A 144,179-nucleotide genomic window follows, 5' to 3' on the forward strand; every position below is an offset into this window, starting at 1 on the left:
CAATCCTGTTTTAATAGGAAGGGACAATTCCAAACCTTTCCCACAAAATTGGGAGCATGAAGTTATTCAAAATGTCTCTTTATGCTGAAGCTCTAAGAGTTCCTTTCACTGGAATTAAGCTTGATCCCAACTCCTGAAAAACAATCCCACACCATAATCTCCTGGCAACCGCCAAACCCAGACTCATCCATCACATTGCCAGATGGAGATGTGTGATTTATCATTCCAGAGAACAAGTCTCCGCTGCTCTAGAGTCCAATGGCAGTGTGCTTCACGACACTGCGTGCTGATGCTTTGCATTGGATTTCATAATTTAAGGCTTGGATGTAGCTACTCGGCCATGAAAACCAATTCCATGACTGCTGTTCTTAATCTGTAGGCCAGATTGGAGGTCTGAAATAAATGACATGGTGGGCCGAGTGAACACTTTTGGCAGTATAGTATTGCAGATTTATGGAGCTCAACCTGCTTGTAGATGTTCATCCTTTGTTGTGTCCACTGAAGTGCAGAGCAGTTACATTACTTCTTTAGTGTAGAGAGAATCACAGAGAATGTGCGAGTAGATGACTGTAAAGATGAGGAGACAAGCAGATCTGTGGATTAAGCAGTCTCGTGGTGTTTCAAAAACAAGCAATGCAAGTTTTCTCTGAGTACAGACGATGGTTGGACAGCATTTGAAAGATTTCATCTCAGCAAAATATTGTCGTAAATTAAATCCATTATATTTCATGCTTAAAGTCTCAAGTTTATCCTTCTGTTATTGTGCTACGGGAAAACATTTCAAGGCCATTCTCTAATAATTTATTTTCTATTTTTCATGCCTTGGTCTCTGATATAGTTTGTTTTTTCTGCAGAATTGTTTAGCCACAGAGGCTGTGAGCAGTCGTGCTGGAAACTTCTGCTTGCTTTTCTTTGGATTTTGTGATGACATCTGTCATCTGCAGACAAGGCAACAAAAGAAATGCATTAGATATAATAAGCAACTGTTTAAATATTTGAAATCACCAAAGATTGCACACATAAGGAGTATAAAAGTTTATGTTTTACTGTTACCGTGTTGGTCACTCCAATCATCCAGTAATTTATCAAGGGAGATAATAGTGAATGAAATGCTTCATGAAATTGTCAAGGTTGTGTAGTATTTTTCAAGCCTGGGGTTTAATGTTTAACGTTATTTAACTGCCCTCTGCTGGACAGATTTTATTGTGGTGATTAATTTGTAAAGAAAACATCCACTCTTTAGATTCACCAGACACTTATAGGTAGATCTGCAAACATCTGATTGGCCAATCACATGGCATCAACACAGTGCATTTAGGTATATGCCAGTATGGACCAAAATCTCTGAGAAATATTTGCAGCAATATGGTGAATCTCCACCATGAAGAATTCACACAACTCCCAAAAGGGACCCAATGTGGGACCAGCAAGGTGTACCTAAGGAAGTGGCTGGTGAGTGGGGGGAAAAGAGTTTATGAGGAAGGTCTAATAATGATAATAGTAAACTGGGATTACAGACTTTTGTCACACAGAAGCATAAAGCGCTGCAGGGACTCAGCAGATCTGATGGAAACTAGGAGATGGTGTTATTGGCGTTAAACAATCCTATCAGAGTTAAGCCTGCTGCCTAACCGACTATTTCTAACTAACACTGTCCAGACTGCCCTGCCAAACATTCCTTTTACTAATATCCACGATCCCCCGAATCTCTAAGCAAGCAAGACCCAACAACAAAATATTAGTCCCAAAAAATTCCTTGGTTCTATCTGAGTAAATACATTACTTTCCAGCTTATTGTAGAACACCAACACAATCACTCACCAGCTATAGAAAGCATTTGAAATTAAAGACGTATTATTATATTGACAGATGTCTTTCCTCTTTCTCTTGCAGCATTTGATCTAACTTGTATTGTAACTTTACAAAAAAAGAAGGGCACACAGGGTCAGTTGAGCTTTGTGGTTGTGAGGCCTAACCTGCTGACACAAACAGTCCAAACAAGAACACTCCTAATTTAATCCATGACCCTAGAGTACCCTCAGCTGAGTTAGTATAACAGGACTAAGATCGCAAAACATTAGTAAGCTCATTACTGCTCGAGTGTACTGCATGGTTTTGGCTGCATTTTCGTGGGCTCAGAGAGGATTACCCACTTACTTTACATGGCCGTGTTTTCAAAGCTGGAGCACTGACAAACATTCCCTGTTTCTGTGGTTCGGTGTGCTACTTAACATCTTATCTTAGTCCATTTAGGTTGAATTTTCTTCTTTATGGGCCAGATTTTTGAGCAGCATAAAGAAGGATGTTTTTCAGACATATTTTGTTTAGAAAAAACATTTATTTTAGCTTTCACATTCACACGAGACTCTGGAACACTGATGTTTTCCTTTAACAGACAGTAGATGGATTTGAGAAACAGTGGAAGATCTCAGATATTCCTCTACTTTCATGTGTTCCTCATGCACATTCACTCTCACATTCTCCCACTTCTTGGTGTCAAACCACCTAGACTGCAGCTAGCTGGCACACTCTTCTGCTCCTCACTCTTTCTCTTAATCCCTTTCGATTTAGCAGGCTCCAGACTGCAGGACAGGCTGGAACTCTCCAGCCATGCAGATATCGTCCTGCTTTTGGCGGACGACACGCTGGATGGCGGGAGGAAGGCCACGGGGGTTCCTGGAAAAGACAAGGGCGTAGCCGTCCTCACAGCTGCCGTCTTCTTTCAGGGTACGGCAGGCGTAGGTGATGGCGTAGTTGTCGTAGTCGGTGTCAATCACCCAGTAGTTGTCGCCTGAGTTAAAGAAAGGAGGCGTGTGAGGAGGAATGAGGGGATAAAAGAAATATACGGGAGGGTTCAAGTGTGCAGAACCAACCTCCACTGGACAGGTAGCTGGCCAGTCCTTGGTAGTTCATGAACATCTTGCCGGGTGTGGAAGGGTCAGGTACAGAGTACTGTGCAGCCATGTCAGCACACACAACCCAGAAGCTGCGAAACAGTGATACAAACACAAATATGTCTAACACTATATTTTACACTTTCTCTAAACAAAGCCTAGCTCATTGCATGCTTATCTAAGCTTACATTCCTGTATAAAAACCCTCTCTCTAAACTGTGTTTCTTCCTAATCCTTCCTAATCCTGAGAAAACCAAGCCTGCAGCTAATGCTGTCCAGAATGTTCTTCTAAAAAGTGTATGTGTTTATGTCTTAAAGCTTTACTGGAACTCAAGCACCATGTGTAAGCTTTTCTTAACCGCTGACCTGATAAACTGAAGGTTCAAGTTACCTTCACCTCATCAGGTCTTACAGATAATGAGCAGATAATGAGATAATGAGTGTAATACAGCAATACGGATGCATACATCAACTGTGAGGACAAAAAATCTGCACCCGACCTTTTAACTTACCCAAACAGAGTGACGCGTCCCTTGGAGGAAGCGGTCATGGAGCCATCGTCATCGATGGTGTACTCTGCTGAGATGTTGTCCTGCAGGAACAGGCCTTCTGGGTCCTTCTTCTGCAGTGCATACCACTTCCCTGCATACTTCAGTGAAAATGAAACGAGAAAAGCAAAGTCAGAAATTATCCTTTTGTTGTTCATCATTGTTGCTGTCTGTGTATTTTAAATTCACTCACCCTCTTGGGGTCAAAGTCCTCTTTCACAGAGAAGCTATCAACAACGCAGGAGGCAGACAGACAGCGTTCCACGCAGGACACCAAGACCAACAGCAGGGCAAGCTTAGAGGATCCCATTCTGTAATGAACTTATATATCAGTGTTTTCAGAGTAATCAAAGATTCAGTACAAGAGAGCCCACAGTATTCATTGTAATAGGCTGTTAAATACAAATTTGAATGAATAAGTTCCACCGATGAAAGAAAAACATTTCTGGAAAGTTCACGACAACGCCTGGAGTCTGTATACTAAAATCGGAGATACAGTCAGTCAGATCTCATTTTACACTCGAGCACTATGTTCCAGTCTATCATTAATGATATCATGTAAGACTATAGGAAAATGACTAATTCACAGCTATATATGTCCAGCTCACCACTCTCAATAATTAAACCTAACGGGAGCTGAAGGAACATAAAATCACACAATTTCTGATCATCACGACTGACAGAATTAAAAGAAATTCCCGAAAAGTAGTTGAAAGTATATTTTTTTCAGATAAATATTTCAATGTCATACCTGTTTTGGGTTAAATTAGCAATAGGAGTTAAAAATAAGTTTTCTGTGTGCAGTTATCCACCAGGCTGGGTCTTGTGTCAGAAGCTGCCTTTATATACATGCACCTCAGACAAGCTTATGGCTGATTTTCATTGCCTGGGACTAAATAAGGTGCTTAAATCTAGAGCTAATCCTGTTCGGCTGAAATCCTTACCGTAATCTGGCTTTTACCTTCAAACCTGCCCAAGACTTACTATAAAAACAATTAGACCATTATGTAAGTGACTGGAAGAGCTGTAAAACAAGACACATGCTGCCAACAGATGGCAGGTGAAATGTGTCTGACTGTGTGCAAAATACAAGCAGCGGTTGATTTTTAATGAACTTAGAGATTTGATAATAGTAATGAAAATGCATGTCTGAAATATAAACAATGAGGTCAATTGTTTGGATTGCTTTATCTATTTTATTAAAACCAGGAATCTTTATTGGGAGTTTAATTAAAGGACAAAATGCCAGGCTACACAATGAAGACAGAGGGAGACTAAAATCACTGTGTGACACCACATTGAAAAATTGAAAATTCCAAAATTTACTGGATTTTGATAAACCCGAAAAGGTATTTTATGAGGAAGCAGGTTAGTCTTTTCTTTTTAGTAGATAAAATAATGGCAAAAACAAAAGAGTTTGGGGTCAAAAAAGGGTCAAGAGGTCAAAAGTCAATTTCAGCAATGGAAAAGTGCTGTGTTAGCATAGTACAAATTCACCTGAGAAACTTCCGTGTCTGTTTAGGATGAGAAAACAAACAGGAAAGAATGAGTACATGCTCCCTTTTCCGACATGCATTTCTTGAAAAACAGCTATGTAGAAGGAAATAAGCTCTATCTTAGATCCCACATGCAACATTTGTGTGTGAAGTGAGAGAAAAAGAACAACTTGGAGCTCAAACCACCAAAAAACCTATGTTTTTATCAGCTGTATAATAAAAACGTGGTCAGAAAACACTGATTTGAGATGTGAGCTGTATTAAGTTTTGCTTTGATACTTTGGCAAGTCTGGAAAGTGTTGTAAACAACTGAGATGCACTTCATTGATAAGCACAATTTAATGGACACTAGCTCAGGCCACCAGGCAGGAGAGGGTGAATAAAAGCAGACAATCTAGTTATGTCATCTTGTTTTGGCTGAACAATCAAGGTGTAATGCTCTTTTAAAAAGTCCAAAAATACTGATAGATGAGTAAAATAAGAAAATGTGCCCCACCTGTTAAAAAAAATTAATTATTTTAAAGAATTTTGGTAATTTCACAGAATTGGCCTCACAAGAGTACAAACTAAGCCCACAAGAACATACCGGACATTGTTTGTTTGTTATTCATAAACTTACACACAGACCCCTGTTTGTGATTTCTACTTTCCTGGATTGACCTTGGTCACCTGAGATTACTGCTGGCATTATACATCATGTAATAATATCCACAGGTGTCTGTTTTAAAATTTACCTTAGTGTCTGTTTTTTTATATTCGACTTACTACTGTTACAAATTTATCCTCTTTAATCCGATATCTGGTGAAAAATTAAGCAATCGGTGTAAACTAGTGCAGCTCCGAAAGTAAACAGCGTCTTCAGTGAGGACACACACAGACAAGTCAGTCAAGACAGCAGCTCTATTTTCTCCACTGACTGGAAGAATACAGTTTAATCCTGCTTGCAAGAACAGAAATAGATCCCTGATAAAAATACGTACTCTACACCATCGTTAAATTCCTATGTGAAGAAATACAGTTAGTTCCCATAGTTAGTTCCCTTATAATACTGTTGTATTTTCATTTAACCTTGAAACAATCTAAGTGTGGTATATGTTTATGTAAAGGTTATGAAACTGGCCACAGTAATTACTAACAGTTAAAAAAAAAAACTGGTGTCATTGTTTGACCTTCAACTACTTTAAATCTCAAGAATGATCTTCAGGTAATTTTTTTTTACACTTCTGGCGTTTTGGTCTGTGAGCCTTTCTTTAGAGCGTGTAGGTCTTAAGCTTTAAGAGCTCTAACTAAAAATATGTTTTCTATCCTTAATGCAAGATGTTCTTTGTATAAATCTGATGTTCCTTATTTGAACAAAATGTTTTGATATGACCGTAAATGGAAACAACATGGTGGCAATCTGGTATCGGTCATTTTGCTAATTTGCTACGATATGTATCAAAGGCGAAAGCCCCAAAATGTAAAAAAAAATTTTTTATTTTTTTTAAAGTACTGGTAGCTTTGTAAAAATACTTTCAGTAGCCTGCAAAAAAATACAAATAAAAAATAAAAATGCAAAAAAGTGGAATAAACCCAAATCACCAAGCCTCAAACAATGGATGGATGCTGTCAATGATATCTATGTAGCGGAAAGTTCACTTTTAGCCCAAGAGGAGAAATCTTTACGAGAAAATACACTTCTTTTTTTCAGTGAACTCATTATGAACAATCCAGATTCATAATTCATTGAGGCAGAGTTGTATTGACTGATGTGCCCCAATATGTATGCTTAATAAAGACTAATAAAAAAAAGGAAACCCCCCCAAAATAAAGAACAAAGTGAAAAGTATGGGGAAGTCTGTTAATCCTTTTCGGCAGCACATACTTTGTAACATATGCTTAGATAACCACTACATGTGCCCACACAGAAGGAAAAATAGGAGACTTGCAGATCATGGATCACTCAACATCTTTCTAGCCTGCAGACTCTAAGAGTCTGTTGCCATCGTGTGGTGCATGGCAGGATTGCAATATAAGAAAGCTAATATGTGAGTAAATCTTTCAGTTTATTTTCATTTTTTCATGTACTAAACTAAAAGTCTTTAGGTCACAATATAAAGCACATTGAGATGACTCTTGTTGTGATTTGGTGCTACATAAATACTATTGAATTGAACTGAATTGAATAGCTCGACAAATACTGAAATAGTAGTAACATTAATGACCATATGGCTTTTCATCCAGACCCATAATTAGGTAACATTTTCTATTACTTGGTTTATGATCAACACATGCAAAACAAATGACACTGACATCGGCTTTATATGTGTTTTGTTTTGCTAACAGTGCTAATGAGAAAATGTTCACATACTAACAGAAGGTGAAAACAGTAGACATTACTATTCATTAGCGTGTTGAACAATGTCATTGATTCAGTTCAATTTGTCTCTATTCAAATTAACAATTAGATTTATTTCAAGGAACTTTACATTATAAGCTGTTTTACTTGCTATGATTATTGCTGTAGCATGCTGATTACAGCTGTTAGCTTTAAGTAAGGGCTTGCTCAAGTACCGTATTAGAGACCACTGATTAGGCACAAGGAAACAAGTTTATCTGACCTAAAAAAGTTAAGAATAAACTTTGGGCTTTTACAAGAGGTCAGCTAAAAAGAACTAAACTCAGGATTTATCTGAAGTAAATTGGGACATACCTAAAAATAACACTGCTAGCTAATGTCTAAAAAATACTTGACCAAAACTAAACAAAGAATCAAGGGAAACGACAAACAAGAACAACAAAAAAACAGTTAGTGTAACAGTTACTTTCAACTTAACATTAATTAACTTAACAATTCCGTTCCACCCCTGTGATGTGGCAACATTTGGTATATTCCAATTACCACTTCCTGTATTTATAGGAGCTCCATCCACTTCATTCAGAATATGCCACCAGAAGCATTAACAGAGCCAGAAAACAAAGTTATATGTATGTGTAATTTAGCCAGACCAAAAACTAAGATGATTCAAATGCGTGTTCAAGTGTTTTTAGGTGACTTATACTATACTATTATACACTATAGTTGTGTGGCTGATAATGTGGCCATCTCAGTACTTCACAGAGCTGCTAACATGGTGATGGTGGGACGCTTTAGTTTGCTGGTCACTGTGTAAGATTTAAGCATTCATTCATATTAGGTAAACTAAAGCACTAAGAAGAGGAAATATGCTGGTGCACAAGTGAGCATGCACAGTGAGGCTCAGGTGAGTGCGTACATGATTCCTGTGTAGATGATACATGGAGTAACACAACCGGTGCACATCATATACATCCTTATCAAACTAAATCAATAAACACCTCCTGACCCTATCATGAATGTGCACAGATACGCACTCACACAGACACACACAGTACCAGTAATCTATTGTAGTGGAAGGAGATTATGTATTTGACCTTTTGTTTAAGATGTTTATGAAACCTTATTATAGACAGGACCTCACTGCACTGAATCAAAGGATTAGTTTTCCCACAGAAGCACACAGCGTCTCATTTTCCACTGTCTATATGTGCATTACAGGTTTAAAGACTACATGAGGAGAAAGCCAGAGTTTGGGTGCTGACCTCATCAGGCAGCGTTTTAACTAAACAGAGCTTATAAAGAGGAGGTCGAGATTAATGAGGAACTAAAGAGCTTTCACAGGTAGACCTAGGAGAGAGAGACAGAGAGAGAGAGAGAGAGAGAGAGGCAGAACTGGCATACTGTAACTGAAAAATATAACATATACAGTAGACATGAAAAGCAAAGGGTGTGTATGTAATACAAATATATATCTTATAATTTTGTAGATTTTATAATCATTTAGATTTAATAATGCAACAAATTTTTCATTCACAGCAGTGCAGAAATATGGAGACAAATAATATTTTATTTACTGATTTTATGTTTCATTAAAGTTTTCAGTAATAACGTCAGCTAATTAATTTGTTTTTTTCATATTTGTTTTTCTTACTAGTCATTTTTACTGTGGATCCATTGCTATATCAGCATTTACAAGTAAATTTACACATTTACAAATTGTGTTTATCAGTGGTGCACATCAATTTTGTATTGGCTAAATATTCCTAGGTCCCATGGTGATGAGTAAAATTGTATTATTGTTATTATTTATATTTTGGACTAGCACAAAAGAGATAGAAAATATATTTATACTAATGATTATTAGTGGAGAATTTAAAAAATGTTAATAAAATAATAAAATTGCTATTTTAAACGTCTGTATTGACCCAGAAATTTAGAAACAGGACCATCATTTCTATTTATTGGTTTCAGAGCCTTTAAACCTATATCTGTATATCTATAATGCTTATATATTTAAACAAATGTTTAAATGTTTAAAACACCTTCTCAATAAAAAAAACAGTCTGAGACCAACGAAGAAGACTCACTGTTTTTTCATTGGTTTTTAAGCTTTTTATTATATTCTCCCCTCAGAATTTTAAAGAAAAGTTATAGTTATTGTGTATTAAGTTATTGTGCATCGATGCTTAAATGCGTACATCAACAAAATCAGTAATTAACAGAAAAAAATGAGCCAAATTGAATTTGTAGTGCAATGCCAGCAGAAAACCTAAAAAATAATTATTCCTTTAGGGACATGACAGTATATATTTTACTTTTGTTTTGGACAAAAGCACAATGGTGTCTGGATCCTTTGGCCTACATATCCCTTACTACATGATCAGCTGATGAGTTTAGTATAGGCAGATCCCCACTAACCTTCAGCACTATCTGCTGATGACAGAGGGATTGTTGGATTCAGCCCGCTGCCGTCTCCTCAGGGATCTCCCTCTCTCAGTCTGCTTATCCCACTAACAAGAGGGGATTAATTTTTTATTTTTTTATACCTGCATTTGAATGTGTCCACTTCTGTTTCCCACCTTTGTGTGTAGTATCTGGGTAAGATTTCTTTCTTTCTTGGGGGGTAAAGTTTAGAAAGTTGTCACTATGCAAGTGTTTCCTTTCTTATTTTGTCTTCGATTTCTAGGTGGGGAAGTTGGAGGAGCAGTGTTGGACGTAGTGGGAGCTCGATCACTGAGCTGAAGAGGGAGAAGACAGGGACACTTGGAAGAGGACAAGGAAGAAGCAATCATGGGTGTACAAAAGGAAGACGTGGAAAAGTTCCTGAACGGGAATCCTGATTTTGCTAAGAAGTACTTTGCCAAGAAGATGAACACCTCCACCATATCGAAGGTTTCAGGACTCCCAGAGAAACAGATCGACTTCAGCCAGTTTCAAGAGCTCAGTCAGGTAAGTTACAGTTTTATTTTTTGTTTATTATTAATATTATTTTTGGATTTTTAGTGATTTTTCTGTCCTTTTCAAGATCGAGGAAAGCAAAATCATGTATGACCTGATCAAAGACATGCAAGAGAACATCAACATGGAAAAGGTGGTTTTCAAGATCCTGAGAAGAGTCAGCGCGCTCATCCACGCCGACCGCTGCAGCTTGTTCATGTACCGCCAGCGCAATGGCGTGGGAGAGCTCGCCACACGACTCTTCAACGTGAGCAAAGACTCCGAGTTTGACGATTGCATTGTGCCACCAGACTCTGAGATCGTGTATCCGCTGGACATGGGAATAGTTGGCAATGTGGCTCTGACCAAGAAGTCAGTTAATGTGAAAAACGTCAAGGAGGTAAGGAGGAGGGAGGGCTAATTAATTAGAGGGAAAGCTTAGATGATGAAGGTGTGATTCATATTAGATTACCACCAGGTGACACACAGTGGCTAGAATTAAGAATTAAATCAGTTATAAATATATCACAATAACACTTTTGATTTATATTCTCATTTATTCTCTCCAATGGAAGTTAAAGGTGGTGGCAAGTTACCCATGATCTGTTCAGTTCTGTTGGATAATCGAGCGCTCATTGGTTGCACATGAAAGAGGCAAGAATGTCAAGATTTGTTACAGTCTCTTTAAAATCAGCCTCTTTAAAATCAAACAGCAAGAGCTGCCGCTACTCTTTTCCTCACAGAGTAACAACAAAGTAACATTTTTGCATGTTTGCTTTTGTAAATATTCACATATATTAGATATCATACCCTAAAGCCTCGTGGTTATAGGGCGAGTAAAAGAAAAGCTAGTCACACACTACACTTGACCACCTGAAGGTGTAAATCCCCTTGTCAGACATAATCCATTTATTTTCAGATCCCATCAGGCTCTGCTCTAGCTGTGGATTAGACATCTCTGGCATTTAGTCAGCAGGAATCTAAAACAGATCATTTCACTTTGATAGCTTACTTTTATATCCCTGTATAAACCTTATATTGTTATTTACACTGTTATATTTTAAAGGAACAGTAGCGTGCATCATACGTTTTGTAGTTTCATAATTAAATTGAGTTGACAAACTAATAAAAATGTGGGATTTGTGGGCCATATGATGCGTTCTTACCTACACACTTACCTCTTATTATAGACTCTATTTATTCTCTAATAAATCTACTCTTGGCTCCTGCAGAGCTCTGCTGTATAAAAGTTGTTCATTGTCTCTATGCCACCGTGTTAAGTTGGAGTATTTACTATATGTGTACACACATTAACTGTAGTACATTGTAAAAGTCTTCTGTCTTCAAAACAATAATCTTAAATGAATTTTTCTAGCGATGTATTCGGCTTTCAGTAAGGCCTTATGAAAGCCTTTGCAGTGTTATATTAATAATGTTTTCTGGATGAGCAATTACATGTCTATGTGCTCTGAAGGCATCTTTCCTGCATTTTAGAACCAGCACTTCAGCTCATTTGTTGACGAGCTCACAGACTACGAGACCAGGAATATTCTGGCTACACCCATCCTCAACGGCAAAGACATGGTGGCAGTGGTCATGGCTGTGAACAAGACCACAGGACCACATTTCACTGCTGAAGATGAAGATGTGAGTCCAAACCACAAAAGCACACGTGCTTGAACCACTGACAGTTGAAACTAATGTGCACAATTCTGTAAACAATGTTTTTCTGCTTTAAGGTAAAGACAATCAGCTTTAGACAGTCAGTCAGCCTTAAGATTGTAATTAAAGACAATTAGTTTATTATTACAGCTGATAAGTATTGCATGAAATATGGGCAAGGTCATTAATGTCAGTTAGGGATGCCCCCCTTCCTCTTAAAAATATACCTGAACTGAATGGACTGAGAGCCACATCAGGTTAATGCATCAGAATTAAGATTCATTTTTCCCTATTTCATATGTTTTACAAGAAAATATTTCAACATGGCTAAAATAATGCCACGTTTATGTATCCACAAGCTCGGGGAAGAGCAGAACCCTGTTATCGGACATGTCAGTATGTTCTCTGTTTAAAAAAGGCACAATAATAAATATAATAATAATAATAATAATGTGATGTTGCTGATTATATTTATAGTACATTATCTTCATCACCCCTCGACCTTCATTTACAGCATTTTTTTGTACCACAAATATAATTCTGCCACTTATTTTTTATGTTATTTTGACCCCGTTTTCTCCATCCTCACAGCTTTTTTTGAAGTATATGAGAGTTGCCACTTTGAACTTGAAGATCTACCACCTGAGTTACCTCCACAGCTGTGAGACGCGTAAAGGACAGGTACGGCAGTTTTAATGTGCTGTCTTTGATGTAGATACAGAAATATTACTGCAGTGTTACACTTGCACCGTGTATTAACCTAATTTTCACCCTTCTTTAATGTATATTTTGCATGTTTTGTAGCTGCTGCTATGGTCAGCCAACAAGGTATTCGAAGAGCTGACAGACATCGAGCGACAGTTTCACAAAGCCTTGTACACAGTCCGAGCCTACCTCAACTGTGACCGCTACTCTGTTGGTTTACTAGACATGACGAAGGAAAAGGTGTGGCTTCTTTCTGTATCTTTGTGTGTGTTAAGCCGTATTTTTGTACCACCGTGAAGTTACTGACTCGTTCTCTGCTTCCAGGAGTTCTTTGACATCTGGCCAGTTTTGATGGGAGAGCAGGCACCTTACTCTGGCCCTGTAACCCCCGATGGCAGGGTATGTTCTTTTATTTTATCTAACATTATTACCAGCACTGCCTTTGCTAGTAAATGTCTACACACTGCTTCCTCTTTCTTCCTGTTTTATTTTGATTTTAGGAGGTAATCTTCTACAAAGTGATTGATTATATTTTACACGGAAAGGAAGACATCAAAGTAATACCGTAAGTGGTTAGATGAAAAAATAAAAGAGATTAATAAAGTTTTAGTGAGAGATAACATCTGTTGACTTACTGCCTGTGTGTCTTATAGCAATCCTCCCGCAGATCACTGGGCTTTGAGTAGTGGCCTTCCCACTTATGTCGCTGAGAGCGGCTTTGTAAGTTTCTTTTTAATTACTTGCAGAAATCTGTCAAACCAGTTTAACCTAATAAATATTTCCAAACTGATCAGGTTGTTCTCTTCCCTCTCGTAGATTTGTAACATTATGAATGCAGGCGCTGATGAGATGTTCGATTTTCAGGTAAGATATTGTAGACGTCACTGTGTAGAGAGGACGCTACTTTATTAAAAAAAACAAACAAAACAAAACAAGCAAAAAACAGTGCAGAGTACTTTCAGAGCAGTGGCAGTCACAGTGGTATCCGGGAACGCCCAGGGGTCTGTGACCCATAGCCAAGGTTTGTCGTAACTTTAAAACGTTAATATCTAAAACTTCAGTCAGGGTTTATCAAACCTGTCCTGCTTCTTCCTGGTTTATTATCCAGGTGACTAGTGGGCAAGGGGGATATCTGAATCAGTTATCATCTTTAAGTTATTCTAGGAACAAACTGGTTAAACAGAGAAAATATGCAGACAATCATACTAAGCTTGAATTTTTTTGAAAACACCAAAATGCATCATTAAACCAGACAGAATGATTTACTGGAAAATTAACATGATTAAAATGAAACCTGTTTCTTCATTATTATTAAGACCCCCTGAAGTATTTGGGCTACAATGTTTTAGATTGTAGTTACAGTTCTAAGCTTAAACAGGCCACGCAAGATGTTCTGCTTGTAAAAAAAGCTGAAGAACCTTTTGCATGTAGACATATGTTATGAGGCTTGCTTGTTTCTTGTGTGTTGCAGAAAGAGCCATTGGACAGCAGTGGCTGGACAATAAAAAATGTTCTCTCGCTGCCAATCGTCAACAAAAAGGAAGAGATAGTTGGCATAGCCACGTTTTACAACAGAAAAGATGGAAAGCCTTTTGATGATCAGGATGAACAGCTCATGGAGGTAACAGTAATCTTCACAAAATTATTTAGCGCAAATAAAGACAAATAAAGTTCCAACAATGTAATCTGGGAAGATAAAGTGTCTATATCTGTTTTATGTTTATGTGTGGAGTCCACTGCCGACACTGTATGTGGTGAAGGCTGTACGTGTAACATAGATGGCCATCTTCTGATGATTTTCCTGTTTCTCAGGCTTTGACTCAGTTCCTGGGATGGTCAGCGTTGAACACAGACACCTACGACAAGATGAATAAGCTTGAGAACCGCAAAGACATCGCTCAGGACATGGTGCTCTACCACGTCAAATGTCGAGATGATGAGATTCAGAACATCCTGGTTTGTCCTGTTTAAATGTGTTTTCTCTCCCAGCTGTTAACTGACTGTAAACATTAGAGTATTTAGATGAATGACAATAGAAAAGGTTTCCAGCCTCATTTGAACTCCCACCTCACTAAAAGACATTGCAAACCATCCAACAAGAACCAAAAAAAGCTTTTCTTTTTTAACAAGATTCACTAATTCTTCTCTTTGTAGGAGACCAAACTAACACTTGCCACCTTTGTACTTTGCGTTGTTGCCTCACTTTAAACCTATAACATCAATGGTTTTTGTAATTTCTCCCAGTACACCAGAGAGCTCTATGACTGTGAACCCAGAGACTGTGAAGAGGACGAGCTCCTAGCTATCCTGGTATGTCCAACATGTGTATTGTGATGTCCAGCACATGAATTTGTCCCTCAATTTGGCTTATGTTACCAGAAAAGTTTGACATTTTCCCTATATGTCTCTTTTTCGTTCATTTCCCTCACAGAAAAAAGACCTTCCTCCACTAATTAAGAAGTTTGAGATCTATGAGTTCCGCTTTTCAGATTTTAATTGCACAGAGATGGAGTTGGTGAAGTGCGGGATCCAGATGTACTATGAAGTCGGTGTGGTCAAGAAGTTCCAGATTCCACAAGAGGTAATGCAGATAAAAGTGTGCATCTTTATCTTCAGTTTGTGAACAGCCTTTTGGAGCTGTGTCGTTTTTAAATAGATTTAATGATTTGCTGCTCTCCTCTCAGGTGCTGGTTCGATTCATGTATTCAGTCAGCAAAGGGTACAGAAGGATCACCTACCACAACTGGCGTCACGGCTTTAATGTTGGACAGACGATGTTTACGCTACTGACGGTATTTCTTATTATTAACCTCCATTTACCTCAGCTTAAATGTATATCTTTATACACAGCATGGCAATATCTTGTGTGTCTCTGTGTGCTCAGACAGGAATGCTGAAGCGATACTACACTGACTTGGAGGTAATGGCGATGATAACCGCAGGATTCCTTCACGATATTGATCACAGAGGGACAAATAACTTGTACCAGGTCAAGTAAGTGCTTAAGGGAACTTTTTGATTTCTCACAACAAAATAAAGAAAACTGCTTAAGGTTTGCAGCATTATATAGCATTTAGCAATATATTGTACAGTACCTTCTGCAATATAATTACAATACCTTGTAATCCCAGTAAAGGAATTCTCCTCCTTCTGAAACAGTTTGAATTTTGTCTCTAACACAAACAATTACAGAGTTATGGTCATTTAAAGAGTGCTTGTAAAGTGGGCCTGCTGGCAGGTCGATGATAAAAAGAAAAGTTAAGGAAGAAATTTTTGATGTAGTCACTATATTAGGTTTATTTTGAAAGGGGGAAATGATGAGGTAAATTCTCATTTACTTTCCAGCAACGTATTCTATAAAGTAATTAGCAACATGCCCTAAAAAGGAAAAAACTACTGGCTGTTTAGCTTCGATGCTACTCTGCTGCATGTGCTGCAGATGTCACTGAAATGGCTGCAAATGGTGAAATCTAAGGCACAAACCAAGTAATTACACGATTTCTGAATTATGCCAAGCAATCAGCTTGTAAACAGAAACAGTGAGTCGTCATTGTTTATTTGATGAACCATAGATACACATATTTGTTTTTGCGGGGAGAGGGGGGGGGGGTGATGTAGTTGAAAGGATATAGTGATCCACAGTCATTACTACAGTGATTATGCATTCGCTTGTAGTTCAGAATGAGCATTAGATCATCTTAAAAGTTCACATGCACATTTTAACCTTTCAGGAGATCTTTTGAAAACAAATGGGGAAAAATGTGGTAATAAACTGAATGATGTTTTAAAAAGCCTGTAAATTCTTTTAAAATCTTTCATATATAGTAACTATTATGATAACCGACTTCAGTCCCATTTGAAATCTTGCTGGTATCTGAGGATTTGTATTTTCGTTCAACAGATCTGGTAATCCTCTGGCCAAGTTACACGGCTCTTCCATTTTGGAACGGCACCATCTAGAGTTTGGAAAGTTCCTCTTGGCTGACGAGGTGAGTAACAAGACGCTAACGAGAGATCAGCTTAGGTTACTTGTATTCTTTATTCAGTCACTAATGACATTTCTTTGCTCCTCTCCTATGCAGACACTGAATATCTATCAGAACCTTAACAGGCGACAGGTTGATCACGTGATCCATCTCATGGACATCGCCATCATCGCCACTGACCTGGCTCTTTATTTCAAGTCAGTACTACTTTTCATTTGCCTGCCCTTGCTCCCTGACGATAAATGTCTTATTTTTCTAATGTTTTTACTGTCGAACTACATTAAAAAGTAGACAAACAGTAAGTAAATGATTCTTCTCCTTGCACCTTTCTAGGAAGAGAACCATGTTCCAAAAGATTGTGGACCTCTCACATACGTATGAGGATGAAAAGAAATGGGTCGACTTCATGTCACTAGAAACAACCAGAAAAGAGATTGTCATGTGAGTGCAACTAACATGCACAGTGTTACTTGCTCCTGCACATTTCTCTGAGGCTGCAAACTGTTTTCTGTTTCAGGGCCATGATGATGACCGCATGTGACCTGTCCGCAATCACAAAGCCTTGGGAAGTTCAGAGCAAGGTGAGAAGCACAGAAATTATTGGTGTTGTTAGTAAGCTGAATCACAAATGAGTAAATAATGATTTTTGTATTATTTAAGAGCATAACCATGTTTGTATGTCTTCCAGGTTGCCTTGTCTGTGGCAGCAGAGTTTTGGGAACAGGGTGACTTGGAGAGGACTGTACTGGAGCAGCAACCCATTGTGAGTTTATTTACTGCTGGAGTGTATTTGTGCTCATAAAAATATACTTATTTGTTTCACATTTAAATGTATAATTATTCATTTGTTGTTGTTTTTTTCATGATACTGCCAGCTAGATACAATGTCCAGCACTATATTTCCTAGCTTATTACAGATGTGTAAAGGGCAGAATAAAGTTGTAGTGTCTCTTCAGCAGCCCACACGCGTCACTTTAGGGATCGCACTCATTATGTAGCTGAGCAGAAACCCACCTGAGGAAAGGTGAACTACTCGTACAGAGGCAAAGGACGTCATAAGACAAGTTTCAAGTAAAAAAATAAAGCTTTTTCAGACAAAGTGCAGTGACTGGGGGCGATCGTGGCTCAAGAGTTGGCAGTTCGTCTTGTAATCGGAAGGTTGCCGGCTCGAGCCCCGGCTCCGACAGTCTCGGTCGTTGTGTCCTGGGGCAAGACACTTCACCCGTTGCCTACTGGTGGTGGTCAGAGGGCCTGGTGGCGCCAGTGTCCGGCAGCCTCGCCTCTGTCAGTGCGCCCCAGGGTGGCTGTGGCTACAATGTAGCTTGTCATCACCAGTGTGTGAATGTGTGTGTGAATGGGTGGATGACTGAATGTGTAAAGCGCTTTGGGGTCCTTAGGGACTAGTAAAGCGCTATACAAATACAGGCTGTTTTTACTATTTTAAAGTAAAAATGTAATCGTGTGTAGAAGTGTGTGTGATTAGCTACAGACTTGCACTGATTTCATTAATTATATGACAGTTCTGACTGCGCTAAATGTTTGTCCCTCCCACCAGCCCATGATGGACAGGACCAAGTCAGCTGAGCTTCCAAAGCTTCAGTGTGGTTTCATTGACTTTGTCTGCACGTTTGTCTACAAGGTAATAATGATTATTACATTCTTGCTCACCGAATATGTGCACTGCATGGCTCCTGTCACTGTTTCTGTGCAAAAACTAGGTTAGTCTGAACACATTTAAACCACTGGGTCAATTCTTCTTCTTATTGTTATTTTTTTTTATTATGTATTTGTGTTTTTAATGGAGCATCACCATCTCCTGTACAGCTCCCCTCTTCTGTGCTGCTCCATGCTAATTTTTCATTTCTTCTTTGCATCTTATCTTTAAGGAGTTTTCTCGCTTCCACCCACAAATCCAGCCCATGCTGGATGGCATCTTAAACAACAGGAAGGAGTGGAATGCCAAAAAGGAAGAGTACGAGGCTAAGCTCAAAGCTATCGAAGAAGAAAAAGCTGCTAAAGAGGCAGCGGCAGCCAGCAAAGGTAGGGTGTGTCTTTACAATAATCAGAACCCTACAAGGAACTGTTAAAAAGGTTGTTGACTCAGAGAGGCAGAGCACTGAACCCAAACAGGTGGAACAATGTAAAGTGCAAAAATAAAAGAAATGCAATGATTTGAAAGTTATTAAGTAATCTGAAGGTAGCACAGAGACAACCTTTCACAGTGCTAAAAAAACAAACAACAAAAAACCCCACTTTTAAATCGATACCAATTAGCTCAGTTTGGTGTCTGGACTGTTTAATACATGCAGAATTCAATGGATAGCTGAATATGTTGTGCCCAAACCTTCAAATATCATTCAGCATTAATGGGGCCTTCATAGAAGGGCAAGTTACTCACATCATGTGCACTAATCCATCTCTACACCACTGAGCTGCATGCTGATAGTAAGCCAGGTTGAATCCTCCATCTTTAGTGTGGAGGATTCAACATTAAAAAAACAAAAACAAGAAATAATGTCAGTTTTCCACTTTTTTTCCACCTCAGTTCATCTTGAATGGGTTCAGGCCCAGAGGAGGTGATAGTGCTTTTAATTTGCTTCACATCTGAAACACCAAACCTCTCTGAGGTCTCTTTTTCTACCTAACTATGTCATCGACTTGTCATGAAACTTTCCACCAGGTTTTCAGCCTTTCTTTGGTCTAACACCAATATTTTTGAACAGTGTTGTGTCTATTTTTAATTAAATATCTCGTTTGGATTGTAGAATGGGTTCATATATTAAAATTAGCCACAACACAAGTGATCATTTGGTTTCTAGTGCTTTAATTGTATACTTACCCTTTTGTTGAATATTTAATTGTTTAACAGCGGCTGCAAACAACCCCAGTGGTGGGTCTGGCTCCAAGACCTGCTCTGTGTGCTAATCAGCCAAAGAACTGCTGACATTCCTGGGGTCTACGAAGACACTCATGACAGACTGAGTCTCACCCCAGCAGAAACAAACAAAAGAAAAAGTCAGGAAGTCAGGAAGACGGATATATGAATGCACAGCCCTGTAGTAACTCTTCAGAAAAGGGGGTCCAGTCGGAAAAGGAAAAACCTGAACACGGCGAGATCTCCACCAAGAAGAGCAAAGCTTTATTTTTAAGAGGCCAGGTGAGCCAAAAATTAATTTGGATCAAGGAAAGACTGACCACATTTTGAAAAAAGGAAAAAAATCCTGCGATTACATTTGAGGCAAAATTGCTGCTTCCTGTCTTAAAATAATTGTACTTTTATGAATCAAGACTGAAGATGATTTTTGCATCTCGGGTTTCTCTGATCTTAAAAAGGTTTGCTTATCTTTAAAGGATTTGTGTTAGTGACAATGTGTGAATGTGTGTGTGTGCTGTATGCTTGTTGTGTGTTTCTCATGTACAACTTTTTTATTTTTTCCCCAATTCTTCCAAGTATTTATTTACATGGCAAAATCTCAGGAGGACACAACCTACATCTGTGTAGTAAACAATAATCCTGTACAGAAAGTGAGTGCAGTGCTTTTTTTTTAAATGCTCAGGCCTCTTTAGATTATTTAAAATGTTTGGGCTTTTAATTTTCCATATATTTACTATTATAGTACTTTAGTTTTCACAGAACATAGACAGTTATTGTTTAATCATATTCAAAAATAATCCACTGTTGACTACTTCCAGTCACTTACTATTTACAAATGAGAGTCTGTTTACTTTGTCTGCAGAGAGCCAAAGGTAAATGTTCGGTCGTGCTACAGGAACAGCTTTTAAAAAGAGTTTTACAGTGAACACTTATGAGTTCACAGTCAGCAAAAGTCTGTAGATGCTTATTCATGATGCCTTTATATTGTAAATATACAGTATGTGGTCTATGAGTGTGAGACGGTAGCCTCGGATATGTATTTTCCAAATATAGAATTATAAATGTCTTATTAAATAAGAGCGGGAAGTCAGGTGGTCACACATAAAACTGATTAATTTGGTTGATTTTGTCTGAGTTTTAATTCATTTTGCTCTGTTCATATCTGCTACAACATGAGCACAATCAAATACTGGGATCAGAAAGTTTACTCAAACTGCTTTAGAGGGAGTTGTACTTCATCAATCCCTGATTGAAAGCTTCTCCCTGCACTGGACTCCTCCCAAATAGGACGAGGAGTCAGTCAGAGCTCACCTGCTCAGCATCAGTTAGAGTAACCATAATGACAAACAACCATGTGGCTTATGTGAAAGGATACAAAAGGAAAAGCAAGAACAAGCAAACGCCACACGACTGGTCAGGTTTCGAGACCCAAACCCAGGACTGTTGTGCTGCAAGGCAGCAGCACTAATCGCTGAGCCATCAGGCTATTCCTATAACAATCCCTGAGTGCAGGCCTTGAAGGCAACAAGGACACAGAGCTGTTTGAGACAGCATGAAGAAGCAACTGAGCTTTGTGTATAGACTTGTACATACCATCGCCCTTCCTGTAAATATTAAGATGCAAATATTTTTCTAGTTTGATGCTAGAGGGCCTTACCTTATTATTTATAAAGCACTAGAAAAAGAGTCATAAAGCTGAATAACAAATGCATTGTGCAAGCTTCAATTTACAAATATTTAAAGTGTTCCAGATATGGCACTGCTATGATAAAAATGCCTGTGTGATAATATTAGGTCCCAAATCAATTTAAATGTGCTTTGGATGTACCCTGGATGTTTTTTAATAGACTTAAATTACTTTTTGGTCAGCATTTCAAAGCTTGCCTCCTCATGTGCTCCAAATGTACAATGATGACCCCAATAAAAGCAAGTGTATTTTTAACCGAGTGGATTTATTTCCTGTGATGGTGAAACTTACCAAGAGCCAACATTATTGTTGGAATCTGGTCATTTATTCATTTATGAATCTTCCCCTCATCCTGAATGCAGGGGTCAGTTAAGGCACGTCCTGGCCTTAACTGACCCCCAGCCATTATGATTATAATGCAAGAACATGTTCTATATAATGCTATAATGCAATATGGAGTTCATTATGAAGGTTACAATATTACACAACGCACAAGAGTATTGAGGGATCGCTTCTGTCCACACTGCACTTTCTACTACTGGTCCCTGACCCCAATCCTAGGATTGCTGCTAAACTAGGCCAGGATTACAACCATGCTCCTCCTCCAGACTCAATTCCCACTGAAGGACAGGTGTACACACAAACACAGACTAGCTCGAGTCACGAAATGTGCATGTGTGTTTGTCAAACGCAACTAGAAGGTTCAAAAGGCTTAGTTCAGAATAAGAAGTGACGACTAATACGAGGCAAATTTGAAAAAAAGAAAAAAAAGTAAAGGACACTTTATTGATTACATTGGAAATATTTATTGTTCAGCAACATAAGTCAGGAAATGGTTCATTTGAGGATGGTGTCAGAATTTGCTGCAGAGACAGAAAAAGAATGAGGAAACATGAATATGTTGGCATTAAAACAAACAAACCTAATTTTATGTGACAGACAAACAAAGGCTGTGTGTGATTCTGCGTTACCTTCAGAGAGTTGTTTGTAGATGCGTTCCTGCTCCTCTCTGGCCTTCTTCTCTGCTTCCTCAACCCTCCTCTCCTCCTCAGCAATGGGCTTCAGGTAATCTTAACAAAAATTACAGAGCCCATCACTAAGCATTCTTAGAAATCACAGTGGTATTCTTAAGACACATTACACAAGTGTATCTGAGCATAGATAGCCCTCATTTTCTAAGACTTTTGTGACTTCATAAGTCCATCCTTTAGTTCCCCCTCCCCATGTGCTAAAGACATCTTCATGGAAATTAAGGGTGCCCTAAAGTACAAATAATCCTTGCAAGCACATATCCCTTCCTCTGTGACATAAATTTATTAATTAGCAACTCCTGGAGTTAGTAGTAGTTTTCGCAACTGTTTTTCCTTCTGTCATACTAGTCTGTGTCTAATTATGTGTGCCTTCTTACATGCTTCATTCTTAATATAATTTTAGTAATTCAAGAATTAAGGCGGCAACGTCCTGAAGCTTTATGACTTTCAAAAGATAAAGAGTTAAATGACTAAAGCAGATAAAATTATCTTAGAATAAAAAGAAAGCTTTCTATGAAAACTTTACTTTAAAGAAAATGTATGTGTTTTAAAAGACCCTGGAAATTTTAGCTAACAAAAGCAAAGTGGCTAAACTACAAGCATGAAGTCTCGGTGTTAGCAAAGGAACTCAAAGCAGCTATGAGGAGGGAAACAGAGAAAAACAAATCTGTTGCACCTGCTTTTGAGCAACACCTAATCAGTTGTTTCAGTAAGAGAAGATCCTAGAAATCAGAATCAACCACGAAAACTGCAATTGGTGCAGCTCCTGTTTAGGGTATAAATGCTGTGATATGTGGTACAGTAAAAAATAAAATAAAACCCTTGCATCTGTCACAAACAATGTACATTCCTGACTTTTTGTTCCAAGTTTTTCCTTTTAGGCACTGACACAAATCAGTTAACGCATGCGCACACATGGACTTACCAAATCGCTGTTTACCGTAGATCACGCCAAGTAGCAGGGCAGACCATCTGGCCGTCTGAAATGGAAAAAAATGGTGTTAACAAACATGTTATCAAGCGAAACATGTGTGAATAACCAGCTAACCGTGCGTGATTCATATGTCGCAGCTCACGCACGGTTATCTTGTTCATCTTATCATCTTGTTCATATGATATGAACAAGATGAACTTAATTTCCACAGCCTGTTCTGTCGTTACTGTCAATCGCTGATATATAACTACCATTTTATGCTTAATTCTATAATTCCATATTTAAAAACATCGTGTGTGGTCACGATACCGTACAAAAACCTACACGAAGTGCGCCAAATGAGCCGTGACAAGGGACGAAGTCCAGTTTTTCTCTGACCTTTCAGCATACGTAGTGAACAACAACCACAACACTATTAACTATTACTCAGCCTAACAACATGGCATGGGTATTACTAGTCATAATACATGCCTCTGTCAGATGTGTAAGATGCCGCAGAAAGCAACTGTTTGCGAGGAAGCATTCACCTCTCAATGTCACTGCTAGCAAACACTAGCTAAGATGCTAATACAACAACTTCCATTAACGCGAGTCTGCGTGTATTAGGGACAGACTGTGGCTTAGACATATTTGCCCATTTACATTTACAGTAATAAAAGCTATACAAGCTACAAAATTAATGTTTTACCTTGATGAGCGGCGACACTGCAACGGGGGGAACCATGTTGAAGCTAGGATGTGACTTCCGGTCGAAGCGGAAATAGTTTTTTTTCCTTGAAGCAGTGCAAAATTGGACTTTTAGCGGAACATGAAATAATAATAATAATAATAATAATAATAATAATAATAATAATCATCATCATCATACGCCAATGCAAACAGTGGGCTAACACAACAGATATAAAGCTGCAATATCGTGCCAACTTACCACACGGACAAGGTAGAGTGCTTTAACAAGTTAGAAAAAAATAATTATTTGTTGAATATCTGTTGCAAACAATATTTCGTTAGACAACACGGTTTAATTCGAGTTTTTCTTCCATTTATATCTAACCTTTTATTAATGGGGCAGTGTTTGTTTGATAAATCTTAGAACTTGCATTATGTATTTTCAGAGGACGTTTCCAAAAATGTGTAAGAGATACTGATTTGGTCCGTTTTAGTGTTTATTTCAGTTCTGTTTAGTTTCATTTAGTTTACACGTTTTTATTTAGTTAGGATTTACTTTATTTAAATGTTCATTTTATTTTTGTTTTGGGCAATATTTGTAAAAGTCAGTATTTATGAATCTTAGAATATACCATATAGAACATACCATAGCAATATACCAATATATCCAGACATGGACAGAAATATGTCAGATTAGTGTGCTTTCTTCAGCATATGAACAGCTATTCAGCGGTAAGCTTGGCTCAGAATGAAGGCCTGATAGTCAGAAATAACAGGAAAATCCAGAGTATCTGATAAACAAAAGTGCATTATACGTGAGTAAAACTAACATTTCTGATGATAAAAGCATCTTTGTTTTTAAAGTTTTTAAAGAGTTTTACAATGAAAACACTTAAATTGTTCACAATTTAGTGTTTCATTCGTAAGTGTTTCAATTGAATCACGTGGTTTAGGTGTTATGTACGTAGTCATGTGTCAGTACTGCCAGGTTTTTATTTGTTTTTGTGATTTGTGTCTCATTCGAGTTTGAAATCGCTGTAGTTTCTGATAGCTGCCACTAGAGGCTACTAATCCCCTTCTCCTAAAAAACAAATAAATAAACAATCCTTTGTTGACTCACCACCATCCATTAACCAGCCAAACTTACATTATTTAAGTTCAGAGGTACATATCGAAAGATGCAGTGCATATTAATTTGGGGTCTTTATTATCTTTCTCAGGTATTGTCTTATTGCAGCAACAAGACAAAATATAATGTGTTGAGAAAAAAAATCCAAATAAATCAAAAAAAAAATATACAGGAAGTTCTTCTTAACTTTATATACAGTGCATCAAAAGTACTTTGGCATAAAATTACGTTTGTCTAAATCTTTAGTTAGACAAAGATAAATGTTTGAATTGGCCTTATAGAAAGGAATATACAAACAGTACATCATCCGCCGAAAAGACAAAAAAAAGTACAATCTTTTTATTAGCTGTATACTGCAAATATTCTTAAATTTTTGCAAAATCTTTGAAGCAAATTCATAAATTAAAGCCCAAACGAGGAAAAAATGAAGAAAACAGACAGAGAAATATATTAAAATACTGTTGTTTGAACAAATATTTGACACATAGTTTGAATTAGAGCTTTTTGGGGGGTGGGGGTTAAAGTATGAGATTGTATGTGGCTAGCCTGGCTCCAGCAGTTGGAGCCACCAACCACACATTTTTTTCTGTCTAATTTCGATGATATAAAAAAAATTGATTGACACCACGGTGGCACGGTGGTTAGCACTGTTGCCGCACAGCAAGAAGGTCCTGAGTTCAATTCCAACATCAGGCTGGGGTCTTTCTGTGTGGAGTTTGCATGTTCTCCCCGTGTTTGCGTGGGTTCCCTCCGGGTACTCCGGCTTCCTCCCACCGTCCAAAGACATGCAGCTTGTGGGGATAGGTTAATTGGATAATCCAAATTGTCACTAGGTATGAATGTGAGTGTGAATGGTTGTCTGTCCCTGTGTGTTGGCCCTGCGACAGACTGGCGACCTGTCCAGGGTGTACCCTGCCTCTCGCCCTATGACAGCTGGGATAGGCTCCAGCGCCCCCCGCGACCCTGAAAAGGATAAGCGGAAGCGAATGGATGGATGGATGGAGATTGACACCAAATGGCCATTTTATACCAACTCCCAGTGTATAGCAACAGTAAACATAATAAATAACAAAAGATGCAAATAAGCAATATAAAACAAAAAAGCTGGTGCAGGATGTTCTTTAATCGTTGTCGTAGATGCACTCTGAAATGAAAGCAAAACAATAGTTAAAATGTATTTCCTGTGAGGGTCGTATCCACAGCCAGACAAATAAAATAATTTTTTTAATATTAACCCGCACTCAACACACAAATCAGAAGTACAGCTTTTTTGGTTTCACACTCTTCTACTGGTTTCACATTTGTTTGGTTTAGCTGTTTTGGTTATTTTGTTTTAATACACTGACACCGCAAAGTATTCGACATGATGACAAATGGATTTTTTTTACATAGTTTACAATTGATAAGTTGAATGAATTTCTTTTTCTCTGTGTTTTGAGTCATGTGTCTGCTGCTCAGGTCCTTCCCACTTTTGTAAAAGAGGAGGAAATACACAATCTTAACCAGCCATCTTAACCATTAATAGTACTGCACTTGTTTTGCAGTCAGAGGACCTGGGCACAGTGCAGTCGTTGAGTCAACCATGAACTCCCAAAGTATTGTGGAGTTAAATATGAGGGTGTGTATCTGACAGCTAAAGCTAGGCTGAAATTGGGTCATGGAACAAGATAATGATCTCAAGTACAGCAGCGAATCTACAACAGAATGGCTGAAAAAGAAAAGAATCAAGGTGTTACAATACCACTGTCAAAGTCCAGAACTCAACCAGATAGAAAGTCTGTGGTGGGACCTCAAGAGAGCTGTGCATAAAGAGCCATACCTGCAAACCTCAATGTACTGAGGTTTGTGGGAGGGTTAAAATAAAATCCACTTTTTAAAGACTGCTCTGTCAGCAGTTATACTCCTAAAAGTTCAGCTGCACAGCAATGTATTCAGAACGTACCGTCTCCAATATCATCATAGATATCTCCATCGCTGTAAACAAAAACAAAAACATCAGTACTGTCAGTATGTTGTTTAGTTTCTAGCTTAGCATAAATGTGTGAATGTCTGTAGTACTTACTCCATAGCAATGTGGCTGGTCGATACATAACCAACTGTAAAATGCACATTTTAAGGGTTTAACGGTAAATAGTGCTAGGATTTGTTAATTGGGTAAATGGAGATCTTAAATATATCTATCGATTAATCAATATAATTGAGTAAATAGATACTCACACTTGCCGTCTTCATTTCGACAGATCAGTTTGTTATCCACAGCTTTAGCAATCACATCAAGGGCCTCTCCTGCTTTTACTGGCAGCTCTTTGCCACTCCATTTTTTATTTGTAAGATTGTGGATGACATTCACCTGGTACAGCACCTGTATTTCTCCTTCATACTGAAACAGATTTAAAATTTATATATCTATATATGTGTGTGTATGTATAAAAACATGCGAAATAAGATAAAAGATATTGTAAGCGTGGTTGAAACATGTTAGAGTGACAAACCTTAAACTTCTTCCTGAATTCCTTCTCCTCCTTCTCAAACTTTTTCTGCTTCTTAGGGTCCATTTCTTCAACTTTGGTTTTGATTTTCCCAGGTGGAATACTTGATGGGAAAACAAACAGAAATTGGAAAGAAATGACAGCTGTATTAAGACATTTCAGTTCATGGATCTAAACAGGTTGGAGTTCATCTTAAATACAGTCTTTTGTTGTGAGGTTGATCTACCTGCTGATGGGAGGTGGGATAGGTGCATTTTGAGAGTCGACGTCATCATATATTTCCTCATCAATTGCTTGACCCGGCTTATCTGTGTTAACACAAGGAAATGGTCGGTGAGTATTGGATTGGATAGTTTTCACTAAGCCTGAATGAAGCTTTAGTTTGCAAACCTTTCTTAAAGGAACACCGTAGACATTATAATAAATGTTACAAAAGAGTAAATATAACAAGTATAACTCACAGACCATCACTATAGTGTTACAGTGGAAAAATACTACAAGTTAAAGTCAAGAAAGTGGGACAGAAATGGCAACGACACAACAACAATATAAAGTTGAACGATCTTAGAACCGATTAGCCTCAATAAGCCTTTGGGTCCTAAAAGACAAACCAACCTGTACCAGAAAAACTTATGCGTGCATTAATGTCTTTTTATGTTAGAGAAACCGTGCCAAGATGTCTTATTTTGAAATGGACAGTAAAGTGGTAGTATCAAATGAGTTATACCTGAATTCCCATCTGCTGTAAACTGGCTGGGTGGAGGCACTCTGGGACAACAGAGGAAAAGATAGTTAAAAAATATTATATCCTTTATATTGCTACAGTATCATCAGTTAAAAGTATGTTAATGTGACTTAAAGCAGCCATGATTAACAATCATATTCAACTCTGGTTAAAACATGCTTTTGACAGTGTTAGCTGTTAATTCATTGATTTTTCTGATTGAGTTGTACAGCAGTCGCGCACATGCAAATTACTCCCAAAGATTAGTAAAATCACAGGTAGTCAGTGATCAGACACAAACATGTAAACGTGACCGTTAGACTCCAGCTTCTCAGACTGCGGAAGTTAAACTGCAAATTAGGACGTTTCAGTGTTATTCAGACAGAGGAGGTGAAGTGTTTTTTCTGATGCAGATGTCGGGAGAAATCAAAACTGAAATGCGCCGTCACCGATAAAAGAGGAGTGACGGCTGAAAGATTAAGGATTAACAACAGTGGACAGTAGATCTGTGGTCAGTCTTACTACTGAGTGTATTTTACACTTTAGAGCTGGCAGGGCGTCTGTTTCGGTCAAACATCCGCAGGAAGCTGCGGGGCTTCAAAGAAGACCTGGGATCGAAGGGACTGGAAAGCCAACCAAGGATGTAATGATCTGCTCTTCTGTCATGTTTTCTGAATCTTTCCAGAGTGTCTCTATGTTTGCATTTACCCGTTTTTTTAAATAACAAAACCAGTTCTCACCTGACTTCTAAGTTTGGATCGACAACATCATCATATATTTCTCCTTCTTCTCCTCCTGGTAGAGGTGGTAGGACAACTACAAGGCATAAGAGATGTAATCAGCAAGATTTCATTGTGTGAGCAACAATATTATTAATATAATAATATATAATAATAAAATGAAACACAGTATTGTAAAATGTACCTCCTGGTCCTTTTTTAGTGCTGTAGAGGAAAAAAAAGAGAGATATTAAATGAGAAGCAGGCCAACTTGGCTAACTTTGTTTTTTCACAGTAAATTGGAGAAGTGCTTCATGGGGTAACAGCAAGACAGTAACACTGGAGTTGCCATTAGCGTTTCGTAACCCTGACTGACTAGCATTTTCAAACGTATTATCTATGTCTGTGTCTGTGAAGGAGTGTTGGGGCCACATTAAGGACTCATCATTTACAGTTGCAATCCCGTACCTGTTATCAACTACATCGATGTCATCGTAGACTTCGGGGTCGTACGCCTGCTGAAGTGAGGCTCCTTGATTCTTCAAGGAGTTAAAGTCAATTTCTACTGAAGTCGTCTTCACGTAGCCAACTGTGAGAGCAAAATGAAGCATTGACGAGATGTTAGTGTTGCTCCTACAGTCAGCTTTGAAGCTAAAATATTGACTAAAAATGGAAAAAAAGACCATAGATGGTGCATAGAGAGACAGCTGATCCTGTATTTGCTGATACAAGTGACAATTTATCCTGTCAGCAAAGAGTTAGAGTGGAAGGTGACGAGAAACTGAGAAAATTGAGGGGTAGATTGTGAACCTACTGGATCCATCCTGTGCTCTTCCCAACCATTTACCCTCGGGGTTTCCCTGGACTCGAATGATGTCCACGGGGTCTCCCTGCTTCAGACCAAGGTCAGTCTTGCTGCTTCGACAATCTGTGGATGCCTTTCCTTTCTGAAGGACCTCCAGGGGACCAACCAACTAACACACAACCACGCATGCACATGAATTCAAATGTGCACATGACAAATAACTTGGTTTTGATGACTGAGGTGTGACAGTCATATTGATTCTACCTAAGACGTTCACTCACTTTGAATCTTTTCCGGGCCTCTTGTTCCTTCTTCTCGCGTTCCCTCTGCTCCTTCTTCTCAGCCTCCTGACGTTTTTTCTCCTCTTTGTCCTCTTTCTCTTTCTTCTTCTCTTGCTTTTGTTCCGCTGCTTCCCTTTAACACCAAAAGTACAAGCATTTAAAAACAAAAGTTTTGATAGATGGATGGATAAATAGGTTTAAGATTCAGTTTTATTGGGTAAGAAAGGTGAAGAAGAGCTTTCGGACTGGGTGGAGTTTGTGACAGAAAGCTAGCAGGAAGCCTTGAAGGGAAGAGATTACAAGATGGTAGCGATGTATAGTTTAATGAGCCATACATCAATGCTGAAGATGCTCAGATTCTCACTGGGAGTAACAGGGATTGATTGTACCAATTTAGTCAAAATAAACCTAGTTTATAAATGTATATAATTTATGTTTATGTAAGATATTCTTAGGTTCTATAAAAACAAGAGCTTTATTTAATATCATTACCCAAAATATTCCAAGACTTCTGATGTCCCTTAAAAAGTGAAGTTAGAAAGGAGATTTAATTTACTCTAAGTTTGTCTGCTCCCTTGTTTTAATCGGTTAAAGTGTCACAGACCGAAAAGCAACAACATCTCATAGTGATGCAAAACAACCACTAGATGGTAGTGTTAATAAGGTGTGACGTGGACACAGCTGAACGTTTACCGCAGACATTTTGAACTTTGGGTCTAAGCAGACTTATTTCATACGCAGTCCTCAAACATTGTGAATAAAAAGGCCAGTTATTCTTTCACACTTTAAGACCTAGACATTATGAGTGAGGTGTGGGATAAGCCAATGGAGGTGTGACAATCTCTCACCATCGTTCATCAAGATCTTCATACATCTCTCCATCATCATCATCGTCGTCATTAATTTCCTCCTGGGAGGAGAGGACATAAAGCAACAGAAATATATAAGGCTATAACCTTAGTCAAGTTAAGACACATTTAATTTTAGAGTATAAACTTTTCAACTTAATTATTTGAATTCGTTAAAGATATTTAACCTCCAGAAGTTCTGCTTGGACTACAAAAGCCTCTTTGAAGCAGACCTACAATCTGTCAAAAGTCATTTTTTTCTACCCATACGTTCATTTATAATTACTTCCAGGGCTCGTGTTATTTAGTCACTATTCTGTTGCCGTTTCCTTCTGTGGTACCACTGGTGGTGATGTGGTTTATTCTGCACTTTCACCTGCATGGCAATCTGTATTTATATGAGTGAAAGTAATTCAGCATGTCTCACCTTTCCTCTCTGGCTTGGGTGGGCTGCAAAAAGAGAAACAATAAAGCAGCGTTACAATGAGACCCTTTTGAAGCAGATATCACTATCTGAATTCAATTCAATTCAATTAAATTCAATTCAATTTTATTTATATAGCGCCAAATCACAACAAAAGTCGCCTCAAGGCGCTTCATAGATACAGAGAAAAACCCAACAATCATATGACCCCCTATGAGCAAGCACTTTGGCGACAGTGGGAAGGAAAAACTCCCTTTTAACAGGAAGAAACCTCCGGCAGAACCAGGCTCAGGGAGGGGCGGCCATCTGCTGCGACCGGTTGGGGTGAGAGAAGGAAGACAGGATAAAAGACATGCTGTGGAAGAGAGACAGAGGTTAATAACAGATATGATTCAATGCAGAGAGGTCTATTAATACATAGTGAGTGAGAAAGGTGACTGGAAAGGAAAAACTCAATGCATCATGGGAATCCCCCGGCAGCCTACGTCTATTGCAGCATAACTAAGGGAGGATTCAGGGTCACCTGGTCCAGCCCTAACTATATGCTTTAGCAAAAAGGAAAGTTTTAAGCCTAATCTTAAAAGTAGAGATAGTTTCTGTCTCCCGAATCCAAACTGGAAGCTGGTTCCACAGAAGAGGGGCCTGAAAACTGAAGGCTCTGCCTCCCATTCTACTTTTAAATACTCTAGGAACAACAAGTAGGCCTGCAGAGCGAGAGCGAAGTGCTCTAATAGGGTGATATGGTACTACAAGGTCATTAAGATAAGATGGGGCCTGATTATTTAAGACCTTGTATGTGAGGAGCAGGATTTTGAATTCAATTCTGGATTTAACAGGAAGCCAATGAAGGGAAGCCAAAACAGGAGAAATATGCTCTCTCCTTCTAGTCCCTGTCAGTACTCTTGCTGCAGCATTTTGGATTAGCTGAAGGCTTTTCAGTGAGTTTTTTGGACATCCTAATAATAATGAATTACAGTAGTCCAGCCTGGAAGTAATAAATGCATGAACTAGTTTTTCAGCGTCACTCTGAGACAGGATATTTCTAATTTTAGAGATGTTGCGCAAATGGAAGAAAGCAGTCTTACATATTTGTTTAATATGTGCGTTGAAGGACATGTCCTGGTCAAAAATGACTCCAAGGTTCCTCACAGCGTTACTGAAGGCCAAGGTAATGCCATCCAGAGTATGAATCTGGTTAGATACCATATTTCTAAGATTTTCAGGGCCGAGTACAATAACCTCAGTTTTATCTGAATTAAGAAGCAGAAAGTTAGCGGCCATCCAGGTCTTTATGTCTTTAAGACATTCCTGCAGTTTAACTAATTGGTGTGTGTTATCTGGCTTCATGGACAGATAGAGCTGGGTGTCATCTGCATAGCAGTGAAAATGTATGCTATGTCTTCTAATGATGCTGCCTAAGGGAAGCATGTATAATGTAAACAGAATTGGTCCTAGCACTGAACCCTGTGGGACTCCATAATTAACCTCAGTGTGTGAAGAGGACTCTCCATTTACATGCACAAATTGGAGTCTATTAGATAGATATGATACAAACCACTGCAGTGCAGTACCTGTAATACCTACAGCATGTTCTAATCGCTCTAATAGGATATTATGGTCGACAGTATCGAACGCTGCACTGAGGTCTAGCAGGACAAGCACAGAGATGAGTCCACTGTCAGAGGCCATAAGAAGATCATTTGTAACCTTCACTAAAGCTGTTTCTGTGCTGTGATGAGCTCTGAAACCTGACTGAAACTCTTCAAATAAGCCATTCCTCTGCAGATGATCTGTTAGCTGTTTGACAACTACTCTTTCAAGGATTTTTGATATGAAAGGAAGGTTGGAGATTGGCCTATAATTAGCTAAGACTGCTGGGTCTAGAGATGGCTTTTTGAGTAAAGGTTTAACCACAGCCAGCTTGAAGGCCTGTGGTACATAGCCGATTATTAGAGATAGGTTGATCATATTTAAGATCGAAGAATTAATTAATGGCAAGACTTCTTTGAGCAGTTTTGTAGGAATGGGGTCTAAAAGACACGTTGATGGTTTGGAGGAAGTAATTATTGAAGTTAACTCAGAAAGATCAATTGGAGAAAAAGAGTCTAACTTAACATCAATGGTACTAAGAGTAGCTGTAGATAATATTACATCTGTGGGATGATTACTGGTAATTTTTTCTCTAATGATAAAAATTTTATTTGTGAAGAAGTTCATGAAGTCATTACTAGTTAACGTTAAAGGGATGGTTGGCTCAACAGAGCTCTGACTCTTTGTCAGCCTGGCTACAGTGCTGAAGAGAAACCTGGGGTTGTTCTTATTTTCTTTAATCAGTGATGAATAGTAAGATGTTCTGGCTTTGCGGAGGGCTTTCTTATAAAGCAGCAAACTATTTCTCCAGGCTAAATGATGATCCTCTAAATTTGTGACACGCCATTTCCTCTCCAGATTACGAGTCATCTGCTTTAGGGTACGTGTTTGAGAATTATACCACGGAGTCAGGTACTTCTGATTAGAGACCTTAGTTTTCACTGGAGCTACAGTATCCAGAGTCGTACGTAGTGAGGAGGTGAAATTATTAACAAGATAATCAACCTCTGTTGGGGTAGCGTTCAGATAGCTGCTCTGCTCTGTGTTGGTACAGGGCATTGAAGATGATAACAGTGGGTGGATTATATTCTTAAACTTAGTTACAGCGCTTTCAGAAAGACATCTACTTTGATAAAATCTACTCTCCACCGCTGTGTAATCAATTATTGTAAATGTAAATGTTATCAGGAAATGATCAGACAGGAGAGGGTTTTCAGGAAACACTGTTAAATGTTCAGTTTCTATGCCATATGTTAAAACAAGATCTAGAGTGTGATTAAAGTGGTGGGTGGGTTCTTTTACATTTTGAGAGAAGCCAATTGAGTCTAATAACAGACTAAATGCCATGTTGAGGCTGTCATTTTTAGCATCTACATGGATGTTAAAATCACCCACAATAATTATTTTATTTGAGCTCAGAACTAAATTAGATATAAAGTCTGAGAAATCAGACAGAAACTCTGTAAGGCCCAGGTGGACGATAGATGATGTTCATACTGTGAAGTTTAACGTGCTCAATGCTGACTGTCAACTGTACCAAAAACATTTTAAGAATTAGTCTTTTTTTAAGTATGATATTAAAATACATAATATTTAGAAAACTAAATCTCTTTAGCTTCATGCTAACTTTTTCATCTTTCAGCTGCTGCCTTCAAGGGTCGCCACAGCAGATCATCTGGGTCCATCTCACCATATCCCTAGCATCTTCCTCACCATCTTGTAAACTTTCTCTTTCAGTCTTGCTGCTATCCTTCTGTCAAAAATCACTTGTCGCCATCGGCTCCACCCTGCCTGCACTCTCTTCTTCACCTCTCTTGTGCGGGTCTGTTGCTTTGTACGGTATTTAAAGTATTCATGTTCACTGCTTCTGCTCCCTGCATCTTATCCTTATCCTTTAAAGCTGTCTCCCTGAGGTTCACACAGCTGTATGCTAACTAATGTAGGTAAAGGTAGGTAAACAGTGATGGTGAGGTTGCACTAGAATCCACTGGATTAAAAAAATATTTTGGGATTACTCCAAAATGAAGCATTTAAAATAGTATACTTTATACTTAGGAATAGTTGAAGCCATAACATTTTGAGTTCTACAAATATTATTTTCTTCCTTTCATACAACTCCACACATTTTCAATGCCAATAAAATGCATTTTACATATTTAGAAATTACCACTGTCTTCTAGCACAAATATGGCACAAAGTTCAGCTTCTTCTGTTTTCCTGTGATGTTAAAAAAAAAGTTGTGCAACACTAGTTTTAGAGACTTAGAGACTTTTACTGGACCTGCAGATGGTGGTAGAGGCGGAGGAGAATTGGTCACGTGATCGACATCGTCGTAAGTGTCTTCTTGCTGGTTCCTAAACAGCAGGTTAGGATTTAGCTGTTATTAATTGGAGTAGCATTATCCAGAAAATACACAGCATGTCCAACATTTATCACCGTGTTTCTGTTCAAACAGGAAAATGAAAAAGTGTGTTTAATGTGTCACTCACATGGCTCCAGGATGCCGTGGGGGCAGATTTGGCAGTGCAGGTGGTGGGGCTTGATTCTGGGCCACATGGTTGCTCGCAGCAATGGGTTTCTTAAAACTGGGACCTGCAGCAGAAACATGCAGTGTTGACGCTGTGTTAGCCGATTACTCTTTAGGTGGTTTTGCTGTACTTTACTTGCTTCCAGTGTAAATTTAGCACTTTTTAGACCAATGCAAATGAATTTCACCAACACTGTCTGACACCATCTCTGATGACCACACAAGACGTGTACATAAATAGATGGGTATCTATGTTTCTAAATGTGAAAAACTTCTATTTTTCTTTGAAATAGGTCTCTCTAATTTCTGTGATGATTATATATGTCAAAGAGTCACATCAGTCTCATCTAGACACATCGAAACTGGTGCAAAGATGGTCCTTTGTACATAACCTTCAGAGACTGTTGACGGTATGTGTTAATAGGACTCTGACTATGATCAAGAATAATATATAAAAAATTTCTGCAACGAGGCATTTGAATGTCCTAGAGTGTTTTTCCTGCTTAAGTAACCCTTGTGTCACAAGATTTCAAGAACAATGACCAATCTTCGTTCACTGTCCACATAAAAAAATGTCCCAGGAACTTTAAAATGTGACTCACGAAGTTTTGAGAGTACTGAAAGTAAAAGTGAAAACAGCTACGTCTTTATGGAGTCTTTTTTGCCATGAAATGTATTCAGGTGTATAATGTGTAATGCACAACAACCAGGAAGTAATCAAAAGTAAGTGCTTCAAGATTGTGTGTCTATAACATCGGTAAATGTGCTTAATTCCATCCGTCCAACCACTTTGGCCACTAAATTTGAATGATGCACCTAAAAACAAACTCCAGTAACGTAGGTGATGCGAATTATGTAAATCTTTATAACTTTACTCAAGATCAATATAGGATCACAAAAGCCATAAGAAATAAAGGAAAGAAAGTGAGAGTACAGTGTTATTATCCAGAGTTATTACTAGTGGACGCTAGGCAATGTGGTTTGGTGGAATGAATCTCACAAAACTGCAAAACTGTGATCAGAACATTGCTCTCTTGGCCTCTAGTGAGTGACCCAGAATTTCAGCCAAGACAGCCGACCTCTGACTGGAATATATTCACGTATGTGGCTATAGACAGAGCCTGTCTTTAAAAAGGCTCGCTGGCTTGCTGGAACTTACTTCCCCATGTGGTGAAACAAACTCGGCTGTCAGAGTGGCGAGTGAAGTGGGGGTAGAAAAGAGAAACTGGACAGGGAACTTGCAAATAGAGGAACCTAGTGTAGTTTTGTCACTTTAGTCTCTTATGTGAAGCTCGGAAGAACTGCAGCATTTGTGTAAACACACTGAAAATACACAGAGTAACTTATGCAGTGCAATATTTCATGCACAAGCAGACTTTGTGTATTTCTTTTAGGTCTGATAAGCTAAAGTATGCTCAATAACTGCTGGCCAAACACTGCCCACGTCACTGAAACCACACTGACTTGTGAAGCAACTTCCATTTCACACTTCAGAAATGCGTTAACAGATCCTGTCCAAAGTAGCATTGCGGGCGATATAGAGGAAATGCACTTGAACCAATAAAATAAGAGGAACACCTTCTTTAGACAGTCACGAGAGCTGCACGCTCTTGAGTGCCCCACATAAACTCTTACACATTTAACCCTTTTCACGGGGGTGGGGAGACTGACTCTGCTTCTATAGAGAGTCCATTACATAAAATGTTGCTGGGGCTTGTTTTCCTGCAAATTCTGCTGTGTTTAATTTGCCATATGTGTTGTATACAGATTGAGATTAGAGAACCAAACACTCATGAGACCAAACTGAAAACAAAGGATGTAAAATCAAACAAAAAACTGAAGTATTTCTGACTGGGGGGGGGTGGGGGGGCGCACATGTGCATCCCTGCTGGCTGGCAGAAGTTTACTGCCTGAAGCTGAACTCCCTGTCTCGCATATGTAGAGCATATTTTCTACTTTCTTGTACGTTAGGCCATACTGCAAAGCAATAAAATGTTCATTTTCATTTCATTTTGAAAAGCCTATTTTGTGAGTTTGTTAAGCATTTTTTTAGAGTTCTCTTTTGATAGAGATACATGGGAACAGATTACTTCCACGTGATCTCATCAAGATTTGTCAGCAACCACAGCGGTCATCCATTTTTTATTAATAAAAAACAAATCCAAGACCTAAGTTTGGGTTTAAATGCTGTTTTCTAGTATTTCTTAATGTACTCTTTGGATATTCAGCATTTCTTTAAACTAGAAACACCGAACTGTTCATCTATCAAATAAAATAATTTTTTTTTTCTAGTACAAGTGTATTTATTTACTTTCAAATAGTAAGATTTCTTGTTCTGTATTGAAAAGTACACATTCTAGTCTTGCAACACTTCTACTGTCATCTTACAGTAATGGGTGATAACAGGTAATTAAAATAAACAACAAATATATTTACATCTATGTATATTTTTAAAGTAAAATTCTGAACTCTCCTTCGATTCTGAATAAAGGAAGTAGCTAACGTGCTGGGTTAACTTTAGCTTCATGAAGGTGTGATCACACGTGTCTGGGACAACGTTAAACTGTGAAAGCACACCTCCACTGCATACTTGTGTAGAAAACACCAGACTGCTTTTCATTTAGGTTTAGTGTCTTGCCCTAAGATCCTGTGTCATGCAGACTGGAGGAGGGATCAAACTACTGACCTTCAACTTAGTAGAAAACCTGCTTGACCTGCTGAGCCACAGCCACCCTAAGTGGTACCATATAAATGAAACTGAATTGAATGATTCAGTAGATGATTACATTTAACTTTTACAAATATGGAAGGCTGTCAGCAGGTTTCTGAATGCGATAACTCGAGAACAAAGCAACATAGGAGTGTCAAATTGATACAATTGTTTCTACTAAAACTATTAGGAGTTGTTTAAATCTCAGTGACCTCGGCCTCAAGGTCAGGGGTCAGAGGTCAAGTTTCCTCAAAATCTTGTGAATGTGACAACTTTATCGTGGCTTGCTATACAGGTGGATGCCAGCAACCTGTCTGCTATCCGCCTAACTCAGTAATTCAGTCGATTTATGCTCACGACACCCTAAACAAGCCAAAGTTTCAAGGCACACTTGTGTTCATATTTGTGAAAAACAGCATCTCAAACATTTTACATGCTCGTGGTGCTTCTTTTGATTACACTGTCAGATTAAAGGACTTTTGGTCATTTGGACCTGCAATTGACTATGTGCACGAGACAATGCTAACTTCCTGGTTTGAGCCCGGATGTGGGGTTGTGCATTTCCGGTAGCTTTACTTTGCGGTCAATCGCTACTGCGAAGATATACTCCAAAATCATGTCCAAAACTCGAAAACGGAAAGATTGCGTTAAGTTACAAAGAGCAGAAGGTGGGAACACTCACCACTGTTGTGTCATAAAAAAATCTAATGATCAATTTTGACGTTTAAAGCGTTTAGATCGATCAGTTGTTTACATCACTCAACACAAGCAGAACTGCATTACTGCATGCAGAAGACACATCGTCCACATTCAGAAGCACATCTCTGTATAGTGACTGGTCTTATGATTTAAACAGGCAAATGTTCAGCATTCAAACTACAGGTGAAGAATAGTCAAACCAGATGTTTCCCGTTATGTCGATATCAGCTAGTCAAGTACACACCTACACAGCATGTTAACAAACCGTGAAAAAAGCCACACAAAAAATGAATGATTGCTGGTAACGGTTTCTATACATTAGTATTTACGAAGGGTATGTTGTGACTTACCTTCAAAATTACAGCGGTCCCTCGCTATAACGCGGTTCACCTTTCACCTCGCTGTTTCGCGGATTTTTTAGTGCAAGTTTGCATGCTTTTTTTTACGTCACATTGTGTCCTGCGTCCTGATCGCTGCAGACGATCTCCTCCGTGACGTCTCTCCTGTACAGTACAGAATCGCTGCATCGATCGCTAGCAGTGTGACTGCAGTACTGTATGTCCACGAAACGTTTTGCACCGTCAAAAAATAAAATTGGCTACTTGATTTCACCTATCGCTGGTTATTTTTTAGAACATAACACCCGCGATAAACGAGGGACAGCTGAGAAATATAACATTTGAATCCCTTTTCTCTTTTGCTCTGAGGCACGGGGGAAAAATATCGACAAGTCGATGAACATCATTTACAGATATATTGGGTAAATGCCCAAGACATCTATAGAAATGTAAATCGCCGCTTGATTCATTCATTTGCTTAACTTGTTTTGGACCGTAAACCAGGCGCGAATAGGACACCGGAAACAAAGCTCCCCACAGGAGTTTCCGCACCGTAAGTAGCATATGCTAACGTGCACATAGTCAATAAGTTCCATTAGTTTATAACTTGCCTCAATAACCTTATCAGACCCTTACACACAGGCCAACAAACGGTCTTGGTTCAGATCCACCACTCTATTGAAGCAGGCCAAGTTTTCTCAAAATATATATTTGGCTTCTACGTGGCTTCCTTCCTTTTGACACCCTGAGCCAGATGAAGCCACAATCCAAAAGGCAATGACCGTTTGGCTAAAACGTGGCCCATCTCTTTACTTTTCTTTGGGAGTTGACTCAGGATGAGTACAAACACCACATCTCAGCCACAGGTCTACCAATTATGGGCCAGATGTCAGATGTGTTATAACATTTGGGTCACATCATGTACATGCTTGCCATAACCCATATCGAGCATGGCTCATGACATTTAGCTCAGGGCTGGGCCACATATCACAACTAAAGGTGGGTCTTGATACATTATTTGGTCTCAGTGTTGCTAATTCAAGTCAATAACCTGGACTTATCTATAGCTTGTGTGTCATTGGGGTCTTTTGGGGCATATTTATAACAAGTACAAAATCTCTCAGCTTTGTGGTTATTTGTGGTTAATTATATTAATAGCCTGCCTGTGCAACAGTTTTGGTTGAGCGAAATTATAGTATTTTATTTTTATGTTATCCCTGCATAGTACTACTTTTCAAGTATATGCGTCTGTGCAGTGTACAGATCCAGAGTGTACTATCCGAGATTGCTAGTGTCAGCAGACAATTTAGCATCCAACCAAACTGTTACGCCTCTTGGCTGTATGCATGGCAAAAAGTCAGCATGCCACTGACCAAAATGATAGTGTGGCTTTGCGGTTACACGGACAAATCCAACTTACCCTCGTCAGAGGCCTCTGGGCCTCTTTTAATGTTCTCCAGGTTGACTTTCGGAGGTCGGTTAGGTTTAGCAGGAGGAGGACCCAGAGCCAAGCTGTTGGGGAGAGGGTTACGCTTTGGGCCTGATGAATCATTTCCGTTAACACCACCGCTGGCCAGAGGAGAGGGCTTGACTGGCTTCTTAAAACTGGGCTTCTTACTGGCTGGAGGTTTTGGAGGAGGAATGGAGTTAGTAGCTGTAAGGCTAGGTTTGCTGGTCCCACCACTCTCTGTCTGCTCAGTCTTTTCCTCCTTGTTGAACAGATTCTGAGCAGTCCTGAAGTTTGAGGAGGGCTTAGAAGAAGAGTTGGCCAGCGATGAAGGTTTGATCACATTGTCTTTGTTCCCTCCTGCCTGTTCCTCAGCTTGCTGCCGTAATTTTACAATGCCGCCAATCGGTTTTTGTTGCACACCAGGCAATTTAAGTGGCGCAGGACTGCTGTTTGGTGCTGCATTGTTTTCGTCTTTAACCCAGCTGGGCTTGTTGCTGATTGCTGGTGAAGGTTTAGGAAAGGCAGGTTTGGACTCAGACAGGGTGGAGGTAAGAGGAGGTTTGTTGAATGGAGGCTTCTGTGCCAGGCTTTTAACTTCAGGAGCCTGTGATAAGGGTGATTTCAAGGGTGTCTGCTGTTTATTAACAGTAAAGGGTTTGCTGTTCGTGTTGCTATCATCCTGGATGTTGGCAAATCTGCTTGCCAAGGCTTTAGCTTTATTTGGCTCTTGTACCTCTGTGTCACTTTTAGTAGATACTGTGTTTTTTAGGAAACTTGGCTTTGGAGGCGTATTTACTGCACTGCCAGAGAGGCTTTCCAAGACTGGTTTCTTCTGTATAGGTGGGCCAGAGGAGAGGGTCGGGTGCAAGGGTTGTTTGATACGTCCAGGGGGCGCAGAGGAAGTCTCGTCAGTGCTTCCCCCACCTGCTTGGAAGCGAGCCATGATGGCCTTTACATCTGACTTATTGTCCTGAAGGGGAAAAAAAAAGACATGAGGGGTTCAGAAAGTGAGTTAATAAGAATCCAACACCACAGTAAGGATCAAACTGATTTTTTACTTAAAGAAGAATCTAAGCTAAAGGAAAATAAGACCGTGCTTGCTAGAACATAAATGGCTTCAGCAGAAAATAAAATCCAGACAGAGCAAAAAGGAATTTAAAAAAATGAGTTTCTCACACTGAGCTGCCATGAAAGTTCAAACAGGAACAGAAAGTTTCATTTCCTCTCATTTCCTTTCATTGTCCAGTCAGTAGAATTTGTGCTTTCTCTTCAGTTTCTCTTTCACTGCTCAATTAAACGACCTTTTTTTCTCCCCAGTAATTTACCCAAGATCCCTCTCACACTATTTTTTTTCTATGCACACATAGAAACTTAATGCACAGAGCTTTGTCTCAGAAGGTTAATCACAGGCTTTGTGGTTCAAACATGTTCAAATGACACTACATCTCAAAGTGTTGTAGTGGTTAGGCCAGCACCTTGATTGCAGCTACGGATTTGCAAAAGTGACCCTGTTTGTTAGTGTCACTCTGTTAAAGATTTAATGTTTATAACAAAATATCTTCTGTCATGAAAATAAGGGATTTTATGTTCCTTGACTATAAGTATTCTCAGCATTTACAGGATTGTGTAATACAGGAACTCTGCAGATGACTCATGTCATTATTTTTCTATGTTTGGCACTCTTAAGCAATATTTGGAAAAAAAGAGACTATTTTCTGTCTTACAGTATTTTACCTTGAGAATTGCCAGCATTCAAAACACATTTGTTTCTGAGTCTGGTGCATTTGGCAGCATGGTGCAGTGGTGCAGTGGTTAGTATTGTTGACTCATACATGGTATGAGTTTTCACACCTGGTGGTCAGGCTTTGTATGTGCATGTTCTGCCTGTGCCTGTGTAGGTTTTTTCCAGGTGCTCTAGCATCATTTCACAGTCTAAAGACATGGATATTTGGCTAACTGGTGGTTGTAAAGTTGTTGTAGGTACACTCTTATGTTGCCCTGTGATAAACTGGCGAGCTATCCCTACTCTCACATGATGTCAGAGTAAATGTGCTACCAGTGTTTTTAAATGTGACATATGTCTGTACAACAAAAGCACCCTATAGGTTAAGATTAATAAAAGAAAAGAAAATCAATCGAAGGATTGAGTGATTTTTCTTCTCTTCAGATGTTTAATATACTTGTCTTACAATCCCACACAATAATGTGGAAGTCTTAACATCAACTACTGCCCAGTTATTGTCTTCACTCCAGGTTTCATCTTTTAAAAAACACACAATAACTAAAAACTTACAACTAAAAAAAAACCCTTCTCTCAAACCACACTCTGTACCAACTTCCTGGTTTGTCACTGTCATAAACACAAGTTTCAAATGGCCCCAGTTTAAAAGCATTTATTACATGGACCTTTGTAATATACCTGTTTCAAGGTAGCTGCAAAATGGTGTTTACACTGGAAATAATTTAGATGGTCTGTGTTTTTAGAGTGGCTTTGAATGAATGAGGAGTTCAAATATGTGAACTGGAACAGTTGGTCTGTGAGTATGTAAAAGTGTGAGGCAGGAATAAGCTGCATTACTAACCTGAGGTACATTATTAACCACACTTTCATCCAGCATCAGTTTAACAAAGTGTCATATATTGGACTCGTGACCAACTAGGAGCCACACCTATTCTAATGAAGCTGGCTTGAGCAGGAAGTAGAGATAAGAGCATGAGGACACACAGCTGCAGCTATTCCTATGGAGCAATAAAAGCAAGGGAACACAATGCAATGGAAAGTGCAAATGCGCACCGCTATAAACAGAAACACTTAGCACACAGTGTTAATGTGCACTTATGTGCTAAGACTTAGACACAAAAACACAGAGTGAAGTGGAAGCTGATTTCTCTTACTGACTTCTCATTGTAATAATGGGATATTGTATATGATGGCTCAGTGAGTTTCATAATCAGCATACAGTCCTGTGAAAAAGGAATATCACCCCATGGTTCAGTAGCTTGTAGAAACACCCTTAGTAACAATAACTAAAAATAGTTCTCTTCTGTATTACTTCTCTTCTGTATTACGTTGCAACAGTCCGTTGCAACGTTATAGAGGAATTTTAAAACACTGCTTCTGTTCATTGAAATTTGTGGGCATTTTTGCATTTGTATTGGTTTTGGATGCACAGCTCTCGGTCCCACTACAGCGAGGTTGAGGTCTGGACTCTGACTAGAGCATTGCAGTACCTTGTGTTTTTTTCTTTTTCTATTTTAGTCATTATATGTGGTTTACTGCTGTGCTTGGCATCATTGATCTGTTTCGTGACCCAATTTCAACCAAGATTTAGCTGAAACTGCACATTTAATTCTAGAACACTTTGGTATACAGAGGACTTCATGGTTGACTCAGTGACTGCAAGGTGCACATGTCCTGTGGCTGCAAAACAAACCCAAATCATCAGCATCATCCATCAATAAGCTTGAAAGTTAGTGTGAGCCGCTTGTATTAACATGCTGTTTAGTTTTCCCCAAGCATGGTACAGTGTATTATTATTGCCAAACATTTGCTCTTTGGTCTCATCTGTCCAAAAGGCACTGTTCCAGTAGTCTTGTGATTTTTTTCAGATGCAACTTTGTAACCTAAGTTGTGCGGCTCTGCTCTTTTTAGAGAGAAGAAGCTTTTTCTTTCAGCCTTTCCAGACACGTCATACTGTAGCGTCTGAGAAATACACTTCCAGTATATTTTACTGATGACATAATGCCCCAGTACTGTACATGGATCTATCTACTCTGGCGACCCTCTCTCTGGAAAGTAAGGGAGTGACAAAAAGTACCAGTCTCAGTCTTTAAGATGATGACTTTAGTCACCACCAGTGACCATGGACCAGACCATGTAGGGAATTTCGAGTCTTTAAAAGCTACACTGTCTAAAGAACTGAATCAGCAGTGGAGAAGTGGATGGTGTTTTATTTGATACATTTGGACACATTTTATTCTGAAATGTGCATTCACTGTCATCAGTGAATGCACATCCGCTGTCAACAGCATGGCTTCAGTGTTGAAGAGAGAAATGTCAGCATATGCTCTTTAACAGCCAATCTCTCGGTAAACTGAGAGAGACAGTGGGCGGAACTTCACTGCAGTGGTGCCAGTAACATCAAGCGTTAAATATGTTAACGCTGAGCCTGAAATGCGGTTGAATATTAAATCGGTAGAAAGAAAAAGAGGAAAGTTCCCTCATAATACTTCTGTTTTTTAACCGCGGTAAGCTATAAATTGCCCAATATGTTATGTACAGGATTATTGCAGTTGCTTCTTCTCGAGATACGGGTGCACTGCAGTTGCAATTTTGTAAAGGACCTGCAAATTTTGTCACATACCAGAAACACCTCTTGATAGGATAGCCATTTAATGCACTACAGCTCAACGGGAACACAAAGCTGCCATAGTTTGTGTGGCACCTATATACTTGTCTGAGATGGTTCAAAGGTTTGAACCATAAATTTAATGCAAAGCTGTTTAATGTAATTATAGCTATGAAAATAATTATATGTAAATAATCCATTGTTATGGTGCAGGATCAATGCACAAATAACATAATAACCACAGAGTCTTGGATGCTAAACCAGTTACTCCAAACACATTTTATCTTTTAATGTTTGTTCTTTCACAGAAGCCTTGTGAAAAGTGACCAGCTGAGAAACGACAGAGGAAGAGGAACCACGATTTCTATTTACAGTGTGATGAAAAGTGCAGAGCAAAGGTGCCTTGCTTAATCGAACTGACACAAAACCCAGAACCACCAACCCCAACTGTGAGGTTGAACTTTTCATTTTTTACATAGTACGTGAAAAGAAAATTGGGACAAAAATGCTTTAAATATCAAACTATTTTTAACGAGTTTAAACACGTGGTTTTAATTCAGCATTTTACTTTACTTAACTTTAACGATCACTGAAATGAATGAAAGCTTATGTTGACTGCTCAGAATACAAATATGACAACTCTGCTTTTGTCAGTGTGTACACATTAACTCGCTCAAGCAAATTAAAATGTACCAGTTTGTAATAATAATCAAGTATGGCTGACTTCTAAAAGATACAAAAGCTCATGCTATTCTGTCACGATAAGCTGTCTAAAACACACATAACAACCATTCTGCAGTTTCAAGAGCAAGTTCCTTCTGTTAAACCCACAGTGCCCACTTAGAGTATTTCAATCATTTAAAATGTGATGATTAATTATTTAAGTTTCTTAAGTTTTACTCACCATCTTGAGGAAGACTTTCCCAGGCAGAGAGCTGGTCAACGGCTGGTTGGTGGATAAAGGAGAGTGTTTGTTCAGTGTTTGTTCAGTGCCTCTGTGCGAGTTTCTGTTTCTGTCACAGAGAGAAAGGCACTGAGATAGTGAGTGTTGATAGTGAATGACAAAGAGTGTGGCTGAGCATTGAGCATGTATGTCTGAGGGGGGGATGTATACTCCCGTTCTTTCAGTGACATAAGCATCTGTCTACAACTGACTACTTCCTCTCTTAGTAGTATGTGTGTTTTGTGTGACTGTGGGTGTCACAACTTCTGTTATCTCCGTGTTTTGATCTCATTGATTTGCCTATCCCTGGCAAATTCCCTGCAGTTTCCCACTGTCCTTAACAAATGATGTTCACTCAGTCAGAGGCAGGTCAAAATGAAAAAACAAAACAAAACAGCCACAGTCAAAACGGTTTCATAGCAACTGTGTTAAAGAGGTGTTACAGCTTGTATGATGAAAAGGTTTTTGGTCAGCAGTGCGGGAAGACAACAAGCCATAGCTAATGAACAACATTAGAAGACAGCACAGGAAACATTGTGGTCATATGAGCGGCGCAAAGACAAGACAAGCGTATAAGACCAGCGTATGTCCATGCTAGTGGCTCTTTGAAGCCTTAGAAGTGCTTTGAGCTAAATCAGAGGTGCCACAGTTCATTTCACAGAGGGGCAAACTGGTAAATGACAATCACATAAAGGGCCAAGCTTATATATTGAATTTATCACATGGCCTCATGTACTTTATGCAATTGTGTTCTCACACACTTATCTTTAAGTATGTGAGAACACTTTAGGTTTATCTTATCATGTTTTCAAATGATAAGTCAGTGGTTTTATGGAAGAAAATGGTGTTATTTACATGCACTATTCAGCCTTCTGACATGAAAATTTGCTGCATGTTAGGATTTAAGAATTGCAAATGCACACAGTTTTTCTGTTGTGAGAAAGTGAGCTTTACAGCTTCACTAAAAGAATACTTATAGTACTAGGCTTCATTTAGAAAACCTCTGTTAACGCTTCATGGCTTAAGTTTTGTTGTGGGTGTGTAGATCAAAAATGGCAATGATGATTACAAATAATCTTGTAGGAAATGCACAAGGGTGAAGAAGTAATTTATGTAGTCTGTCACTTCTTCATGAATTGTCTGCCTTTAGCATTAGCATTCTTCTTTTTTGCCAGTCTTTATTAGCTAGGTTATTACTCTGCATATCCAGTGTCTGGGGTACCTTTTGCTAAAATTTTCAAGCACATATGTAACTGCAGGCGACAGCTACAGCTGGGTGGACTGAAATTTAATGAGAAGATGTAGCGATAAGTAAAATTTGTAGAGAAGTTTCAGTTTCAGCATGCTAACAGCTAATAAGCTCAATTTAGAACTGAGAACACACTCTGTATAAAGAGTAGAAAATACAAGTGTCAACACAGGCTTTCTATGTGAAAGTTGAGTAACTCCACCAGTTGAGGCTCATTAACCCTAAAGAGAGCTAAGCAGCCCCCTAGTGGACACCAGTATGGCATTTTCTATCTTATTTTGTAGTAACAATTAAAACAAATTCATGCAACATAGAATTTGTACCCGGAATCAGAACAAGCTGTAAAATCTGGACAGACAGTATTTTTAATGATGGCTACACATATTTTGTCGCATCCTTTCATGTTTTGTAATTAGCTTGTTCCTTTTCTTCTCTGTCCCCCTTCCTCCATTGTGTTTGACATTCTCTGTATTTGTGGTTACAGGCCTGACCAACCTGCTGTGTTTGTCTGTTGTTTCTTTTCGCACCAACCGGTCCGGTTGCTGGTCAGTGGGGTCAGGAGGGGTCATTCCTGGTAAAACAAAGTCTGTTACGCCACTGTCAGTGGAAGCTCAAAGGGACTATTTGGATTTCTCTCTAATCGACCTGGCTTCCTTTTCCTTGGAATTTGTGAGGCACATTATGTCAGCATGCAAATTTGACACAGAGACAGTTTAAAGTGACTTTCTGTCTTACTTCAACCTTCATTCTTCTTCTTCTTACTTATAATTCACATTTTGAGGTGAAGGCCAGAGCTGAATTTAGAGCCAGTTGTGTGATGGATGTGTTTTTCTTTTCACTTTTTTTGCTTTGTTATATTGTACCATGTTTTGATTAGATTTATTGTTCAACTTATTGTACATTCACTTTCTGTTACACATCATAGTTATGTTACAACCCACTATTCTTCACATCTGTTATATTATGTGTTACTACCTTTAGCATCAACCCTCATTTTTAAAGTAAAAATGCTTTTACTTTCTTTTCTATTTTCTTTTGTGATGTATAACCTCTATGTTAAAGGTTTAATTCACTCTTTTTGCACTTGCAGAGTCAATATTGCAGAGCCATATTATTGCATGTGAGGTGTTTGCTATTTTGGACACTTGAATTTGCTCTGAGCTAAGCCTGCATATCTTCTTCTTGTGTTGATTTTACTAAACATTGCTTCAGGATATATTTGACATGAGTTTCATTGTAAACATTTGCTATTCCCCTTGCTGGATCCCGGTTTGGTTAAGACCGATGGCTTTGTTTGTTAGTATTTGGATGAATGAGTCATATCATGTTCTGGTCACAACTCGATGTTAAACTTTCAGTGTTAGCACTTCTGAATTCAAGAAATCAGTCCATGCAGGCAAGTGAAGAACTCATGTAAAACTTTTGTTAACATCTGTATTACTGACCACGAGGTTTATGCGGCTCTTTAAAAAGTCATGGCTTAAATAAAAGAACTTCTCTTCTGTTTCAATACTTTGTTCGTTTTAGTATCAGCATATTTCAGTAGAGAACCTTTCCTTTTTTGTACTTGCACAGTGGATGTGTTTGAAAGGTCTAGACAGACATATCAGTAAAAAGCACCGTCTGCTCTGTCTTGAAATTACTTTCTTCCCTTTTTACATATGAAGTCAAAGAGAAAACTGCTTTTTTAAAGGGCAGTTGAAATGATTGAATAAGACCACGCCATTGTTGTCTGCTTATCTTTTCAAATGTATTTATTTCTTGTAAAATATCCAGCTTATTATTGTACGATCCAGCAGATCATCATCTATACATCGACTTTATCGATTCTTATGAGTCCAGTTTTGAGGTCTCATTGGCTCAAGTCAAATCCACATGTTGATACGTTTTGTTTCATATTAAAAAATTTAGGTAGATAATCGCTTCTTCCTCTTTTTTTGTCATTATTCCTCCGATTGGCTGTAGAAGTGCATCATCTCTGCCCTCTCTTCATTGTATCCGTAGGAGTGTTCCTGCTCATTGCCTCCTCTTCCTCTGTCCTCCTGGCAGTGAATCCCCAGCCTCTTCTGCAGCTTCTCCTCCTGGAGGCGGAGCTCCATAGAGTCCACCAGGTCGTAGATGTTATCCAGGGACCACATAGGTGATGGAAACCATGTTTTGGGGTCACCATCCTTCCCCACAACCACCATGCTGAAATAGTCCTTATCAATCTTTAGCTGTTCCCTCATATTGTTGACCAAGTCAGGCGTCAATGACTCAACCTCAGTCTGACTGCGACCTGGGGGAAGGATGACAGAATGGAAGTCATTTAAATTACACAAAACAGTGAAAAGCGAAAGAAACGAAAACTAGGATAACCCAGATTCGTTCAGATTAGATAAAATCTTATGACAGCTCAACCTTAAAAACCACAGTCAAAACAAAACTTTCAAAAGCATTTCCTCTAGGCTCCAAAAGGGAGAGAGTCCCATATACTTCTATGTTAAAATGCTCGACTTTACAGCAAAAATAAACTTTTACTACCTGGAACAGAAACTTTTTCGTGCTCTGCAGCTAAATTTCCCCTTTGTGTCATCTGTGCTGACATTGATTTTATTTTTGCATTTTTAAAGGAAACATACAAAAAGGAGTCAAAAAATTAATCAAAAGCGCGTTTTTGTTTTTGTGCAGCATGTATTGCTATTTATCCATTGGGATCATTTTTGGTCAGCTGTATAGATCTCTTTGCTATAATGAAGCGCTACCAGTCAGTATAACGTAGAACAGGGGTGGGGAACTCCAGGCATCAAGGGCCGGTGTCCTGCAGGTTTTAGATGTGTCCTTGATCCAACACAGCTGATTAAAATGGCTAAATTTCTTCCTTAACATGGCTTGAAGTTCTCCAGAGGCCTGGTAACTAACCAATCATTTGATTCAAGTGTGTTGACCCAGGGTGATATCTAAAACCTGCAGGACACTGGCACTTCAGGCCTAGAGTTCCCTACCACTGATGTAGAAACTGTTTTCTCTCTGCCAAACTACACCTGCCAACTGCATCTCCATCTCTGTGCAGGCCAAACCACATATCTACATGTGGCAAAAGGTTAGCAGTAGTGACAGCATGATAGAATATAAATACTGAATGTGTCTTCCTCAGCTACACGCTTCCTTTGGTTGACAGATGTAGCCTTTTGCAGTCCACAAAACAGGTGAGATCATGCAAGCCACATCAATCTTTTTTCTTTTTTTTTTTTAAACAAAGAATCTGCTCTTAGACCAAAATGTTTATTAAACTACCTACCTTAAAATATACAATATTACTAATGATTTCAAACGTGTATGCTCCATTACGTCTCATACACCTGGAATGCCCCACATTACCATGACGTACCATTTAAGGGAAATAACTCAACAGTTCCTGATGCTTTTTCTTCTGTTCCTATCAGCTTTAGCATGGCAAAGTGACGAATACCTGAGAAAAACACAAGAGAAGGTACATTTAGACTCATTAAAAGGGACACATTCAGCACAGATAATCAAAATGATCCTTTTTTATAAAGACAAAGAAATGATTTTGTGTCGATGAACCTATTTAGCTAAGTGCCTGTCTAGCTATGGTTATATATTTCAAATAATATGGCTCTTGTACCGCACAATTTTATAAATGCATAACATTTTTAATACACTAATTTCATATTATAATATTCATTGTTTGATTCTGTCATGATCTGTACAGTTTTGTTTATTGGTATGCTTTTTCAGGTCCAAATTTCACAACCATGACAAATCTACCCATGTCTGACTTCTGGCTTCCTTGTAACACTTCCTTGTTACCGCGGGTCTTTTAAAACACGTACCGAGTGGGCATTCCTGTCCTCTGACAGCAGAGAGCTGCTGCTGAAACAAATAGTCATCCTCAGAGGGAGCAGAGATGAGCAGCAGTCTCCTTTTAGAAATGAACCTAGAAATGAAAAATATAGATTTAAACTTGGATGCCTGTCAGTTTCATTCAGTCATTAGACCACCTTCTATAAAATGGAAGACCATAGATTCAATCATACTTTTACTCAGTTTTCAAATTTGAATTATGCTACACTTTATATCATGATTTGTGTTAATAAAATAGAAACAAACATAAACTTACACAGGAATCAATAAAGACGAATATGAAGAATAATTACACGATTTAAGATAAAGATAGGAGATTGGACTGTGAAAGCTTCAGAGATCCACGCTCCACTAAAAAAAGGTCGCTGTAACCACATGGGTTTTTTCACTGTTGATAATTTAAGGTGACGGAGAGACTAAAATATGCTGACCCTGTTTACAGCAATCTTCAAATTTATTTTGAGCTTGTTTTGTTCTTAGTGGATGGTGCTCACTGCAATAAAAACAAATTAATTATATTACCTGAGCAGTGGGTTTTCTACTACAGGCTGTCCCATGTCTTTAGAGCACGCTGGTGGATTCTTTCTTTCCTTCTCTTTTTCTCGGTTCCTCGAGGGAAAGTTGTCAATGTAGTCAAACAAAGCCTGGCTTGATGGTGGAGCCTCAAAGACTCTCTGGGGGGGAAGGATAAGAGCAGGTGAGGGATTAGATCTTTAGTCTTTATGGGCATACATAAGCAACTAAACAACAAGGAAAATGTATTGCAATACAACTGTGTTATTTACAATTTTTTTCTTTTTTGGTGAATGTCAAAGTTATTAAGTGACCAACACTTAGTCACATAATAAAGTTGTTCCCGATTACTTTAAGTGTTGCTGGAGTCATCAGAACTTCTTCTCCATGCACCCTGGAAGTAGGTGAAGTTGTGCCAGAAATATTTGTTGCTATGAACATCAAAGTCCCATCTTTGCCTGGTTAAATAATGGGTTCCTCGATGGGTTACTTGAAGTTCAAATATTGCAATGGCTTTGAAATATGAGTGTGTTGTCCTTTTAATCTCTAAACTTATCTGCTATCAGAAAGCCAAATAAGCAAGAAAAGGCCAAACTTGGAAAGCTCAGGTGAGATTTTCTTACACTGGCCTTGATGTCATAATCTGTGACAGTCATTGAAAAGAGGTCGGGCGACGACAGGCTGAGCTCTGCCCTCAGCAGAGAGATGGCCCCTAAATCCAAGACGTGCTCTGCTTGGCCACTGAGTGGAGGCTCTGAATCTGGAGAACACACATACAAAGGATATAAATCAATGTGTGCACACACAGATGTTAGAGAAAATACCAAGTACACGTTACAGTGCATGCAACAAAAACAGTAATTATAACCACTATATCCCACAGTGTTAAATCAGTGTCTCTGAACGATGTGTGAACTTGAAGACAGTGAGTACACAGGGCTTTTGTTTGGCTGTGTATATTCACCAAGTCCTCTTGTGGAAAGGAACTACTGTGTTAACTGTTAAAATGTAACTACTGCAGTATCACAGTGTAAAAGTTAAACTAAACATTTACTACATTCCGCAGTGCAAAATTAAACTGTTACTTCCTGGTACACAAGTTCAGAGAACTACTACGTTTTGCTTAGCAGTAAACCTGAGCTGTTTATGTTATTCTGACTAAACCACTTCACTTTATTAGATACTATCTGGTTTTTTATGGCTGATGGGAACTGTGTATTGTATGGGTTAGTTCCCTGATGATGAATCCCACTGACTTTGTTCAGTAAGGCCCCCGCTCACACAGGTCTACAGACCAGTCTTCAGATAAAAATGTGCATTCTCTAATCACTTAATGTATGTTTAAATATCCAGTCCTGCAGGTCTATAGATTGACGGTGACCCTCTGGTAACCCTCTGGCATATATATTTTTCCTGGGGAAAATATATATTCCCTGACTGGTTGGCAAGTGGTTGCAATCGCTTGGTGACGTTGGTGGCAAAGAGGAATATGGTGCTGCACCAAAACTCTCCTTATGATTCCTTTGGTTGATAACAGTTTGTATTGAAGATGTTGTCATTGCAGCAACTCTACTACCAACCACAGTGATCACAAGGAGGTTTTAGTTTCAGCGCCTTCTGTACAACTTCTAGCAACCACTCTCGACCCAATCATGGAATACACATTTTTTCCGCGAGGACAGGAGGTTGCTATGCCACATCTCTAGGCCTATGTGACTGAGGGATAATTTATGTCCCTCTGAAGTTGAACTGTCTTACTTTACCTTCAACCATATGTTATTAATAAATGATGTACCAATATGGTGACATATGGGAGTTAGGCTAAAATATTAATCGAAGGCTTGAAACAACAGTTCTTCAAAAGCAAGTCCACAAACATTTGTGTTCAAAAGTTTACATACATTCATCATGGCCATGAATGTCATGGTAGTTGAGGGCTTTTCAGCGTAACTGGTGCTGAAGGTTCTACATTGTCTTAACTTGACAAGGCCAAGACCTATTAGGTTCTTGATTGACTACAACTAGTAGTTTCTCTTTTCCAGAATAAAAAGAATTTCTTTCATGCCACTTATCGGATTGACCAATATTTAGAACAATGAGAAAGTCCAACGAACTCAGTCAAGATCAAAGAAAGACAATAGGAGACTTAAATTAAGAAGACCTTTTGAAGCCATTTCTAAACAACTGCAGATTCCAAGATAATTAACTTAAATGACTGTAAGTATGTTTCATTCAGATGTGTTATCACTATGTGGAAGAAGACCCAAACTGTCACCCTCAATAACTGAAAACAAAAAAACAAAAAACTGAAATATCAGAATGACTATGACATTCATGCGCAGGGTTAGTGTGTCTAAAAACAGACTTCAGACCAAAGGTTAAAATTAATTAATTAATAATCCATGTCTGTACACGCATAAGGCGTATACCAAGATGGCTATCTCTTTACTAACAACCTTAAGGCTTATAAACAGTCTGTGTATTTTACCGTTAGCTATTGTTAGCATGCTAAAATAGCTGGCAATAGGTCAACACCTTACCCACGGACAATTTTGTTACTGTTCAGTTTCTAGGAAGCACCATATTTGCCTTTGGTTGCATGTTAGTAAAAAACAAAACAAAATCAAATGTGTGTTGGTTCAGTGAACCCTGACAGGATTTGTAGTTTTAAAAGCATTCATGAAGAGAACCTAAACAAATGTTGAAATGCAAATACATAACTGGCAACATCACACAGCCGCCAAAAAAGGTAAAAACCCTTCCTACCTAGGTGGTAGTGCTGAATTATAAGTGTGTCATCACTTCCCTGTCCAGTAATGGTTGCCACTGTGATCTTCCTCATAGCGAGTTCACAGCGATACTTCTCATTCTCCTCAGTCTGCTGGATATACAGTGTTGCCTCTCTGTTGGGTGTTGAGATCACCTTGTATGAGGCAAAACAAAAACATGAAGATTGGTTCAGGTACAGCCGTGAAAACACATGATTTAAATTCATTAACAATCTGGAGGCAAAGAGAAGTGCAACGATTAGACAAAAGGTCTTACCATCAACCTTCTTGTCCCCTTTAAACTGTCCAAAAACTCCTTCAGCGCTGTTTTATCCTTCTCACTTGCCTCTCTGTTGGACTTTTTCCCCCTTCCTTTTCTTTTCTTTCCTTTTTTCCCTTTGCCTTTTTTCTTAGAACTCTGTTTTTCCTTTTTGTTCACCTTTCCACTCTGACCAGTTTTATCTCCATTATTTTTCTCTACATTTCTTTTCTTTCCTTCTTCCACAGATGGATGAGTGCTGCAATACAATATATAAAAAAGTCACTTTGATGTCCATCCAGCACTAAAAACAGTATTTATGTGCTGTAAGCAGAAGAGGAGGCAAGAAATACCAGATGTGAACACAAATCAAAACATTCTCATACTCTTCACTCTGTTTCAAAGTCTAACAAAACATACAAACTTAAAAAGACATTACCTGTTTTTCTTTACTTCCTCATTGCTCCTTGAAACAGATGGAGGACTGGTCACCCTTGTTTTCTCCTGTACTTTAGAATTGATGGGATCATTATTGCTCGAAGGCTTTCTCATTGTAGACGGCTTACGAATTACAAACCTCGACCGACCACTCAGTATATCCTGGATCTTACTCCTCAGAGCAGCTTTTTTGTCCAAAGGTGGTCTTCTTTGTAATGGCACCACAGAAGTCACATTTCCTCTCCTCTGAGGACTAAGTGTCATCTTTTTTCTTTTTTTCACAATCTTCTTTTTGGTGGTTTTACATCTAAAACATGGCATAGAAAACAAAAAATTCACATGTGTGTTCACTTGGAAAACTATGAAATCTTTATCTGTTTTTAATCATCATTTTTTTTTAAACTGATGAACGTAAGTGTCAGCCATTGTAAAAAAAAAAAAAATACAATAAAATAAAATGAGGGGGAGTTGTTTAGCAGGAAGTCTGGTGAGCAGATACTGCCCATGGAATAACGTCCTGTTCACCAATGAATCGCTTCACTTGTTCCCCATCGCTTTGTTAGTTGCTGCATTTGACATTCCATATTCTGGTTGTGTAGATTAGTCTTGCATGTTTTCCAACCTTATTAGTCCATAGTATCCTTCTTTCCCATTGGTAGTTAATTCAGTCTCTCAGAAGTGAGTTTGACTTAAGCTAGTGCCCAACTGCTGAGTGACGTCAATTTCATCATCAGACGGTGAATGCAAGGCGGTCATACACTTAAGTGACCGGATAAACTAATGAGACTTTTCTTTACCTGCATCAACTACTCAGCAGCCTCCAGGTGGAAGGAGGACAACTGTTACTCAGTCTCTGTAACTGCTAGTCTTATTTGTGTGCGTACGCCATATAATGGTCTAAAGATCTCTGAAACTCTTGTATATAATTGTTTTGCACTGGGTACAAATATCCTTGCACATTTTGTGACTCTTCTGTACTTATTGTTTCTGAATTCACTGCAGGAGCCTCTCTAGGACTGTTTGGCAAACTTTCTGACACATTCCTCTCAAAGCTCAGAAATATTACATTAATTTAATTTGTGATGTTGACTTGACCATAGGTGTGCATGTCAGAGTAAATTGTTGTCTGACTCTCTCTGCTAGCCCTGCAATATACTGGCAACATGTCCAGGGTATATCCTGGCTGTCACTCCATGACCGCTGGGATAGGCTCCAGACCTCTATGACCCTGAACTGTGTAAGTGGAAGAAAATGAATTATTGATGCTAAACAGGACAAACATTTCACGGTGTACAGCTGAAAAGGAAGCATGATCATCATATATAGGACCTTTAAAATTAGTCATCACATAAAAATAAAAGTAAGGTAGTGAAACCTGAGGTGAGATCCTTTTCTGGTCATCTTCTCCAGCTTCCTCATGGGGAACTGATCGATGACCTCCAAAACGGCCTCGACACGGACCGGATAAGGGAAGCGCTCGCTGACCCGTAGGTTCTTCTTTATAACCAGCATGGTGAACTTTTGCTCCTGACATGATTGGTGTTCAACACAAATCAGAAGCACATCAACTAGTAAACCACCAAGAAGCATTTCAGTTTAAAAAAGAATTAAAAAGGCAATAACTTTTTTTATATGTTGCCAAGAGTTTGAAATGAATCACACAGTTTATGGCACACTGGTTACTTGGCTGGTAAGCTCCAGGTAGTGCAGCAGTTTGGTAACCGTGTCGGGGTCCAGGTTCTCGACTGTGGCATCTCCTTGAAAAGTTGTTTTCTGGATCCGTCCCTCCATCATAGCATTCTGAATGATAGTTACAATGTACGTATCTCTTTCTGCTAAATGGCAGTTCAGGCCTTTCTGAGTAAGGCAGAGAAAGAAACAATCAAATAAAACAAGTAAAAATTGATGGATAAGCAGCTAGTTTTAATTTTTTTTAAATCTGAAAAAAGAGTAAATAATGTGTATGTATCAGAATAAATTGCAGAGAAGTACTTGCTCCATTTCTTCTAGCTGTTTCTCCATCATACGAAGATATTGGTCACTGTGGGATGGAGCTGTTATCACCCACAGACGCTTTTTACCTGCAAGGGAAAATCGGTGACTGTAGGGACATAAGAACAGGAACATCTGCTGGTCAATTAATTCCTCTTACCTGCAAAGTCAGCCAGGAAATCCATCTCTGGAGCCAAGCTTGATGATGACTCTCCAACTTTTCTGTTATATCCATCTTCTCTGCTTTCTTCCAGCCCTAATCCATGTTCAATTCCTGGTGGAAGGTCTGAGTAGTCTCCCCAGTCTCGTACATTTGGGTCCAACAGTTCCTTTGGCTTACCGTCACCGAAGCCCTGCCATGCAGCCAGCAAACCCAGGTTGTTGAGGCTCCACAAAGCTGCAATCAGCAACAGATAGCGTGAGGTAAAAAACTGAGACATCCTCACTGATGTTGCAAATAAATTGGTCTGGCGATCAGCTGGAACTGCTTAGCAGCTCATAAATCCTCATCTGAAGTAAAAATACATATGTGCAGTGTTGCTTTCACCACCGCTAGGTCTTAGTCAGCAGTGTTGCCTCTGTAACAGACTAGGATTTGCCACTTGTTTAGAAGTGATGTGCAGTTATTTTAAAAAAGGAAAAAAAGTATCCAGTCAATAGCTTGAATCCCAGTTCAACGCTCCACTGAAGGCTTTATGGTGAAAAACAGGTGGATCCAACCTGGAATCTGTAAAGGAAAGGGAAAAGCAAAGCCTATCGTGGTGTTAACGCCTCTCTGCAGCAGAGAAACTGACTCGAGAGACACTCCTCTCCTTACACACAGACACACACTCCTGGATCGAATTAAACCCCAGACCCTTTAACAGGAAACTCCTGGAATTTTCTGCAACTTCAAAGCATTTTCTCCCAGAAAACTCTCTCTCCCTCTCTGTCCCACACACTACCATAATATTACACACACACCCCACAAAAAATAGTCATTGTTGCATAATTGGCGCCACACATTGTTTTTGGTTTGAATCTCTTCACCAGATGAAATTTCATTGTATTCAGCATGTTTGATTTACACATATGTCACTATCTGTCAGACAAAAGGATGAACTTTAATCACAAACTTTGTTACCGCACACATGATTTGTGAGAGATGGGGTTTTCCCAGGAAAAGGGCAAGGACAGTGAAGGTCATGAACTTTGGGAAGTTCAGGCAGTTCAGACCAAAGCCATTTGTTCAGGAGAGTCAAAGCTTTTAAGTGATGGGAAATGGCAATTACCATAAATAACTAAGACCACACTGCAGATGCCGTTGTCTAGAAAAGGTCACACCAGTTCAAAATTGTCAATCCTTCTGTCAAGTAAAAGCACTCATCTTTCTCCAACCTCACAAAGCTTAAAAACAACAAAGCTTACAACCTCCTTCCTCTCATTAAAACCTACAAATCTGACTTGAAATATCTGCAATTTGAACCTATAAACCCCCAGATCTCTTCAAATGCAAACATAATCACTGAAATGGTGACAGAAATTCTGTTTTGCAGAATATTTAGAGCATTCTTAATAGTGATCTTAGTAATTATTGTTATGTTCACTTACCGGGCACTTTTTATTAGGTAAACATTGCTACTACTGGGTTGAACACCTTTTAATTCTTTGTGGTGTACAAAGTGTTGGAGTTTTTTTGGTCCACATTGACATGACTGGCATGCTATTACATGGCCAACAGCTTAAACTGACAGGGTGGATCCATGCTTTTCAGGCTGTTTATGCCAGATTCAGATCCTACCATATGAATGTTCCAGTAGAAATGGAGCCTAATCAGAACAGGTAGTCTTTCCAGTCTTCTGTTGCCGAAATACATTGATAACCATGTGATGTGACTGGCCGATTAGATATTTGCATTAAAAGAGGTTGAACAGGTTTCCCTAATAAAATGGCTAGTGACTATAAATGGCTTACTCTAGAATTATTGCCCTTATTCTATAAAACAAGCAAATATTTCATGTTTTGTACGATAAATCAAATGCATTTTTTTAATATTATATAAATAAAGTATCCACATAAGTATGAAAACTGCACATTGTTAGTATTTTATATGTAATTTCATTTGTAACAAATCATTAGTGGATCTACTGCACATAGCGAGGAAGTGCAACAGGTAGAATTTATTGTCAGATGGACTGAAAAACACATGCTTTGAAGAGTTATGACATTCTAAATATTCTTGCACATGTTTCTTGACCTCAAAAATGGAATTTAGTGAGAATAGAGACAAAATAAAGACAATGGAAGAATGCAGGCTGTCAGTGCAATTAGAAGAGCTGTCTGTGGGGTGAAATGAAATACAATGAGAACCAGGTGCAGCCACAATGCATCCCGCTCTGTGGTCCTGATAAAGAGAACCAGATGATCACTGTGTATGAGAAATAGAGGATTTGTTCTGTTTACATGTGCTGTGCTTTAAGTGAATGAATGTGAGAGAAAAGAAGCTAAGAATAGCATAAACAAAGACACATAAAGAAGCTGCTATCTTGTTGTTTAAGTGTCAATACAGGTCGTGTATCAGTTTTTGTAAATCTTTTGTTTTTCCACTAATAATGATACACAGTTAAAAGGTAAAAACCGTAAGAATTCACCTCCCCGTTAGCACAACAATGTGATTTTTCACAGGAAATACATCATTTAAGAGACGATCATGATGTCAGATTTCATTTCAGACAGTGTACCAGCTTACATTTACCATGATGAGATATCTTTGGGTTAAGACCAAGAATAACAGAGTGAAAGCCTCTTTCCGCTGACTTCACAGCACCATTCATATTACACTTTGCACGAGAACGCTGAATTTCATACAGCTGTGCAGTCTCCAACATACCAAATGAAGCCCAGGTGTTGAGTTTAGTGCATATGTAAGATTACAATGACATGCTAACATAATCAAATGCACAACAGCCTCAGGTCAGTATGAGGTCGCACATGATGACATCACAAGGTGGAGGACACCTATAACATCAGTCTCCAAATCATAAACACAGAGAAAAGATGTAAGATTTAAATTTGTACAAATATATTTGTATGCATAGTAAATTGAGATAACTGACCTGCCACGATGAACAAAAAAACTCCAGGGACCCCCAACCTTCTGGTGACCACAAAAAACTTGTTCTAATCTGAATAGAAGAGTATTTTGGAGTCTGGATTGTGAAAAACATTGTCAGCTAGGTTTACTGAAAAGATAAACAACTCAAGGTAAACACCTTAAAAAAGCCCCTCACTAATATTGACCAAATCCTATGAATTGGACCTCTGTGTCAAATGTCTACCTGAATTTTTTGTTTTGCTTATATGATGCCTAGTAGGGCCACAGAGAGGGTCACCTTAAAGCAAGGACATCCTAGTTATTAACAGTGGGCATGCCAAGTATGCAAAGTGCATACTTGGCATGCCATGTATGCAAAGTGCATAGCTGGCTTTGTGACTATGTGAGACTGTTAGATGTGCACAAATTAATGCACATGAATCGCACACAATTAAATCAACCTCAGTGCAAGTCTCAGCCCTGAAAGTTGGCCCTAAGTATTTTTTTTTTTAATCCAGGTCCCCAAGTAAGCATCTGTAGACCCATGCAAAAGTGAATTTTGTAATGTTTACTCCAAATGTAGATGGGGCTTCTCATAGCTCAGAATGAATCTTTCTGGGTTAACCTGAGATATAAGCACAAGTGGGTCCTCATACATTGCATTTTTCAGTGCTTTGAAAAAATATCCGCCCTCTTCCTGCTTTTTATTTGCAGAAAGGAAGGGTTATATACTTTTTCACAGCACTGAGCATGCATTAATGAAACACAGCTGGCAATAGCCTATTTCTTTGGCTTAGTGCTACTTAGGGGAGACCAACAATTCCTCTGTGCAGGAACAAAAAGAATGAGAGTATTGGCTGTGGGCTGCTTTATCCACGAAGTGAAAGCAAATGCGAATAGCAACACATAAACAGTACAGTAAACTCTATGAACCAAGCGGAGCCTCAGATTTAGTAAACTGTAGTAGAGCGCGCCTCAGTGGGGCCATGCAGAGTTGCATGCATTTTTCAGGTACATTACAGAAATGTGCTCATTAGTCTTTTCCAGCATATGGAAAGGCTTCACCATAACTTTTCGTCTGAATTAAGGCTGTTTTCGGTAAATCTGATGACATATAATATGTGGAAAAGTTATCATAAAGCATAAAAGGAAACGTTGACAAGACAAAGACAGAGAAACGGCACTGACAGTTACAGCGCAACATGCGCCGTCTGATATCCTCTGACGCATCTCCCGTGGTCCAATCACGTCTCTGTGCCGGCCGCTTCTCCTCACTCCTTCCGGGTCGTCGCAAAGTTCGCCTGTGCTGCACAGAGCCGGGGACTGTCTTCAAAGGTCAGTCGAGTTATCAGTCGTTAACCTCTCCACTCTCGCTTTCCACCATGCATTTGTTTCGGTTTGCATTTCTGCGAGTGTGCAGGGGGCCTTTTTTGACTCACACGTCGCCTACACGTATGAATCAGAACCATATGACTTTGTATGCAAGCTAGCGCGCTTTATGTTAGCTGAGGTTAGCTTCCTTACCCCCCCCCCCCCCCCCCCCCCCGATATATATTTTGTCACGGGTATAGACAAAAAGAGAAGCGAGCTGCCCGCCTGGATTGTGACCGTGTTGTCTCTTGAGTCGCAGGGGAAGCTGTGTGAGAGCTGGCCCGCCTGAAATGCGTTTAATGCACCAGCTTTCTTTGAATGACACCGCTGTGTTGTTGTTATTGTAAGGAAGCCATTGATATGTGGGTTTGTTTTACTGGTGACTCACGAGGTGGTGGAAAGGTTAACGGTGCTCAGAGCGGGTTAAGCATAGAACACAAAGCAGCAGACCCAAGCAGCTTGATGATGATGTTGGTGGTTATTTTTATGTATCTTTAGCTAACTGTTAGCTGCATGTTAGCTGAAACTCAATGACGTGGTAGTTACAGGTTAAAAAAACAAACAAACCCTCAACTACTGTCTTTAAATGATCCACAATTAACTTTTATCGACCTTTATTCGTGTTGTTGTTTATTTATTAATTCATACACGTAGTTCATTTTGCGTTTATGTTGCCACGTTTCATTCAGGCCTGTTTAACTTCAGTCTTGGTTTACTGAGGACTGCTCAGCTTTTGTGCTCCAACTGAATGCCTGAAAAATCAATAATAATAATGATAATACTACTACTAAAAATGTCTAGCATGAAATATCCAAACAGTGTATGCACATCCAAGGCTGTACACTGAGAGATCCCATTGTTAATGAGCTTCTTAATTATCAGTAAACATCAAATGACTGTTTTTTGTTTATGAAGTTGTACAGTTTGGTTTTCTTGGGTAGTTTTTGAATATTGTTGGTCATATGTGGCCTGTTACATTTTGACTACTGTTTAACTCTAGATTGAGAGCTTAATTCAATAATGAAATAACAATAAATAACTTAATTTAAAATGTTTACAGGCATATTCATTAATGTGCCTACGCTATGATTGTATGACTCTATTTAGATTTAATGATGTATTGATTGCTGTTTATAATTTATCACTTATGTTTTTTGTGCACTAAGACATTAATTGCTATTAGCTCTTTAGACTTTTTACAAAAAAATTACGGACAGCTCAATTAATAGTATTGATTGCAGTTTACACAGTAACTATATTTTCCACTCGCAAAGGTGTAGCAGCAAATAATATGATTTTTTTTGCTTGACAAATTACTTGAAATATTGAGGATTCCTCAGTTCATTGAGTCCCTTGAACTCCACTCTCTGCACTAATGATTGGTGCATGTTTTTAACCTTTACTCAAGACATAAAAAGTGGCACAGTAGAGCTTGTAGCCAGTGCGGTCTAATTTGAACCCTTCTGCACCAGCCTCCTCTCCTAGTTTATCCCAGTCATATTATCTTCTTTTAAAGCAAACACACTACGCCACATATGCTGTTTACTGCCTTTGAATCATTTGGTTTGTTGCAATTAAAATAAGTGATTGTAGTTCTCTGTGGCTTTATTAGTGCACAGTTAGGTTGATATGCGATCAAACAACGCACTCATAATAAGGTGTTGAATTTTAGTGCAGCTATGTGACCTGTTGCATAAACAGCGGTCACTTGCATGTCCTTGATGTGCAAGGGAAGGACAGTTTTCTGTGAAAGGATTTTACACATGTGTCGTTGGATTCTAGTTCTGGGATCGAGATAATTATTCAACATGCTTATTTTTTCCTCTCACTTCAACATAGTTTCATCCTGCAGTTCTTTTTAACCTCTAACCACCCTCCCTTCTCTCTCTTTTCATGTCTCCTCCCCAGGAGGGCTGTTGTCTGTCCTCTATAGCTCCTCCTGCAGTGTGAGCGTCAGGTGTGTGTGCGTGCACCATGGCTAGCCTCCTCCGAGTTGTGGCGGCCAGCTGCTCAGCGCCTGTGTTCAGCGGGGTTTCTGCTGTAAAGCTGCAGAGTGGCCATACCATCAAGTCAACATGTCTGCGTTTTTTTAGGACCCATCAAGCTCTCGGGCGATGTGCTAGTCCAGGTAAGGCACTGCACAGTGAGGAGCGTAAGTTAAAGAATCATTAATGCTATAATCAGTGTGGTGTGACTCTTTGTTTTATTGACTGTCTTCGTAATCCATAAAATGGGCAAGGTGACCCAGGCCTGGAACAGTTTTTTATTGCTAGGTGTAAGCTTTTGTGACCTAGTGTTCCTATATAAGAATAATGCTATGAAGTTCACAATTATGTATGATTGGTCATTCTTTAATAGCAGGCTGGGTTTTTCTACTGTTTCATTGAGACATATCTTTATTGAGATATAGGTAGATATTTAACCGCTGATAGCCACAGGAGCAACACCACCTGTAGCATCCACGTCTTTTCTCAGTGTCAGGTGTACAGCATGAGTGTTACAGGTGTCTGCTACGCATTATATAAAACAGATAGAGGGTTATTCAGTTCACCTTAATCACTGTTGTAGCATTCTATTCATTCATTCTTGCATGCTTGTTTTGAAGGTCAGTGTTATGAAATAGTTAATCCAGAGGACAAACTTCAGTCTCATCCAGCAGTTTTTCAGTTTGGAGTCTGTTTTGCTTTGGAGTTTTGGTTTAGAGTCGGTGTTGCTTTCTGTTTAAATATTATATAGTGCATAACCCAGTTTCAGGGACATTCTCAGTTTGAAGTTTCTGAGGCAGCAGGTGTGATGACTGTGAAGCCAGTACCAGCTGGTTAGAGGAGCTTTATGTCTGCGTGTGCTGGTTTCCTTTGCTTCATGGTGACATGGGTTGACATTTCTGCAGTTCAGCTCACTCCAGTAACAGCTGGCAGCGTTTATTCTGGACACACAAGTGTCAGATTATGATCTCATGTAGGAGGGGCACACATGCTTACGTGTGAATATGCTTTGACCTCCAGAGAACCTATAGACTCACAGCATAACCTGAAAGCATGTGTTTACGTGAGACGGGTTTTGTTCTTTAAAGTGGACAAGATCAGACTTTGCTGCATGTTGTGTATGGTGTTGGCATAACTTGCAAGCAAGCTTACAGACATAAATGACTGTGGGATTAGAGTTAGCAAATGAGCACAGCATGATGCTTCTGACTTCTTTTGTAAAATTGTCAGAGAGCTGCTTCAGCACTAATCTAAAAAAATAAAAATCACTGTAATCTTATTTGTAAGTTTTTATCTCAGCCCAATCAATGATTATAATGTCCCTGTATAATAAAAGGCTGGTTTGCCGTACGTCTAAGCATCCCCTCCTTTGAAACAACCCAGGTCTGTCAGCCTCTCAGCATTTCCTCTTGTCCTCATTTCCAAGAAAATCGGCACAGTGTAAACATGTTTATTTAAAAACAACAATCACGTGCCGCTGAGGGTCTGCCCTTTTCAATGTTTCATTCATAGGGGAAGGTGTCGAGGCTGCAGGCTCAGGGTTTCAGTCGTGGAAGCTTTCATTGCTCTCACAGTAACGTAATAAGTTATCTTCAACTCATAAGACTATCTTCACTTGTCTTGTCTCTTGTGTCTGCACCGGGTCTTCCGAGCACGTCTGTGTTGCAAGTGTTGTTGATATGTGAAGGGATTAACACGGATCACTTTGATCATCATCGATCTATCCGTATGTTTGCAATCGGACTACATTCGTTTAGTTTGTTGAAAATGTCACGTTACATATGCGGTAATTGATTAGGTCTTTAGCAAAAAAAGGTAATCAACAGCCCTTGGTCACTGCTTTTAGTGGTGAATGGGTTTATCTGCTTTTGTCTACTCAGCGTGTTTATTCAGTAATCCTAATTTTTGCCGGAAGGCTACCTGAGAGCATTTTATTTTGGTAGATAGGGTTCTTATATCAGTACTGACCTTTGATTTATAGACCATATTCACATGGTTGGCTCAGAAAAATAAATTCTGAGCCGTCTTGTGCTGCGACGCTTCCTGTAAAAGTGGCCATAGGATGGGTCACTGCAGCAGCAGGAGCAGAAAAGAGTAAAGGTTCATGTGTATGGGTTGAGGAGGCAGCAGGAAGGAACTGCAGTGGAATTTCCCATAGGAGCCAATAAAGCATGTGCCTGCCTGTCACTATAAAAAGAAAGTATTATAAAAAGACTGACGTTTTCAGTTTGTTCTTTCTGTTGTTTTCTTTTCAGTTTCTCTTTTGCTACTAATTTATCCCTTGTTATTCTCTCATATCATACTCCCCTTTTTATGTCACCATTTGAATCAGGTCAGCTTTGATCAGTAAATGAGAGACTCAAAATACCTGCAAAACTGATGAATTTACCAGCAGTCCAAGCTGTAGTTTGTGTTTACTGCTAATTTGCAAATGTCACATGAAGAGAAAAATCTTATCAGGAATGCAAACAAAGGCCGTTATTTATATGTTTATGGTAAACTCAGCTAAGTTGTCCTATATCTTTCTGCTGTTTTGGAACGTGGCATCTTCAGTCGTACAAACCCAGAAACACACTGCACATTTCTACCATCTTTCTTCATTAAGGATTCAATATTTATTTATTTCACCTTAGCTTTTGTAGCTCGTTAAAAAATTTCCTTCAGTTTGTGAGTTTCACCAGATCATTTTCCCTCTCTAGGTATTCCATACAAACAACTCACAGTCGGCGTTCCCAAAGAAATTTTCCAGAATGAACGCAGAGTGGCGCTATCGCCTGCCGGCGTCCAGGCACTCATCAAACAGGGTTTCAATGTTGTTGTGGAGTCCGGAGCTGGAGAGTCTTCCCAGTTCGGTGATGAACAGTACGCCCAGGCCGGAGCAACAATTAAAGACCTCAAAGATGTCTTAGCATCTGATGTGGTTGTTAAGGTAAGTCTTAAATAAAGAGAGGTTGTGTTGTAGAGAGGGAAGAGGAGGGCACAAAAGGCGGTTGAATGAAACCTGTGCCAGAAATGTATCACTATCTGAGTGACTGGTTAAGAAGAGGTAATGAGGGATAATAGAAGGAAGTGGGGGAAAGGAAGGAAGTCAGAGTTTTGATGATGACAGCAGCTTTTGGCGTGATGTGTGTCTTGTGGTGTAAGTGTAGGAGGATGTGGCGGAATGACAGAGTATGTGAATGCAGGGAAAAAAACATGTCACTATCCCAAAACAATTAAACTGTCTGTCTTCACGTCAGACATGGTGGTTGAGGATGAGAAAAAGGCAGCAATTCTAAGAAAATGAGAAGCAGCTTCATGCTTTTACAGGTTCTTATTTAATAATCATTTATAATTAAAGGTTTGTTATTTTATAATCTAAACTAATATGAAAGTGGAAAAATGTCAGAGAGAAGTGAAGGTTGCTGTGGATGACTTACTTTAAACACAACCCACTGGATCCTTACTTCCTTGGATACTATACGTACCAGTATGGACCTGAGTTTTAGTGCATTGGTCTGAAAGAGCCTTGGTAACTGTAATATACTACTGATGAAACCAGTGGGTGAGTCTGGACTGGAACTGATGGCGTTAACTTCATAGCATAAAAAAAGTCAGAACTAAAAAACACTAAAACTAAAACACTGCACTGTAGTTGGCTGATGTAGAAGAAAAGGTAGAAATATACATATCTATAAAAATATAGGAAACACTTGCAGTACTCTATAGTAGCTTTGATATATACTCTAGGATAAACTGATCTCGATAAGATCTGATCAGTTATTTCTGGTCACACTACGTTTGTTTTGAACTATCTGAGCTTTGTCTGCTTCTAGGTCCGTGCTCCTATTTTCAACCCTGCTCTGGGTGTGCATGAGGTGGATATGATGAAGGATGCATCTACTTTGATCAGCTTCATCTATCCAGCTCAGAACCCTGAGCTGATGGACATGCTGTCCAAGAAGAAAGCAACTGTCCTGGCTATGGACCAGGTGCCCAGAGTCACCATTGCCCAGGGTTACGATGCACTGAGCTCCATGGCAAACATCGCAGGGTATGTTCACGGTGCCTTCAAGGCATGTATTGTTGACTGCTTGCATCCAGTTGAATGATCTGCTCCTGTCTTCCTGTACTCTTGTCTTATAAACAAAATGTTGGATTACAGACCCAGACCAGAAAAAGGAAAACATTTCTTCAGATGTTTTAGCAACTGCTCAATTTTTCTTTCTTTTTTGCATGTAGCACATCTATATTCATTGTTTTCTTTGTTATGAATTCCCTGTCTTTTCAGGTACAAGGCAGTGGTGCTGGCAGCTAACAGCTTTGGACGGTTTTTCACTGGACAAATTACAGCAGCCGGGAAAGTGCCTCCTGCAAAGGTGTGTAGTCTGAGTCCGTGTACTTTTGGAGGTAGCATTTCTTTTATTTAGAAGGTATGCGTCTGTGAATGTGACTCTGCCAATTTTAACTTTAAGCACGGGCCATAACTCTGGTAATCCTTAACTAGTATTTGTACGCCTTCTTTAATAGGTGCTCATCATTGGAGGTGGCGTGGCTGGGTTGGCAGCAGCGGGCACCGCCAGAGCCATGGGAGCCATTGTCAGAGGATTTGATACGAGGTTAGAAAAATTATTGACTGTAAAATATTATTTGTTTTTGTTTTTTGTTCACCAGCTAATATAGTCAGTATTATTAATTTAGTGTAGAACTAGCGGCTACAATGGCAACATCTAATATCGCAGTTAATCACAGCGACAAAGGCGTTGTGTCTCCTTTGGCTTTTTCACAATAAAAGCTGTCTTTGGCAGTTGAACACTTTGAAGCAGCAGTAAAACGCTAAGAGAAAAGTGAAGGAAATGTGCAGTAATGGTGTAAAAATGGGATAAAATTATGACTTTGAGTTCCTTATACCTGCTGTACATGGAAAATTCAAAGAAAACAAGGGCTTTGTAAATGTAAGGGCCTTCATCCCTTCATATACTATACCGTTCAGTTTTATATAGTTAATTCTACAGTCATGCTAATTTTCTGTGTGCAGTGAACTTGCTGTCCTATAGATTTTTTTTTTACAGCAGTTAAAGTCAGCAACCAGATCTCGGACTTGTCTAAGGAGCTTGGAATGAAAAGCATCTGGACTTCTTTGAGTTGCTTGAAGAGAAAGAAGTCCAGACGCTTTTCATTCCAAGCTCCTTAGACTACGATGACCTGGATGACTGAAAACCTTCACAGACAGGTCTCTGACTATTTGCAGACTTTGTAGACCTAACAGATAAAGTCAAAATTAAAGCCACTATTATGCCAGATTCAGTCTGCAATCTGTCTGCGATTGATTGGGGTCCAGCTGGCATACTCTGTTTGTGATAATATAGTGATTAGCTGTGATAAATTCAGTCAGAACCTCATCAATAATGGGGACGTAGTTGGTGCAGTTGGTAACCATCTGAGTCACGTTCCCTACTGTAAAAACATGCCAACAATTGCATCTGAGAATGGCTGAGTTGTGCTCATTAAGGGTGTTGTATGCTTAACGTCTGGTTGACCAGCTTGTCGCCACAGCTACTGCACAAAATTCAGTGCAATCACTAGACAACCACCAATTTTGTTTTTCCTAGTCACAAGGTTGGCTTCCTATTTTTACTCTAGTGTGACTGAGACATTAACACGTGTTATTGCTGTAACACATTATTCACAGTGTGTTTCTCTTCAGGTTTTATGGACATACAGTGTTTCTCATATTGTACCACATAATCATTTTTAGAAGTGATTATTCTTCTGATATTTTCATGATTATTGTTTTTCTTTATTGAATGTAGGAAAATGAGTAGAAGTGTTTGTTATCTCTCATATCCCAACTTGATATCTTGATTTGGGTGACAGTTACTTTATTTTCATGTACAAAGTAGAAAATAAAGTTCTCTGATTTCAGAAGGCAGAACTGCTAAATGTTTGGGACTTTTTCCTTTAACAGAGCACAGGAAGGATGGTATTTCCTTCAGTAAATGGTTACCAAATAGTTTTCCATTAAATAATATATTAACTTGCTAATCTTTGCAGTTTTTATCACACGTGTAATGTGCTCTCATCTGAGATTTTGAAATTACCAGTAACCTCTCATTTTCCTCTCTCCTAGAGCTGCAGCTTTGGAGCAGTTTAAATCTCTGGGTGCAGAACCACTGGAGGTGGACATTAAGGAGTCAGGAGAAGGCCAGGGAGGCTACGCCAAGGAAATGTCTAAGGAGTTTATAGAGGCAGAGATGAAGCTGTTTGCTAAGCAGTGTCAGGACGTGGACATTGTCATCAGCACTGCTCTTATCCCTGGTATGCAGAGAAGCGCAGTGTCAGGCAGAATAAGAATGTTGGCTGTGGCCACGAGCCCTGTCATCAGCATCAAGGTTGCATAAAGAGATTTCTCTCCATTTGAAATAGGATTTGAGATGTGTATTCTCGTCTCAACTCTTAGAAAAGTGCCCATTAGCTCCAATAATCTTTTGGTTTTAACAATTTTTAAATGTAGTGTGGGCACAGTAAGCTTAGCTGCAGTGACAATGAGTTACTTGCTGGGTTATACTTTGAGATTGAGGTTCCATTGAGGCTGATGTGATATGATACTTTGTAAATGTGGGCACATTATAATCATCTTTCCAGTGATGCATTAATAGCCTAGTCTTTCTGTTTTAACAATGCAGGTAGGCGGGCACCCATCCTAATCACCAAGCCAATGGTAGAAAGTATGAAAGATGGCTCAGTGGTGGTGGACCTGGCTGCTGAGGCAGGTGGAAACATTGAAACCACAGAACCTGGAGAGCTGTCTGTATACAAGGTCAGTGCATACACTCTTCAGACGTTCTCACACTTAAACAAAATCTGTTTGGTTTTCTTTAATTGATTGGCTTAGTTTAATTTTTTAAAATATTAATTTTTTTGTTACAGGGCGTGACCCATGTTGGCTACACAGACCTACCCAGCCGTTTACCAACTCAGTCCAGCACTTTGTATTCCAACAACATCACCAAGTTGATCCGGGCGATCAGCCCTGACAAGGAGAACTTTTACTTTGATGTCAAGGACGAGTTCGACTATGGGACCATGGATCACGTTGTCAGAGGATCTGTTGTCATGGAGGTATGAGGTCTTGTGCAGTCCAAAGCCAAACGTGCTGGTATTGCCAATGTGATCTTTGGCTGGATGGACATTTTCTGCCTTTTCTCTGGCTGTCCTTACCTAATATTTTCTAGCTGTTCTTTACTGGTCCTTTCCATCCATCCATCCATCCATCTGCACATGTTGTAGGATCATGTCTCAGTCACTAGATGTCACTCTTAGCATGCATTCTTCTTGCATCATAGTCTCTATAGAGCTGCAAATGAAGCAGTGTCCTCTCATTACACCAAACCCCAAGGCAAATTAAATCTTTATGCCATATGATATACTCTAATTTCTATGTTATTTAAATATTGCAGTCAGAGGTTCTCATTTTTGCTTTGTCTAATGATTTACAAGCAACGCTACAAGCAAGTTTATTTTTCACCTCCTGTTTATGGAATTCTAAGAATTTTGGGTTAAGCAAAGTTAATGCAATAATCAGCTGAAATATTGACTACAATATGGATATCCATATGCAAACCACACTACAGCTGCTGCAGATTTCTTCAATCCATGTTTTTTAGCACACAGGAAAAGAGAGATAAGAGATTATTTTGCTTATATTAGTCTGTAATCTTATTCACTTCTTCAAAAGAGCAGATTTCAGAGATTAATTAACTCATATAGTAATATAGTAATGGTCTTACGAATGCTGCTGAAACACAGCAATTTTTTATTGTACCCGTCCATTAGCTTGCCTCATTGACCTGAAAAGTTAAAAGGGTAAGAGATTGACCATTCGTGAGGGGGGTCAGGGTAGAGCTGCTATCCCTCCACATCGAAAGGAGTCAGTTAAGCTGGCCTTGGGCATCTTACTGGGATGCCTCCTGTTATCATCATCAGTGAGGTCTTTGCTTGGACTGCTTTCATGATAAGTGTCATATATTAAATTCATAACTTTGCACCGTGTTTTTTTTTTTGTTTTTTTTGTTTTTTTAATCAGACAAAGATCATCACCAGCTGAGCCATAAAAATGGTTTGCTCTTTTTGTTTCTCTATTTGTCACCTCCAGAAAGGAAAGAACCTGTTCCCCGCTCCTCAGCCTCTCAACGTACCCGTCGCAGCGCCTCCTAAAACGAAGAGCGTCCACGAACTGGAGGCAGAGAAGGCTGCACAGATTTCCCCTTTCAGGGCCACACTCACCAGCGCTGGGGCTTACACTGGAGGTTGGTTGTTGCAGATAACTGTGGGTGTACCATTAAATTTAGATTTAGGGTGGAGTAATTCAACTAAAGTGTTCTTTAACACAGTTTACTCTCATATATTTTAACTGTCATCAAAGGGTCTTAGGGGAGGTCGAGGTCTTTCAGCTTTTTGTTAACAGTTGGAATGTGTACAGGAGGCGAGAAGTGACAGAGGCAGGTTACAGATGCACACACCGGCACCCTGTTAGTGTCAGGAAGTGTGCATTGTAAAAACAGCATCACGCTGAGTGTTGGTTTGAAGTAGAGCTGTGGTGAGGTGTTCCTATGGTGCCTCTGTGTCAGTGCAGCACATGTAGTGAGGTTCACACATTGTTTAGGTGCTTGAGTAGTTTCCTACTTAACACCAACACACAACTACTGATGTTAGCTCCTCTTAATCAGTGTGGACTGCCTGTAAATACCCATTTATCTGCAGCCATTTAGATCATCATGGATGTGCATTCAGTCTGTAAAAGAATAGTCGCCAAAGTAATAAAATAAACTTGTCTGCTAAAGTGAAGGGAATTAGGACAACATGGGTGGTCAAGTGCCCACCACATATGCGCCCTTTATTTTTCCAGTTACGTATATTTGAGATTAAAATGAAGACAGAACTGTTTTCTTAGACTCCAGCTCCAACATAAACCAGTTCTGAGGAGCTCCTCAGTAGGCATACATTTTGTATTTCACTCTTAATGTGTCCTTCAGCTGTGCAGTCAGAGCTACTCTACTTCTTTTATTTCCTTAACTTCTCTTCTCTCTGTGCCAGGCATCGCCACCCTGCTTGGTCTGGGCCTGTCAGCTCCCAACGCTGCCTTCACTCAGATGGTCACCACCTTTGGTCTGGCTGGCATCGTGGGATACCACACAGTGTGGGGAGTCACTCCTGCTTTGCACTCTCCTCTCATGTCTGTCACCAACGCCATCTCAGGTCAGTTATTTGCAATGTGTCTCATTACAGTTTGTGAGTTAAACTTCCCATAACGGAAGTCATTTTTCTGTCTAGTATGAATGAAGTCATCGTTTCTCCCATCTGTGTAAGCACAAATCACAGATCCACACAGTGCCTGATTTATAGCCGCATGATACACATTTATCACGTTTACATTTCTAAGAATAATTGTAATTACAGACATGAATATTGATGTTTCCTTATTCAGTCTGAATCACATGAACCGGTAATTTTATGCACTTCTTGACTGGACACTGGATGTTTTAACTAATAAAAAAGAACTTTTTTGAAAGCTTGACTTTAAGCTGTTTAACCAAAATTATTAATCATGTGTACTCACAAGTGTCATTAATCCCCACTGACACCCGTACAGCTTTACTGTCCAGCAGAGTAGAATTTACTGACACATCACATCATCTACCTCGTGGTATACAGATATAGAATAGCAATACATTAATTTAAAAATAAATATATATATATAAAAGCCTTAACCTTAATCTTTGATCGATCACACCCAGCTGGCTGCTGTAACCCTGCTGTTGCCTTTTTGCCCTTCGTTCTAAAACTTTCAGGATCGAGTTCTTATTGCAGCTGCTGCTTAACACAGAAGGGTTAAGAGGTTAGAGAGGTAAATGGTACGTGTGTGTTCTCACAGCTTTGATCACTACACAGCTACACACTGAGGTAGGAAGTAACACGCCGTTGGTGATCTCTGAGGGTCAGGGAAGTCTTTTGCTCGTTTACTCGTGTGCACAGCCGGACATCAGAGCTCGCCTGCAGAGCCAAGCAGTGTAATAACTAAGAGACAGTTTTCACTTTCTTTGAAATTTTATTAGCGACACCTATATATCATTTACCCTTCTGTGAAGTTTGTCCAGTGCTGTCTTAAATGAGGTGGCTCAAAAAGGCACATGGGGTTCATGGGGTTCGTCACTTAATATTGGTAGAACTTGATAGATTTCCCGAAACGTTTTTTTGTTTTTTGTTTTTCTTTCCATCTTGTCTGCTCCCTTCACCTCCTTTCCCCTCTCACCTTCCTCTTTGTCCAGGTATTTTTTTCCTCTCATATTTGGCAGGGACTCATTGGCTTTTTTAAAAACCTCTGTCACTGACTGTGGTTATGGAAACAGTGAAACCTGCAGAATTGTTGTTGTTGTGCCAGGCATCATAAAGACACACACACACAATAACTTACAGACATTAGGGAATCATGTTGGAATTTAGGGTTGCAATGAGGGACAGTTTTATTCTTTTCAGGACATTATTGTGTTACAGCCAGTAGTGACTCCGACTGGTGGGTCATCTTAGATTCTTCAGATACTGGTTTCACATCCAGTGGCTCATTGAAATGTATCTTCATATCTGGTGACTTATAATAAGGCTTTAATCTACTTGAGAGCCCTGATTTACTGCCTGAAACCTAATGTTTGATACATAGACACACACACAGGGCGTTAGGCCACCCAGTGCAGACATCTGTTGATACCTTACAGTTTGCATGTGTCCACTGATGCCTATTGGCTTGCTTTTGGGCTTATCCGTTCATTAAGTTGGACAGGAATGTCTTTGATCTCCACCTACAAGATGTAACTGCATCTGTTTTCTTTTCTTTAAAAAAGAAAAAATCAAATTCTCATTTTTCCCCCTTTTTCCATTGTTAGCGACTAGTTGCAAGGAGTTAACTAGTTATTTGCTGTCCTCCCAGTAACTGATCACTTTATTCTGTAGGTCCAGTTTAGTTTTATTTATTTAGAAGTATTTCAGAACCATTAGCTCAAGGTGCTTTCTATATTAGAGAGAAAACCCCAACAGTCACATGCACAAGCCCTTGGAGATGGTGGGAATGAAGAACTCCCTTTTAATAGGAAATCTCCAACCAAAACAGGCCTAATGGCACTTTTATCCTCGCTGTTAACCCCATCTTGTTTGTTTCTCCTGTGAATACTGCAGCAGCGGCTTGTGTGTCATTGGCGAGCATAAAAAGACGCACACAAGGCGACCAACATGGCGGGTATACTGGAGTCTTAAGGAGGGGCACATTCTTGCCATGACTAATTATAGCATGGACTTTTTTTTTATTGAGCTCAGTTCCTGTTGACAAGTGGCAACATTGCTTTTGTTTGTTTTTTTGTTTTTTTCAGTCAGGTTGCATTTGCACACATTATTCATTGATCAGAAGCAGAAGTCAAGACCGTAGTGCCCTAATGGAACTCTTTGTTGAGACTTCAAGGCTTCTAACATCAACATATACATGTTGACATTAGCTGTAGGTAAAACAAAAACAACACACACAAAAAACCTCCCCTGAGAAAATGCAAAAAAAAAAAAAAATCCCATTCAGATTACATTTAGGAAGTGGGCCCACCTGGTAATTTTATTTAACCATTTAACCATAACAAGCTCGAGTCATGATAAGCCATAAATATTAGCTGTACATCAGATACCCATCTATATGGCAAACAAAAGGACAATAAACATTAAAATGAGTATGTGACCTAAAAAAAAATAAACTAGAAAGAGGGAAGGAAACTTGAAGAATAAGCTTGAAATAATCAAGGCCATGCTTAATACGCAGCAAATTAAAAGCTAAAAGTTTGTTTGTTATCAAATTTAAAGCAAAGTTGGAATTTTAAGGACATTTTTAGATATTAAAAAAAAGAAAATACAGTTAAAAAAGGCTGTTTGTTAAAAGAGGGGAAAGCCAAAGAAAAATGTAACACACCTACTGGACATATATACTCGCATCTCAAAAAATTTGCATGTGGTATAAAAAAGTTTAAAATGATTTGTTTTTTAAATTTAAATAGTACCAATTTCAATGTATTATATAACTGTTGCTTGTTAAAACCTCAGTATTCAAATTTGACTTGCTTACATTGTATTCATATCGTATCTGTCGGTCTAGTTCAGCACACGCAACCACATTCATGCGGAAGACCGCTGACTTGACAGATGATTGTTATCAACGACCAGTGTGGCTGTTTGCAGAATGCCGTAGTAAGCAAATTAATGGAAAACTGACTGGATCAGCGTGGTTGGAAAATGTGGACAGTTATAGGGATCATCACTAGGTTACATACGTAAATACAGAACACGGATTCAGTTTGTGTGAGATGTATACAGACTGCATACGGTCACTTTGTTCATGAGAGTGTAACATTAATCATTATTAAAAGAAGATTGATTAGTGGCACCCTGACTCATTTTTTGCTGGTTTCTGTGGGGTGATTAAAAACCAACTTTTAAGTATTAATGCTCCAGGTTATCCTGCAACAGTGGTTTCTATTTGTGACAGGAGGTTGTATTTACATAAATACAAGTGGCGAAAGAGTGTTTGGCAGCTTTAAAAGTTGAAGCCGACATACAGGCGTGTTTATAAAGCTGCATTTTGTCTGAGAAAAAAGGAGGTCAGACTTCCTTTTTTCCTCATTTGAAAGTCCAATCTAACACTGTTGACTTCAAACACACAAACACACACACTACCTGTTAGTCAACCAAAATAGCACACAGTCACAAGCCCATGTGAATGCAGGCTCCAATGGTAGTGCATTGCATCCTACTGCCTGTAAATCATTACAGGACTGATGTTATCGAGGTTTCCTGAGTCTCTTTTGGTAAAAACGCACACACTCTTTTCCTTTCCATCCATTTTTTTATCTCCGTATCTTTTTCCTATCTGGGAAACAAACAGTATTCTGAGGAAACTGTTTGATTAAACCAAATCTAATAAGTGTCAAGTTAACTTTTTATTTTTTCGACAACTGAATTCATGTTTTGAAGTTCTGTGCTGTTTTTGTAACATCTTCACCAAATTTTTGAACCCCACCCCCCCACTGTATTATGAAAGCGTATGTTCATGAATACTGAAATGTCTGTGGTCTGCAGGTCTGACGGCTGTGGGTGGTCTGTCCCTGATGGGAGGGGGCTACGTCCCAACTTCGACTGCTGAGACACTGGCTGTGCTCGCTGCCTTCATCTCTTCGGTCAACATTGCTGGTGAGTCACTCTAACACAGACACCTCACGGTAACCCCTGCCAGTTACAGCAACCCAGAGCCAATAAAATATCATCTTGGGCCGAAGATTGAGGTGTTTAATATTGATTGTGCAATAACATCATTTCAAACCCAAGTTTTGCAGCTGCCCTCTCTGCCCACCTGCTCAGCCCAGAGTCGGTGGCTCTCGCTCGGACCACACACATCCATTCCTTCTATTAGCCTCAATAATTTCCATTATAATGACAAACTGTTCCTGGAGTCATTATAATACTCATCGCTCTGTAATAGTCCTGGGAAAAACAGAGTGTTCCTCCAGGGCTGAGCCATGATTTAGTTTTAATTTCTCCTATTAGCTCACTGCTAGACACCAGGACAGACTTTGATGCAAGCAAATAAATAGTTGACTTGCATAACAGATACATTTGGCTTGTTTGTTAAAATATACTGATGCGTCAGTTGAGTGTTAGAGATGCAGAGGGCATTAAGTGGAATCTTACCATTGCTTTCAAATGCATCACTGTACAAACCACTTTTTAGCGCTTTCACTTAACTTTGCTCTTTCTTCTGAAATACCACAGCCTTCATTGACATACCTACCAGTTATTTTTTTAATGTTCTCTTTGAGTTGGGTTCCTCAGACATATTTCATAGCAGTATACCACATTACCATAACCCCATGGGAACAAACTTAACACGCCATGGAAACGGACAAACACAATAAAGACAGAGCGCAATTAGGTCTATGTAAAATGTGAACATGCTGCCTTATCAATTCCATCTGTTAGCAAAAATCTGAAAAATGCCTGAAAGCTCCAGTGTGGTGGTTGCACTGCAAGAAGGGTAAAAAACCCAGAGCTACGTTTTTCTAAGCTACCGAACTGAAAACATGAGCCTTTCAGGCCTTTCAATAAAACCGAAAACATGCAAAACTGGGATTCTGATATCTGCATGTGCAACAGGCACTTTCTTGCTGATAAGTCAAAGATTCAAATGCCTGTTTAAAGCTAATATCAGCTAATTGGCCACTTTATTAGGTATACCTGTTTTACTGCTCACTAAAAGCAAATTACAGTAATAGAAGCAAGTAGCAAGTAAGTAGTAGTAGTAAATAACTACTTGTTACAACCAAAGTACGCAGAAAAGTATCACCAAATGAACAGCACGTCATATCTTGAAACATATGGGCTATAGCAGCAGAAGAAGGTGTCACTCCTGTCAGCTAAGAAACAGGAAGCTGAGGCCACACTTAACACAGGCTAATCAAAATTGGACAACTGACAACTGGAAAAACGTTGCCTGGTCTAGTGAGTCTAAAAAAGCTCAAACTGGTGTCTTGAGCAAGAAAATTGGTTCACTGTACTCAAATGGCCTCCATAGTGAGCAACTGTGTGATGATGTCATGTCAACATGGACTAAAATCTCTGAGGAATCTTTCCAGCACCTCGTTGAATCTGTGCCATAAACAATTAAGGACCAACCAAGTATTAGCAAGATGTACCTAACAAAGTGGCCATTAAATCTATTCATGTAAGCGAAGCAAAAGCATTTTGACATTTTAAAGATTGTATAATTCACGTTTTAACATTTTGAGTATTTAATTTGTTTGCTATCACGTGATAGCACGATGAGCTTTTTTAACAGCTAGCTGCCTTTTTCTTAACTTTATTAACGGGTCAAAGTTTTTACTGGTCTTGTGAAATACCTCATCTTTTACTGAAAATAACAGGCTAAACATGTTGTATGTACATTCTTTGGTTACCGGCAGCATTCCCAGCACAGTATTTAGCAGATGTTATCATGGTGAGGTGCAAAATGAAGTAAGATAAGCAGTGTTTATCAGAATTTCATAACTCTGTTATTGCTTAATCTGACACAGTAAATCAATATTATGCTGCCTGAATGAGTTCAAGCACAACTCTTCCAGCATGAGTGTAAACTCTTAATCTTGTTTATAGGCTGTTTTTCTTGCAAGCTTTCCAAATATAGTGCCACTAGCCCCATTTTTGGTTAAGAATTACCCCCAAAAAGAGACTGATACTGGCTCAGCCCATACACAGACATTCCTCCATATTAATATACAGTTAGATCCATATATATTTGGGCACTGAAACAAGTTGTTTTTTGTTTTTGTTTTTTTTAAAAACCTGTTTACTGAAACATATTCCAATTATAGTTATATAATGGACATGGATATGATGTGTACACTCTCAGTTTTCATTTGAAGGTATCTACTTTCAAGAGGTGTAGGACAAAAAATGAACGACACTCTCCAGGAGGTAGGCGTATTGATATCTAAGTCTACAATAAAGAGAAGACTGCATGAAAGTAAATACAAAGGGTTCACTGCAAGGTGCAAGCCACTCACAAGTCTCAAGAATAGAGAAGCTTGACTGGACAATGCAAAAAAACAAAACAAAAAAAACCCAGCAGTTCTGGAAAAACATTCTTTGGAAGGATGAAACCAAGATCAACCTCTACCAGAACAATGGCAAGAAGAAAGTATGGAGAAGGTGTGGAACAGCTCGTGATCCAAAGCAACCACATCGTCTGTAAAACACAGCAGTGTGATGGCTTGGGCGTGCATGGCTGCCAGTGGCACTGGGACACTAGTGTTTAGTGATGATGTGACACAGGACCAGTGTTGGTCAAGTTACTTGAAAAAAGTAATCAGTAACTAATTACTGATTACTTCCCCCAAAAAGTAATCCTGTTACTTTACTGATTACTTATTTTCAAAAGTAATGAATTACTTAGTTACTTAGTTACTTTTTAAAAACATGATTTACAACCTGAATAGGTGATAAAGCGATAGATCTTTCAGCCCAATTCTACTTTTTCTGCATAATCCATCAATAAAACGTAATCAAATGGAAAAGTCTCTTTTTAAAACTTGTTTTATTACTTTTAATCTTTTAACTTTATGCATCAAGCAAAAATTAACTTATATGCAACATTCTCTGACTGGAAGAAATTTGTTTAACATTTAAACCTATTTCTGCACATTCCAGCACATAAAAAAAATAAATATTTTTTTGTGTTTACACTCAGTCTTTCAAATAAATGCAAGTGAAACACAGCAGAAAATAAAATCAAAGACTCAGCGGTCATGTTGCTCTATTTTCACCTGTATAGCAGGCGGATGTTTGCCCTGGTGCAGGTGAGCCGCAGCGGTCAGTGGAAGAATCCGCGAGTTTGTCTGTGAATTTCCCATCCGTCGTAGCACACTCGGTGCTTGCTCGGACGTTTAGGGGTTTTTCGCTGTAAAAAGAGGTTTTCTTCCCACGCAGTGAGCAGCGGACGCCAATGTTTTTGTCACTTTTTATGGAATCAAACTCAAAGTTAGGTCAGTACTTCCACGCTTTAAACGCTGCACGCTCATACTCTCTCCCGCACTCGTTATATTATCCATTGTTGATCTGCACACAGCTGTTGCCATGAACGTCGCACTCGCTTACGTCATTGTCATGAGACACTCTCGCAAAACAAAAAAAATCACGGTTTTAGTAACGCAGTAACGCAGCGTGCTTACGGGAAAGTAACAGTAATCTAATTACCTTTTTTGCAAAAGTAATCCTTTACTTTACTCGTTACTTGAAAAAAGTAATCAGATTACAGTACTGCCCATCTCTGCACAGGACAGAAGCAGCCAAATGAATTTTGAGGCGTTCAGAGACATACTGTCTGTTCAAATCCCGCTAAATGCACTAAAATTGATTGAGCAGTGTTCCATAATACAGATGGACAGTGACCAAAACATACAGCCAAAGCAATCCAAGAGTTTATTTGAGCAAGAAGTGGAATATTTTTGATTGACCAAGTAGGTGACCTGATCTTAACCCAGTTGAGCATGCATTTCACTTGTTGAAGACTAAACGTTGGATAGGGGCCCACAAACAAACAGCAGTAAAGGCCTGGAAGAGCATTAAAAAGGAGGAAACCCAGCATCTGGTGATGTCCATGAGTTCAAGACTTCAGGATGTTATTGCCAGCAAAAGGTTTTCAACCAAGTATTAGAAACGAACATTTTATTTTCAGTTATTTAATTTGTCCAATTACATTTGAACCCCTAAAATGAAGGGATTATGCTTAAAAATACTTTAGTTCCTCACTTTTTTATGCAATCTTTTTGTTCAACCCACTGAATTCAAGCTTAAAGTCTACACTCAAACTGCATCTGAGTTGTTTCATTTAAAATTCATTGTGGTAACGTACAGAACCCAAAATTAGAAAAAAGAAAGTTGTCTCTGTCCAAATATGTAACTGTATTGACCCAGTCTGGTCTGGAATAATAGTCGATTATTAGTACATGTTTTAAATGGGACATTATGTGACTAAAATTACATGTACGGGACAGAAACAGATGCTAACCTCCGATTCACCCCTCTGTGTATTAGTGCATATGTATGCACGTGGCTACAGTCATGCCAGAGGGGAAAAGGGAGGCATACATGCAGTAATGTGATCTTGTCCTGTAAAGCAGTAAGACACTGTCTGCTCCCGGTTTGACACTTTTGAGGTTTTCTACTTGAAATATTTACCCTGACATAAAGTAGACTCATTAAATTCCTAACATTGGTTATTGGGCTTGGCAACAAATTTTAGCTATGTGCTTTAAAACACCTGTTAGTCTAAAAATTTAGAAACTGTTTTTCAGGTGCGTCAACTATTTTTACTCTTTTTCTTCTCCTCATCTTGTTGTTTTTAGTTACATTTTTTTTGTGTTTTTCTGTATAAATGATTATTTTGTTAATTTTAATTGACTTAGCAGTTGTCAATATAAGTGTCTTCATTTCCTCATCAGGTGGTTTTCTGGTGACTAAGAAGATGTTGGACATGTTCAAACGTCCCACTGATCCCCCAGAGTACAACTACCTCTATTTGCTTCCTGGTGGTGTCTTCGTCGGAGGCTACGCTGCTGCCCTGCAGTCTGGATATAACATTGAACAGGTGAAAGAGGACATTTAAGTTGTGTCCGTTAGTTAAAGTGTTTTCATGTTTTCTCACTGAAGCTATTTTCTTTATCCATGTGCATTGATGCAAAACAGCTCATGACTATATAAAAGTCCTTGAGACCTCCAAAATGTATTCTTTGATTCCACAGATGTTGTGCAGGAACTCTAAGTAAAATCATTTGGACTTTTCTTTTTTTTTTTTTTTCCATCCTGTGGTTCCTTAATCCTTGTCCACAACCCTTCTTTTCCATTCTCTCTCTTATCCTGACCAGATGATGTACTTAGGCTCAGGCTTGTGCTGCGTTGGTGCCCTGGCTGGCCTTTCTAACCAGACCACAGCCCGTCTGGGTAACACTTTAGGTATGATGGGAGTCGCAGGCGGGATTGCAGCCACTCTGGGTGCCCTCAAACCAAGTCCTGAGCTCCTGGCACAAATGAGTGCAGCTATGGCTGTGGGTGGCACTGCTGGTGAGTCTGTTTGCATTTAGAGTTGCAAATAAAAACTTTAAAATTACCAGGATCTCAGTACTGATTACTGATGACATGCAGTCTGATATTCATCTAAGTCACAAATGGAGATAAAAACAGTCTGAGTAAAGCAATGACACACAAACATTTGTCTTTATTTAACATGGTGAGTAATAAATTACACTGCAAGCTTAAAAGCTACTAATGTCTGGTGTTCAGATTTAAGACATGAGATTTGATGCGTGGGCTGCAGGAGGTGCCATCCCTGTAAATAAAGGCATGCAAAGTCTGCTCCTCTTAAGGAAAACCTGCTTGGCATTTAACATGCCTTGATTGCGACAGCTTTCACAAGATCTTAGAAACATTACTGAGGTAAAAAGAAGTGGGAAAGGCTAGAAAACTACAGGGACCTGAATGTTCATCAGTCTACAATGAGCCAAATTGTTTTAGACGTACTGCAAAGATCATCCCAAGGTTTCAGTCCGAAAAGAGGTAAGCACAAGGGTAGCAGCAAAACACCTGCAGACATCTTCACAACTGGATGATAATAGTAAGAACAGTAACGAAACCACTACCCCCCCCCCCCCCACACACACACACACACACACACACACACACACCTTGCAACAATATAATGAATATATATCTAATGAATGAAATAATGAAGCTAAATTGTATGAAGTAATTTTGTCAAGGCAGCAGTCCATAACCTTGAGATTGGCAGAGGTTGGGTGTTGCAGCAGTATTGATGCAAAGCAATAAGCACACAAGTTAATTAGCACCAGAAGAGCTGGAAGACGGTGAAACAAGATTCAGGTCTTGATTAGGTTTGACTCTAATCCAGCTAAGATCCTGAGGTATGACCTTTAGAGGGATTTTTTTGATCTTGACATCCCGGGAGTTTTGTATGAAGGAAGGCTCCACTGTTTCTCCTCAGCATTCTGCATGTTGCAAAAGCACTTACTGGACATACTCGATTGCTAAAGGATGTTCCACAAGTTACTGAATTCAAGAGTTAATGTTTAACTCTTTCCAGCTTCCACCATAACTACTTAATGTGTTCAATTAAGCAATGAAAAGCACAACTATTTGTGAGTTAATTAGCTTAGTCAGGTTGTATTCAAGTTGATTGAAATCATCGTAACTCCAAATGATTCACAAACTCCCTTCTTGCAGCTGTGCATAGATTTTAAAAGATCGACTTGTCCTTCTCCCCTACACAGAAGTAGGAATGTCTCTTGACTCAAATATATTGAACGCGGCTTTTGCATTGTTTGCATGTATTCTGGCCTTGGCTACATTAGGTTAGCAGGTGTGTTAAGAGCAGTGATATTTACATCATGACTAAATCTCTGCCAGACAAAGCAGATCTGTCAGAATGGTCAGCATCACACATTACTCACTTTCTCTCTCTTTGAGGATTGTTTGATCATTTAAATGCTAATTGTTCCAGCCACAAAGCCGAAACCCAGACTAAACTATCCACACAGACAATAATGCTGTTTTTCTTTTTAACCCCAGATACGGGAATGTATTTCACACACGCACATGTACAGAAAGTGTAGACCAACTCACACACACGGAATTTCCCCAAGCAAGCCTCATCAGCAACACCTGGCTCTTTAGATGGGCCCACTTCCCAGCAGTCCTGAGTGCATGTGCATGTGCTTGTGATTTGCATGTTATTTGTGTGTGGGTCTTTCAGGGCCACTAAACTTTATTTACTTCTTATCTCTCCTTCTCTCTAGGCCTGGCCATTGCTAAGAAGATCCAGATCAGTGACTTGCCCCAGCTGGTGGCTGCTTTCCACAGTTTGGTTGGCTTGGCTGCTGTGCTCACCTGTGTGGCTGAATACATGATTGAGTACCCACACTTCGCCACAGACCCTGCAGCCAACCTCACCAAGATAGTTGCTTATCTTGGAGCCTACATCGGTGGAGTCACTTTTAGCGGCTCTTTGGTAGCATATGGCAAACTGCAAGGTGAGAGCTGCAGTTGAATATACTAAATATTGAATGGAAAAGAAACATTTACACTTGCTGATGTACAGGCACACTTTGGAATAATGCCGACATGTTATTATAAAGCATATTTATTACACTTTTGATCATCCTGGTTGCCAGAGAGGAGGCAGATGCGGTCCATCATGAGATGCTACTTTTAGGTGCATGATACATGTTAGGAAAACCATGGATCTGGGTCAACTGTGATCTGTAAAGCTACAGTTAATGTTAATTTTGCAAAGCTCTTTTTAGAAAAATATTTTTAAGCTCAGATGTGCTCTTTCTTTACTTTCTTTCCAAGAGCCAGATTAAAAGATCTCGAGTCTCTGCATTAATTCTTCAACTGGAGCTGGGAGTCATTGAGCTTTGCTTAGCATAAACACTATATAAGCAAAAGTAAACTCCTTGTTTAAGTTAATAAGAAGTCTTAATTATGGGTGGCAACCTCAATGCCTGAAAAATGAAGCTGGTATGGAAGTGCCAAAAAGTGCAGTTCCCTTACTGGCCACTTGAGGCTGCTCCTAAACCACCTCAGTCTCCAGAGACTTCCATGTTAAAATGCCCAGCTTACAACAGTTTGGTCCATTATGGATAGTTTCCCGCTTCATAACAACTTTGTACTGAGTGAATCCGTTTAGATACTGTTAAGGCCAAAAGTTAGGGATGTGGTTTCTTTGGCAGATGTGCCAACACAGAGTGTAGATGCAGATAGCTTGAAGCTAGGTTTCACACCTACTACTCAGATTTACTGAACTAGACTTCTCAGCCATGCTTTTGCTGTTTGGTAGGGACAAGTGATGTGGATTACAGTGTGGTACAGACCATCTAGGAAGTTTGTGTTTTAGCTTCAGTGAGTGAATTCTTGTATTTTGTTATTGCTGTGTTGTTTCAGATTGATAAGCAGACATGTGTGCATTGCAACTTACTAACCATACTTGCTAGATAAGAGAACTTGGAACTGTTTTCTTCAGGTACCTTCTGACTATAAAAGTCCAAAGCGTTACTGTTGAGACCAGGTACCATCACGGCAGCTCCATCCATCTTTAGTTTCCAGTTCCTGTCTGAATACTGCAATTCGTTTAACTCACTTCTTGTTTTTGTTATAATTGAGATGATATTTCATATGTGTGTATGGTTAAGTTTTATTTGCGATTGTTTTTCCTAAACATGACCAGTTAACTGACCTACAATTATTTTTTGACACTTGGAGGTGAAAAATGATCAAAGAAAAAAAATGTTATCTTTATTGATTAACAAACTTAACTCTAACCTGCATCGACTATATACACAGACACACATATGCACACTTTGCTGCCAGCTTGATCATACTGTGTTTATCCACATAAGGAAGTCTGCTGCTTCGTGTCATCGCTGCTAGCTGTGAAGCGTTAAAAAAAGAAGCCCAGTTCATCAGGTTCATGTGCTGGCTCCAGTCCTTGTAATCACACTGTAATTTCCATGTTGACTGAAAGTGTTTCATAAGGACAAATTATGCATCAACATGGCATTCAGTTAATGACAAGTCTCAAGTGGTGGTTGCGAAGGAAGAAATCTAAAATGATAAATGTCACACATACAAAAAAAAGCTACTGCTAGGATTTTAAATGTTTGAGTGTACACCTAACAGATTTTTTTTTTTTTGTTCTCACCACTTTTCTCCACATGCAGGTATGTTGAACAGCGCTCCTCTGATGCTCCCCGGTCGTCACGCCCTGAATGCCACTCTTATGGCAGCAAGTGTCGGTGGGATGATTCCCTACATGCTGGATCCAAGTTACACCACAGGCATCACCTGTCTCGGATCAGTGTCTGCTCTCTCTGCTGTCATGGTATGCTGTGTTTATGTATGAAGTCTGTTTTTTCGCTCTTAAAAATCACAGATTGAGAAGTTATTTCATACCGACAGACTGGACATGATGGTAAAAATTTTCACGAGTGGTGAAAGGGCATAAAAAAGTCAAGAGAAATGATGCCAGAGAGGTGTAGAAAAGAGACAAAACGAAGGGATTTGCTCATAAATGTCAGGAGGCATTTTGCACAGGAAACAGTAGCTGCCCAGAAATTCAGAATGGAGCAGAGAGTTGGCAGTGGCCAAACTGCTGGGTTAATTTTCTCCACTGTCGTTAAGCTTAACGTTTGAAATTCTGTAGAAATCAGAGACAGACATCTTCAATGCAGGCATTTCTCCATAGCAGTGTCAAATGTTAAGCATGTGACAGTGAACAATAACAATAAACAACAACCCCACCTACTTTTAAATCAATTTTTTTACTGATAGTCTTTAGATTTACAATTAGCAATAGTTATATTCTATGAAATTAGACTTAGGATCTATAGAGAAGCGTTTTACAGTGTCAAAAAATAAAGGAAAGTGATAATTGTTCTCTTTAGAGAGTCTTTAGGCCTTCAAAGTTTCATTTACTGATGCTGAGTACTTTATACATTAAGTGAAGCCAGGCAGTACATGTTAAAAACGGAAGAAATTTTATGCACAGCAGTGTGTTGGAGTTTCAGTATTTCCTCTGTGTTTTTACACGTGCCAATCCCCCTAAAAACATTAGCATGTCCCCGGAGAAGGTTGATGGATATCATTTCACAGTTTGTTTTATATTTCTGTCCTCTAATCAGTCGTTAAAATACAGTATAATGCATCATCTACTGTACACGTGTGCGTTTCTTAACACTTCTGGATCCTGCTGAGGCTTTCGTAACTACAGTTGGCTCTTATTAAACGAAAGCTGTTCAGATGATAGCGGGAATGGAGGACAAGAAAAATTTGATTGTGAAAAATATGTCTAAAACTAGGATGACGTTTTTATCCTTTGAAAATAAAATGTTGTTTATTTAATTATTACAAAACACTAAGTGGACAGGAGTTTCATTCTAGTATATTTAAAAGTTTGTAAGGTTTTGTTTGAATGTGAGTGTCTCAACACTAGCGTGCAAATATTGCATACATTACATTACTTAACCTTAATCCTAACATTGTAACATTCAGACATTAACCTAACAAATTATTAGTTGTATTTTGACAGTCGGATTTTATGGAATAGCACCTACCAAGGGAAGTAAAAGAAAGAAAGAAACATTAGTCTTGCTCTGTGTGCACACTGCTGAGAAAGGACAGAGATGTTTTCATTGTGTACCAATCTCTGTGTAAAACTGTAAAAGTCACACTGGATCCTCTGTTTCAATAAAGCACCAGGTTCATGTGCAGTATCACGGAGCAGGAATGTGCAGGGCTCGGCTCTACACACTCAGAGCGAGGACTAAGTGTAGAGTTGACACGACAGATGCCAAGTTTTGGCACGCGCACACACTACAGGATTGTTTGGTCTGTTGTTCGGTGGCAGCTTATGATGTCATAATATGTCATGCATAATGAAAGTTTTGTGGTTAGAAATTAGATGTTATTGTCGTGGAATCAAAATGACACAATGCTTTTTTTCAAGGTGTTACAGGTGTATACACACCACAAATGGGTCATTGTAGCCTGTTGGTATGTGGTTGCTGAGCAACGCATTAAAGCTACTTTCAGCTGCTACTTTGTCACCTCGGTGGGTAGGTCCATATCTGTTTTGGTTTTTTTGGGGGGGTTTTATACCAGATGCTCTTCTTAATGCAGTCCCAAAGGGATTTGTGTCTCCTCCCAGAGTCAAACCCGAGATATTTTGTTTGTTAGGTAAATGTGTAAACCACTACATCATGGAGCTGCTGCACTGGCTTCATAATATCTGATATAGACAAGAAATGTCAGGGGCCTTTGTGCCAGTTTTAGCTACTCAACTCCTGATTGTGTTGGAGGAGTTTGCAGTGATGATTTAAGAACTCCGCTGCTGCGCTGCTGTATGTTCGCAACACGAAGTTCTAATATTGGCACATACTGGACGACATATATGCAAAAATCGCGGCCAATAGCATTCGACAACGTCAGCAAACGTGTCTGTCAGTTGAGCTCATAGCTGCTCTCAATTTTGCTGCTCTAATGAATACTTAAGATGATCACAGGAGTGGGTTTAACCACACATTTCCTACTCCTTTCTTCCAGGGTGTAACACTGACAGCAGCTATTGGAGGTGCTGACATGCCGGTGGTAATCACCGTACTCAACAGTTACTCAGGCTGGGCCCTGTGTGCCGAGGGCTTCCTTCTCAACAACAACCTGCTGACCATCGTCGGAGCTCTCATCGGGTCATCTGGAGCCATTTTGTCATATATTATGTGTGTGGTGAGTGGAGCACAGACTCAGCATCTCATGTGGCAGATAGTTTAATGTGGTTGTTCCTTATCTGTCCACCAGGAGGGAATCTTAACTTTTCCATTATAGCAAGAGTGTGGAGTTGCTTTTCTAAATATTCCGGCCACAAATGTGTGAAATTCATAGCCATGTTTTGTTTTAGACAACAGCGTTTAGTGTAAAGTAAATATGAAATAAAGCATCTTAATTTCCCCCCCCCCTCCAGGCCATGAATCGCTCACTGGCTAATGTGATCTTGGGAGGCTACGGCACATCTTCCACCGGCACAGGAAAGCCCATGGAGATCACAGGGACACACACAGAAGTCAATGTGGATCAGACTGTCGAGATGATTAAAGAGGCCCAAAACATAATCATCACTCCAGGTAAGACATACACACACAACCCTATACTCACACTGAGGATTTTATGTGAGTGGAAAAATACAGTACTTTGACTTTGCCAGTCTCTTTTTTGCCATCATTAGCACAGTGTGTTCTGTTTATTTAACCTTTTGTTAACCCGTGTTACATCATTTTGCTGGGTTAATTGACAAGTCCTGGTGGAGCGCACGCGCACGAACACACACAAAAACACATACACATACACGTAAACCCGCTGTTAGGTTTCTGTGTGGTCGTCAGTGCTCGTAAATAGACATTCTGCAGTGCAGCTTATGTATGCAAGGTCAAAGGGGGAAATTAGATGGAATGAGGCTATGTTGGTTTTTTTTGTTGACAATTCAAATACCACACTCCAAATTGGCTTCTAGTTCCTTTTTCAGGGTTAAAGAGTGGGTTCCAGTCTTTGTTCCAGCTATATGATTTTCTTTGTTTCACGTGTTTTCAATATTTGTCTAGATATGTGCCTGAACCTCCCACCTGGACTATAACGATTGTCCTTGGAGCTGCTGCTCTAAACTCATTATTGTGTGGCCCACTGACATTTCGGTCCCCTCGTCTAGACTGTTGTTAACCATTCGCAGTTCCAAAGGGTTGTTTCGCTCACGTGGGTACATGTAAACACAGACCAAAGGCATCTAATCTGCAAACTGGTGATTCCAGTCACAGCGCTTAGTGCCTGTATACAAAAATGAAGAGGAAACCGCTGCAATTTACAAGAATTGCAAAATTAAAGTGGTCACGTGGTCAAGTGAAAAAGAGGTGATCCATGGAGAGAGTGGCATCCAATTTAGGTTAAACCATCCCACCCCCCGCTTCTTTTCTGGGAATAATGGCAGATGAACAGGAACACGCCTGACAGCTAAAACCAAAACCAGCCCCCCAAAAACAGATATATTTTCTTAGCCTTTTCTCAAAAATGTTTCACAAACAAATCAACACCAAGACAGGATAAATAATAAAATACCAGACATTTCTTCTGTTGGTCTGTTATTACTTATTTCCTGCTCCATATTTTGAAAGGTTTTCAATGATTTACATTTCAGAGTAATAATCGTTTATCTTGTACTTGGAGCAGCTTCTCGGGTCATTCATTGCTGTCTTGTTTAAGCCAGCTTTCTTCTGATTGGCTTCCCCTCACAAGCAGAAGGTTTGAACAACAGGTGGATGGGGTTTCTGTGCTAATGGCCAGAGCTGTGTGCTTGAAATTATCACATGGAGGATATCTCCTCTCTTTGACATCATACAGATCCAAGAGTAGAAAAAACTGGCTGAAACCAGGCATTTTGGGCAGCTTCCAGCTAGTAGGGACACATGCTGGACAGTATGAGCTTTTAATAAGTAGCAGTATATGTGTAAGACAGAAGTTAAGCGGAATCAGTCTACTTGAAAAGATTCCAGCGCAAATACGATGAATCATTATCGTTCGCTTATCTGAAGTTGACTTACCTTGAAAGCAGGCGAGGTGAGTCAAGGGTATTCCAGATGTTCTTCTCCCTCTCACAGTTCTCCATCTCAAACTCTACCCAGGCCATATGATAATATAATCAGTGAATTCTGGTACTACTTTGGGATCTTCTTCAAGTTTGTCATGCCCAGAAAATCTCCAATTGGAGGCACTGTGACATCCAGATGTCTTGGCTCCTTACTCTCTCTTTAAGGCTGATTCAAACCACCCAGTGGGGGAAATGCATTTCGGCTGCTTGTGTTCTGGTCATTACAAAGATCTCATGATCATGGGTGAAGGTTGGGACGTAGATCGATTGTTAAATGAAAGCTTTGCCTTTTGGCTTGAGACTCTCTTCACTGTGACACTCTGGTACATCTCCTAAATTACTGCTAAAACCGTCGCCGATCTGCCGGTCCAACTCCATGTGCTCCATGTTCCTATCACTTGTGAATAAGATCCCAATCCCGGGAACTGAAATCCATTAAAACAAATTATAATACAATCTGTTGAATAATTGGCCGTTTTAAACAACATCAATCAGTTATCCAGACTTTGTTGCAAAGTCTGGATGTCAGCAAGCTTCTAAAATTCCACTTAGTGTTAAACATTCAAACATTCTTAATCTTAGATTTGTTTACAACTCTGTAGTTTTACAGTTTTAAGGTCTTTTCACTGCACATGTGCCATTTGTCACCTGTAATGACAGGTAAATGTAAAACTTACACAGCCAGACTGTTTCCACTGGAGACTCTGAAATCATAAGAATTTTCTGTCATTGTGTATAAATTTGTGCGTCATTCGTGATAAGACTTTCTAAATGTTCAGCTGAAATTTGAATATATACAACGCTTCATATGTCACTGTACAGAACCCAGTACATTAAAATGTGCGGAACAATCGGAAATTTAATTGCTAAAAAATGACAATAGCCAGAGTATAGAAGTAATATTTTTTTATGGCTATGCCTGCATAACTCACATCAGCCAAATGCATGGTTTGTTGAGCTGTGTGAGGCAGCAGTAGTTTGGTGTTGTTTCTCTGCACCAGCTTTCAGTCAGTGCCCTTGTTTTCATTTCACCAATTCCCTCTAAATTGAAGCTGTCACAGTCAGTTTGCCTGACATCTGTGGAAATGATTAAGACACTGCCCCAATAAACACGGTGCATTCTTGGCATTCATCCGGCTCGTGTCTTCATGGTCTGGGTCCACTTGTTGTTCTTATACGAGAAGCTCCACTGAGAATTTTGGAAGCGCAGAGGGATACAGTAATCTTGACAGAGAGAGGCAGAGAAGTGAAAAGCGCTACATTTTTCATTTTTGAGCTGGGTGGCAGTGGGTCAACCAGTTTTCTGGAGATTTTTTGGGGGGTGGGGTCTCTGTTTGTCTTCAGTAGAACTGTCATTTTGATTGGTGTGCTGTAACATGAAAGTTTTTGACTGGTTGTTGTGACAAGGTTAGTAAACATCACCGGACCGTTTGACATGTGTTTGTGTGTGTGAGCAACAGCGTGAGTTTAAAAAAAAAAAGAAAGAAAAAGAAAAGAAAAAATCAAGTAGCATACTCCAGAATTATTATCAAACATGAGATAAATCCAAGGCTGGGAGGCAGAAGTACTCTGTGTATTGAGTTTTATGCTACATTGACAATAAATGTCAACATGAATTTATGTAAGAAATCTTAAAATGATAAAAGCAGGATATTACAAGGAAATAAAGTGGGTTAAAAAATACTCTATTTTTACTCTTTGGTCATTCAGTTCATTTTCAGAATATTTATATTATTGGTGAGTCATTAAAGCAGTGTAATTAGACTGCAGAAATTAGATTTGAAGATTAGAAGATTGTTTCAGTCACAGAGACTGAGTGAGATGAAAAGGATTTTACGAATAAACATTCAGGCACTGTGTTGGCTGCCTCACTCTAGCTACGCTCCTTTCCTGCATGTGCTTTTGTAAGGCATATAGCTGTAACCACAAATATGTTTTGGCTAAATTTAAAGGGTTTGTTTGTGCTGGGTATATATAATCATCTAATTCTTGTTGTCTGTTACTGCTTTGAAATCTATTTCAGGTTACGGTCTCTGTGCTGCAAAGGCCCAGTACCCCATTGCGGACTTGGTGAAGATGCTCAAAGAGGCGGGCAAGAGTGTCAGGTAAAGGAATGATAAAGTTGACTTTTTTTTTTAAGTAGATTTAATTTGTCAAAATAAACTGCTGCCAAACGAGTCCATGTTTAGTAAAAGTGCTGCAAAAAATACCATCAATTTTGTTTATGAACAGGATTTTTATGGGTTGTAAATCTTGAGCATCTCTGGGTCATTTTCAACATGGCTGCTACTTTTAGATCAACTCCCCCTTTCACTTGTGCCTCAGTGAGAGGCACCGAACCTCCTTTAGTGCATCAAAATCAAAATGTCCCATCCTTCTAAGTGATTTCCATTTTTGGAAGTTCCATTGAGGCAAATCAAATGAGCGAAAATTCTATTTTTAGCAAAACCCTCCTTTGTTTTGAGTGTACTGTGTGCCACCACATGATGACACACACCACAGTCCAGTTTCTTCAGACACCACCTGGTCTAACTCCTCACCTGATGTGCTGCCTTTGGCATTGGAAACGAAGAACTTTTTAACCGAAAGCTGCTGGAGGCTCAGTCCCAGTGATGATCCTCTACGGGAAATTTGGGTCCGTTTCGAGCTAAAGCTGATGTTCGCTGTGCACAAGTTTAAGGTCTGTGGTGATATCACATAACGGGCACTGCGTGCGTGTGTGGTGGTGAGTGTAAGTGGTCAGATTTGGACTTCAAATGAGCCATCTAAAAATGGTAGCTGCACTGGAAGCTGTTTGGGTATATCGATACATAATGTAAAAGTTATACTACGAAGGACATGACCAACAAGCGGAGACTGACAAGGGCAACAACACGTAGTGGGCATGTGTGTGTGGTAAAAAAGGAAATGCGAAAGAGAGGATGCGAAGGACGAGGTACAGTGGAAGCATGTGTAATTGTCCTGCCTCTGTCGTTTGATCGTGGCTCTTGCAGCTGCTATTGCTTAGAGCATTTGTACTTGATTAGAGGAAAGTGGGTGGTCAGAGAAAACAGAAAAAAACCTCCTTCACTCTGATCTCTTTCTTTCATTTTTTTTAACTTTTTTTGTCACGTATTTTCTTACTCTTTGTACCTGCTTTTGTCACCTCTTCCGCTTGTCTTTTTCATCCAGCCTCCTCCTTTTTACAGGGTACTAGCAATATAACACTTGGCCACAACTTCTGCTCATCCAGACCAAAACTACCGTATTCCCCACTGTCGTCCTGTGCATGCAGACCGTATGGAAATACACAAAAGGCATAAACTGACTTGCTAATTCACCCCAGAATCAGCAGGCCATCTGCTGTCTGTATCCGCCGAAGCTCATCAAACAAAAATAAAAGATCAAACCTCCAAATAGTGGCCAAAGTGATTGGAAGGTTTCAGAAAAGGAGAACCAGCCACCAGTATTCAGTGGCTGGTGCTAATTTCCTACCGTGATTACATTACATGGCTAATTGAGTTTGAGAGCTGTGTATGCCCAGACACACACACACTCAACAAATAACACTGGTGGGGGAGTGCAGTAGGTGTGTTTGTGTGGAACCAGACTGTAATCACACTCATCTCTCAACTCCATTTGTCCAATTCTCTTTGATTTAAGGAAGTTGATGGCAATCAAGAAGAACTACAAAATAAGTTTGTACAAGTAGGACTGATTTGAAGTATTCATTTTAATGTATTTTTTTCACCCTCAGGTTTGGTATTCACCCGGTTGCTGGCCGCATGCCTGGTCAGCTAAATGTGCTCTTGGCTGAAGCTGGTGTCCCGTATGACATTGTCCTGGAAATGGAGGAGATCAATGAGGATTTCCCTGGTGAGAACTAGTTATTTCTGTCATTTAAAATCTGTACATTGTCATTAATTCATCCGTAAATGCTGCTGCCTTTTTACAGAGTTTACAATCAGACCCATTTATATTTACGAATGTAGGGTTAAAAGGATAGTTTGACTTCTATTGGAAAACCTTCAAAGGCCTTATATAGGTGAGAACAGAATTATTGGCCCTCTCGTGAAAACTAAAAGTATTGCCCACGTGCTGTTACAACAGAGCAAGGAATTTTTAACACAGCTTTCTAAACATCCCAGTTTTATTTTGGATGCTTACATTAGTTTTAGTTTGCACACAGAAACAAAGTTATTTCACAAAAACTACCAGGGCTAAAAGTATTATTAGCTGATGCTGTTGGTCAGCTGTGTGTCCTTTTTGGTGGGTAACAGCCTGCAATCGCTTGTTTTCATTTTTAACAAGTCTCACAAATGTCTTCTATAGTAGTCCTACCCCCATGTTTCAGTATTAAATGAACAAACAAAAATGAGTGGGTAAAGTGTTTGGTATTTTACCTAAAAATAAAAAAATTGATGTGAAATAATGGAGATGTGTTCGTACATCCTATCAGAAACTGACCTGGTCCTGGTGATCGGCGCCAATGACACAGTTAACTCAGCGGCCCAAGAAGACCCCAACTCCATCATCGCTGGTATGCCCGTGCTGGAAGTCTGGAAGGCGAAGCAGGTGAGAAATCAGGCACATGCATGAGTGATAATAAGATTTATCCTGAAGCACAAAAACACGAAGAGGAACAAATGGAAGCGTTTACAACAATTCGACTGTCTGCACCTGCAGACCTGCTTCATTTCGCTCTGCGGTAGAGTATCACTTCCTGTTCCTGCTCAAACACAGTGGTGTTTCTGAGTAGCTTATTTGCTTAGCAATTTAATTAACAACTTTTAAATACATTCTTCTTTCATAGTATAATCTTCACGTGCTTCATCCGAAGCACACTTTCTGTGTACTCACTACCTAATTTATAGCCAAAGTATTCACTCACTGTCTCTGTACTGTTTCGCTAGCTTAGCTTAGCTCGTAGCCGACTCGTTAGCACCATGGCTACTTCACCTGTCCCTCCTGCACTTTCTTGCTCATTGTGTCAGATGTTTAGTTACTCCTCGGCCTCCTTTAGCAGTAATGATATCTGTAACAAATGTAGCATATTTGCAGCTCTGGAGGCCAGGATTACTGAATTGGAGACTCGGCTTCGCACCCTTCATTCACCCGTAGCTAGCCAGGCCCCTGTAGCTGGTGCAGCCGAAGATAGCGTAGGCCCCGCTAGCTGTTCCCCGGCAGACCCCAAGCAGCTGGGGAAAGAGGGCGGCTGGGTCACGGTGAGGAGGAAGCATAGTCCTAAACAGAAGCCCCAGGTACACCACCAACCCGTTCATGTGTCTAACCGTTTTTCCCCACTTGGTGACACACCCGCCGGGGGTCAAACTCTGGTAATTGGTGATTCTGTTCTCAGACATGTGAAGCTAGAGACACCGGCAACCATAGTCAATTGTCTTCCAGGGGCCAGAGCAGGCGACATTGAAGGAAATTTAAAACTGCTGGCTAAGGGTAAACGTAAATTCAGTAAAATCATAATTCACGTCGGCAGTAATGACACCCGGTTACGCCAATCGGAGGTCACTAAAATCAATATTGAATCGGTGTGCAACTTTGCTAAAACAATGTCGGACTCTGTAGTTTTCTCTGGTCCCCTCCCCAATCAGACCAGGAGTGACATGTTTAGCCGCATGTTCTCCTTAAATTGCTGGCTGTCTGAGTGGTGTCCCAGAAACGATGTGGGCTTCATAGATAATTGGCAAACCTTCTGGAGGAAACCTGGTCTTGTTAGGAGAGACGGCATCCATCCCACTTTGGATGGAGCAGCTCTCATTTCTAGAAATATGGACAAATTTATTAAACCCCCCAAAATATGACTATCCAGAGTTGGGACCAGGAAGCAGAGTTGCAGTCTTACACGCCTCTCTGCAGCTTCTCTCCTCCTGCTACCCCCCCAAAAAACCATCTCCATAGAGACTGTGTCAGCTTCCAAAAAGACAAAAAACAAACTAAAAACCAGCAACAAACAACTTAAACATAAACAATCAAAAAGAAAGAACAATACAGTATCCACATCTGAACCAAAGAGTAAAACAGTGAAATGTGGATTATTAAATATTAGGTCTCTCTCCTCCAAGTCTCTGTTAGTACATGACTTAATAATTGATCAACAAATTGATTTACTCTGCCTTACAGAAACCTGGTTGCAGCAGGATGATTATGTTAGTTTAAATGAATCAACACCCCCGAGTCATTCTAACTACCAGAAACCTCGAAGCACAGGCCGAGGGGGCGGTGTGGCAGCAATTTTTCACACCAGCCTATTAATTAATGAAAGACCAAGACAGACTTTTAATTCATTTGAAAGCCTGATGCTTAACATTGTCCACCCCAGCTGTGAAACTCAGAAACCAGTCTTACTTGTTATCATCTATCGTCCACCTGGGCCTTACACAGAGTTTCTGTCTGATTTCTCAGACTTTATATCTAATTTAGTTCTGAGCTCAAATAAAATAATTATTGTGGGTGATTTTAACATCCATGTAGATGCTAAAAATGACAGCCTCAACATGGCATTTAGTCTGTTATTAGACTCAATTGGCTTCTCTCAAAATGTAAAAGAACCCACCCACCACTTTAATCACACTCTAGATCTTGTTTTAACATATGGCATAGAAACTGAACATTTAACAGTGTTTCCTGAAAACCCTCTCCTGTCTGATCATTTCCTGATAACATTTACATTTACAATAATTGATTACACAGCGGTGGAGAGTAGATTTTATCAAAGTAGATGTCTTTCTGAAAGCGCTGTAACTAAGTTTAAGAATATAATCCACCCACTGTTATCATCTTCAATGCCCTGTACCAACACAGAGCAGAGCAGCTATCTGAACGCTACCCCAACAGAGGTTGATTATCTTGTTAATAATTTCACCTCCTCACTACGTACGACTCTGGATACTGTAGCTCCAGTGAAAACTAAGGTCTCTAATCAGAAGTACCTGACTCCGTGGTATAATTCTCAAACACGTACCCTAAAGCAGATGACTCGTAATCTGGAGAGGAAATGGCGTGTCACAAATTTAGAGGATCATCATTTAGCCTGGAGAAATAGTTTGCTGCTTTATAAGAAAGCCCTCCGCAAAGCCAGAACATCTTACTATTCATCACTGATTGAAGAAAATAAGAACAACCCCAGGTTTCTCTTCAGCACTGTAGCCAGGCTGACAAAGAGTCAGAGCTCTGTTGAGCCAACCATCCCTTTAACGTTAACTAGTAATGACTTCATGAACTTCTTCACAAATAAAATTTTTATCATTAGAGAAAAAATTACCAGTAATCATCCCACAGATGTAATATTATCTACAGCTACTCTTAGTACCATTGATGTTAAGTTAGACTCTTTTTCTCCAATTGATCTTTCTGAGTTAACTTCAATAATTACTTCCTCCAAACCATCAACGTGTCTTTTAGACCCCATTCCTACAAAACTGCTCAAAGAAGTCCTGCCATTGATTAATTCTTCGATCTTAAATATGATCAACCTATCTCTAATGGTCGGCTATGTACCTCAGGCCTTCAAGCTGGCTGTGGTTAAACCTTTACTCAAAAAGCCATCTCTAGACCCAGCAGTCTTAGCTAATTATAGGCCAATCTCCAACCTTCCTTTCATATCAAAAATCCTTGAAAGAGTAGTTGTCAAACAGCTAACAGATCATCTGCAGAGGAATGGTTTATTTGAAGAGTTTCAGTCAGGTTTCAGAGCTCATCACAGCACAGAAACAGCTTTAGTGAAGGTTACAAATGATCTTCTTATGGCCTCTGACAGTGGACTCATCTCTGTGCTTGTCCTGCTAGACCTCAGTGCAGCGTTCGATACTGTCGACCATAATATCCTATTAGAGCGATTAGAACATGCTGTAGGTATTACAGGTACTGCACTGCAGTGGTTTGTATCATATCTATCTAATAGACTCCAATTTGTGCATGTAAATGGAGAGTCCTCTTCACACACTGAGGTTAATTATGGAGTTCCACAGGGTTGAGTGCTAGGACCAATTCTGTTTACATTATACATGCTTCCCTTAGGCAGCATCATTAGAAGACATAGCATACATTTTCACTGCTATGCAGATGACACCCAGCTCTATCTGTCCATGAAGCCAGATAACACACACCAATTAGTTAAACTGCAGGAATGTCTTAAAGACATAAAGACCTGGATGGCCGCTAACTTTCTGCTTCTTAATTCAGATAAAACTGAGGTTATTGTACTCGGCCCTGAAAATCTTAGAAATATGGTATCTAACCAGATTCATACTCTGGATGGCATTACCTTGGCCTCCAGTAACGCTGTGAGGAACCTTGGAGTCATTTTTGACCAGGACATGTCCTTCAACGCACATATTAAACAAATATGTAAGACTGCTTTCTTCCATTTGCGCAACATCTCTAAAATTAGAAATATCCTGTCTCAGAGTGACGCTGAAAAACTAGTTCATGCATTTATTACTTCCAGGCTGGACTACTGTAATTCATTATTATCAGGATGTCCAAAAAACTCACTGAAAAGCCTTCAGCTAATCCAAAATGCTGCAGCAAGAGTACTGACAGGGACTAGAAGGAGAGAGCATATTTCTCCTGTTTTGGCTTCCCTTCATTGGCTTCCTGTTAAATCCAGAATTGAATTCAAAATCCTGCTCCTCACATACGAGGTCTTAAATAATCAGGCCCCATCTTATCTTAATGACCTTGTAGTACCATATCACCCTATTAGAGCACTTCGCTCTCGCTCTGCAGGCCTACTTGTTGTTCCTAGAGTATTTAAAAGTAGAATGGGAGGCAGAGCCTTCAGTTTTCAGGCCCCTCTTCTGTGGAACCAGCTTCCAGTTTGGATTCGGGAGACAGAAACTATCTCTACTTTTAAGATTAGGCTTAAAACTTTCCTTTTTGCTAAAGCATATAGTTAGGGCTGGACCAGGTGACCCTGAATCCTCCCTTAGTTATGCTGCAATAGACGTAGGCTGCCGGGGGATTCCCATGATGCATTGAGTTTTTCCTTTCCAGTCACCTTTCTCACTCACTATGTATTAATAGACCTCTCTGCATTGAATCATATCTGTTATTAACCTCTGTCTCTCTTCCACAGCATGTCTTTTATCCTGTCTTCCTTCTCTCACCCCAACCGGTCGCAGCAGATGGCCGCCCCTCCCTGAGCCTGGTTCTGCCGGAGGTTTCTTCCTGTTAAAAGGGAGTTTTTCCTTCCCACTGTCGCCAAAGTGCTTGCTCATAGGGGGTCATATGATTGTTGGGTTTTTCTCTGTATCTATGAAGCGCCTTGAGGCGACTTTTGTTGTGATTTGGCGCTATATAAATAAAATTGAATTGAATTTAAAGATGCACACAAACCTAAAGAAAAGAAGACAAAAACACACATGTAAAGACGTATAAACCCAGGCTCTCACAGACTGTTGCAGTTCCAGGTGCAGTCCCATCCTGATCTCATTACTGAGACTGTGTCCGTGTGGAATATCAACATTTGGAGCATCCCACTGGCACTGATCAGAGATCTGTGATTTATACAGTGCTCCCACTAGTTTCCACACAGGAAATAAAACAGGACATTCTACCTAACCGCACATGCAGAGACACACATACAGATTTTAAATCATTATTTTTTAAGTGCTCAATTACACTTTCATCACACACCACTTTTATAATTTAAATAATCTTTGGCTTTGACTCAGAGACTCATTCTTACTAGGAATTGCCTACTAAGAAACTTTTATGGGTAAAAGTTGGAGTGTTTTTTGCGTTTTTCAACGATCATTTCTTAATGGACCATTTTGAAATTTCATTGTCTAGAAAACTACTTCAGCTTAGTCCTCCAATTTCTTTCTTTGTCATAAAATTCATAGTGGTTGGAAAATAAGAGAAAACACCATCACCACTTTTAAATATCAGTATCAACAGAAATTTCAGTTTCCTTAGATTAATTTGGATTTGACACCTGAGAAATATGAGAGTGAAGTTGAATGAAAATGTGTTTTGTTTGTTGTTTTGTTTCCATATTCAAGCTTTAACATCTGTCAAACCATTCTCCTAATTTGGACTGTTTTAAACGATATTATGTGCCTTGTATATGAGAGGCTGTAAATAAAATATCATCCCCCTGCCTGCAAAAGTTTGCTTTCTGCAGACGTCCAAATCTGCTGTCAGAGATTGGGGATTCAAATATTTCAGAGATTCAAGCATCCATAATTCTGTGTTAATTGGAGCTACAATCCTTTGAGTCCAGAGCCATAGTGCCATAGATTTACCCTGAAAAAGATTAAAGTTGCTTTCTGTGTGATGTAATCTCTAATGGTTAGATGAGAAGTTTTTTGATCCTCCTTCCCAAGTTGCCAGATTTGATTCACTGTGACGTTCCAAGAAATATAATTCAAGTTGAACCTTTACCATTTTGATCGAGTGAATGTGATCCATGCACGGTGCAGATTTATGCGCTATAAGTCGTGTGGCAGTGCCTCAACCATTGTTAATGGAGGGATTGAATGGTGAAGATGAGGAAAACAGTTTTTGCAGATGGTCCTTAAAAACTTTTTCTTCTGTTTTGTCATCTGTTTGTTGTCCAATCAGAAGCTTACCAGCCTGTGTGAATTTGTCTCCTTCCATAGGTGATTGTGATGAAACGCTCCCTGGGTGTGGGTTACGCAGCTGTTGACAACCCCATCTTCTACAAACCCAACACTGCAATGTTGTTAGGCGATGCTAAGAAGACTTGCGATGCCCTACAAGCCAAGGTCCGCGAGTCCCAGTAACGTGCCCCCTGCCTCAACCAGGCACCTCCGCTGAGAGCACACACATGGCGAGAGAAAGGACGACAACAATAAGGCTTAGTTTTTCCAAAAGTATTCCAGCATTCAGTTCATCTTTGTCCAATTGCAACGCAGCCAAGTGAACAAAGATGATTAATAGGGTAAAAGCTTTTCTGCAAACCCTTTCTGTGATCTATAAATAAAAGCAAATTTGCTTTTGCAATCAGAGCTGAATAATGCAGATATTGTAGATTTATCATTTCCTAATGAGGTAATGCACAACTCTTTTATTTCTAGATCTTAAAGAAAGGGTTTGTCAACTTTCTGCATGTCTTCTGTTTAATAAGGGGAGCAGCTGACAGCGAGTCATCATCATTATAGAGACGTATATTGATGTAAAACAGCCACAAATGTAGATAAGATGTTAGAGATGATGCATTTCACTGTTAAGGTGTTTTAGAAAATAGCCAATAGCTAAAAGAAATATTAGACTTGGATTGGAATTTAAAAAATATGATGGTGAATCACCAGAGGAGGTATGACAGACTTAAGCGCTAACATTTTACCACACTGTAAAGATTCCTCGCCCCCTTTTTCCCCCACTTTGGTTTTGTTTTAGTCATGTGTTCCCTTTGATAGATCTGCTCTTTTTCTCCCCTGTACAAGTAAAAGGAAAAAAGGCAGAATAGTGCAACATTTCAGTTCCAGTTTTATACTGTATTGGGAGATTTTTTTGTATTTGGTCTAATAATTATTTTAGAAAATGTCTGTATTTAGTGCTGTTTTGCTTTTTCTCTTTTCACTTGAGTGTATCTCGTGACCTTCCATCAAGAAAACAGCTGAGAAAAAATCCATTCAGACTTCTTCCGTCAGATGAGCAATGCAATAAACCAAAAGGATCTGAACGTTATGTGTGCCACCACAGCTGTGCTGAACGCTAGTGAAGCCCGTCTCACTCTTACAAACACTCTGATAGCCGACTGGATTTTTATGATGTGTTTGAGCCAGATGTGTTTCTTCTTTCTGTGTGGTTCAGATATTACAGTACACTAAATGCTATCCTGCTGGCTTTAATGGTAAAGAAGGTTTCGTTTTTTTTCTTTTAAGTGAATGTGGCTCATCCACTCCAATGCGTGCCCTCATTATTGCTCTGCGGTGAAATGAAGGTTTGTAAAGTAGGGCCATATGTCAGTCGGCCTTGTTGCGTCGAGTCTAAGCAACTAAGCAGTTATTTAATTAAAATTGTTGCCACAATCCAGCAGATATGAGGTGTCCGTTATCATGAAGTACTTCTAAAATCTTTATTTCTTCCTTTCTTTTATTAAAGTCCAAAACACAAAAAAAAGTGCCAAATGGCCCCTCGAATTTGGAAAGATTTGCATTATGAAAAAACACTTAGATCACAGACCGAAAAAAGATGGCAGCTTCCACTTTCTACCTGTTGTGTCACAACTGAGTCACGTTTGAATGTGCTCCATTTATTTTCTGCTGCGGTTGCACTGCTGCAGCAGATCAATTGGCAAGAATGTATATGTGGCGTAATTTGAACAATAGTCATGAGGTAACATGTGAGCAGTCTTCATCACTTTGTAATCTACAAGTACTGTATGCATTAGTTGTTATAGTATCATCCTGGGACCTGATATGTTGACAACTGTCCTACCTCTCCATGAAATGGCCAATACCTTTCCACGGGACCTTCACCTGACCAGTCACCTATTACATAATCAAGCACAGGATCAGGACAGACAAATTCCAACCAAACACAGGACCAATAGCCTTCTGTTTTGTGTTCATGTTGCATTTTTTTAACCACCTGACCTCAGTTTGCTGCCAGCATGTTTGCTTTGTTGTGCAAGTGTAGAGCTGCACATGTCACTAGTGCTCATGAGGGCCTATTGTTCTCACGTCTTAGCTTCCACAAGGAAATGTATTCTTTGTTTGATATCGAGCAAATTAAAAGTGATGGAAAATCTTGATAATTCTGCTAGTATCCCTCCCCCCTTATGCCTGTTGCATTTCTTCTTCTTTTTAAGGAAAGTATTTTTGTAAAGAGGCAGGGCAACAATGAGGTTTTAAAGTTGTACAACGTTTCAGTGCACCATGTTATGGAGACGAACTGATGAAATGTACTGTGAACTTGTTTTTTCCCCTCTTTTGTTTGTCATGGAACATTTTCATCCCTAATAAATCTGTATTTACACAAAAGTTTCCTGAAAGCGTAATTTCTTCCCTGACGTACACTTAAAGGTGAAAGGTGCAGTTGAATTCCCTTAAAGTAAACATGCTGATCTGCAAGGATTTCCCTGAGGTCCACCACAGCTGTGAGGCTAATGGTACCAGCCCAATCTTCTATGGCAGAGTTGAAAACTAAAATATTTGCAGCAATTAACTAAATGAAGGATCACAAGCTGGAGGAAGTTTTATCCACACTTCCACACATGCATCATTTCCCCAGTGCAGCTTTACAGAGACTAAACACCACGATCCACCGACGACCGCCACAACGCCGGATACTCATTAAACATGGAGAAAATTCAAGTTTATCCCTAATTCCTTAATGGCTCTGAACGAACTTCGGTTTGTGAGGGGCAGCCAATCAGGTAGCAGTCTTATAATATTAAAATGGCTGGTTTCACATACAGTGACACCAGCCATTGTTTTAGATTCTGATCTGTGAGTCATTCAGAGTTACTCCAGATCACTCCTACCATGCTGTTATCACTTTTACACTTACAGCACATGTTCATGGGATTACATCACCTTTGATATTCCATATGTGAACAAAACAAGGAAACGCTGCATTTTGAAGCTCAGAGTGTAATTAGAGTAAACAAATATGTCATCTTGGAAAAGTTCAAACTTCTGTTGGGTGACATATTAATCAATGCATGCTCTCGTTTTTTGTTTTTTAATCTGTTTTCCCTTGTCTAGATAAAAGTCCTGTGCAGAACTAAGTACATGTGATGATTCGGTAGCTGTTAGAACCACCTTTCGAATAAAAATTGAAGTAATCAACAATGTGAGAGATTTTTATCACTCTTGCATTAACATTAAATAATGTGCAACTCTCTTAAGGCCCCATCAGAGCATTTCAATTGTGTCTAGACCTTCACTGGGTTTTTGTAACACCTTGTTTTTTTGTTTTTCAGCCTTTCTGTTGTAGATTTGCTGCTGTGCTTGGAATCAGTAGTGTGACCCCGTGTGACCAAGATTTGGTTGTTGGACAGATGGCCTCACATCTGACTCTAGAATCCTGTGGTAGGACTGCGTGAACAAATTGCAAATTGCCCAATTGATAGCAAAGTGTCAGGGTCCCCAAATCGTCACCCCTGTGCTTCACAGATTGTATGAGATGTTTGTGCTGATATGCTTTGTTTTTCACCAAATGTATTCAGTTCGGTCTCATCCGTCCAAATTTGTTTGGACATTTACTTAGAAGTCTTATCCTGTTCGGATGTCTTCTCCTGGGAAGATCAGCAGCTGTCTTGAATGTTTGTGGATAATATTTCTCACCGTAGAATGATGGCCGTCAAATTGTTTGGGATTGGCCTTATAACCCTTCCCAGATTGATGGGCAGCAGCATTTTCTTCTCTAAGATCACTGAAGATATCTTTCCAACTTAGCATTGTGTTAACACACGTCTGAATGCTGCACATTAGCAAACAGCTCAAAGCAGTGAAAAACATAACTAACATTTTTGTGTTATAGATAATAAAAACAGCATGAAAACTTTAGCAGCATTTTTGCTTGGATTTTTAAAGCATGAAAGGAAACTATAAAGACAAATACATGCTTAAGGCAGCGCACTGATCACTTCAGATGATAAGATGGTAGGGTTCACGATAAGATATGATACATTTCGTGATGATACTAAAAGGAAGACAGCCATAAAAATAAAACACTGAAACACAGCTGGGAAGTGACGTAACTCCGGCCACAAACATGATTCAAATTTTTGTTTTCCTTTAAAAATTAAGGTATAAACAAAAAATAGTCCTGGTTCTCTGAATGGCAGCGGGTAGAAGATGAGCACAATGGGTAGGAAAGCCACTTTAACTCTAACTTCAAGGTGTCCCTCTTTTGCAGAATGGGATTGCATGAGTCTGTGATGAGGGTTTTTACAATGACTGAAATGTAAATATCAGGCTGTGTGATATTTTCACCTACAAGCGGCACTTGATTGCTATTCATCAGCAAAGAGTAAACTAGAGGCACTTAGAAGGGGAGTGGTACCCACATAGATTGAGTTGATTAAACTGTAGATAGATTTATGGACATGGGGATTGCATGTGTGCATGATGAGGGTGGTTTCATCCTGTAACAAGTGCCACTCAGACAGGCTGTTATCTGGTTGCATGCTTGAGGAGATCTAAGGAGAGCTGTCACTCCCAGAGCACAGGCTAACTGCTGTGATAATTATAAAAGAACAGGTTTGGAAATCACTGTCAGGGAATTCCTGCATGTTTATGTTTGTTTGTTTGTTTTCTTCTTGAATGCAAATAGAAAGTATTTTTCATATGTCTGCAACACGCATCAGGAGGACTTCAGGTCATTGTAAAGGTGTGCGTGTGTGAGAGTGTGTGAGAGAGGGAAGATCACTGCAGAGGTGACAGTCTCATCAGCTGAAGTAGGGACACGCTGCCAGTATTTACTCAGAGCGCAGCATGTTCCAGACACAATAAACCTCCATCCTTCCTCCCAGCAGGGATAGTCTGCCCTCCTTGGAAAAAAATACTCACACACACAGACAATTTGCTTAATTTGTTTTTCTTGGCCTTGCATGCGATTTGATGTGGAAGGTATTTAATTATTTATGACAGGAGTGTGTTTTGATGAGAGAATACTTTTTAATCTTTTATCTGAGAGAAATCGCAGATAAGTAGAAATATCACAATGTGAATCTCAAAAACATTTAAAATATGGCATGCAGCTGAGATGAAAATAAAATTAGATAAAAGCAGTCATTATAAAGCTTGTCCCTCAACACTCATTATTTTATTTTTTATTTTTTAGTCCAACGCTCATTCATTACATATGTATTCATACAAGCGCATGTTTCCACCTTATCTAACACTCTGATGGATACATCAGGGGCAACTCAGGGTTGCCCAAGGATACTTCAACATGCAGACTGGAGGAATCACAGATTACTTCCTGAGCCACAGCCCCCTCTACCCCCAATTTTATGAATAAAATTATAGTTTTGTACTTTTGTTTGTATTTCAGTTTAATGTTTATTAGTTTCAGTTTAAGCATTTTTCATTGCTATAATATGAAGAATATTTGTCAGAGGCGTGACTTCAGATGGATACCACAATCACATAGCACTTTTGAAAGCGGCTGACTCACAGTCAAACATCCTGAGTCTCAAGAAAACAAGATCCTCCATGAGCCAAATGTAGTGTAAGTATTGAATTGTCTGTATATAATTATGAATGCATATAGATTAGACTGATTGTGTATAGATGCTTGTAAATAAGTATATCCATGCGTGTGTAGAAGTGCTTATTCATGAGCAGCAATGTTCAAATACTGTTTTATTTCTGTTTTTCTTTTTAGTTTTTACTTTATTTCTTAACTGTGTGAGTTATTATGAAAAAAGTCTCTTGAGGCAGGTTGTTTGACCCAAGTGACAAAAACTACGACTAACAACATCTCCCGTGTTTATCTTTATTTGAACTAGCTGGAAAATATTGTTTCAGTTAGTTCTCATTTTTATAAAGTCTAGTTTTTATTTCAAAAACTTCTTTAAATCATGGGGTATATCGATAGTCACATAACTTACAATATTCTGGCATCGCATTCAAAGTGAAATGATTATATCACGTGGTGAATCTGGCTGATCTTACTGCACAATGGAAACGAAAGGCAGACTGCCTCATGCCCGACAAAAGTTCTCACAATGAAAAGGAAGCTTATGCTGCACACAGATCTGAGTTAGCGTGTGTGTCTGTGTGTTTACTTTCCTCTGTGCAATAGACAGATATTCTCTTGAGTAAATGAGGCCATCTTGCTGAAAGGCATGTAAATGTAACTGTGTGACTGAAGGGTTATGTAGATGGGTCCTCCAGCATAAAGTTGGGCTGTGTCATGAAACCTTTCCAGAAAGTGTGTTTGACATGTCTCGCAATGTGGTAATCTACTGATGTGCAAATAAGGACAAATGTGTCACTTGTCCACACCCTAAGCTCACCACAGACAGAATTATTAAACATTTTTAACTGGAATCCCAAATCAGAGCAATATGTTCTAACTGGCTCGTTAATATTACAGCTTTGCTACAGGAGAAAAAAATGAGCTCACATACAACTACCTTTGAAAGCTTTAACACAAAGCTAATTGTGTTAAAGCTTTTATTAACACTTCAAGTGGTAGTTTCTACCAGTGTTATCCTATAGATGAATAAACTCCAACAGCACCGTAATAAATGTACCAAAAAAGAAACTCCAAAAATAGAGCAAACTAATTAAAAATGTCAATGGGAAAAATCCAACATTAAATTAAAGCTACTCATACATGCCCATGCTCAAGTCCTTTTAGATTATGTAATTTCAAATTTTTGTGTCCGTAAATGTGATATTCTTTTTCATTAAATTAAAACAATATGATGCTGTCATGAGGTGTTTTAGGTGCATAAAGGCTAAAATCAGGTTATTTTAGCACGTTGCTAGGTGGTTGCTAGGCATGCTGACCCCATAATGTCTGATTTAGATAAGAACCTTCAGGGGCCTAAGATGTACCTCTGTGACACATTTGGTTGGCCACGTCTTGATGGTCTAAGAAGAGTTTGCAGCCAAAGAAAGCGTGTGTGTGTGTGTGTGTGTGTGTGTTAGAGCAAAAACAAGGCATTGTGAAGTGAATGGTTGCTTGTAAATTCAAACAGACAAAACAAAACAAAAACAGTAGATATAGTAGATGAAAGACAAAGTTATCTACCATCTTAGCACTCCTTACACTTTAAGTGGCCCTCTCTCGCTAAGGTGTCCTTGTAGAATTAAAAAAAGGTTTCATAAAATATATTCTTCAGAAGCTTTTATTTTTATTTTCAAATGAGATAAGCCACTATCTGTCCAGTACAGGCTATAAGCTAAATCAAAAAGGAGGTGCACAATGCTACACTATGCAGCACCAGTCTTCTTATATTTACAGATAGAAATGATAACGTGTCATCAGTTGCTGGTAAGATGTACCAGAGGAAGCTCTTTCATCCTTGATCTTGGGCATGTTCCCTCTTCTAATGTCTAATCTGATCGTCCTAACAGCTTGTTTGGAGAAACTGTGCTATTGAGCTGTGTTTTAAAAGCCCCCAAACCCAGGCCTCTTGGATACATCGCCTCATGAACTTACACAAACATACGCCGTGTCTGCCCCAGAATGTCCTAAAGTCGCTTTGACTGTGGCAGCCAGAGATGGATCTACACGCACAAATCTGGCTAGCGACCAAAACAACTGGCCTCTTTACTCTTCAGTTTGATTGCTGTTCAGGGCTGGTTAACATAAACAATGTGGGAGTGTGTCCTTTTAAGCTGCTTTTATTGTCCAGCTGCTTCTCAACTTCTGGATGTAAATTGTTGAGAGGTTGGGATGGAGGGATGAGAGAAGAGGAAAATAAGGTGGGAGTGAAAAGAGGTTCGAACTGGTTACTGTAGTGGCAAAGAAAGAGGGGATTTTCTCATAAGTACGACAGTATTCATTTAGATTGGTGTGTGTGTGTGTGTCTCTTTGTGTGTGTCTGTGCATCTGTATGTGTGTGCATATGAGCCATTAAAGCATCACAGAGTTCAGAGAAACAAATTGTTTATTGAAACATCTTCCCAGACCGCTTAGCTTCAGTTTGTTATGGTCTTGTGGCTAGTGGAGAGTTGCAGGAGCAAAAAAGAAATTCAAAAAGAAACAAATTGTATTTACAGTGAATGGTGAAGGAAACCCAACCTTTGCAAATTAAGCAGGAATTTACTGAAAAAAAGCTTTGCTGAGGTAGCCTCACTGAGTTGGAAATCCTTGAAAGTATGTCTGCTATGCAACTTTGGTATTTTTCACCATGATATTTATCCAACTATCCATTTTTTTACTGCAGACTTTTCTCTCTTCTGCCACCTACTCCAGTTCTTCCGGGGGGGACACTAAACTGCTCGCAGACCAACCAAGAGACATAATCTCTTCAATGTGTCCTGGGTCTACCTTGGGGCCTGTTCTCTAAGCATGCCTGAAACACCTCACCCAGAAGGCATCCTGATCACATCTCTGAACCACCTCAACTGTCTGCTTTTCATGTGGAAAAGTACTGGCTCTACTCTGATTCCCTCCAAGCTACAAGCTCCTCACCCTATCTTTAAAGGAGAGCCCAGGCACTCTTCAAAGAAAACTTTTTTCTGGTGTTTGTGTCTGCGATCTCATTCTTTTGGTCATTACCCAGAGCATAAGTCAGGGTGGAAAGATCAGCCGGTAAATCGACAGGAGTACTCTATGTGCCAATCATGTGTTCTCTTCTCCCCTCGCTTGTGAACAAGACCCTGAGATACTTGAACTTTTCCCCTTGGAACAACAACACATTCCCAACCCAGAGTGGTCACTCCACCCTTTTCCAGCAGAGAGCCATGGCCTCAGACTTCGAGGTGCTAATTCTCATTCCAGCTACTTCACACTTGGCTACAAACTGTCCCAGTGTAACTTGGAGGTCATCATTAAATGAAGCCACATAAACTACAAAAAGCAGAGACACGATCTTAAGATCACTGACACACTAATTGTTTTGACTGAACCTAGAAAGTCTGTCCATAAACATTATGAATAGAATTGGGGACAAAGAGCAGCCCTGGCAGAGTGTAACACCCATCAGGAACAAATATGACTTGTTGCTATCAGTTGTGACAGTTCTTGCTTGACTAAAACATCTGGATTATGATAGACTCTCTGAAACACACTAAGTTAATAAAATGCACTTATAATTGGTTGAAGTCATATTTTTCATTGTCTGAATAATAAGACTGTTACTAAAAAGTGTACTAATAAATATAGTTGTGATTTTATATTCGGTTGTTGGGGTTTAATATTTGACTAATTATGTTCAGCTTATTCTTGCCTCCCCATTCTTTTTTAACTGATTCTCCATTTAGTTACTTCCTCTTTATTTTGTTTGTAATTTGTCTCTTGAGTCTTGCTGTTGGTTCGACTTCCTTTGTTTTAGTCTAAATTAGTTTCAGCTGCATCTTGTTAAACTGATGTTTCCATTTTCCTTGATTACATCATGTGTGTATATAGAGCCCCAGGTTGCCTTTGTCTCTCGTTTGTCGTTGTTGGCGTTTCTTTGTTGTTGTGTCACATGGACTCAACCTTTTTTTTTTTTTCTTTTTTTTTTACCAACAAGCTGTGTTTTCAGTTATATTGCCTGCTTTGGTGTCCCCTCAATTGGGTCCTTTTGTCCTACAAATACTGACAACCACTCTGCTGACATGTCCACTTATGTAAATATGATCAAAGCTAGATTGGCAAAAACTGTGAGCAAAATAGTAAGTTATGTTTATGCTAGACGCATCCTAGTACAGGCCCTAGCTGAGCGACATTTTATTTAGCACATTCCTCCTTTTCTTCAATTTTTAAAATCTACTTATGCATTTATTGTACTTAACTATCCTGCCTCACAGTCATTTGACATTTTGGGTTGAGGAACAAGTCAACAATTTTGCACAGGCTTTACTGCATGGTTGGCTAGCTAGCTAACTCAATACGATAAGCTTGAGTGATGTGAAGGTTTTCACAACAGCGTAGAAAATAGGGGTACTTTTAATTTTCTTTTCAACTCTGCATACACAAGACTCAACCCAGCACAAACTCTCTCTTGCTCTTGCTTGGTGGCAATATTCACATGGGTGGTTCATGTCAAGATGATGCCCACAACAAGGCTAGGACCCAAGATGTCCTGGGGAAACATCGCATTGCAATGAGGTGATCTGCCTCTGCAAAGGTATGTGGAGGCTTGTGTGTGAGAGATTTAGTGAATGCTGCTTTAGTCAGTCCTCTCTGTTTTATTCATTTTTGAAACAGCCCATCTCATCTGTCTTTGAGTTTTTACTGATCTGACACCAAAGCAAAGCACAACCACTCAGATCTAAGATTTATACCTGTTTATAAAAATATTTTCTTTACACTAGAGTTCCAGCCATCAGTTGCAATACACCTCTGATCTTGCAACAGACTGTACAGCAGGGGTAATCTACAGATTAATCTACAGGCAGCAAAAAGCCCCAAAATGACCTTGAAGCAGACATGAAGTAAACTGTCTTCTTAAAGTGTCAAAGAAGACATCTACAAGACACTTATATGTGAATAGTTTCTGTACACCTTTCTGTGCAGCTGGGGTGGGGAACTCTTGGCCTCGAGGGCCGGTGTCCTGCAGGTTTTAGATGTGTCCTTGATCCAACACAGCTGATTTTAATGGCTAAATTACCTCCTCAACATGTCTTGAAGTTCTCCAGAGGCCTGGTAATGAACTAATCATTTGATTCAAGTGTGTTGACCCAGGGTGAGATCTAAAACCTGCAGGACACCGGCCCTCGAGGCCTAGAGTTCCCCACCCCAGCTGCACAGGAAGGTGTACAGAAACTATTCACATATAAGTGTCTTGTAGATGTTTTCTTTGACACTTGACATCATTATCACATTGCGCTGTGTGGCAAAGAAGAAGACAGTTTACTTCATGTCTGCTTCAAGGTCATTTTGGGGCTTTTAGCTGCCTGTTGATTAATTCAAATCCTCAGCTTTATTAATCTATTCAATTTTATTTACTACAATAATACAAATGTACATGGATTTGGCAATAGAAATCTTTTAAATTTGCCTCACAATCCAGAACAGTGCACCCTGAAGTAAAATAGTTCCCAGAAGTTCAGTTTTCAAGGGGTTTTAAGTCTCTCTTTCTCAATTTTCAATGAAAATTGAGACCTTTTCTGGAAACAAACATAGAACTTGATTATAAAGCATTGCTTAATTGTTAAAACAAAATCAATCATTAATATCTGAACCATTGTTACTGTTTGAATCGTTCTTCCAGAAAGTTAACGGTTATTACCACAATTAGTAGTACTACTATTAAAACTGGCTTTATTACTAACACTTTTGTTAATGCGTCTTTGATGTATAGCAGTTTGTCTGCGATCTGAGTCATAAGACACTGGTAATAAAATCAGTTGTAGCTGCAGCTGCAGAAAAATCAGAGTGACAGATGTGTAATCATCAGGAGAAAGACAATATACAAATCAAGGTTTGAGCTGTAATTGGCTTAAAAGCCTCTGTAGATACTTGTTCCAGAAATTCCTGTCATAACGAGGCCCTTAAGCCTGTTTCTGAACAATCCCGTCCCATCTCATAATATAAAACATGGTTTTCATGTTTTCCACTTTTTGGCATAATTGAAGCAAGATTTTTATCATTTTGTTGTAAGGAATTCCATGTATGCATGAATTACTATCATGATCATTCTTATTCTTATGTGCGCTTAAATGTCTTGTTGCATATTGTGGTTATTGATTTAACATGTCACTAATGTTTTTTTTCCAAAAAGGTGTCTGTCATCTAAGATGGCTTTCACCAGAAAGGGAATTTTAGAGTTTTCATTATGAGATGTTCCAAGAAATGAAAGAAAAAAATAAGTTGAGTGTTTGGGAGGTCTGAAGCTTTCATTGGTGGTTTGTTAGAGAGATAGATACAACAAGTAAGACTGGAGAAAAAGAACAGATAACTGGGACCTAAAAAGAGGATATCTCCCTCTGTACACCCCCTCTACTTCCTCACCTTTACCCCCTCTTGACAGTGATGTGTCTTCTGACACTTCTTCTTGGTATCGGCTTCAGCTTAGCTTTGTTGGTGAGTGCAAAGAGGTGACTAAAAGACTTGGAACAAAGAATAAAGGAATAAGTTGAGACAAAGGCTTGTGTGGAGGAAGACTAAAGAAAAGAACATTGTGGATGTGTGCATGTAAGTGTGCACATGTTTGAGAGGAAAAACCTCTTCAATGGGAGTCGGGTAACCTCTTCAGTGTCAAAGGGCCTCATCAGCAATGCACACAAGAGAGGCTGACACAATGGAAGAGGGAACGAAAGCTAGATGGGGTTTCACAGCCGAGGCAGAAAAAGGAAAACATTGTATCTTTTCCCTCCCCGTCTCATTTTTTTCGCAGTCACTTTCTGTCTCCTTTTTAAGACTACAAAGCCAAAAACACCTGAGTCCCCTATGTGGTTTATTTGCATGTCTGCTCAGTTAGTTGGGTGAGAGAGAAACAGAAGCAGCCAGCATACTTTACTTGCCTACCTTCCAGACTCTCTTTGAATGCTCTCCAGCTGTATGGTGGCCTATTCAGTGATCAGTGGCTCACATGAAATGTTTGATCATCCCAGTCTGAGTGGATATCTGATGAAACCTCTATGTTAGCAAGGAAGAGACCCCGTGTGTTGGCTTGCTGGTATTTTTAGCTCATATTGGTGTTACACATAATTTCAAATAATGGCAACTAAAATGCAACAACATCCTCTCTTTTTATCTGACCAAATCATCTTAAGATAAAACTTCTGACAAATATTCAGCACAAAAAGCAAGACAATATGTATTTGGCTGATTATTGTTTTGTTGGAGCAATGCTTCTTGGCAATCCTGGCAATCTTAAACTCTTATACTATAAGCCTTCTAATTTTACGCTTGCATGCTGCCACATTTGTAATGAAAATGCATTTGTAGGTTGAGCAGCAGAGTTGAGTATGTGGCTTGGGAAACTGCCAAACACCTTATTCTGACTAGTTTTGAGCTATTATTGCTTCATATTGACACTGATTTTCCTGCACTTCTGGTGAAAACCGCAGTATTATCACTTGAGGGCAGAACTGCTGACAAAAGATGGTGGACATTTGAACTGCATTTCAGTTCAGTTACCTCACCTTTTGAGGTCAATTTCTATATTATCGAGTTGGTAAGACCATCAAACAAGAAAGCTGGGCAGCTGAATGATATTGCAGCATATGAGCAGCCTGCCTGTAGGGGAACAATATAGGAAGTACTGAAACCAGCAACTAAACTTTTAAAATGCACTATATTGCCAAAAGTATTTGCTCATCTGCCCTCACGCACATATGAACTCGAGTTCATATACATGCGAAGGGTTTAATATGATGTCGGCACACCCTTTGCTGCTATAACAGCTTCTTCTCTTCTGAGAAGGTTTTCCACAAGGCTTAGGAGTGTGTGCATTTGTGAGGTCAGACATGATGTTGGATGGCCTGGCTCACAGGCCTTCTCAATTCATCCCAAAGGTGTTCTGTCAGGTTGAGGTCAGGACTCTGTGCAGGCCAGTCGAGTTCTTCCACACCAAACTTCTTCATCCCTGTCTTTATGGTCCTTGCTTCATGCACTGGTGTGTTGTAACAGGAAGGGCTCATCCCCAAACTGTAGCCACAGAGTTTAGTGATTCTCAGCTAAAAGGGGGGGGGGGAGTTGAACGTTGTTTAAAGGTTAAAAGGTTACTCGTGGTGCTTGTGGGCTTTTCATATCCATAGGTTACTAAGCACAGGGTTGACATGAATGATTTAGCCTACTGTAATTAGTGAATGTAACATAACTTAAATTATATATAATCAGCTGTTGCTTGCCTCTTAATACTAGTAGTAAAACATCCTTTGAGTGCTTGGAGTAGAAAAGTACTACGTAACTATCAGCGCGTTTAATTTTTATTTAAACTAGTAAAATCTGCTTTAATAGGCTTTTTTTTTTATCAACTAAAAGTTTTCTCTAAGTGAAATTAGGAAAAAATTGAGAAAAAAATATTACTAGCACTCTCTAACACACACACACACACACACACACAGACACACACACAGACACACACACACACACACACACACAGACACACACACACACACAGCCCACTTGCACTCTCCTTTGTCCCCTGTCTGGGTATTTTTACTGATTTGATTGTTTTGGTAAAGTAATCACATGCAGAAGGTAATTGTTTTAATAAAACACTGGTTAGCGCATTAGCAAGTGCCTCAGTTTATAGAAGTCTCAGTTGTTTCCATTCTACAAATGCCTTCACATATTTTTAACATAATTATCATCTGGGATTAATCGTGTGAAGTGAGAATTTTAGAAAGTGCTGACGGCAAATATTGCCTTCATGAGCCCAATGCCAGAAAAACTAAAGAGATTTTATTTTGGCAGGAAGGTTGTTTAGTACGTGAACTCTCCCTGCAAAGTTTTGATTAACAGCCATTTGTATTGTATTAAAAAAACAATTTTATTATACCTTCTACAGGAAACAATGTAACAGCTCTGCATTTGACTGCTGATTGGGAGAAGAGATGAGCCTTCATTTGATGTGACATTAATTCTCGCTCTGCATGGTGGCAACAGAGAGAGGATATTTGCTCGGTGGGTCATACGTTTTCTTTGACAGTGTAGACTGACTGCAAACAGACAGCATTAATACAAAGCAATCAACACCCTGTCAGCGAAGCAGACACGAGTAATATATGACAGACTGCGAGTAAAAAGTGCAGCGGTTACATGGTGCCAGACAACAAAACAAAAAGATGCTGTGCTCTGTTAAATGTTTCCAAAATGTTCATAGGATCCAGCACTGTTGGGCCGTCTCGTTCATCCTCTCCGCTTTTATTATTTGTGTGAGTACATGTAGAGAACGGATGCACTGATGCCAATTTCTCTCAGACCAGCAGATGTTTCAGTAAATCTGAACCATGTCAGAAGAGGATTTAGCCCATCCCTTCCTCCACAGAGAGTTGTCATCGATGGATCTGGTCTCATCTTGAGATAATTCAGTTTTAAGGTAGGTAGTGGATTAACAGGCCAACACCGCTGTCTTTTCTGTGATGTTAGAATACCTAAAAACTCATGGCTAGCCCCTCCTTGTGAACACTGTACCTTTACTGATAGTAAAAATAGAGGTTTTACTGTAAAATTAGCAATGCCTATCAATTTCTATTTAGCCGTCCCGTGAAGCTGTGAAGAACTAATGTACATATTAGTCATATTCTGTCATTTTTATACTCATTTGTAGTCTAAAGCACTTGCAATTGTAGTTTTATGCCTGTTTGGTTAAATGTGTCTGCACATAAATTAATCTAAATGTAACAGACAGGGAGTCTGAAGTCTCCTAGGAAGTCAGAAATTTTGCATGCTGAGCTACCTCCCCAACTTTTGGGGCTGTTTTGACGTTGTTGTATTTCCTAGCAACTGCTGTTGTTGCAGTTGCACCATGCTTTTGGAACAAATTATCACATTGCGCTGTGTGGCAAAGAAGATGTTGATGATGATAATGATGACTAGGGTAAAGGAAGGCTCAAAACAGACACACCGGCATGCATAAATAAACAGAAAGGGAGAAAAATGGTATTGAAGTAGGGGAACCCCTCATTAGTGTGACAGTGCAATGAGTCAACTCCCAGGATGGCAATAAAACTTAATCTAGTGAGGTTTTTTTGTGAAACTCTGATGTGTTTGTGCAGCCAGGCCACACACTGCAGCAGTACAGCTCAGTCTGCCAAAAAAACACTCCAGAATAGGAAATATTAATAAGAGGCCGTGACCTGACTGTGTGTGTCCGTGCATGTGAGCATATCTGAAAGTGTGTGCCGGATTGTATTTGTGTAAATGCATTTGCGTGTCTTAGGATTTTGTGTGCGTGTGTGAATGTTACAGCATCTGAATGAGATGTTCCTCAGCTGTTGCAGGGTGCATGAGAAGCAGCAGAGCAGCGCTAAACTGTACAAATGAACAGAAGAATAGAGCTTGTTTATTTTACTATGCCAAATTACACTTATCCTTTAGTTGTTTCCTACTTATGGTCCCAACTATGTTCTGTTCAGCTGAGTTTTCTCTTTTGGTCAGTTTTCTGTTTAATCAGTTATATTTCAGTCCAGCAGGTTAAATTAAAAAAAATGACTGTAGTTAGAACTCTCATTTTGGGTAAAATGATTGTCGACAGAGCACACAATGTGAAGCTGCAGTCACACAGGCCTAGAGACAACAACTGTTTGCTAAGGAAACGGTGTATTGCTTTACTGGCTGGTAAGTGGTTGCTTGGTGAAATCAGATGTTAAAGCCATAGAGTCATGGAGGCCTAAAGAGGGATCAGTAATCCAGTGGCAACCAGAGGGAAAAATGTTAATTCTCCAAGCATTTGGCGAGTAGTTGTTGGCAGTCACTGGTTCCAAAGAGGTGTACGGTGGTGCACCAAAAATCTCCTTTTTCCATTTTCTGTTTCTCTCACACTTTTTGAAGTTGCACTAACACTTGTCATCAGTCTTGTTTTTGATTGTTTCCACTTGCCTTTCCACTTATTATTATTATTATTATTATTATTATTATTAGGAGATATACGTCTGCTCTTAATTATTATGCTGGTTACTTATTTATCGATATGTCCCACAAAAAATTTCACGATTCCCTCCAGCCCCTACTGGAGTTCTTCCAGTTAAACAGTGATAAAACTGAGATTTTCATCTTTGGTTCTTCCAAATCTCCATCAACAGCAAGTTAAGTAATCTCACTTTATATTTTAAGCCTTATGCATGACAAACAAATTTTTATTGTTGTCTTAAATACAGTAAACATACATAAACTCAAATAATTTCTGTCTCTTTTGACATGTTTGCAGATGGTCCAGAATTCAGCAGCAAAATTACTGACCGGCAGAGATGGGTAGTAACGCGTTACTGTAATCTGATTACTTTTTTTAAGTAACGAGTATAGTAAGGGATTACTATCGCAAAAATGGTAATTAGATTACCGTTACTTTCCTGTAGGAACGCTGTGTTACTGCGTTACTAAAACCGTGATTTTTTGCGAGAATGTCTCATGACAGTGACGTAAACGAGTGCGACGTTCGTGACAACAGCTGTGTGCAGATCAACAATGGATAATATATCGAGTGCGGGAGAGAGTATGAGCGTGCAGCGTTTAAAGCGTGGAAGTACTGACCTTACTTTGAGTTTGATTCCATAAAAAGTGACAAAAACATTAGTGTCCGTTGTGCGTGGGAAGAAAACTTCTTTTTACAGCAAAAAAACCCCTAAACAAGCACCCAGTGCGCAATGACGTAATGGGAAATTCACAGAGAAACTCGTGGATTCTTCCACTGACCGCTGCGGCACACCTGCACCAGGGCACACCTCCGCCTACCCTACTCCTGCTTTACAGGTGAAAATAGAGCAAAAGGACCGCTAGTCTTTGACTTTATTTATTTTCTGCTGTGTTTTCCTTGCATCTATTTGAAAGACTGAGTGTAAACACAAAAAATATTTTATTTTATGTGCTGGAATGTGCAGAAAATAGGTTTAAATGTTAAACTAATTTCTTCAAGTCAGAGAATGGTGCATATAATTTAATTTTTACTTGATGCATAAAGTTAAAAGATTAAAACTGATAAAACAAGTTAAAAAAAAGAGACTTTTCCATTTGATTACATTTTGTATGATGGATTATGCAGAAAAAGTAGAATTGGGCTGAAACATCTATCGCTTTATCACCTATTCAGGTTGTAAATCATGTTTTTAAAAAGTAACTAAGTAACTAGGTAATTAATTACTTTTGAAAATAAGTAATCAGTAAAGTAACAGGATTACTTTTTTGGGGAAGTAATCAGTAATTAGTTACGATTACTTTTTTCAAGTAACTTGACCAACACTGCTGACCAGTGCTTTAAAAATATATGTATCACTTTAAGATTTTAGTCAGTTTTTTTCATGGCTCTTAGTACGTATGTCCCAGCATATCCCATTTGTTCACATTCAGCTCCCTGTGCTGTTAGACCTACTGGCAAAACTCTCAAAAGGTCACATCTCAAACAGAAAGGTGACAGTTGTTGCTTCGTGTTTGTGGAATCGGTTATAGCTTCACATAAAAAGAGCACCCTCCATCTCTGCTTTTAAGTCCAGGCTCAAAACCTAACTCTCTGGCCTCTCCAGCCCATTAATCTCCTACTTGCTTTGATATCTGTAACTGTTTGTTCCCTGCTGTCCTCTGGTTATTGTTATTGGTATGTGTCCCATTACTGTTTACTCTCGAGGCCCCTTAATCTGTATGTTTTCACTTAGTATGTGTGCATATAAAGATATAAACATGCACATATTTTGTGGCACACACATGTATAAATTGAAGTTTTAAAATTCTCAAATAAGGAGCATTTTCCACCTAAGAGCGCTGATTGACAGCTTGTCTATCAGCTCAAACAGACTTTAGCTTGTTTAATTGATCAATGCAGGTTAAGGGGGGGGAATCATGCATGCACACAGTGTTTTAATGTCACACTTCAGCTGTTTGTTTCTCTGGTGAGGAACAGTCTGAGCAGTTAAAAACAATGAGTCCAAAAAATAGACACTGATAGAGACAAAGAGATACAAGCCTAACCAGCAGCCCTGGTGTTCCAGCTTTGATATGTTACTTGCAGCAGGTCTAATTTGTTTTTTGAGATATCCTGATAGAACCGAGTTAAAGCATGTAACTCTGCACCTTACAAGGCTAAGAAGCCTGAAAACCTTTATATTTTTTTTCCTGCCTTTGGAGTCTTTCCCAGGAAGAGAAATATTGTTCTAGCAGAAAGTGGTCCATTTGATTTTGATTTTGAGTGTGGTTTGTCTTGCTGCCTGATAAAATATGCATCAAGACGGATTTTTCTCCAGTGTTCTGGTGACAGGCTGAACCCAAAGACCACAATCGATTCTTGTTGGCCTTAAGATAATTCTTGACCAACATTGTTACACTTGTCTTTTAATAACACTTTTAGAGTCAGAGGAATTAAACCGTCAAGCCTGCTTTAGATGCGGTATTCTTCCAAACCTCCAACAATGCACAACAATGGAGTGAAGTCAGTGCATGCAAACTCGGTCAGATGCAACACAGCCATTGTAAGGCCGAACATGGATGCACGGCTATTCTAATTTTTTCAGTATCAAATCTCAAAAGTTCTGGTGCTGGCTCAAGCAGACTGTTATGAAGGCATAAAGAGGATAGACATAATCAGCATGTGTTATTGCTAAATTCTTTCGAGATATGCGAAAATGAGCGAACCTGTCCAAGCACTAGAAATGAGATAGGCATGACTGTGTTGAAAACATTTTTGAGACAGCAGTTTTGAACTTGTGTAACAAGCAGGAATATGATATTTCACAGTATGTGATCATTGATATGAAGTACAGTATGAGGACTGACAGAGCCAAAATATGATGAACAGCATGCTGAGCCCCAGGCCCTAAAAACACATTTAAGAATGAAATAATGAGAAAGAATGTCATGTTGTACACTGGCTTACACTCATGTGCTAATATTTCCAGACTTCCAGTCTCTGCCTTACAGAATGCAGTCAGCTGTTTGTCACTGTTAGGACTATCAATAAAATCTAATAACTATTAGGCAAGACCACCTTTTTCATATTTGCTGCCAGATAATTTTTCCATCATCCGCTCACATTAGTTCAGGATGTTTGTTCCAAATTTTCCACACCTGAAAGCTGATGCCTTTTTCCTCATTATTTTCCGAAACAGATGTGTGTGTGTGTGTGTGTGTGTGTGTGTGTGTGTGTGTGTCCCTGTAAGGGTACTTTATCTTTGTTTCTGAACAGACTAGGTGGAGTTCCTTTTGATATGTTACCTCTCACACATTAGCCTGCATGTGCATGAATCAGGCTGGGAGTATGAGTGTGTTCAGTGTGTGTGTGCGCACTGATGTGTGGGAGTTCCCTGATTACCATGTAGTCAACAAAGGTATGTTTGCTATCAGTGCAGTATGGGATGAAAGACTACCCAGGAACGTGCATCATCATCAAATCTTAACTAATGACTTCGTGATGGTAGTAATAGAAAATACTGACTTTTAAATTCAATCTGTATTCATGTTTCTCTATTTTCTTTCATGTACTTTACTCAATACAATAAAACCTTTTCTTATTTACAGAGCAGTCAATCTATCTTTCCCCAAAGTCATCCATCATCAGTACATCACTGCTCGCATTGCAACCAATTAGCAGCTGGAGGCATAAAATCCTTGTGTTAGTGTATTGCAGGTTATTTCAAATGCAACTAGTTGTAATTAGAAAAAGATGAAAATAGAATGCAGTGCTTTTCAAATCTAATTGACCTCAATTTTATTCACAATTAATACAGAAAACCTATCAGATGTTTAAACTGGGAGTGTGTGACCAGTTTAAGTAAAACTCCTTTTGAATTTGATGGCAAAAAAATAGGCTGGACAATTAAGTGATACTAAAATAAAAAGATGGAGGAACATTTTGGAGTTAATTAGGTTAACTGGCATCAGGTCAGTAACATGAGTACTTATAAAAGAGAGGCAGAGTTTCTCAGAAGTACAGATTGGTCACCAAACTGCAAAACTTGCATCTTCACATCTTAAAATTAGGGAACAATTTCACAATAATGTTGCTCAACATAATATTGTGAAGACTTATAGAATATCTCATCATCTACAGTACGTAACATCATCAAAAGATTCAGAAAATGTGGAGAAATCGCAAGGGATAAGGCTGAATATCAAAACTGGTTGCCTGTGATTTTTGGGCCCTCCGGCAGCACTCTGTTAAAAACAGGCATGGTTCTGTCATGGGAATCAGTGCATAAGCTTAGTAAAACATCCAGAAATCATTGTCTGTGAACACAGTTCACCATGCAGTCCATAAAGACATGTTAAAGCTCTAACATTTAATAAAAGGCCCCAGTCGTGAACAGGATCCTCTCGGCCAAAGCTCATTTAAAATGGACTGAAGCAAAGTGGAAAACTGTTCTGTGGTGAGAACAACAAGGACCATCCAGCTTGTTATCAGAATATGGGGGTGTGTTGATGCATATGGAGTTGGTATCTTGCACATCTGGAAAAGCATCTTAAAAAACTTAAAGGTATAAACAGGTTTTATATGGGCTCCCATCCAGGTCTTGAATATTTCTGCAAGGCAATGCTAAACCAGATCCTGCATTTATTGCAACAGCATGGCTTCATAGTAGAAGGGTCCTGCATCATAAAAATGAAAAATACACCAATGAAGACCCAGGACTGTTGAACAGCTAGAATCGTCTATCCAACAGGAATTAAACGCCATTCCTTTCCAAAGGTCCAGCAGCTGGTCTAGTTAGTCCCCACAGGTTTACAGACTGTTGCTTAAAAAAGAGAGGATGCTACACAGTGGCAAACATGGCCCTGCCCAAACCTTCTGTAGATGTGTCCCTGCCATCAAATTCAAAATGACTTTATTTTTGCTTATAATGGTCCATTTTCTCAGTTTGAACATATGGCATGTTTTCAGTGTTCTGTTTAGGTATCTCTCTCTAACCAACAAACAGTTCTTTAAAAGGTGTAGATCTTTTTATGCCCCTGAATCTGTTAAGCAGCAGCCATAATAAGATCTGAACCAGACCTGTGCAGATCTTTGATATTGTGCTTAGCTCTTATAAATGACCAGAACTTAGATATTTTACCCTGAAAGTCAGAGATGCATGTGCCAGCTGTCGGTTTTGCTTGTTTTTATAATCTATTGTTATTACATTTCAGGATTTCATGATGGACACAATGTACTTTTAGTATTAAAGACGAGAACCGATGGTATACTTGTTTACCTATGATTGTTTACTTCCCAGTGTCGAAAGACGTGCTTGTCTCTCCGATCTTAATCTGAAGCTAAACAAGTCGAGACAGAATTTATTACTATCCATAAAGTCAAACAGCAGGTGACCCTAGAGTTTAGGCTGTTAAACCAATGTTTTTGTTTGTGCATGTACTGTGTGTGTGTGTGTGTGCGATTGTGCGAATCCATACTGTGTGTCCATCCATGTCTGTGTTTCTTTGAACAGCTTTACAGAGTCCCACCTCTAAAACAAATACAACAGGAGGTCACGCTTAAAGATGGGCCAAGAGAGACACCACAAAGTGAAGGAGACCGACACAAATGTCAAATAAACTCGTTCCAACATCATGTTTATCTGTCAGAGTTTACTGTGACTCACACAGGAACTTTTTTGCCGCTTGCATGTGGATGTTTGCATCTGCACGTATACGTCATAAGCAAAAGCTCACGTTTTGCATGTTGATCCAAAGTGTTTGGTTATTTTTGTTGCTTTTGTGTACGTGTCAGTGGGTGTCCCACGAATGTAAGTGTAACACTCTGTACACGTGAAACATTTCTGTGGTTAACCTGGGGTGGCCTATCTGCTACTGCTGGCATATATTTCAAGTGTATGTTTGGCTTTGTTTTCTTTGCTTCAGCTACTGTTGCTACCTCAGAGTAGTTGAAAAGCAGATGTTACTGATGCATAGGAGACAAATGCAGTGTCGAGTCTTGGTTTAATGGCCCCGAACCCGGCTCACAATTTACAACTTCAATTTTAAAAAATCCCTTATACTATATTGTTATATCGGCTCTTATTCAGTGGTTTCCACCATTTTTTAGTCATTACTCTTTAAATTACAGTCTGAACATGCTTAACCAAAGCCTGAACCCTCCCACATTTTTTGAATACGTAAATTGTCCAGTAATGGCAAGGAAAAAAATTAAGGGTAAAAAAATTAGTACAGTTGTTTGTTTACCCAAAGAGTTTTTTATACCTTTCATACCGTTATTGTATCCATGGCTTTAGTTTGGGAGTCACTGGAGTACTACAGATACATGAACTACTGTAAGATGTAACATTGTCACGCTATTTGGCATATCTAAATACAGAAGTTAAACTGGACAGAGTGGGTTTTTTTCATACCAAATACCAGTAAATAATGGTATTTAGAAATGTTGAAAGTAATGACATGATAGAAACACACAGTTGCTTCAATGTGTTAGCTGCACATCCATGACTTAAATCTCGCCACATCCCAAAGACGCTGATATCTGATGACTGTTGTTCTTAGGGCAGTAAATTCATTTTCATGTTCAATAAACCAGTTTTACATAATCTGAGCTTTGTGACATGGCACATTATCCTGCTGGAAGCAGCCATCAAAAGATATGTACTCTGTGGTCATAGTGGGATGGACATGGTCAGCAACAATTCTCGGGTAGGCGGTGCTCAGCTGACCCAAAGTGCGCCAAGAAAATATTCCCAACAGCGTTACACCACCACCGTCAATCACTGATACAAAGCAGAGCAGATCTTATGCTTACACCAAAAATCCAGACTCATCAGACCAGGCAACATTTTTCTATTTTCTGTTGTCCAATTTTGGTGAACCTGTGTGAACTGTAGTGTCAGTTTCCTGCTCTTAGCTGACAGGAGTGGCCCCTGGTGTGGTCTTGTGCTTCTGTAGCCCATCAGCTTTAAGGTGGCACATGTTGTTCTATTGCATAGCGTGGTTGTAACAAGTGGTTATTCTAGTTGCTGTCACCTTCCTGTCAGCTAGGGTTAGTGTTTTCAGCATCTCTAACACCGTAGAGATGCTGAAATACTCAGACAAGCCTGCCAACCACCAACCACCATACTGACCGTCCTATTCAGATGCTCAGTTTGAACTTCAGGGGATTGTCACACATTCAAGCGTATGTTCTTACATACATGCAGTTTGCCTTTAAAGCATTTGTGAAAACACAGGTTGTTCTCAAGAGCTCACGGAATTCAAGTGTGGTACTGTAGGAGGGATGTCACTGTTCTTCTTTTGGTGCTGAGGTGCATAGTCTGTAAAAATCACCAATGCTCTGCTGACTCACTAACTGCAGAGGTCCATTGGCATTAACACCAACACAAAAACTTTGCACCAGGAGCTTCATGGCGTGGGTTACCCTGAGCAGTTCTAGCTGTAATGTGTGAGTTCCCAGTGTTTTTGTTCATGTAGTGTAGGTTACGATTATGACTGCCACAAATCATTTCAGTTCACCCCATTAGTGTGCCACCATTACCAGAATTTTCTGTTGTAGCAGCTGTGTAACCTCTTAGGCCCAGCAGGTGAGCCTTGTTGCATATTAACAAAATATTATAACTGAGTGGCATGGTAGTTGTTTAGTTGTTTAATCGGCACATCTCTAGCAGGTGAGCACTTTGTTATTTTTCCTTGCTCACATACAGTCATACAGTATAACCTTTCAAACGCCAAAAAGCTATGATGCTATACAAAACTAAATAGAGCACCAAAGAGTAATCAACTACTTTTCAGTTGAAGTTGTATATGGATCGTTTTAATGCTGATGCTTGAGGAAAAGGTCAGATTGTGGGATTACACTCCTTGTTTCATGCAGTCATAGATACACACTGACACATAGATGCTCATAAGCACATGCTTGATGTCTCGTGTGTTTAACCAACATCATAAAAACCCAAAGGTTAAGTGCTTCGGTGTCCCAAGCATGCTCTTGTACTCTTTTGGTCCATTACTTGTGCGCATGTTATTCTGAGCAGTACAGAGTTACTTTGAGTTACTTTGACTGTGTTAACTGTGGGTGACTCATCCCACCACTGACTGGATGTCTGCTCACCAGGGACTAGTGTAAATATTTGAGTGGAACTGTTGACATAAAGATAACACTGACTAATGGATATACAAGCCTGGACTCAGAAAAGCACCGATGGGTTTGTGGGAGTGATGGAGAAAAGGATGGGAGAGGATGGAAACATGGTAAAGGACAAGTGGGTAGATATATGGAGAAGGAAATGGGGAATGTGTGAGAGAGAGAAATTACAGAGGTAACATTTAAGCAGAACTATAATCCAGCATAATTTCTTTAAAGAAATACTTTTATATTAAAATTTGAGTTAAAAAAAAATGATCATGTTAGGTCTCTTCTGTTCCATATTCAAAAGTTCCTCCTCCTGTGAGTGTCATTTTTACTGAAACGGGCTAAAAGGGGGAAAAAAATCTTCATTCCAGCACTGTTTAACATGGGATTATATCAATATTAATAAAACTGTCTGTAACACTGATTTCAAGCATTGCTGAGGAGTGAATAAAAGTGTAAAAGAGATGCCTGCCATCTTAAAACCCACATTATGAAGCTAGTGAAAAGTGGATCTGTCACAAAGTGATTGTCATCTTGATGAATTCACCAGTTAATGTCAATGAAATCAATTAATTCATCATTTACATGTTAAGTGCTTTTTGTGGTTTCAGCATGATTAAACAAAACAAAAAAAAAAAAAAAATTTTTTGTTTAAAGTTTGAGAGAAATTTTGTTGATATACGTCGCAAGTTTTAGGATGAATTCTTCAAAAACAGTTGGCTTGATGCCCAGATTCTCTCAAACTGTGCATGTGTCTGTGCACTCATCCATTTCATAATTTCTCAGCTTCTTGCTGTGGTTCTTTCTTTTCATGCATTTCGATGCTCAACATCAGCATTCCTCCCACGTTTGCACCTAAGATGCTATCCAACCCTTCATTTCTATGTACTTAGCTAGCTTTCGTTTTTCCCAAGAGGGAAAGCAGGAGAAGGATGGACTCAAAAATCACCTTTATTTTGATTTGCTCTGGGCTTATATTACTGAAGGATCCATCTGTTTAGTAAAATGAAAATGGAGCAAATGCAAGAATATAGATGTGAATTCAACTAAGATCACAGTTAACCTCTCAAACTATGTACAGTGCTACAGGTCACCAGGTGTAACTGTGGGGCCAGCCAGTGGACGGGACACACTGTAGAGTCACTGCAAGCGCAGTATGGATGACCCAAGTAAAAATATGTGGATTTGAGCTTTTTCAGGTAACTTTTTTTTCAGATTAAACATTGGTTAACATATATAACTTATATAACTTGCGCTAGGTGATACTTGCTGTACAGGTACGAAGTCACTACCTACATTAAAAAAAACAAAGCGATTGCAGCGATATCTGATGAAGGTGGCCACAAGATATATGAAAACAAACTGATAAACGACTGTGTTAAGAAGTTCTACAAAGCCTTGTACTCTTCTCAACAAGTCCCGGAGGGGGAGCAGCTGATGCATAATTTCTTTACCCAATTCGACTTACCAAATTTGTCAGAGGAACAGAAGACTGCCCTTAACAGCCCTATAACCAAGACCGAAGTGATTAAGGCTATTAAATCACTACGAAGTGGAAAGTCGCCAGGGCCTGACGGCTTCTGTTGTGAATTTTATAAACAGTTTCGAGATATTATTGTGGAACCGCTTCTTGATATGTTCAACCACTCCTTCATTACGGGTGAATTCCCGCAGACACTGAAGGAAGCCAACATTTCCCTAATTCTAAAGAAAGGGAAGTGTCCTGATTTGTGCGGATCCTACAGACCTATAGCCCTCTTAAATGTGGATAGGAAACTGCTTTCTAAAATTCTGGCCTCCCGCTTAGAAATTTTTTTACCTATGCTGATAAGGGAGGACCAGACAGGCTTTATAAAGGGTCGAAACTCAGCCACCAATGTTAGACGCTTACTGAACGCTATTGTAGCTTTCAAGCAAAAATCTATTGACGGCCTGGTGCTTTCTCTCGATGCGGAGAAAGCATTTGACAGAATTGAGTGGTCTTATTTGTTGTATACTCTAGGCAAATTCGGCTTAGGGGAGAATTTTATAAAATGGGTCAAAGTTATCTACAATAATCCACAGGCAGCAGTCCTGACTAATGGACTTAGGTCTGATTACTTCAACACTCATAGGGGAGTTATGCAAGGCTGCCCCTTATCGCCCCTTCTATTCGCTCTGGCCATAGAGCCTCTTGCTGAGGCCATAAGGGCGACGCCCACAATACGTAGTTTAGAGATTGGACAGCTGTGTCATAAAATAACCTTATACGCGGACGACATCTTGATTCTTTTGACTAACCCTGTAACATCCGTACCCAGTCTCATTGAGGTGATTGACAGGTTTAGCCGTTTCTCTGGCTATAGAATCAATTTGGCTAAGTCAGAGGCCATGCCTCTTGGTACTCTTTTCACAATGCCGGCTACTGTTCCTTCTTTTCCTTTTAAATGGTCTCCTAATGGTTTTGTGTATTTGGGGATCTTTATTACCCCGTCTTTCGACCAATTGTACAAAGCCAACTTCACACCCTTATTTGGCAAACTCAAACAGGACCTAGAGCGGTGGGCGTCACTTCCTGTCTCCTGGCTAGGACGCATTGCCCTGATCAAAATGAATGTGCTGCTCAGGCTATTGTATCCTATCCAAATGATCCCCGTCTTGTTCTCTAAGAGAGTACTGAAGGACATAAATGGTTGGCTTACCTCTTTCATCTGGAACAAGCACAGACCCAGGCTCAAGATGGCAGTGTTGCATCTGCCAAGCTCCAGGGGCGGCTTGGATCTACCTAATATTAGATTGTATCAGCTTTCTGCCCATTTAAGATTTGTGAGCGACTGGGTTAGGGGTAAAACCTCAAACGTGGCGAATTGTCCGCCGTCTTGAGGGAAGATCGAGAATAACATCAACCTTTACCCCTATAATGAATAACCCTGCTTTCCCTCCGGGTTCCTCGGACCCCGGCTTTCAACGATGGTCTGATAAGAATATTAAGTCTCTTGGTGACCTTTTCTCGGGTGGTGAACTCATGTCGTTTGAACAACTTACCAACAGTTACGGCTTGCCTAGACAGGATTTCTTTCGTTTTTTGCAAATACGACACTATATCACTCACAGTACAACCCTTGCTGAGCACCCTGAAGTATCTGATGTTGAGAAAATTTTGTTTAGGCAACAGCTGAAGGTGTCTCTGAGTTCATTTTATCATGTGCTTAATGCTTTGACTACCACTGATGCGCAGGGGATTAGAGGTGTGTGGGAGAGGGAACTGTCGGTAACCATAGATGAAGATAAGTGGGATACCGTTTGGTCTCTCGCAAAAAGGATTTCAATTTGTACTCGGACAAGAGCAATCCAATTTAAGATTTTACACAGATTGCACGTATCCCCTCACCGCAGACACCTCTTCAACCGCTCTCTTTCCCCTGTGTGTCTTAAGTGCAAAACTGATGTAGGGACTTTAACTCACTGTTTTTGGTCCTGTTACAAGCTTCAAGAATACTGGGCTGACATTACAGGTGAACTGGGGAAAATCTTCCACGTTGATATAGAGATGGACCCTTTATCCCTGATTCTAGGTCTTCCAAGTGACCGCCTAAAAGCGGCGGCCAACAAAAGATTGTATAACACTCTAACATTTGCAGCCAGGAAAAATATCCTCTTACAATGGATCAACGATAGGACTCCCACTGTCTGTGGCTGGCGCAAAATAATTTTCGAACTGATTCCTCTGGAATACCTCACACACGTTATACACCACAGTGTGGGTCAGTTCTACGGGATGTGGCACCCCTTTTTGGACTATATTGGACCGGACCTTTCCGCTATCTTATTCAAAGGACTACTACGCACGTGATCATCACCCGGGCGCTGTAAGACTGAGTCACCACCTCTTGTATGTTATATTTTGTATTTTGTATCTTGTATTATGCCTTATTTAAGAGCTGTTGTGTACGTTTTGTGTTTGTACTGTTTTGTTGTTCTGTGTCTAATGTCGAGACACTGTGTTGTTAAAGGAAAATCTGCAATAAAAACAATGATGAAAAAAAACAAAAAAAACAAAACAAAACAAAGTTTTGAGAACTTTAATATACGACCCTATAACTGACTATGTATTTTTACCAGTGGACCTTGCATGTAATCTACATTTGAATTCTTTCTTTATATTGTTCAATTTGTTTTCACTCTGTTAAACTCGACCAGGGCTACAACAGAATGAATAAAACTAAACCTAACCCTTAATAAACATTAATTTAATGACATAACACACTAATCTCTCGTATGTTTTTATGATATAGCTGTGATCAGTGTTGGGTAAGTTACTTTAAATTAGTAACTTAGTTACATTACTAGTTACTTCTATCAAAAGTAACTCAGTTACTTCAAGTTACTCGTTACTTTCAGAGTAACTAGTTACTAGGGAAAGTAACTTTGGTTTTACTCAGAATTCTCTTGTTAATGTGTTGCTTCCGTAACTGGATACCCAGCAAGATTGCCAGTCTTCTAGCTTGCTTACTTGCCACAACTGCACTGTGCCACCTACCAATAGAAAGGAAAAAATAATGTGCACATTTCCACGAGAGAAATCCCACACCTGATTCTATCCTAGCCTGCTTTTTACATCCAACACAAAAACTGCAGTCGTGGTGCTTTCGATTGTACTCAGAACTCGGAAATTCTGCCTTCTGAATAGGAAGATGTAGGTAACACCAGACTGCAGATGAGCTGCATACAGAGCTGGACTGGGACAAAAAAATCGTCCCGGGCATTTTGACTAGACCATTATAGGAAAAATCATAAAGCCTTTGAATGAAAATAAACACTGTTGTGACAGTGATGTACACTGTTCTGATGGTATATATGTATCAATCTATCAATTGTTTGTTGTAAGACTCAGATAATTATTTTTTTAAAAGTGAGACATTTTAAATGAGAATAAGAAAGTATTTCCTCGTGCCCCCCTTTCCCTTTTAATTCCCTACATGGACCCCTGGCAACACTTTGCTAGACCCGCCCCTGCACAGTTACCAGCTGTCAGCTACTTAGAAAAGGATCCTGGTGTTATTTGTCTCTCAGAAACAGTTCATAACTTCTCTTCAACTCATTCATGTTAACTAAAAGGTAAACCTGTTTCTCCATCACAGCTCTGATGATTCAGTAAGGACATCTCCTGGTTTCATCTTCATGTTTCCCTCTCACCACATAACCAAACCGACATCATGACCAGCAGGTTTACAGCTGTGGCTCCAGCAAACATCAGCTGATACTAGAAATTAATATTAAATAAATTCTAACAACAGCTGATCAAGCTTAAAAGTGCTGCTGTTGTTTACCGCGACATCCGCTGGTTTCCTCTTTCTGGCGCAAAGTGGGCGATAAATAAACAAGAGCGAAAAGCCGATCAGCTGATCATTGATCAGTTTCATGATTGAAGTAGAAACAGGAGAGAGAGGGTGAGAGGATGAGAGAAGAAGAGGCAGCTGTGCAGCGTAAACACAGAATAACTCCAGCTTTGTGTCTTTTTCATTGTAGCTGAAGTCCGGGACAAACTGTTCCTTTTCACCTCAATACGAAACGCGTAATAGTTTCTCTGAATACGAGACGATTCCGTTTTTTACGGGACGGTTGGCAACTCTAATAATTAACCTTATGAACAAAATAAAGTTCAACATCAGTAACATAGCACCACCCAGCTGTATAGAAACTCCGTCATGCTAGCTAGCACGCAGTACGAAAAAGTCAGCATAACGAAAATAAACTCCACCTAAACTTGGTTCATATCTGACCCAGATGGACTGCAGGTTATAACTTCTTACCTGAAGTTCAGTTCACCTGACACTCGGACCAGCGGCCGCTTCGGGTCTCTCCTCTTGCCTCCCTTTTCCTTCATCCACCTGCTGGCCTCAACCACTTGCTAATGTTATTGAATCTGTGGAAGCTCCGCGATAGCCACCACACGAAGTAACGAATAACGAGCCTATCTAAATCCCAGTAACGAGTAACGCGTTCCTGGTTTTAGCATAATAACTAGTTACCGTGCTCGTTACCACAATAATAACGTAGTTACTGTAACGCGTTACTTAATAACGCGTTAGTCCCAACACTGGCTGTGATACATAGATGTTTGATAGCTTACACAGTCAAAATATTTGCAGGCTTTACTTCCTGGCTTCAAATAGACTCTACTTTATTAATATGGTAGGTCACAGTGCTTACAGTGTACACACATTGGTAAATGGCCTGTATTTGTATAGCGCTTTACTAGTCCCTAAGGACCCCAAAGCACTTTACACATTCAGTCATCTACCCATTCACACACTGGTGATGGTAAGCTACATTGTAGCCCCAGCCACCCTGGGGCGCACTGACAGAGGCGAGGCTGTCGGACACTGGCGCCACCGGGCCCTCTGACCACCACCAGTAGGCAACGGGTGAAGTGTCTTGCCCAAGGACACAACGATGGAGACTGTCGGAGCCGGGGTCGAACCGGCAACCTTCCGATTACAAGACGAACTGCCAACTCTTGAGCCACATTCGCCCACTCATTCATTCATATAAGCTTTTAATACTGTCCAGTCTCGTAGAAAGACTGAGAGAGCCTGGGTTGACTTGTTGAGCAGATGAACACATTTGTGTGACTGCTTAACCCAAGTTTAGGGTTAGTGAAGCCAGATAAAGCAAAGATATGCTGGGAATGTTGAACATTGCTGTACAGGGTCTTGACTAAATATGAGTTTTGGCAATAATATAAATGGACAATGCTCTGCTGATGCTATCAAACTTTTACTTCACTTAAATTACCCTTGTGTCCATGATTGATACAAATTGAAGCTCTCTCTTTGTATTTTTAAGTGCAGCATGATGGAAAAAGCCAGAGAAGCAGATAAGAAGGTCATAACTGTGCAACCGTCCCTCATGGTAGTTTCCAATTAAGAAAAACTCTGATATATTCTGCCTTTCTTTTTTTTTTGTTCAGCGTAACTACAATGGTGCCTGTCAGTCAACACCATAATGCTGCTCAGTCACTAGTTTATAGAAACAGTAGAAAAATTAAACAGCGTTGCTGCCCTGATACAGGATAACACTCATAAGCTGTATAGCCTGAGATTCATGGTACTGGTATATTGCTATATATGGTAAGAAACTAATAGTATTGTTTTTGATTTTGTAGGATTCAGTGTCTATTCCTATTTATTCCTGTCAGTTTTTATATTTAAAAAGTCACATGTTACATACATGCTAGGGTGTCGTACAGTTTTGCCTTTATCTGTGACACATTCACAAACCTATCTGAAAATATATTAAAATATTTGCCTTAGTCAAACACGAAAACACACATATTTGGTTAGATCTAGTACCAAAGTTGGTTGGGAGAAACAAAGGGGGGATGAAAAAAAGCTTTGACTGGCTCCCTGTGCCAGTGGAAAATGCAATTCTCCAACCATAAAAAGGGTATGTTAAGAATTTAGAATATGAGCAATGCCAAGGCTCAGTTAAATAACCATCATGACAAAGGGGAGACCACAATCCAAGACCTGGAATTTCAACAAGCCATGAGGAATGTAGAAAAGTAACACTATTTAAAAAAAAAAAAAGAAAAAGAGAGAGAGAGAGAGACTGAAAATCTACGAGGAGAAGGAAAAGAATCTTCAGAGGAGGTCTGAAAGGCACTCTGCCCCATATAACATTGAAAATCTAACACATATGCCGGTTTAGCAAACTTTTGAAAATATTGCCGTGTTTCCCACACAACCTCGGACACATCCCTCAGTTATATTAATGACTCTAAAAGTATATTCTATAATATATTTTAGAATTTTTATTAATAAATATTCCTTTCTGTCTGAGAGAACAATATTATACACAGATGAGATTCCCAGTAGTCCCCTTGCTCTTATCTCCAAAGTTCAGGCACTGGCATAGACTGTAAATAAAAGATGCACGTATGTTAGTCATGTTGTTTCAAGCATGCCGTAAAACAAACGACTGAGCACATAACAGAAAATATAAAAAAGTGACAAGCTCAGTTCATCCATATGTAAATATGACACACAAGATTTTCAGTATTTGGTCAGGTGGTAACAGAGCTCAAAGAGATGTTAGCTGTATGTCCACTAAGCATTGCAGAGGGTGGCCATTATCAATAGCCATTAACCACAACCACAGTTATTTGAATGACCTCAGGATCAGCTGATGGAGGAATCCAAACTGTTTGTTAATTCAGGATCAACCGGAATGTGAAGTGTGTGGTTATGCTGAGCCCATCAAGTCTGCAGAACAGGACATGGCCTGCTGTCATCAGTCTTGGAGGTTAGATGCTGCAAAACAATGTTGTAGTCCATCTACAGGACAATCAGCTGATTATTTCTCCCTTATTTATCATCACAAAGTTCCACATATGAGTAAATATACATGATTGTGAATGCATCGCTGCTGCCACAAATACGATCCAGTTCTGTCAGAAAATCTGCACTGTTTCAACCTACATGCTACTTATGAATGTTACTTAATTATACTGATGTTTATCCAAGCAAAGAGTCTAACTCAGATTTTCAAGTTTGACTCCAAGGAGTGTTTTTAATAGAAATAGATCCAAAGACTGGCACGAGTAACTGAGTTGCCTGAACCTGCAGCTGCTGATTGTGTTAGGTGGATCAAACTACAAACATTAACTGCTGTTTTGTTTTGTTTTGTTTTTTAACATACCATGCCTCCATAATAATAATCATACTCATAATCAACATTCATTTAATCAATTAGACTGGTTTTGGTGTTAATGTAGAATTAACCTTAAGGAACCAAAACATATGGTCTAGAAAACTGTATTCATTAGTTTGAGATAAACACATTTTGGGTTATAAATCATTAGCTCAATTTCAAAGAAGTGCATATTTTCATTTTATTATATTATTTGAGTATTTTATGGCTTCTTGATTTAATTTCGCTCCAAATTTGATTAAAATCAAAGAAAAATTCACATAATAGCAAAACATAGAAGCTGAGCGGGCCAAGGGAGGGTGTCACTTGCTGCTGTAATTAAATACAGTGTTTGACCTGTTTTCCAACTTGTTTTCTTTAAAGTGTCCGTGTGTGTGCGTGTGTGTGTGTGTGTGAGTGTGTGTGTGTGTGTGTGTGTGTGTGTGTGTGTGTGTGTGTGTGTGTGTGTGTGTGTGTGTGTGTGTGGACACTCATGCATGTGCAATGTTAACTGTTCCAGGAATCAAAGTAAAATGAGAGGGGGGAGAATCTCGAGCTCTAACGAACCTTAAGTATGCCCCGAAGGACAAGCATGCCCATGTCCCCTCCACATGTAGGCACCACTTAGAGCAAAATAACCTGTAGACCATCAGTGAACCACAGAAAGAGAAGGGAAGAGAAAAACCTGATGCCTGCTCAGGTTTACTGAAAAGTCTTGAGAAAAATTAACTTAACGAAAAAGCTATTGAACTCTGCAAGTAGACCTGGTTCAGAGACACATTGTGCTTTTCATGGTAATTCATATGCATTTTCTGTGCAGCCTCTCATGGAAACAGTTAAAATAATCACACACAAGAGCACTAAATCATACAAATATAAAACAACAAAGTTGAACCTTTCCTCCAACCAGTGAGTTTTCTCTTTAACTAAGATAAACTGAAGGTCCAGTTCATGTGTTGCACTTCTTCCTGTAACGTTGGCTGTTGGTAATGATTGAATGTGAACTGTGGCACTGGAACTGTGGGTTTCCAGTGTCACTGTATACTTATGAATTACTCAAAAATGAAACTTGTGTCTCTTAAAATAACCTGTGGAAATCAGGAGATGAATGAAAGTCTTGCATAGTAAAGCTGTAGTGAATCTGAAAAGTGCAACGCAAACTGAAAATAGAGACCAAAATAAAAGTTGTGCCTGTTGAAGTATGATAAAAGGTCAGGTACTGGCAAGAAGAACCACATTTTGTTTCCTGATAGTTAATATTTATTTCACCTACTGGTCATTTGTAGACTTCCTAATGTCTTTTTTTGCACTTGTAAGTTTAATACTACATACACATATAATACATTTCATAGTAGAGGCTTTTCAGTGCAGATCTAATGATGTTTTAATTTATGTACATTCTGCTAAGTGATAACTCTTAACAGCCACTTCTTAAAGCTCTAACAATTCATGGATTTAAATTTAGGCCTTGGTGCATGTTAGGATTCCTAAAACTAAAAGGAATCCTGATGATCGAGGTTACTTTTTAAAATCTAATAAGTCAGCTTTGCAGTATGAACACCAAATGGGTCACACAGTGGACCTTGTGGTATTATTTAGGATGTTGCAAGGATTTGTAGTCTTGTACAGTCCCAAATGTGCCTTTGAACACGCATGTGTGTGTGTCTTTTGGTCAAGGTAGGAGTGTGTGAGTCACACTGTGTACAGCTGTGGTCCAGATGAAGGCCACCTGCTCCCTCCATTTGCTTAATTTTCCTGTTACCTCCATCATTTATCCGTTCTCCCAGACATGCAAACAACCTTCAATTAGGCCAGTCTTGACTCGCTCCATGCCTTTGCACACATACCAGCCAGTCTCACAGCGAAATGCATAATAGCAACAGTCCACAGCATGAAACATGTTTTAAAAAATTAAATCAGCTTGAGTTAGAGATGCCAGCATTTTTTTTTATCCTCTTCTATTGTCTCGAGTCGACATCCTGTTTCAGTCGAGTTTCTTTTTCTCACTGCAGATCACAGAAAAAGCCACAAAATTTCCAATAAGTCAAATCCAGGACTTTCACCCAGGAGACTAGGGTGAACATCTACTTGGTTAAATTTGATAAAAATACAAATGAAGGGCATAGGCAAGGAGACAAGAGACCGTTTCAGTTCACTGAAAGTGATACATTTGATTTAGGTTTTAATCCAAGCTTCATTGTGCTATTTGACCAAGTCTGAACCCAGGACTTCAAAAGTGATACAGCCCAGACTGAGATCCCAGACATAATTCTCCAAAAAATCATCCGCACCACCCCAGTTGACACCACTGTGGTTTCTGGCAAGGAGTTAAACTTGTGATCCAAGTTATATTAGCACAGACATGCCAAATAGTGGATATTCAACTTGGCAAGGACCTTGTTTGACTAAACTACCCAAGAGATCTTGCATTTGAGAAAAAAAAGAGCCAAAAGGAAAAATCGAAAAGCAGCTTTAAAAACTGGATTATTAGTCATATTTTGGTCACTTTTAATATACAGCTGTTTGTTCCCTTCATTTATAACGGTTATTAACAACAAAGAAGTGTTTTTACTTCTTAAAATGGTTTTAATTTGTAAGACACCGTAGCTGGTGCCAATTAACAGTACGTATATTAAGGATTCTAAATCAGCCAATCAGCTGTTTCCTATTAAATAATGTCTTTGTGTGTGTGTTCATTTTGAATTTATTGCCAGTGAGATTAATCAGGAAAGTTGAGCTAGGTTGTGTGTTTGTTTGTGTTACAGATGCTGTGCAAGTTATTTTCCTCACAGATCCTGAACTGTGCTCTGAAAACATGCAGGGTGTTCCCCTTGTCTTTAGTGTGGATGGATATGGCTAAAGACAAATTTGGTTTGGTTTCTCGAACCACAGGACAGTTTGTTTTGTTTTGTTTACTTTGCCAGATTATTGAGAAGATGATAGTTTTTGGATATCTCAGGCTTCTCTTAATCTTTTAATCATAATATCTGACCTAATGATAAAATTCATAAGAGCTTTGTATGTTGAAAACTGTCTTAACTGTCATGTAAAAGACTAAAGAGTGGCGAACACCTCCCAATTTTTAAAACTACCTACCCTACCTGGGAGGTTTTTTCTTTATACCAAACCATGCTGATGATTAACCTTGTTAACTGTAAGATGACCCGTCAGGTGTTATATAAGTATTTTTCAGCTCTTCCCGTGTTTTCATGCTGCTGTCCAAACATTTTACTGGTATTAAATGAAAAATAAGAATATATTAAAAAGGTTAAATAACCATACTTCTCAACATTAGCTTTGATATTTTGTCTTTGTGCTATTTTAAATGGAATTTAGGTTGTAAATTATTTGGAAATCAATATTTTAATTAATTCTGTTAATTTTTTCTACACATGCAAAACAATGCATTTTTATATTTAGAAATCTATTAACAATGTACATTTTTAGCATTAAAAGCTAGAAACTTGTTGTCACACATGTTATGCATTCCACCAAATGAAACTTTTCCATGAATGCTTTTCCAGTCAGGAATGACTGGATGCCTGCGGTTTTCTTCTTCTCATTCAGCCACGGTGGTCGCTAAGCGGACCACACTAGGTGTGCATGTTTCTGTGTGTGCCTGAGTTTGGAGAGATCATGCGTTATGTGTTGTTGAGGCCTACCGCTTGCGTGCTTACACGTCTTTGTGTGTGTGGTAGAGGATGACATCAACCAGCCATATCAAATCTGAGAGTAAATATCTGGCACTGCTTTGCCTAATTTCCCCTCGTCAACCAACCTTTAGTCTTTGTCCTGATTGGTGGAGGAGATGGGATCTGATTTCCTGTAGGTAATGCTAATTGCCCAGCATGCTGTTTTAATTGGGTTTCATCATAGAATTGGTATTCCTAGATCGAGTCTGTATTTTGATCAACTGTTTTCTGTGCTGGCTCCAGTTATCTGAATAAATGTAAAACATTTTACTGGTCCATGACTTTGCCAATTTTCCTTTTATACAGTTGGTTTAATTCTGCAAAGGAGGCAGGATGCTTTGAGTGCAATTTGCCTTTGTTCTTGCCCGTTCTATCACATTTCACATACTGGTTTAATTATAATGCATTTAACCTTCTATACAGTCATCAGAACTTACAAAACATCCATAAAGCGTGGTTTACAAAAATTATGGTCCCTGTACAAGCCGTGATTCGTTCTGCTTGTTTGGTGTCTTTGGTTTCATGTTTGGCTCAAATTCATTTTATAGTTTTTGATTATGTTTATTCTTAGAGTGCAACACATTTCCTTGTGTACATTTCAGTAACATGGATAAAAATCATCCATCAGCTGTTCCAGAAACAATAAGATCTCTTATTATTTGAGTTACTTTTTTTTTTTTTTTTAGTAAATTTGCATATTTGATTGCATTTATTAGCTGAAAAGAAAAGTTACAGACTGTTGTTTTTTGTAGTAAATGTTTTAATGTTTAATGATTAAACATGGTCTTTAGTGAGGAGAAAAAAATCAATAAAAGTAGCTGCTGTGCGATGCCAAAAGAAAGGCCGAATGACTGGACACATAGTTTTGATGAAAGCATATTAAGGCACCAAGTCTATAAATGGTATTTCTGTGTTTATCCCTGTTCTCCATTTCAGCCTCTGTACATTCCAGTCAAATGAGGCCTCCCATTGGACCCAGTCAGTAATCAGCCCACTGGCTGGCTGCTGCTGTTCTGTAATAATATTCTAATAAGCAGTGACTGGTGCTTTGATGAAGGTCTGCTACTCCTACTACTGATCTACTGAACTCACTCCTACTAAGGCAATTAAACATAGCTGAAAACAAGAAAATGGACCACCGGCTCCTTTTGCCTTTGCTTTCCCTCTGACCCTCTTTATTTTCCGTTATGCTTTTTGACTCAGTCTTCTTCCTTGTTTTACACTTTTAAGCGTGTTTCATCATGCATCGCTGATTTCCAGTTTTTCCCTCTCTTTTTTTTTCTTTCCCTCGTCTCTTTAATTTCATTTTTGTTATTGTTTCTCAAGTCTGATAGAAGCCTGCTGCTGAACTGCTGCTCTGATCTCACTCCTACCCGAGCAATTAAATCAAGAGAGCCAACAGTGGGAACATGGACCACCAGTGGGAGAATGGAAGGACAGATTTCATTTTTTTTTAACTGCCTCTATTTCCTTTTAAAGTTTGTGATTAACCATTTTCTACAATTTTGTCTTTATTGTAAACTACTTTTAAAATGTCTGTTATCCTCTCCCTTGAGCTTTGTTCAGGCTCCTCTCCTTCTCCATCCGTCCGTCTGTCTCCATTCCCCCTTACTCCACTTGATTGACTTGAGTGGGTGAAAGAGGACAATTTGTTCTCCTGCAGTCTAAAATTACCTGCCTGTCTGTTTGGATGTGGAGAGGCAAAGATGATTTCTCTCTCCCATCAGTGACCGTGGTTCCTGTCGTTCACATGAAATTTAAGTTGGCATTCTCTTCGTACAGGTATTTATCTGAATAAACATTGAACCCTGAAATGATGTTAAAGAGCTCCGAAGATAAAAGGACTCCACCCGCAACCTTAAAAGCACAGATTTAAAATTAAACACTTATATGCAATGTAAGTTACTACCTCATAAAATAAGATTTTAAGTCCATTTGACACATTTCCTTCTTACATTTGCTCATGTAAGGGGTCAGCATGCAGTGGCAGATCATTTGCTTCCTTCTGTGCTCTACATCCTCCTCTGTAACGCCAATAAACCGCACATCCTCTCACATCATACCATTGGAAATTTAGGAAATGCTCTGGCATTCTAAACAATACCATGTCACTATACTATATCTATACTACATAGTAGTATATCATACCCTATAGTACTATAGAGCATGATATACTACTAAGCCCTTCCTCACTTTCAACTCTGTTCCTTGATCTACTGGGAGTGTGGGAGAGTCAGTAAGAGATAGCCAGGGTTATCTTATCATTCATCATCCTTTAATGACTTTTTAGCATTGGACCAGGTGCTTTCACACACATTACTCTCCAGGTGATCATAAGAGAGGGCAGGTGTCATGTGTCTTTTTTTTAATGATTGTATTGCTTGTGGCGAACTGTGTTTCACAGAGTTATTTTTTGTTTCTCTTTTAACATTGCTGCAGATTCACGGAGGCATGCTAATGAAGACTGATGAAGTGCAGATTGGAGGAAAACCACAATGTTCTGTGCATTGTAAGTTTAAGGTTTCGGTCTTTCAAGTTGTTCATTTGAAGTGTTTAGAAATGCACAGAAAAAGCTAACTTATCACTTCAGCTTTTTACCTTCCATAATACGAACGGCATCTAATTTAAACAGGCAGGATGTCATACTGTGAAGAGGATTTATCCCTAGAGAGCTCTGGGAGTGTGTTAGGACATTTCACCAAATAAAGGCCTAGTTAAGGCAAGGTTTATAAAAAATGAATTGTTAAAACAATACAGAGGTAAATGTAACTTTTCTAATTCTGTAATGTTCATTGAATGTTCAGATATTGGTGTATAGGAGTGTTCCTGTCAGCTAATATACTTTTTATGTCCTTTTAAACAATCTAACTTGATTTAAACACTTGCCACAGAATGACTGATGGTGCATTTAAGAGCACCAGTAGTCCTCATCTCTTGCATCCACACATCTGTGCAGAGTCTGGTTACACATAGCTGCTGTTTCGTTGTTATACATTCGCCGACCACTTCATTAGTTACACGTCATTAGTAGAAGGCAAAAACCCCATGTGGCTCTCCCATCCCATCACATCCCAAAGGTGCACTATTCCAATGAGGTCCTGTTACTACAGAGGACATCTGAGTACAGTGAACTCATTGTCATATTGAATAAACCAGTATGAGCTTTGTGCCATGGGACATTATACTGCTGGAAGCAGCCATCAGGAGATGGCAGCAGCATCTGCCATCTCCCACAGCAGCACTTTCTGAATTGGCACCAATAATCACGCTGTGCCTTAAATCACCTTTCCTTTCCATTCTGATGCTTTGTTTGTATTTCTCCATCATGTCTACATGCTTTATTTTCACTGTTGCCCACATTTAAGCATCTAGTCGACTAGTTGTGCACATCCCTATTGATGTGCTTGTCGTCACGAGCAACTGTGAGAAAATCATAAAATGATCTCTTCTAACTTTAAAGAGCCCAAGCACAAAGTTCTTTTGGAGAAAGCTCTGCTGTAATAAGGTGTCAGGATTGATGTAAATGTGACAGATGATGCACGTCTCAACTGAGGCTTAGGAAGGTGGGAGTGAGTACGTTTTGGTCTGATTCCCTGGCTGTCTGGCATGTGTTCAGCTCCCGTTTCACTGTTCTGTCAGCCCTCATACTGGGGGTCTGGTATTAAACAAAACAAAACAAACATAGCACAGATTCCATTGTGCATATGTGGTTTTTAAACTTGGCTCTTCAGGATCGTTCTAGATTTAATTGTACACATGCACACACACTCACAAATATTCAATATCCAGATGAAATACCCTTTTTTTCATGTTTTAAGGTGTATTAATACTGGCACGGCTTGGATTAGGAAAAAGACAGCAGACGGTCTGATTTTACTACGTTGCATTAAAATGCATCGGGGGCTTATACTTTTTCTAGCCCCCAAAGATCAACAGTTATTGTTTTTTATGTGGTTTTTAAGGCCAGGATTTTGTGGCTACATCTTCCAGTCTCCAGCGTGCCTGGCCTTTTGTGCGGATTCTTCATGTGAAGAATACTTTTCCACCTCACTTGCTGTGCCGCTCGCCTGTTTTCCCAGCTCATTCTTTGGATGGGGAGTGTGTTTTTTCTTTGTCAGCGTGAACATTATTTCATCTCTCCCCCGGCCTGTGGAAACTGTGGCAAAGTGAGGTGACCTGAACTTCAGGCAAACGGAACATGGCCGTGTGTGCTTTTGTGTGGCTTTGTGTGGAATTTCACAATTATTGAACCTTTAAGTCAGTGTAAAATTTGCTGTTCTGCTTGATCTGTTGTGTTGTTGCTCATCAGTAATTGTTTCTTGTTAAGTAGAAACTGGGGGAAAGTGGTGGATGATACGAAAGCGTAATATATGAGGTCAGAAAAAAAGATAAAAGAGTTTTACAGTCTCAACAGCCTGTGATTTTATACACATGTCCATGTGGGTTAAACTTCCATGGTACAACTGCCACATTTCACAGCTCAATGTTCAAGTAGTTTGCTAATGGTCACACCATGAAATTGCAGCAATTACATTTTGATCAATCGCTGGATAAGTAAGACCTGCAGAGACAACTCACGATCAGTAAAACTCAGACTTTCCCATAACATATCTAGTGGAATGGACTTGATGACCTGCTACAGTTAGGTGACCATAAATAATGAAAACAACTGGCCACAATTATTCTATAAGGCAAAAACTGCTACATCATTTTTTGTTTCATTAGGATACATTGGGTTTTAGTCATAAACAGTGCAGAATAGAATAGAATAGAATAGAACAGAATAGCCATTTATTGTCATTGTACATGTACAATGAAATTGTAGGTGCTCCACATCAACTGTAACGGAATAAAATTGAATACAAAGAACACAAAATGCTAACCTGAAAGGCGTACTCTTTAACCTTTATAAAACACATTCTGATAGGCGTTATCTTATCGCTCATTAAGAAAGACTTCCATCCTTGCTGGAGATTATCACTTGCAGTCAAATTTCTTGGCTTCTCATCTTGGGCTGACAGATCTGAGGGCTGCACTACAAAGGAAGTTCAGCACAGTCAGCCTTCCCTTATGTTAGCTATCTGCCAGTCTGAGATAACAGGTATCAGGAGTGTGATTATCAGCTTTCTCTGTTAGGTCGGGCTTTCTGGTCTGTGTGTGCTCATGTGACTTTTCTTCCACACAAAACAATCCGTATGAGCCCTCCCTACTCCAATCAGAGAAGTTACCAGATGATGATGATGATGAAATGAAACTATAAAGAACACAAAAAACATCTAAACATAAAATGGAGCACTGCAAATGAAACAAGATTGATGCTGCAGAAAATGATTAATCTTGGGGATTTGGGGAATTAGTGCACAGAACAGTAAAATAAACATGTTTCCTTGAAATATTATTTTAACACTGAGCGTGAACTTAGAACTCAGTGCTGACAGTAGAAATCTGAGACTTTAAGTTGGATTCACGTAATTGTTAAATGTTACTGATCTATAACTTAATAAAGGAGGCCTGGAAATTTCTTTAGTTTGGTTCAAGATCAAAATTAAATAAATTTTGATTGATTGATTGGATGGTGTTGGTGATAAATAACCTAATGATCAATTATCTCATCTGTGATCCAGTAGCTGCAGTTCTAACAGTGTAAAAGAGACTTAGAAGTAGACTAGAATCAAGTGTGAAAACATTTCCTGCACTATCAACTGAATGCATGCAGTGACAATACAATGTAAATAAAAAAAAATCAGTTGGTTTTAACAGAGTACAGTTCAACAGCTTGCACAGATGTGTTCACTATATGACAGATATGTTCAGAAACAGTTACCACGGTGATTCAGCCGGGTAAAAAGAGCCACTTTTATGGCAAAGAAAACTGATTTCATCTTGACATAGCTCGCTAATGCAATAACCTCACATTGTAGGTGCTCCTTGTCCTCCACCTGCTCCCCCCCACCATAGTAGTGGGAGAAACAGAGCTGTAAAAAACACCTCCATGTTTTCATAGCTGTGGACACACTCAGACCAAACGGTGGCTGCTAGGCTAATTAATTTTTAAGCTGACATTTGAAAACCTTTGCTGAGAGTCGGCTCCAGGCTAGCTGACAGCCTGTCAAGGAAGTAGTGAATGTGGCTGCAGCGTAAACTGTTGAACATATCAAAACTGACATATTTCAGTATGTTTGCTCATGCAGTAGTTTTCTAACGGTCAGTAGACGCATCCACACTTAGAACAAGCTCATCTAAATAGACGACTGGCCTGTTGTATATTTATTATGTTTGTTTTTGCAATGCATGCTTTTTATGTGACTGTAAGTCATTTAGACTATGAAGGAATTAGTTTAGCTTTTTCAGGGAGTAGTTTCATATGCAAGGCAGTTGTAGGCTTTTGCACACTAATCAATCTGCTGTCAGTGCATTTAGGGCTTTAGATGAGGGACATTCAAAAAAATGTATTCTGGTTTTGCTCTTTTGCCAAT

The 144,179-nt window shown here is 39.3% G+C and overlaps 5 protein-coding genes across 7 annotated transcripts; 2 read left to right on the forward strand and 3 right to left on the reverse strand.

Annotated features, from left to right (window-relative positions):
• Nucleotides 1-2,318: 2,318 nt before the first annotated feature.
• On the reverse strand, nucleotides 2,319-4,300 carry rbp4l (retinol binding protein 4, like). The gene is made up of 5 exons (XM_084935058.1): nucleotides 4,194-4,300; nucleotides 3,636-3,753; nucleotides 3,407-3,543; nucleotides 2,874-2,986; nucleotides 2,319-2,791 (listed from the first exon to the last, which is right to left on the reverse strand). The coding sequence occupies exons 2-5, from the start codon at nucleotides 3,750-3,752 to the stop codon at nucleotides 2,568-2,570; spliced, it is 591 nt and encodes a 196-aa protein (XP_084791184.1). The 5' UTR covers nucleotide 3,753; nucleotides 4,194-4,300; the 3' UTR covers nucleotides 2,319-2,567.
• Nucleotides 4,301-9,702: 5,402 nt separating this feature from the next.
• On the forward strand, nucleotides 9,703-21,383 carry pde6b (phosphodiesterase 6B, cGMP-specific, rod, beta). Its single transcript, XM_084935059.1, has 24 exons — nucleotides 9,703-9,874; nucleotides 9,963-10,225; nucleotides 10,302-10,613; nucleotides 11,708-11,860; nucleotides 12,467-12,556; nucleotides 12,680-12,820; nucleotides 12,905-12,979; nucleotides 13,081-13,145; nucleotides 13,234-13,300; nucleotides 13,397-13,444; nucleotides 14,052-14,201; nucleotides 14,393-14,536; nucleotides 14,825-14,890; nucleotides 15,012-15,161; nucleotides 15,265-15,372; nucleotides 15,465-15,574; nucleotides 16,482-16,569; nucleotides 16,663-16,763; nucleotides 16,900-17,007; nucleotides 17,084-17,147; nucleotides 17,255-17,329; nucleotides 18,122-18,205; nucleotides 18,453-18,606; nucleotides 19,436-21,383. Exons 2-24 carry the CDS (start codon nucleotides 10,067-10,069, stop codon nucleotides 19,489-19,491), a joined length of 2,568 nt encoding a protein of 855 aa, XP_084791185.1. The 5' UTR covers nucleotides 9,703-9,874; nucleotides 9,963-10,066; the 3' UTR covers nucleotides 19,492-21,383.
• A 3,569-nt stretch (nucleotides 21,384-24,952) lies between these two features.
• On the reverse strand, nucleotides 24,953-46,140 carry fyb1b (FYN binding protein 1 b). 2 transcript variants are annotated; one of them, XM_084935061.1, is made up of 19 exons: nucleotides 45,749-46,140; nucleotides 40,466-41,465; nucleotides 35,261-35,363; nucleotides 35,052-35,125; nucleotides 31,185-31,207; nucleotides 30,758-30,819; nucleotides 29,910-30,042; nucleotides 29,638-29,797; nucleotides 29,292-29,412; nucleotides 29,029-29,048; nucleotides 28,845-28,920; nucleotides 28,644-28,727; nucleotides 28,108-28,148; nucleotides 27,607-27,688; nucleotides 27,384-27,483; nucleotides 27,109-27,271; nucleotides 26,954-26,987; nucleotides 26,834-26,865; nucleotides 24,953-26,035 (listed from the first exon to the last, which is right to left on the reverse strand). In XM_084935061.1, the coding sequence occupies exons 1-19, from the start codon at nucleotides 45,749-45,751 to the stop codon at nucleotides 26,013-26,015; spliced, it is 2,334 nt and encodes a 777-aa protein (XP_084791187.1). In that variant the 5' UTR covers nucleotides 45,752-46,140; the 3' UTR covers nucleotides 24,953-26,012. The 2 variants fall into 2 exon arrangements, with proteins under 2 accessions (XP_084791187.1, XP_084791188.1); XM_084935062.1 differs by lacking the exon at nucleotides 28,644-28,727 and having other exon boundaries at nucleotides 45,749-46,139.
• A 2,642-nt stretch (nucleotides 46,141-48,782) lies between these two features.
• ccdc80l2 (coiled-coil domain containing 80 like 2) lies at nucleotides 48,783-57,646 on the reverse strand. The gene is made up of 12 exons (XM_084932589.1): nucleotides 57,034-57,646; nucleotides 56,874-56,962; nucleotides 56,565-56,738; nucleotides 56,257-56,408; nucleotides 54,883-55,188; nucleotides 54,462-54,702; nucleotides 54,183-54,339; nucleotides 52,040-52,176; nucleotides 51,426-51,577; nucleotides 50,873-50,976; nucleotides 50,407-50,487; nucleotides 48,783-49,314 (listed from the first exon to the last, which is right to left on the reverse strand). Exons 1-12 carry the CDS (start codon nucleotides 57,311-57,313, stop codon nucleotides 48,980-48,982), a joined length of 2,208 nt encoding a protein of 735 aa, XP_084788715.1. The 5' UTR covers nucleotides 57,314-57,646; the 3' UTR covers nucleotides 48,783-48,979.
• Nucleotides 57,647-61,205: 3,559 nt separating this feature from the next.
• nnt (nicotinamide nucleotide transhydrogenase) lies at nucleotides 61,206-103,064 on the forward strand. Of its 2 annotated transcripts, none has more exons than XM_084935063.1 (22): nucleotides 61,206-61,281; nucleotides 63,226-63,445; nucleotides 66,002-66,231; nucleotides 67,118-67,335; nucleotides 67,573-67,660; nucleotides 67,812-67,900; nucleotides 69,412-69,599; nucleotides 69,968-70,101; nucleotides 70,212-70,403; nucleotides 71,437-71,590; nucleotides 72,378-72,539; nucleotides 76,446-76,556; nucleotides 81,359-81,504; nucleotides 81,782-81,977; nucleotides 83,726-83,959; nucleotides 85,649-85,809; nucleotides 88,029-88,208; nucleotides 88,444-88,603; nucleotides 92,138-92,219; nucleotides 93,851-93,969; nucleotides 94,553-94,668; nucleotides 100,716-103,064. In XM_084935063.1, exons 2-22 carry the CDS (start codon nucleotides 63,292-63,294, stop codon nucleotides 100,857-100,859), a joined length of 3,258 nt encoding a protein of 1,085 aa, XP_084791189.1. In that variant the 5' UTR covers nucleotides 61,206-61,281; nucleotides 63,226-63,291; the 3' UTR covers nucleotides 100,860-103,064. The 2 variants fall into 2 exon arrangements, with proteins under 2 accessions (XP_084791189.1, XP_084791190.1); XM_084935064.1 differs by having other exon boundaries at nucleotides 99,188-100,834.
• Nucleotides 103,065-144,179: the final 41,115 nt, after the last annotated feature.

This window comes from Perissodus microlepis, chromosome 7, assembly GCF_051167445.1.
Source record: "Perissodus microlepis isolate ML-2025 ecotype Zambia chromosome 7, ASM5116744v1, whole genome shotgun sequence".
NCBI lineage: Eukaryota > Metazoa > Chordata > Actinopteri > Cichliformes > Cichlidae > Perissodus > Perissodus microlepis.

Coding starts and splice junctions, on each gene's coding strand:
- fyb1b (XM_084935061.1), bottom strand. Junction 30,043..30,757: donor GAAGATCTTGATGAACGATG/GTGAGAGATTGT, acceptor TTGGTGTTAAAG/GGAAGCAGCGGAACAAAAGC. Junction 26,036..26,833: donor CTATGATGATATTGGAGACG/GTACGTTCTGAA, acceptor CTTTCATTTCAG/AGTGCATCTACGACAACGAT.
- ccdc80l2 (XM_084932589.1), bottom strand. CDS start 57,313: ATGTCTCAGTTTTTTACCTCACGCTATCTGTTGCTGATTGCAGCTTTG. Junction 56,739..56,873: donor AGCTAGAAGAAATGGAGCAA/GTACTTCTCTGC, acceptor TGCCTTACTCAG/AAAGGCCTGAACTGCCATTT. Junction 52,177..54,182: donor AATTCAGCACTACCACCTAG/GTAGGAAGGGTT, acceptor TGTGTTCTCCAG/ATTCAGAGCCTCCACTCAGT.
- pde6b (XM_084935059.1), top strand. CDS start 10,067: ATGGGTGTACAAAAGGAAGACGTGGAAAAGTTCCTGAACGGGAATCCT. Junction 10,226..10,301: donor AGTTTCAAGAGCTCAGTCAG/GTAAGTTACAGT, acceptor GTCCTTTTCAAG/ATCGAGGAAAGCAAAATCAT. Junction 14,537..14,824: donor ATGAGATTCAGAACATCCTG/GTTTGTCCTGTT, acceptor AATTTCTCCCAG/TACACCAGAGAGCTCTATGA.
- nnt (XM_084935063.1), top strand. CDS start 63,292: ATGGCTAGCCTCCTCCGAGTTGTGGCGGCCAGCTGCTCAGCGCCTGTG. Junction 76,557..81,358: donor CTCTTCGGTCAACATTGCTG/GTGAGTCACTCT, acceptor TTTCCTCATCAG/GTGGTTTTCTGGTGACTAAG. Junction 85,810..88,028: donor CTGCTCTCTCTGCTGTCATG/GTATGCTGTGTT, acceptor CCTTTCTTCCAG/GGTGTAACACTGACAGCAGC.
- rbp4l (XM_084935058.1), bottom strand. CDS start 3,752: ATGGGATCCTCTAAGCTTGCCCTGCTGTTGGTCTTGGTGTCCTGCGTG. Junction 3,544..3,635: donor AGGACTTTGACCCCAAGAGG/GTGAGTGAATTT, acceptor TTTTCACTGAAG/TATGCAGGGAAGTGGTATGC. Junction 2,987..3,406: donor GGACGCGTCACTCTGTTTGG/GTAAGTTAAAAG, acceptor ACTGTTTCGCAG/CTTCTGGGTTGTGTGTGCTG.